The sequence below is a fragment of the Sarcophilus harrisii genome, chromosome 2 (assembly GCF_902635505.1).
Source record: "Sarcophilus harrisii chromosome 2, mSarHar1.11, whole genome shotgun sequence".
NCBI classification, from domain to species: domain Eukaryota; kingdom Metazoa; phylum Chordata; class Mammalia; order Dasyuromorphia; family Dasyuridae; genus Sarcophilus; species Sarcophilus harrisii.
Window position 1 is genome coordinate 195,789,658 of NC_045427.1, and position 144,179 is coordinate 195,933,836.

The 144,179-nt window shown below is 36.0% G+C and overlaps 1 protein-coding gene across 6 annotated transcripts; it reads left to right on the forward strand.

Moving 5' to 3' along the window:
* Positions 1–7,817: 7,817 nt before the first annotated feature.
* On the forward strand, positions 7,818–83,185 carry GRHL1 (grainyhead like transcription factor 1). 6 transcript variants are annotated; one of them, XM_031951219.1, is made up of 17 exons: positions 7,887–7,949; positions 9,582–9,692; positions 12,223–12,409; positions 17,685–17,755; positions 19,397–19,787; positions 20,812–20,888; positions 22,125–22,281; positions 22,475–22,586; positions 23,512–23,606; positions 55,081–55,239; positions 64,018–64,105; positions 66,692–66,831; positions 67,305–67,342; positions 71,217–71,308; positions 73,951–74,036; positions 80,106–80,170; positions 81,323–83,185. In XM_031951219.1, the coding sequence occupies exons 2-17, from the start codon at positions 9,643–9,645 to the stop codon at positions 81,435–81,437; spliced, it is 1,923 nt and encodes a 640-aa protein (XP_031807079.1). In that variant the 5' UTR covers positions 7,887–7,949; positions 9,582–9,642; the 3' UTR covers positions 81,438–83,185. The 6 variants fall into 6 exon arrangements, with proteins under 6 accessions (XP_031807082.1, XP_031807083.1, XP_031807079.1 ...); XM_031951220.1 differs by lacking the exon at positions 7,887–7,949 and adding an exon at positions 8,149–8,195; XM_031951222.1 differs by lacking the exon at positions 9,582–9,692 and having other exon boundaries at positions 7,818–7,949.
* Positions 83,186–144,179: the final 60,994 nt, after the last annotated feature.

Genomic DNA, 144,179 nt, shown 5'->3' on the forward strand with positions numbered 1-144,179 from the left:
TTTCAGACACCTAATAGTGTTCAAAGCATCATAATTTATCCTCATCTCTAAAATGGGGATAATTATAGCACCTACTTCCTAAGATTGTTGGGAGGATAAAATGGGATAATATTCATAAAACAATTCAGAAACTTTAAAGTGTAATACAAGTGCTACTGCTATTATTATTATGACACATATTGCAGCATTGTGATTATCTGCTTATGTCTTGGAAATAGAATATAGACTAAATCTGTTATTTGACAAGATCCATTTCAGAGAGTCATGCAGAAATATTGATAGCATTACTTATCAAATTTTATGTGTCCTCCCTCCTTGACCTCAAAGGACAGATCAGTTTCTTGTACTTAAGATATTCTAGCAGTAGCCCTATATCACTTATTAGAAATGATTTAAGGAAATTCCTGCTTCAGACAAGGATTTGGAATAAAAGAATTAAATCTAAAGTTCTATGATTCTCTTAAATCTACACTGAACATTGAGTATGTTCAATGCTGTGTTTATTTGTTAAAAAGAAATATGAAACATAGAATGTTATAACTAGAAAGGACTTTAGATCATATGGCAAAGGATCTTCATCTTTTTTTGTGCTATGGGCTCTTCCAACAGTCTGATGAAGCCTATGGTCCTCTCCTCAGAATCATGTTTTTAAGTACATAAAATAAAGTACATAGTTATATATATAGTTAGCAAAGTATTTTTAAAGCTTTTTATTTTCAAAACATATGCATAGATAGTTTTCTACATTCACCCTTGCAAAATCTTGTGTTCCAAATTTTTTTCTCCCTCCCTTCCTTCCACCCCCTCCCTAGACAGCAAGTAATCCAATATATGTTAAACAGGTGCAATTCTTTTATACATATTTCCACAATTATCATGCTGCACAAGAAAAATCAGATTAAAAAGGAAAAAATGAGAAAGAAAATAAAATGCAAGCAAACAACAATAAAAAAGTAAAAATGTTATGTTGTGATCCACCCTCAGTTCCCACAGCCCTCTCTCTGAGTATAGATGGTCCTCTTCATCACAAGATCATTGGAACTGGCCTGAATCAACTCATTGTTGATGACAGCCATATCCATCAGAGTTGATCATCATATAATATTGTTTTTGAAGTATATAATGATCTCCTGGTTCTGCTCATTTCACTTAGCATCAGTTCATGTAAGTCTCTCCAGGCCTCTTTGTATTCATCCTGCTAGTCATTTCTTACAGAACAATAATATTCCATAATACTCATATATTATAACTTATCCAGTCTTTCCCCAACTGATGGGCATCCATTCAGTTTCCAGTTCCTTTACACTACAAAAAGAGCTGCTACAAACATTTTGGGTCCTTTCCCCTCATTTTTATAATCTCTTTGGGATACAGGTTCAATAGAAACACTACTAGATCAAAGGGTATGCACAGTTTGATAGCTCTTTGGGCATAGTTCCATGAATGGCTGGATCAGTTCACAACTCCAACAGTGTATCAGTGTCCCAGTTTTCCCACATCCCCTCCAACATTCATCATTATCTTTTCCTGTCATCCTAGCCAATCTGAGAGGTATGAATAGTACGTCATAGTTGTCTTAATTTAGCAAAATATTTTTAAAAGTTCATGAATCCAAGTTAAGAATTCTTTTCATAGAAGCATAAAATGGAGTCACTGAATGGGGAGGGGGGAAGCCTTTTTGAGCACTTATGTTAGGCACTATACTTAGTACTAGGGGTACAAAAAAAAGGAAGAAAGGTAGCCCTTGCCTTTAAGGAGCTAACGTTTTAATAGGGAAAGGCAATATATAAAAAGAAGTGGTGATCTAGGAAGTCAGAGGCAATGGTGATCAGAGTCATAGGTTAATGGACTGATACTGACATGGACTTGAGTGTAGAATATAGAATATTAGGACTGGAAGGGACCTTGAAACTCACAGTCAGAGCTAGAAAAGACCTTTTTTTATTTATATCATTTAATTCAACTTTTCTTCTGGAAATAAAGAAACTACAACACAGAGTGAGGAAATACGCTTTTTGCCCTCAAGAAATTTACAGTCTAGTTGGGAAAATAAGAAAAAAGCAAACAAGACAATATAACCAAGAGCTACATTGTATGGTACAGATTATAAAGTAGGGGACAAAAAGATCAGTGACTAAAATGACCAAGGAAGACTTTAGAGAATAGTTGGGACTTGATCTGAATCTTCAAGTCTGGATAAATCTATTACCTAGCCAGGAAGCCAGCCAAAATCACCTATTTCTTTATTTCTCTTTCACCTATATCATTAGTGGTCTTTTTCATTTTGTTGTTGTTGTTCAGTCATTAGTCATGTCCAACTCTTTGTGATTCCATTTGGGGTCTCCTTGGCGAAGATATCGGAGTAGTTTGCCATTTCCATCTCCAGGACACTTTACAGAGGAGGAAATAGAGGCAAACAGGGTGAAGTGACTTGCCCAGGGTCACATAGCTAGTAAGTTTCTGAGGTTGGATTTGAACTCAGTTCTTCCCGACTCCAGACCCAGAACTCAATCCACTGGAAACTCTAAATGTGAATAGATTTGCAAATGTCACTCATTCTCCCATTTCTGTGTCAAAGTCTGGATTGTACTTTCTTCACTTCTAAAAAAAAAAGCTGGATTAAATGATCACTAGCAGAGTCAAAATTTGTCATTGCAGATGATTTGATTTTTATCACCTTTTAGTCTGGCTTTCACCTGCTATTATAGTCCATGCATATATTGTTCTCTTAGCGCTGCTTATTTTGTTCTGTATTGGTTCATAAAAGTCTTCCTATTTTTCTCTGATTCTTTCCATTAGTTATTTTTTATATCATGGTCATCTTCTGTTATATTCAAATATCACATTTTTTCTGCCATTTCAATCAATGGGTATATACTTTATTTCCACACTCTTGCTGTCCCCAAACTGCTGTTAGTATTTTGTATGTGGAAGAAATTCCTCTCTGTCTTTAACTTCCATGGGATATCTCTGTTATAGTAAGGTTCTAGATCAAAAGCTATGAACACCTTAATGACTTTTCCAAGCTGTTTTATAAAATGATTAAACAAATTTGCAGCTCTATCAATAGTGTATTAACTGCACTATTGTTAACAATTTCCATCTGGTTATAAGATAAAACCTCAGAGATGTTTTTATTTGTAGTTTTTTCACTATTAATTATTTGGAACATTTTTTTTTTGTTAAAAACATGTATTCCTCTTTCTGAAAACTGCTTATATCTAATTAGAAGCCTTACTTCTTGGAAAACTAATGCCCATAAATGCCCATAAAACCCAAAGTTTGACTTTTTGGAACATTCTATTCCAAATTACTATCTCAAATGAGTAAAAGAAAAGCTGCTCTCAAAAGAGAAAGATTTATCATCAATGTTATCCATTGAGTCTTTCGGTTTTATGCAACAGGGACAAAGAGTTATCACTTGTCTTCTCTGGACTTCAGTTTCCTCATCAGTAAGATCAGAAGTTTGATTGGCCTACACTATCTACAACAGTAGTGTCTATCTCAAATAGAAGGGGCCACTAAACTGTACATGAAGATTCCTGCAGGTTTCATATTAATTGAGAAAAACTACATTAACATAAACTAATTTCTATTGTATTTTTATCTTATTAAGTATTTGCTAATTATTTTAATCTGGTTCAGACTGGCACTCGGGAATGCTGTGAACACAAAGGGCTGCATGATTGATACCTCTATTTTACATTTATATATTATAGAAGATTTAGGAGAGATATGCTATCTTCCCAACTTAATTGAAGATCTCTTCTCTGGGAAAAGGCTAGGCTTTTTCTGTTTTGTCCCAAAGAGCAGAACTACATGTAAGAAAAATTTTCCCAAAGAGCAGAACTACATGTAAGAAAAATTTTCCCAAAGAGCAGAACTACATGTAAGAAAAATTTTCCCAAAGAGCAGAATTACATGTAAGAAAAACTTAAGTTTCCCAACTATTAGGAGTTTCCTCAAAGGAAAATAGGCAGCTATGGAATCTAACAGGTTTTTCCTCATTATAAGTCTTTAGAGAAAGCTTGATGTCCACTATTTGGAAATATTGTAGGCGGGATTTCTATACAAATATGGGCTTGACTAGGTAACCTCTGAGGACACTTCCCACTTCCAACCGTCATGCTCAGGGCAGGCCAGCCAACCTAGCCGAACCTTCAGGGCACCCTGGCAGAAAGCAGCCTGTGCTAGGCAAATCAAACAACTATCACCACTTTGGTCACCTTCTCCTCCCAGACTCAGATAGTACAGGCCAGGATTCCAATTCTAGGAGCCTTGGAGACAGTAATGCTTCTAGCCCAGTGTCTGAAGCCATTATCCTGGAAAGCATCCTCTGTGGGAGCATAGTCTGGCAAACTGCTGCAATGCCATGACCAGTTACTGAAGCCCTAGAAAAGAAAGTTCTTGCCACCAAAGTTCTTGGTATTGTCAAATGTCACCATCAGAAAATGATATTTTTTTTCCAATGGAAAGGACATGAAATACTATAGATAAATTACTATAGACTTTGCCACTGCACTCTAAGGTTCATGGGATTTTCCCCTCTGATTTGCAACTAAAACTGTCTATGTGTTGTTTCTCCCATTTAAAGGGGAGCTCCTTAAGAGCAAGCAATGTTATATTTTTCTATTCTTATGTACTTTGCACATAGTAAGCCCTTAATAAATGCTTCATTCATGCATGTATGGATTCATTCTTATAGCTTTGAGATCACACAGTGATCCTATCTATGATTCATCGAATTTAGAGCCAAAAAGGACCTTAAGGATTACTTAATTGAATTCTTAATGTTGGGTTCATGAACTTGTTTTTGAAAAACATTTTGATACCTATTTCTGTATATTTCATTTTCTTTGTAATCCTATACATTTTATTTTATATGTTTATAATCATTATTCTGAGAATAGACTTCCAAAAGGGTACATGACTCAAAAAAGATTAACATCCCCTTATTTGCTCTGACTCCCTCATTTTACAGATTGAGACATAAAGAGGTAAAGTAAGTGGCCAATTAGTCCTAGGACCAAGTTCACCTCTCCCCAACAGTTCCTTAGATTACACCTCCAGGATTCTTTGTACTACACCACTGCCGTGGTGTATTCTCTCTGTATCAATCCTAGATCTGGAAAGGATAAGGACTGAGAGACAAAGTCATCTTGAGGGAGGAGAATTGGAGAAATGGAAAGAATTGCAGTGTATATATACTTGGGCAGATGCTGCAAATGGACATTGAGTTGGGTCCAGGAATAAACAAAACTAGAGCAAACTAGATGGTACTGAAATGATATGAAATGAAACTTATAAATTTCTCCCTGAAACAAAGATCCTGCTTTTTAATGCCAATACCAATGTTGTTGCATGACTCTGTCATAGTTTCTGAAAAGTTAAAAAATGAGAATCATTCAGAGGACTATAAAGATGTAAATAGTTGGATATAAACAGACTGTAACACAAAACAAAAGCAACATAAGAATAACTGGGATTACGGATATCATCAAAGCAACATATGATTCAAAAAATGGACTGATCATGTAATAAGAGCAGAGTTAACTGATAAGCAATCCATGTGCTCCATTGGTATCCTTATATCAGGGGAAAGTGAGACAGACTCTTAGCATGTTGCATGAATCCTCTATGGCACATTTATAGGTAGACATAGATGAGTCACAAAGGCAGGTATGGATGGATGGTTTGTAATCTGCATTTTGAAGGGAATGTTCACTTAGATAAAATCATAGATCCATCTGTGATTTGAGAATAAACTACACTGAATGTAGGCTTGTTTGATGTCAGGTTTCTTTGGAGGTTTTGGAAGGAAGGGGCTGAAGGAAAATGCAGAGCCAGGAGAAACAAGGACTATCATTTAGAGAGGTAAGTAATTCTTAGTTTCTCAATCAATAAACATTTATTAAGCACTATTTATGTACCAGGAGTTATTCTAGGTGCTGGAGAGAGATACAAAAGCAAAAGTCCCTGTCTTCAAGAAACTTATAGTCTCTTGAGGGTGAAGATCATAAACATGCAATATATATGTATATCAAAATAAAAAATAATTTAAAATTTAATTTAGGGGAGGGGAGTAGCTAACAAGAGGGGGAGGGGGAAAGAAAGGATTCCTGGAGAAGGTTCCACTTGGGTTTTGAAAGAATGAAAAGATTCTGAGAGGTAGAGATGAGAAGTGACTGTATTCTAGACAACCATTACAAAGATAATGAAACCTGAGATGGGGTTTGGCTGGAATTTGAAGCACAGTAAGGGTAGTGAATATATAGCAAGATTGAAAAGGTAGGTTGGTGTCAAGATGTGAAGGTTTTTCAAAGCCAAATAAAAGAGTTTATGCTTGACCATAAAGGTAATGGGGAATCACTAGGGTTTATTGCAAGGGAGTAACTCGCTAAGACCTGGACTTGAGGAAAATCACTTTGTCAGCTATGTTTAGCAAGGATCAGAGTAGGGAGTGACTTGAGGCCAAAAGACCAATTAGGACGAAATTGTAATAACTAGGTGAGAGGCAAAGAGGACCTGAAGAGTGGTGATTTGTGTGTGAAGAAGAAGATGAAGAGTGCCAGAGATGTGATAAAGTGCATCGAGAGTCTGTGTGGGATGGCCGTGATAAAGTACAGGAATTAGAATCAGGAAAATCTGGGTTCAAGTCTGGTATCTGATACACTCTAGCTGTGATCGCGGACAAGGCACTTAACGTCTGCTGATTTATATTTCAAATGAGCACCAATAGGTGGGAAAAATTTCCACACGGGGATTTCCCAAGACAGCCTAAAATCACAGATTAAAAAACAACAACAACAACAAAGCAATACGATCATCAGACTGATACAAAATGTGGGGATGGTCTTTCCCCCTCTCCAGAGCTCTAAAATGAGGGGATAGAACGACACGACGTCGTTTTCAGCTCTAAAATTATACTCCCCAAATTTAATAATATAAGAAAATATATGTTTCTATAGTCTTTTTACTAGGAGTCAGAAGATCTGGATTTGTTCATCGTAGCCCTGCCAGTTAATTGCATGGTTTTTTTGGATTCGTCTCGATCCCCAGTCTTATCCTGTTTCCCTATCTACAAACTAAGAGTGTTGCACTAGTTCTCTGAGGCCCCTTCCAGCCCTGACATTCTGTCACATTTGCCTCAGGGAGTTTGGACAAAGGGTGCCTTCCTCCACGGTTTCCTCAGCTGCAGAAGCTATGGAGCCAGAGGCAGCAAGGGAGTGCCCGGGTAAAGGGAAGATCGGGGACTCTGGACGCCCACCACAGGTGAGGATCTCAGGGAGGATTCGGAGGGAGGTAGAAGAGGACCAGGGAACGTGGGCGTCCTACAGACGGATGGAATAGGGCAAGGACCGGTGCTTTGTCACTTGGCGACAAGCATCGGGGCTGAGGCAGGGAGCGCTCAGTGCGTGCGTGCCAAGCCCGGCTCTGGCCAGCCGCACGTACCCCGGGATTCCACACCGAATGTAGAGCACCCCGAGATTCCACACCCAAAGCCGCGTCCCTGCCTCTTTCCCCACCTTTACTCTTCTTTTCTCCCAGTAATGTGAGTGCTCGGAGTCCCAATCAAGCACCTTCGCAGGTTTCCCAACCCCCAGAGACCCCACCCACGCGGCGCCAGCCAATGAGAAGCCGGGCCGGTGCCCTGGGATCGGGGGGGCCCCCCCATGCGCTCCGCCGGCGCCCGGGCCAGCTCAGAGAGCCAGAAAAGCGAACCTAACCCGTCTGAGCCGCTGCTCCGGACCCAGCCAAACGCGGCCGCCGCGCGCCCGCCCGCCCGCCAGCAGCCAACCGCGCCGCCTCCTCTTCTGCCCCCCCACCCCCCGTCGGGTGCACTGTCCCAACCCGAAAGTCCAGTTCTGCGACCGGGCCGGCGGCGGCGGCGGCAGAAAGAGAGCGAGACCCGGAGAGCGGGAGAACGAGATGACCCAGGAGTACGACAAGTGAGTGAGGGCGAGGGGAGCACGCGCCGGGCCGGGGAGCCAGCCTGACGGCCAGACCCTGCCGGGAGGAGGGGGCACCCTCCTTCCAGCTGTGCTAAGGAAGATGTGCCCCGTGGGGGGCCTTCCGTCGTGTCCTCTGCGCTTAGTGTTGTGCCTGGACGTAGTGAGAGCTTAATAAATGTGCGTTGACCGACTGAGTGACCAACAGTCTCCTGTCGGGCGAGGGGGTGGCCCTGGTCTTGAGAGGTAGGTAGAGTGAAGCCACCCAGCCGGGGGAGCAGCCTCACCTCCTCCTCCTCCTGTTCTCTTTCTTTCTCTTCCTCCTCCTCCTCTTTTTCCTCCTGCTGTCAGCTTAACCCGGCTTGGCTCCCACTCGCGGCCCCGGGGCAGTGCAGGTGAATCGGCGGGATGCGGGGGTTGAGGCTCTGGCCAGCGGAGGGAGGAGGCTGCTCTCGCCGAACCTCCCTCTTCCTCCATCTGCCCTGGCAGCTTCCCCTCTGCCCCGCATCGGGGGGTGGGGGTGGAGGTGGAGGACAGCCCGTGGGTCCCCTATGGCACAGCGCCGACACTTGTCCTGGACCTGCCACCAGCCACCTGGGTCACCTTAGGCGTTCTCTCCCGGACCTCAATTTGTCTTAAGATGAAGAGGTTGGACCTGGATGGATGAGAGGGCTCTAAAGTCCCTTCCAGCCCCCAATCCCATGAGCCCTTCGATCTCGTTTCCCCCAGTCTGGGAAGAGCCTAGTCTAGACATCTGCCCCGAGGGCTCGGCACCCCCGACCTCCCTCTCCATCCTCCTCCCCCAATTCCCAGGCTCAGGTGCTCTCCTGGCCCTTTGATCCCGGGACGAATTGGGTTGGAGGTCGATTGCCCTGGACCAAGCGCAGGTTCGGTGGCTCTGTGGCTGAAGCCAGGTGTGTGTGTGTGTGTGTGTGTGTGTGTGTGTGTGTGTGTGTGCGTGTGTGTGTGCGTGCGTGTGTGTGTGTGTGTGTGTGTGTACGCGCGCACGCGCGCGTTAGGTAGGTGCTGGATGCCTTTTCACCTTTTTGACTTCTCTCTCTGTCTCTCTCCTCCCCCCCCCCCCCCCCCCCCCCCCTTCCTTATTCTTTGTTTAATTGAAACAACTCCGGAGGAGATTCTTGGCTTTGGGGAAACTCGACACCTGAAAGGCGTTGGTCCTCCTCCTCCGGCTTCTCCTTCCTTGTAGTCTAGTCCTCCTTCATCTCCCTTTAAATGCTGAGTGTGGAGAACAATCAGTCTGTGTGTCCGAAGGAGCCTCCGAGTCCCAAAGCTTCTCTTTCCACCTCCACCCCCACCCCATTAAAAAAAAATGAAAAGAAAAAAAAAAAAGCAGTCTGTGGGTGCAGGAGGACTGGCACTTGCCGTTTCTGGCTGTCCTAAAAAAAAGAATCCTGCATTGCTCTCTGGGGCCACATCGCCACCCCCTCAAAGCCCCCCACCTCCTTTTAAAATAAGAGTTCAGGTTAAAGCATAGGAAAAGAACTGGAAGACTGAAGGATCTTTACACGAGACACACCTATTTTATTTTATTCCATAATGGCTTGAGTGTTGTGTTATTTGAAAAAGAGATTCTATACTCAGGCCTTTAGTGATTTTTAAATCGATGCGCAGATAGGAACTCCGAAAATCCTTTCCCCTCGTGCTCCTTCCCTCTTGTGCTCCGTCGCTGCTAATGGATTTCTTTGAGACGCATCCCACAGCCGGAAAAGTGGATTTATCCAGGTAATCTGATGTGTTTAAAATATATAGTTGCAAATGAATGGCAATAGAGAACTTTTCTGGAGTACAGATATCAAGGGAAATAACCTTGTTTTTGTGCGTTTTGGTGGTCTCATCACCTGGTTTTGCGAGGAGGGCTGGAATTGCATTTGGCTTAAAAAATATTTTCAAACTGCTAAGGGGCTTATTTAGTTACTTGTTATCATTGGTGGTAATTGCAGATTACTCAGATCTACACTATCGAGAACATAAGATTTATAAATATGGATAATTAGCTAAAAAGTACCACATTTCCAGAGATCTCTTTAGATTTCCATTGGTAAAACAAACAACAAAACACATAAACATGAAAAACCAGTAAATTTCTCTAAAAAAAGCAAATAGTCTTTTGAAAAATTGCCTTTTAACACAGATTTGGCATGGATATTTTTGAAAACTTTTTTTCTAACTAGGAATCATAAGTTCAGTTTGTTATAATGGAGTTTGCAAAATTTATAAAAATACTGGTAACCAAACAAATATTTCAGTGTGTTGATGAAATCTTTGTTGAATAGATATAATAAATAATGACATGGAATAAAATCTTTACTATTATGCATTTATTTATTGATTTATAGTCTTAAATCATAATCACAAAGGTACCCATTGAGTCATTTAACACATTGTTAAATGTATTTTTGTGAAAAAATATGTGAAGCAAAAAAAAATGTGGTTTGTTTTCTGATTGAAAAATAATTGAGAACAGGGAGAGAAAGTAGAGAAGGTAGCAAAACTAGCATATCAGGAATGGAAGAATCCTATGCTGTCATAACATTTCTGAAAGTTATTTTGATTTTTAATAATACCCTAGTTATATAAGAATAATCACTGTAATATGTGGCTCATTAGCTGTAATCAGCTCCATTATTTTTCAAGGAAATGTCCACTCTCTACAATTTAAAAGTTGTTTTTTAAAAATTTTCAATGTGTTCAAATAAAGTTTATTTAGAAATAGACAATACACTGCACAAACTTCCTTCATAAGCCAGTTTCTGGTATTTTATGCCTGGACATAAGTAAAACAGTGATTTTGAGATTTATAATTCATCCCAATTCAGAAGGCAGCATTTGAACCCAGCTCTTCTCCATAGTCTGCCCTTTATTCATCCCACCATATTGCTTTCACACACACACACACACACACACACACACACACACACACACACACACATCCTATCCCCACCTCCCAACTCCAATCAAAGATGGTCTCATTTTCCCAAATGAATCTTTAGCTCTGTTTTTTTAAAGCGTTTGGGTGTCTGCCAAACCCTACACTTTGTTGATAGCTTTAAAAGATAATCTTTCTACACTCACTCAAAGTAGGTAGGTTACCTTTAGGCCATTCACACATTTCATTTGAGTGTTGCAATGAGAAATGAGTCTTATAAACACCTGTAATGCTTAAATTTGCTTGTTCTCAGATTAGCGATTATTCAGTACAGTTCTCAGCATTTTCACTTTTAAATTTGTTTTTCAATTTAAGAGTCTTTATACTTCTGTGAATTTAATTTTCTACTTCTTGGATTTGCAGTTTTTTTCCATTATTAAAATGCCAACTGTATAATAGTTGAGACTGTTTGCATTTCAGATTTTTTGGAATCAGTAGTGTTTGTTTTAATCTGATAAAATAAAATTTAATCTGCAATTCAATCAAAGCGCAGGCTAAGGAGAAGAGTTTAGTGCAGGTTATTTTACCACAGTATCAAAACTTTTACAAATGTTATCCAGAGTGATAAGTGAGGAAATACTTTAAAAAAAAAAAAAAAAGATATTTTTCTGATAAAATCACTCAATAGCTCTGAACATAGTTATAGATTATTGAATGTTTATCTTAAAGATAAATAGTTAAACTATCTTGCTAGAAAATTACACTGCTTTGCTAATTTACAGTCCCCTTTGGCCACATTCCATGTTGAATCTTCGGGGAATCAGCAGCATATTATAACTTTCTCACATACCCCCAAGGATTAAATGAGGTACCTTTTTTCCCTTCCACTCCTACCCCAATAACCTTTTGTCAGTAAAGGCTAGGAAATTGTTGAAGGCATGGAAACCAAGAGTAAAGAGCAAGGAAATAAACTGTAGCAGTGTGTTGATAGAATTACTCAGATTCTAAGAGAATATATTTGTGATTAGATGGTGCCCAAAGAAAATGAATGTTCTATTGTCATACCATGTCCTTATATCTGTTTATATAGAGTATTTGAATAGCAAGGCATTCTCTTACATGGTTTGGCAAACTATCCAGTGTTATGTTGGGTTCCAAGTATAAGTTAGCTGCAGGTTCCCATGATGTCTAAATACTCTGTATTCTACTGGGTGGCCTCTGGGGCTACAGTTAAGTGGGCTGTTCTGTTTGATGATATCTGGCCTTAAATTGACTCACCCGGATTTATGGGGCCAAAGAATTTCAAGATTTTCTTAGTGATTTTTAGTTGCTTTTTATGTCTTATAATGTCCATTGGTTTTATTTGTCTAATTTTTGTTTTTAAAGCAAAAGGCCAGTGTTGGTTCTTCAGAATGAAGCACTCTATCCACAGCGTCGCTCTTACACCAGTGAAGATGAAGCCTGGAAATCTTTCCTGGAAAACCCTCTTACTGCGGCCACCAAAGCGATGATGAGTATCAATGGAGATGAGGACAGTGCGGCTGCTCTTGGTCTGCTCTATGACTATTATAAGGTAGCCAGCCCTCTCTTTGTTAAAGGCTTAACAACAGCTCAAGATGCACTCGATTAAACTGCACATAAAACAGTAATTTGCTAGTAGAATGTAATGCAAGTTGCTCTGTAGTGACTATAAATAACCTAATGAGTACTTTGAGTTAATATGGTTCAAAGCTGAAAATCTGCAATCAGAGAATCAAAGGACTGTTTTTAAAACTTCTGAAGTAACCAGCTGCTCTAGGATCGGTCTTTATAAGTGAAAGATGAAGCTATTACAAAGATGATAGCGGATGGGTACTACTGATAGACATTCTGCAGAAAGGAGTCTTAGTTTTGGTAACAACTATCAACTAATGAACAAGCATTCATTAGGTACTATGTACTAGAAGGGACTTTGTGGTAAAGGGGATAGAGTGCTACTTTGGGTCAGGAGGACCTGAGTTCAAATCCAGTGACCAAGGTAAATCATTTAACTGTTTGCCTCAGTTTCCTCATCTGACAAGTGAACTGAAAAAGGAAATGGCAAACCACTTTAGTATTATTAAGTAAATCCCAAATGGGGTCATAAAGAGAAGAACAGTACTGAATAAACAATAAACCAGAGATTTGCTGACTATTGGGAATATAAAGATCAAATAAAATTTACACTGCAATAAGCATTATTGTACTGATTCCCTTTGGATTGGGCATGGCATGTGGACTCTAACTCTTGCATGTGGTATATTTATTCTAATCAAGGTGGTTTATTTTTGATGACATTTCAAAGTCCTTTGTTGTGGATAAAGGAGCTTTGGAATTCAAATGCTGTCTCTGATACAGGACACCTTTGTGACAATAGACAAGTTATTGAGTTCCCTCTCAGTCACCTAGATAACTCTCTACAATTATGGCTTAAAAGAAAAATTGCTGTTGGGTATTGAAAGAAGGAGTTTCTAATACAAATGAAATCATAAGTCCAGTCTAAAACTATCACAAATCAGTATTCTTCATTAAATATGAAAGTAGAATTAATCCATTTTGTGGATTCTTATTAAATTCTGTCTGCATTTAGAAACATAAATGATATGGAGTTAATCTTAATAGCACAATAATTCTATTCCTCTGTATTGATCTCCTTTGCTGTCATCTGAAGGTAATGCTATTATTCATTCATCAGAAAAATATATATTTTTAATAATTTTTCTTGTAGTGGTAATTTAACATTGTTATAGTAGTTCAATATTAAGCTTCAAGACTTTGACATGGATCATCTTCTCTCTCTCTACATGCTCTTACTTGATGACTTCATCATCTCACATGGATTTAATTATCATCTTTATGACTCACATAGCTATATGTCTAGCCCCATTTTCTCTTCTGAGTTCCAGGCCTGTGTCATCAATTACTTATTGGGCATTTCAAACATGTCCAAAATAATCTTTCTACCCTCCTTCTTCCCCAGTCAACATATCTTCTGAAGTTTCTTATTTCTGTCCTAGGTACCCTTTTCCTTCCAAATACTCCAGTTTGAAACTTATGTATAGTCTCTGACTCTTCTCTTTTCCTTACCCTACATATCCAGTTTACTGCTAAATGTTTTTATGTTCATAATTCTTGCTTCCTCTCCTCTCTACTCATACAGTCTACTGCTATCATCTTAGTTCAAGTCTTCATCATTTCTTGCCTGGACTATTGTAGTAGCCTCCTAGTTGAGTTCCTTAACTTGAATCTAAAGTTATTTTCTTAAAACACAGGTCTCAACCATATCAGTTTTTTTACTTAACTCCTGTGGTTTTCTTTTGCCTCCAATATTAAATAAATATAAATTCTTCTGGCATTTGAAGCCTTTTACAACCTGGCCCTAACTTACCTTTCTATTCTTGTTATATATTCCTTCTTTCCCTGTGCCAGTCCAAAATGGTTACATCTTCTCTCACTAGGCTTTAGCACACTGGCTGTCCCCCATGCTTGGACTGCACAATCCCTTTTAACCACAGCCTCACAGAACTTATTTTATCCAAGAAACAATTCAAGCACTTTGTCTATATCAAAAGTGTCAAAAACATGGTCTACAACCTTCCTAAGTATAATCAAAATCCAATAAGATAGAATTGGGAAATACTGAACAAAATAAATAAAAACACAATAAAACATAGATAATACTAATAAGTGGTTTTCTAAGTCAATATGTACCTGCAGGGATTCATAAGAATACAGTGCAGTGGCCCCTGTTTCTATTTGAGGTTGGCAACATTGTTGTACATGAAGCATTTCTTGATCTCTCACTCCTTATGTCTAATCACCTGGTCATTATTTTATACTTATTCCGTATATATTTATTCTCTATGTACTTATATTGTCCCCTCTAATTCTGTATATTCTTATATTATTTCCTCTAATAAAATATAAACTCTTTGAGAATAATGTTGTTCTTTGTATTCCCAGTGCTTAGCATAGAAGTAGGCACCTGGTGCGTGCTTTTTGATTGCCTGAAAAATCTCGAGGTGCCTTCTTGAGGGCAAGGACTTTTTCATTTCTGACCTCTCTCTGGATGCTTATTCCCTGTTTGACTTTGGGCAAGTCACATAACCTCCTCCGGCCTCAATTTATTCACCCTGAGAATGGGAGAGTAGGTTATATTCTTAACTTCTGAGGTGCCTTCTAGCCCTAGATTTATATCCCTTGAGCCACTTTTTGTCTCTGTATTCCAGTAGAGTGCCTGTCACAAAAATGAGTGTTTGCCAATTGTCTATTTTTTCATTTATAGAGGCAAAGCTATTACTAAAACCCTGATCCAATTTATCTCCTCTTCCCTATAATAGCTTTGCTTTATTGCTTCCTTGGGGTTTATTGTTCATTTCTGTTTGACTCTGACTTTTCTTGATGATAGCACTCCAGTGGTTTGCTAATTTCTTCTCTAGTGGACTAAGGCAGACAGATTAAATGATTTGCCTAGGATCACACAATTAGTGTGCTTAAATCTGAAACCAGATTTAAATTTAGGTCTTTTGAACCCTAGTCCAGCACTCTATCCACCATGGCAGAGTGGTGAGCCACTGTGGTGGATGTAGTGGCCCCACAGCCTTGGTGTAGTTTTATCATCTTGTGAATGAGTTGCTGGAAGCCATGGAACAAAATGTCTTAGTGTGAAAAATCTGCTTCTAGCACCTCATTCTTTTCAGTGATAAAGAAAGATTCTCTTCCTTAACTTTGACTCAGGAAAGGCGTTTGGAAAGACAAAATGAGAAAGTGAAGAGAAATAGATTCTTTGGTTGGAGACCTGAACATGTAGTTTAACAAAATTCATTCCTGGCATTCCTCTTGTTTTGTTTTCTGGTTGGAAGTTATAGTTTGGATTTTTTGTGAATCTAGAAGAAATCTTCTGAGGAATGGTTCTTAGAGAGTTTTTGCCTGGGGAAATTAGCCCAGAAGGATTCCTTTGACATGGAAGTTAAAGTTTATGTACCCTTTTGATGCCAAATTTATTAATTCAGTCTGTGAAAAAAACACAAGTTGTAAAGATGGCAGTTGTTGTGGCATATTTCTAATAAGCAAAATTTGTGATATGAAACCTATGAGTGTATGTGGTGGGTTTTGCGTGCATGTTTAAAAGTCCTGTAGATAATTTTGAAAATTTTGTGAGCCAAGGGAAGGGTCAAGTCTTTAGCACTGCTTGCTAGGCAAGCCTTTGAGGTAAGAAGTTCAAAACTAGATGCTTTTAATGACCTAACTTTATTTGTTCTCAGTTATCTAAATAAGCATCAATCATTATTATGTAATATCTTTCAGAGCTTTACTAAAGCTATTTGAAGAACCCACTTAAGAATTAGCACATAGTTTACAGTGAAAATCTTTTAAAACTATATAATGGGGAAAGAAAAAAAATAGAAATGCAGCTTTCCATATCTTGAGTTATTGTATGACTCTCAAGGATATTTAAAGAAATTAATCATTTAAAGGCCAGGATTTAAGTCTGAGAAGTAAATTGCTTACTTGACTGACAGGTTCTACTCCTGTGCCTGCCCTATATTTAACTTACTCTTAGAGGAATAGTACTAGAGAAAATTAACTGAAAAGTGAAAAGTTGACAGATCTTTGGTGTGTAGAAAAGTTTTCATTTCATAGATCTTTATTGTATTTTCTGTATTATGTCAATAAAAGTTTTTAAATACCTTCTGCCAGAAGGTATTTCTGGATAAAATATTTTTCTTTTAATGGAAAAAATAGAGTATTTGCTGTGTTCTAGTGAATTGAGCTTACTTGACAATCCAGAAAAAAAAATCTGCATCATTGACTGGACACCCCAGAATAAGTAGTGCTTATATTTTAGTACATTATTGGACACATGATCTTATGAATACAGGTGCTTGCATTGTACATTTTCTTTGTAAAAGGGGCCTCACATACTGGGGGTCCTCCTCTTGTTCTTTTTTGCATTCTGGTATGACTAAAACTATCCATCTGTTTCTTCCTTATTTTTCAACCAAGTATTATCTAATATAGTAAAAAAAATTAATAAGCTATATCCTAAACTAAGTGATTTTAAGCAGCTAGGGTGACTTGGTAGAGTGCTAGACTTGGAGTCAGGGAGACTAGTTCAGATTGAACTCCAGACTAGCTGTGTGACCCTGGACAAGTCACCTTGCCTCAGTTTCCTCATCTGTAAATTGGGGATAATAATACTACCTACCTGCCGGGACTGTTGTGAAGAGCAAATGAGAGAATATTTGTGAAATGCCTAGTATCTGGTAAGCATTGTATAAATGTTAGCTCTTTTTGTGGTAGTGATTGTGATTCATCTATCTTTGGGAGAAGTATAGTGGTTAAAAATCCACTCTTAAGACCAGAAAGATCCAGGTTCAGGTTCTGTCTCTGACACAAACAGGAGGTGTGATTCTGAGCAAGTTCTGGAACCTCTCATTGCCTCAGGAGACTTTCTAGGACTAGAAGTTCCTGAGAGGTTGCTACCTGCATGGATAGACTTTCCTCATTTAGGAGTTCTTCATGGAATGGAATCACAGGTTCTGCCCTATCCTTGTTTGGTCTTTGCATGAGGGAAACAACACGGCATTGTGGGTAGAGCCTTAGTCAGTGGTGGTCTTAGGGACAACCTGGTACAAACCCTGTCTCTGGCACATGCGGTTGTGTGGCCATGTGGAAGATGGCACCTCTGCAAGTCTCAAGACAGTAAAACACTGATGGTTTCTCTGGGTTCTTCATACCAGTGAAATCATAGATCTGGAGAAAAAGAAATCCTGGCTGAATGACCATTGATTGAAGACCTGAATTCTTTGTGTGTCTTAATTCATAAGGTTCCCAGAGAGAGAAGATTATCCACAGCAAAGCCAGATGTTGAACACCCTGAGCCAGATCACAACAAAAGGTACTTGTTTAAATTCACAACAATATATGATAGGGCAGTTGAAAGATGTCCTATTTCTGTGAGAATTCCAATTTGTTAAAGGTATCTGTTTTGGATTTGATACAGATAAAAGATGAGTACTGGGAAGAGCTGGATGGGTGAGAGAATTACTGCTTAATTTCTGTTATTGATCCTCACTAGAATGCTTATAGTTAGAGAAAGTTTCTGTTATATTTAAAATGAGATCTTATTCCTCTAGCAGAATTAACCTCACTAATTTAAAAAATATATATGTATATTTTTATCTTTAAGGAAAACTAACTAAATTAAAAAATAAAAACTTGAAATACCAGCAACTCTTGATTTATCAACACATGAGCAGCCAGATGGCACAGAGGAAAGAGCACTGGGCATAGAGTCAGAAAGACTCAACCATCTGAGTTCAAATACAGCCTCAGATACTAGCTGTGCGACTCTGGGAAAAGCACTTAACATTCTTTGTCTCATTTTCCTCATCTGTAAAATAAGCTGGATGTCAAACCATTCCAATATCTTTGTCCAAAAAAAAAAAAAAAAAAAAAAGACCAATCTCAAATGGAACATAAAGAGTCAGATATGACTGACCAACCCTTGGTTTATCAGCACATGGGTTTATCTATGGCACATATAATTTAAAGTTGACTTCAATGACATATTTTAAGTGTCTTTACCACAACCTTAGTTGATAAATGGAGAGGCAGCATAATATCAAAGGAACACTATGTTTAGTATCAAAGGGTCTGGTTCAAATCCAAGCCTTGAGGAACGTTGGGCAAATAATTTTTTAAACTTAATTTTTCTCATTTATGAAATGAGAAAGTTGAACTAGAATGGGACTAAAGTTCCAATGAAATGTAAATTCTATGAAATTAAAATTCATTTTGATAGCTTCCTAAGTATAGCACAAAAAGAAAATATACTATATATTACAAAGTTCCATAAAAATAATTTGGGGGTTTTCAGATATTTTAGTCTGTACAATAGAGATATATTGTTTCATTAACAAAGAAAATGTTGTGGAGACTCCACAGTGAACCCTTTTGAAAGTAGTTGTATTTGTTTTAATCTGTAGAATTTTGAAGTTTTTTGAAATCTACTATACATTAGTCTGCCTTTAAATTTTATCTACTGGAAACAAAAGAGAAGTGTATTCTTTTAAAATTGTCATCAAAACCAAAGTCTATTAGGTACTAGGAATCAAAGTGGAATTGGCTTTTTTTGTTTTCAGTGCCAGGCTGCTGATGAAAGTAATGGTTATTGGGATGTGTATCATCAACCCAGTTTAGCTGTGTTTGTATCTATGTCCCTCTAGAGATAGAATTGTTTTATCAAGATGATTCAAAATAAAAAGTTTGAGGGGATTGCTCAGCAGTACCCTACACTAACTTTAATTTAGTATTCTTGGGTTTAACTTGCAACTATTTTGAATGATTTTATCTCTCAGATTATAGGTTTTGAAAATTTTTTGGTTTATTTGGTCTTCTGCCAAGTAAATTGTACATGACCTAATGATATGTTTAAATACTTTTGGCCAAGAAAACTGTAAAAAAAAAAAAAAAAAAAAAAAGGAGGGGGGGCTATCAAAATTGAGTTTCAAACCAGTTTTCTTCTCTTCTCTTAAAGAAATAGCATTCCAAATGTGACTGAACAACCCCTCATTTCTGCTGGAGAAAACAGAGTACAAGTTCTGAAAAATGTGCCATTTAACATTGTCCTACCCCATGGCAATCAATTGGGCATCGATAAGAGAGGTCATCTAACTGCTCCTGACACCACGGTCACTGTGTCCATAGCGACAATGCCTACGCACTCCATCAAGACAGAATCTCAGCCACACAGCTTTGCTGTAGGAATTCCCCCAGCAGTTTATCATCCAGAGCCTGCTGAGCGTGTAGTGGTGTTTGACCGCAGCCTTAATCCTGACCAGTTCAACTCAGGTGCTCAGCCCCCAAATGCTCAGAGGCGGACTCCAGACTCTACCTTCTCAGAGACCTTCAAGGAAGGTGTACAAGAGGTACAGGAAACAATAAATCTTACTAATAGGGCTGTGCATATAAGTATCAGGTTCTACCTTTTTCCTTGTTATATAAGACTGAAATCTCAGTCTGAAATGGATTAGAAATAGAAGATTTTTTTTTAAGGGAAAAAGCCCATGGATATAATTGAGCAAACTAAGCCTATAAAACCAGAAATAATTATCAAAAGCATGGCTAATCTTACTAGCAGTTGGTTTTAAAGATCACGATTTCAGCTAAATAATTTGCTGAAGGATAGAGAAAAAAAAAACATTTGTAGTCTCATTGATAACAGGTATCTTCAAATAGTTTGTTTAATTTAAACTGTATCATTTATTAAAACTTACAAGCCTTTTAGAACTACTTACTCCTTTAACATATAACTATCTAATTGCTTCATATCATATTTATGCTTTGTGCTTCTTAGTTGTTACCATAATTTTAAACAAGTCATTTGCTAGAGGTTGCTTAGAGGTTACTCTATGAGATAATTGGATTCTGATGTCAACTTCGTGGTGTAAAGTTGGCAAATAACTCCATTGATTTCCAAGTATTTTCTCTTGATAAATGCTAAATTTCATATCAGGTAAGAAATGGAGAATGTAAAGATAAGAGCTTTGGGATTAGAAACTGAACAGGAACATTGCTTGAGAAATACTCCAAATTGCTTGATACTATATTTTGAACTTGGCACTCTGGGATACTTGACTATTAAACTTTAGGAAAAAGTAAATTGAATTTCTAATTGCAAAACTAACACTTAAATCAGAATTCCGAATGTATGGAGAAGATGGACAAAATAAATAATGAATCACAGATACTTTGTGCAAGTGCTCAGAATCAGTCTTAATTTATATTTTTATTTGTGAACATTAATATTGGAAGAGTATAAAGTTACTCTTAAAACATATCCTTTTGATACTGCACAGGATTTTGAGTTTTTGCAGGCCCAAACCTTAGCTTCTGTCTTTTGTAACCATCACCAGTTAAATAATTATTCCTTATTATATTTTTGTATTTCAGGTTTTCTTTCCTTCAGATCTCAGTCTGAGGATGCCTGGCATGAATTCAGAAGACTATGTGTTTGACAGTGTCTCAGGGTAATAAAATTGAAAATTTTTTTCTTTACAACTTGTGAGATTTTTCTACATGGCTTGATGAAGACTTTTTTCTCGTTTTTATTATGCCAGTAAGCTTGCTTAACAAAGATGGATTATTTATTAGCTAGGATTTCCATGATAACAACTGATTTTGGGGGTAGTTGTGATCTTTTCAGGAGAAATCTTTTGCTTTTCTAGGTGGAGTTCTTTAAATAATAGAGTTGAAACCCTCTCAGCTCTCTTCTTCCTATGATTTTTTAGGGGGCAGGCTAATGTAATATAATGTAATATACATAAAATACTTGACAACCATTAAATTGCTCCACAAATGTTAACTATTATGGAGTCTAGGAGAAGACATGGAAAGAGAATAGGTGGGTTATGGCTAGGATTCCTTCTAGCTATAAAATTCTTTGACACTTTCAGAATAAAGTAGATTGTTGCAAATAAGTACAAAAGAAAACCACTTTTAAAATGAATCTATATTCTTCTAGGGCATTTGCAAGGTTTAAAATGTAGACAATAGTCATAACTATTTACCTAACTGGAATTGTTACTTGCATTGAGAAACTGGCTGTTTGAAACATTGTAATGAATATTGAAGAGCAAACAAGTTTTTGGATGATAAAATTTCTCTGCCCCTTTGGTGAAATATTGGAATAAGAGGCATATCTGCCTTGTATGTTTCTCTTCCTTAATTAATATGTACTTGATTTTTGTCTTGAAGTGAAATTTTAGTAGACCATGCTATGTATAATGATAATAATGGTTGGCATTTAAATAGTAAAGTTTACAAATTCTTTACATACATTATCCCTTACAATAATGCTGTGAAGGAGATAACATCCCTGTTTAACAGATGAGAAAACTAAATTTTAGAGAGGCAGCTGATGTGGCCCAAGACTCACATAGATTGTAAATGGAAAAGTAGGTGACTTAAACTAAAGTCTTCTGATTCCAAATCCAGGAATCTTTCCCTTCAACATGTCACTTCTTAAGTAGACTGAGGGTTTTTGTTGTTGCTGCTGCTGTTGTTAAGTACTTCTGTGCAATAAATTATTTTCCTTATGGAAATAGTTAAAAAGGATTCTTTCTTAACATGGCAGAACCAATTGTGTTTTCCTTAGCAATTTAATATATCAATGGATTCACTGGACCTTCTCCAAATTAAACTAAATCACATTGATAGCCTTCCAGAAGAGTACCTTAGTCTTCAATGCCTTTTTTGTCACATAGGAACAACTTTGAATATACTCTAGAAGCCTCAAAATCCCTTCGACAGAAGCCAGGAGATAGCACCATGACGTATTTGAACAAGGGCCAGTTTTACCCTGTCACTTTGAAAGAAGTGAGCAGCAATGAAGGAATTCACCATCCCATCAGCAAAGTCCGGGTAAGTGTATGGTCAGTTTTTTTTCTCCAGGAAGTAAGAGACAAAGATTCTGTGTTCTCTTTCTAAAACAGAACTTGCTGCAGGTCTCAAAGTGTAGCCTTGGGCTTCAAATGCAAAGGCTAATGTCAAGTAACACTTCTCAAAAAGATTAACCCTGTTTTCTCAACTTCTTTAACCTTTTGTCTTCTCTCAGAGTGTGATCATGGTGGTGTTTGCCGAAGACAAAACTCGGGAAGATCAACTAAGGCACTGGAAATACTGGCACTCGAGGCAACACACAGCCAAACAAAGATGCATTGATATAGGTAAGCAGCTTCTAAGCCTGTTCTTACCCTTAGAATTGCAAGCACCCATTTTTTTCCTAAATCCAATTTTTTTTGGCAGTGATTAGCTTCCTGAAAAAAAATTTTTTATTTTTTCACCAGCCACTGGCTCTTTCCAAACATTGTCCTTGGTCTCTCAGAACTGTCATTGTCTCCACCTTCACTTCCTTCATAATGATTACTGTGTTCCATTTAAGGATGGGGATTCCAACTATGTAGTAAACACAAAGGTGTCTCTTCACACAATTTAAAGATTTTTAAAAAATTATTTATTCCAAATTTCTGTCATTTAGATAGGAAGGAGAAAAGGAGAAAATACTGTTGATTTACAGTTGCTGATAAGGAAAACGGGAGTATGGCTTAATTCTAGTCTTCCTTAATTACTTGCAAGCTGAGCTACCCTGCCAACCACTTGATGTTTGGGACTAGAGTTAGAAGTTAATCATCTGGTTCTTAATAGCAAATTTACATGCAAATCCATGTATTCTGAAGTAGCTTTATAAGGAGCTATATCTTTATATGATCTTTTGGGGTATAGCACAGATAGTGGTTGTTACTCTCAGCAATATTCCCCTCCCCCATTTCCCCCAGAGCCCTAGTTTAGGAGTGAGGAGGACATAGGATCAAAGTCTTGTAATTATACCAATATCTTCTTTTTTGGCAAATTGTTTTACCTCTCCAGGTATCACTGTTGTCCTCTATAATGAGAGAATGTTGGATTAAATGATTTCAATGGGTACTTCTTTTTTTCATTTTTAATGTATTCTCTTCAACCCAAGAACATATTAGATTCAAATTCCTTGGGGAGATGAAAAACTGAATCTTATCTTGACACAAGTTTCATATTACCTAACTTAAATGAGAATTCACAAGTTTCGTTTTCTCTTTTTCACTGTTTCTCTTATAGCTGACTATAAGGAAAGCTTCAATACCATCAGTAACATTGAAGAGATTGCCTATAATGCCATTTCTTTCACTTGGGATATTAATGATGAAGCAAAGGTATGTACCAAACCTCCAAAGGCTTCCTGCTCTTTCTGGTTTGTGAGGATAAAGGGGGGAGGAGGAGTGCAGTGCCCTGACAGGTGACGTTTTCTTTGCTGTTTCATTTTTGTACTGAGCAATAGATTGAATCATGTTTGATGAGAAGGTAGGTAGGCTGTTACTGTGAGTCATGAAAGTTGATGAAAATGAGATGGGATGGGGAAGGGAGGAAAATTAGTATTACACCATTGGGTTTTTCCTCCCTCTTTAAAGAACCAATATGATTCTCTTGTCTATTTAACTTTCCCAACATTTTAAGAAACAAAGCAAAGATATTTCTTCCCATTCTTCTGCAAAGATAATTTATCTTGACATACTTACACATGTGTAGTGCAGTAAAGAAAGCATTAGAATTGGAGTCAGAAGTTCATGAATTTTTATCCTTAACCACTAACTCGCCATTTCACTTTGATTGTGACTCAACTTCCCTCTGACTCCATTTTTCAGTCTATAAAGTAGTATTAGTAATACCTGCCTACTCCCTTACTAATAGGGATATTGTAAAGATTAATAAGATAATGTCTCTAAAGTTCATTAGGTTCTTAGAGAAAGGCTTTACATACAACAGGTCATTATTTCATTTCATTATATTTTCTCTACAAGTTCAACTTCATCCTTTTCTAAGTAATTCTTCTTTCTTTTTTTTTTTTAAAAAGGTATTTGAATAATTATCACTGATGTGGATGGTCATTTAGTTCTGGTGTCCTTTAAGAAACTGCAATTTTTACACAGGAGCCGAATGAACATAAACATAAAGCACTTTTATACAAATAAATTCAGATCTAAATAACTGAAGTAATATTTATTGTTCATGGGTAGGTAAAGCCAGTATAGTTTTTTAAATGACAGCTTTACCTAACTAATCTATTTATTCAATATCATACCAATTAAATTACTAATAATTATTTTTCTGAGTTAGAAAAATAACAATAAAGTTCATTTGGAAGAACAAAAGATCAGGAACTTCAAAGAAAATAGGGAAAAATTATGTAAAGAAAATAGATGTACAAAAGGGATAATTTCAATTATTTTATATTTAAAATTTCTTATGTAAATAAAAACCTCTGTAGCCAAGAACAAAAGGGATGCAGAAAATTGGGGGGAATGAAAGTTTTATAGACAATTTCTTAGATAGGATGTAATTGAGTTATAATATTGCTGTGGCAATATTTCAAGAAGCATCCATTTTTATTGAGAGAGACGCATGTCCAGTATATGTTGACTAATGACAAAATAAATAATGAGCAAGTTAAATAATGAGGAAGGAAAATAGGCCCTGTTAGTAACAGAGTGATCAAGGAGGGCTTCATGTAGAAGGTGGCACTTGAACTTAATGAAGATTAGGGATTCTAGGAGATAGAAGGAAGGAAAGGAAGGAATGCATTCCAGGAATGCAAGATGGCTAGTGCAGAGGGAGATGGGAGGTAGAATTTTCTGTGTAAGGAACAACAAGGAGGGCAGGTTTGGCTACATGATAGAGTATAGGAAGGAGAGTGACGCATAATAAGGATGAAAAGGATTGGCACCAGGTTGTAAAGATCTTTAAAAGCCAAAAAAGAAGTTCCTGTTTTATCCAAAAACCAACAGAGAAGCATTGGTGTTTATTGAAGGAGTGATTTGGTCAGACCTGCATTTTAGGAAAATCGTTTTGGCAGGTGGATTAGAGAGAGAAGTGATAGACTTGAGGCAGAGAGGTCATTGCATCAGACCAGGTGAAAAGTGATGAAAAGGGTGGTTTCTGTGTGAGTAGTAAGAAAGGGGATGCATCTAAAAGGTGTAGTGGATGTAAAAATGGCAGAATTTTGCAGCTGATCAGCTCTGTTGAGTGACAGTGAGGAATCAAAGATAAGCCTGAGGCTGAAATTTGGGAAACTATCAAGGGAAACTATCCTTTGATAGAAATAGGAAAATATAAAAAAGGTGTGGAGTTAGGAGGAAAGGTAAGGAGTTCTGTTTTGGACATATTGAATTTGAGTTGTCTTTGGGACTTCCTATTTGAAATGTCTAATTAGTAGTTTGTAATGTGGAACAAGGGCTCAGGAGAGATGTTGAGGTTTGATATATAGATTTGGGAGTCTTCTGCGTATAGATGATAATTAAACTCATGTGAACCAACAAGATCATCAAGTCAGAGATTATAGGGAGAGAAGATCCAAGACAGAGCTTTGAGGTAAACTCAAAATTAGGGGGCATTATATGGAGACCCAAAAGAGAGTAATGTCCTTAAAACATAGATGAGAGAAATTATCCCAGAGATGAAAGTGGTCAGTTGTGCCAAATGTTACAGACAGAGCAGGAAGAAAAAGGACTGAGAAAAGGCCATTAAGTTTGGCAGTTAAGAAATCTTATTACTTTGAAGAAGTGATATGATTAGAGAAAACTGAGGCAGGGAGTGAAGAAAGCTTTTTTTTTTTTTTTTTAGGATTTTACCTGAGAAAGGGAAGAAAGGGACATGATGATAGTTTGAAGGGATGGCAGGTTTTTGTTTTTTGTTTTTTTAGGACAGGGGAGACTTGGACATGTTGCTAGGCAGCATGGAAGGAAGCAGTAGGTGAAAGGGTGGGCTCTGGAAAGAGACTGAAGATTAAAAAGAGAAGTGACAATTGCCAAGCTATCTGTTGAAGAAGGCCAGAAGGACTCATGTAGAGCAATCAGTGATGGTGAAGGCGCTACACTACTGGAATTTGGAATACAAGAGAAGATAATGGGGAATGACAAGGAGTTTGGGGATGAAGAGGAAGTTCAAGTCATGGCAAGTGACCTCTTTTTTGCATTAAAGTTCCAAAGAGTGCCTCAGTTGGAGAGAGGGTGAGAGGAAGAAGAGACGGGGAAGGGTTTGGGAGAGAAGATAAGATCTGGCTCCTCCTCTGCGGGCAGTGGAATGGGGAGGAGTAAAAGGGTTGGCCTGCTGAGGGCAGACGTCCTTTCAGTGCAGGTCTGGAGCTCCTTCAGTGGCTCGGGCCCCAGTGCAGGGGCAGCGGAGGCTGGGTGCATGTAGGCTCGGAGCAGAAAAGGCCGCCCGCAAGGAAAAGAGCTTAAATACCAAAAGAGATTCAAAAGAAAAATGGCCTATATATACAAACAATAATCATAGCAACTCTTTTCTGGACAAAAAAGTTGAAAATTAAAGGAATTCCCATTGATTGGGGAATGACTCAATAAACTGTGGTACATGTTTATGATGAAATATTAAGAGCAAACAGCACCAGGACAAAATATTTACAGAATAAAGTGAAGGGAAAAAAATAATGTTAGTAACTGCTAATTAATCATCAAAGCTTTTTGTAGGAGGTGTCAGTTATTCCTTGTTTTGTGAGAAATGGGGGATTCTGTGGGTCAGAAGTGAGGAAGATGGCATGGAGTAGACAGCCTGTACAGAGGTGCAGAGAGAGTGTGATTTATGGGGCAAAGCAAGGAGGCCACTTGGACTGGAACATAGATGGTAAATGATGGGGCAAAGAGTTGACAAGGCATTGTCTGCCAAGATGGGGTGGAGCTGTAGGGGAGGTCTTTCTTTTACATGCCAAAAAAAAGGAGTTTGTATTTTACACAAAAGAAAATGGGAAGCCCCTAAATGTTCTATATTGTTTATATAAGAGTAGAAAGGGAAAGCAAGTAATGGTGGCTTTGTCCTTCCTTATTTGTCCTTGTTTAGTACTTTAAAATTTACTTTTAGCAGTTCATTCATGAGGAACAGTATTGTTTCCTATTACTTTATGGTCAATGGTAATTTAGCAAGGACCATGAGATAAGAATAGTGAGACTTTTAGGAAGAAAAGGAAAGTTTCACTTTGTATAATAATTTTTTTCTCTTATTTTAACCAATAATATTTAATGGCACTGAGTTTACTGGCCTCAACATTGCTGATGAAAAAAAAATTGACCCATGCCCTCAGGAAGCTCCTATTCCCAAAGTAAATGGTAGACATATTTTCTTTGCACCATTAGGGTTGATTAAGAAACTTTTAACAAAGATTCTGGGTAGGAGGATTCTTAGGCCTGACTTCAGTTGACTCATCTGCAACCTTGGATAGGTCCCTTGTCCACTGGTCCACTTCTTTCCCCCATATACCTCTAGAAAAAAGTGACAAACTCATCAACCAGCTACTCTCAATGAGCTGTCCTCAAGGCTGATAAGTATTTGTTGGAATGTTTTGATATTTTGTTTGAGGGTCACTCTCTATGTGTATTTTCAAACTCTGCGTGTTTACTGTATTACTCTTAAGGGTGAAAGTAATGAAAGCCAAGATGACAGAAAGGAATCATAATTATCAAAAGATTCACTTTGAAGGTCTATAACATATTAGTGTTGGAGAAGAACATGTGAGCAGGGGGTGGGGTGGGAAGCAGAGTGATCTACATGGCTCTGCAAGCATCAGTAAGTGTTGTGAGTAAACGAAGTTCATTTATCTTTCCAGACCCCCAAAGCTGATTTGGTTCTTAAGTCTTTTAGGAGAAAAACATTATGCCATCATCTAATTAGGCTGCCACCTTTTGAAACAGATCTCATATATCAGCCTTAAATGTGTTGAAATTAAACATCCAGACTTTTAGCTTTCTTCAGCCAAGTTGATTTCTCTTTTTACTATTGAAGTAATTAATGCCCCTGGGCATGTGGAGACCACAAATTCTACATGCATGATCCTGTAGTAATATTTTCCCCCAAATACCCTCTCCATGCACCAAATTACTTATCCTTCTTGTTCAGATTTCTTTCAACAACTTTATCATATTCATTTTGTGAAAACTAGGTGGTTCATAATTTCATTACTGTCAGGATAGGTAACAGGTAGTTCAGAGACTTCCAGTATATCACACCTTGGCTATGTTCATTGGCTCCATCCCAGCTCCTTTACCGTATGAGGATGTGAGAGACATATTCTGCTGCTGAAAGTAAGTAGACTAGCAATTTTCTCCCAAGATCTAAAGCTCTCATAGCTGTTGCTTTGTTGTTTTTGGGTTTTGAGCACTAATAGGATGAGTAAAATTAGGCTCTTGGCCAAATGACAGCTCATTAAGCCACATTTTACTTTCTGCCTCCCACTCTGGACATGGTTGTATTTCAGGGTCAGATGAGATAAAATCCCATTCCCCCTACCACCACCACCCCCGCCCCCAGCTAATGTGAATCTTCAGGTGGAAGGATGGGGAGGGATTCATCAACAAATAACCGTCTCTGATTTAAAGCCACTCATATATAACCCCTCTTCCCTCACTTTCAACTATCTTTTCTATGAAAAACAATGTGAAAAAAACAACTCGAAGTTTTTAGAGCATTTGTAGGCTTCCAAAGTTAAGGAACCTGGAAGCAGCAGAAAGATCTTTGATGAATTGAACGCCTTAGAGGTAAACCCCTTGGCAATACAAATGTATTTCCCTGGTGTCATCCTCCTTCTCAGTCATCTCCTTCACCTTAGATTGAATCTTTTTATCTAACTTTCTTGTATTGTCTCAAATCATATTGACTTAATATTTGAGTTTGTAAATATCCTCTTTTTAAAAGTTTAAATGTCTCTAGGATTTGCATTAATTCAGTCATTATTTTTAGTAAGATTAGTAAAAATAAAATTTTAAAAGCTTTTATGGTTTATAAATGGCTTTCTTTACAACAAAAGCAGGTAGTTCAAAATAGGGATGGTGATACCTGTAAGACTGCTCTCCTATAGGTGTGAAAGTTATATGGTTACATGTGTAAAGTTGCCATGTAAACCATATCAACTATTATTATTGTTGAATAGCATCAGTGTTTGGTCTACGGATAAGGAAACTGAGTCTTAAAGCTTTTAAATGACTTATCCATTGTCACTTAAGATACTAACTATTGGAATTAGCTCTTGAACCCAGGTCTTTTATGATAATTCTACTGCTCTTTTAGTTATATCACAGTGTCTCTTCTAGGTTATACTTCCACTTCCATAAGACAAAAAACATCTTGGAAAAGTAGTCATTTGTGTCTTTTATCAATCTTTAATAAAGCAAACCCTTTTAGTAATAAGCCTAGAGGTAGCAAAAGCCTCTTGGGTCTTTTTTTCTTTTTTTCAATAAAGTTAAATCATTAGATTTGTCATTGGATTTGGGTCTCTAATGTTGACAATGAAAAGCTGAGCATTTGAAGTGCATTTAATAGCTACCTGAGCATGTCCCCAAAAAGGATGAGAGAAAGGCTGGACATCTTAGCCTAAGATCTAATTTCTTTTCCTCTACTGGGAATTCTAAGACTTTAAAACAACACTGAGATTTGGTTTGTTCTACTTCACTTTTCTGCTGAGAACCTGGTTACTTGTTCCCAGGTATCCATCAAAACTTCAGGAGAAAACATTCAATGATCATATTACTCACAGACAGATGGAACTGCATCTCTTTCTAGATGGTATGATCTTATCTCTCAGGTAACATAGCCAATTTCAACAAACTTTTTTCTTTTTCCCATGGTTCAATTCCTTTTTAATTTTTTTTTTCCTTCTGCAAATATCTGACTAGAATAGTCTTTGGAGACAGGAAAAGTGGGAGTCAAGAGATGAGATCCTAGCATCCTGTTCCCCAGGGAAAAAACTATCAAAGAAAAATACCTTGTGTTTTTGCTCTTAATCGTAATCTACCAACTATAAGAAGGAACTCCCAGGTACTCTAAAAAGCTGTCCTTCAGAGCCAAATGTTTTGTGTGTCACGGAAAAGCTCACATTACAAAAGAGAGAGGATTAAAGTAGAGTTTTGGAGCCAGACTAGAGTACCAGGGAGCTTTAACGGGAGGGATCCTGGTGTTTGGATGGAGTATTGGTATCTTTTCCCCTTTGTCTCCTTGTCTCAGCAAAAGTATATGGAGTTCCCAGTGAGGGATTATTGTGGCTTGCAAAGTTCATTTTCAAAAGAGGGGAGGGACCATTCTGGTAATTTGAACTTAAGACTTGTGTATGTACTTGTGTGATGCAGGTTTATAATTCTAATAAGTTTGTTGTGTCTAAGCACAATATTTGGAATTCACTGTGAGAGTAATTTTTAATTTATTTGGCTTGAGCCTATTGCTTGAATTTACAGGAATTCCATTCTAGTGAAACATCAATCAAGTGTTCCATTAAAATAAGGTGTTGCCATGTTTGGTTGCATTAAGCAGGGGCAGGTTTGGTTTGTTTCACAACTTTAAATTTCCCAGTGTGAATGAGAGGGAGGGAAGAGGGGTGAGTCAAACATCTACTTGTATTTGCAATAAAATGAAGGCAGGAGGTTAAGTTGCAGAACTACAGATAATGTATATGCTCTCTGGCCTAAATACAGTTTGTGGCTTAGGAAGTGTACCAGAAAGAAGCAACCTTTAAAACTTGAATGTTTGACAGGTGATCAAGAGAAAATCGATAGGTGGGAGACTTTTAGATTGTAGAGAAGAGATTTGACTAGATTTGAGGGAATTATAACTAGATTGAAACTTTTCTATCAAAGTAACCTTCAAGCTCAAGCTTGAAGTATGAAAACTCAGTGGAGATGAATGTTTTTTTAATGCCATTTAAAGAAAAACAGTAGAGTGGGAAAACTTTAGGAATTAGAGAAAAAATGATGATTGAGACTAAGCATCACAATGATAAGAACTCTCCTGTGGAAACGGAATAGTTTTTGGAACTAGAGGATCAGATTTGGAAGCAGCAGTGACTTTTCTTAATAAAAAGTTTGTGGAAAATGTCATGTTTATTCTTTCATTGATATGTTATAAACTACTTCACAGTTGGAGTTTTTTTAAACCAAGTATTCTGGATATGTTTGTGTAGAGTTTTCTCTTACAAAAACTATTTTCAATTTTCATTTTGAAGAGTGAGTTCTATGGGGTTCTAATCAGCAAGATCTTTCCTGGTATAGAGAATTCTGAGTCCATATATCATTGCTAGCTGAGCAGATGGTGCTTTATATTTCCAACTTATAATAGCTTGCCTTAAAGCAAATACCTTAGGGCAGGGCTTCTTAAACTTTTTCTACTCATGACTCTTTTTTGCCCAAGAAATTTTTAGAGGACCTCAAGTACATAAATTTATAAAATAGGCATACAAATCAAACATTTACTGAGAACAAATCATAATTTTGTAACTTTAATTATGAGATTCCATGTGAGACTCTTAAACACAGTTTAAGAAGCTGGGTTCCGGGTAAAGGCCAAATGTTTTAAGGTCTTTGGCTAGGCAGGATATTTGGCAGATGAAAAACAAAAACAAAAAACAAAAAGCTTCTGTTGGTAGTGAAACTTGTATCTCATGAAACAAATTAGCAATATCCATTTTGGTTTGAGTATGACTTGTTGACCCATTCTTGAGCTAGTTTATCTTCTTTTCATTACTTCTACCTCTTTACTCTCAAACAACACTCAGTCCTCTATGGAGCATTTTTCTTTGAAAGTTTATTATCTTTCTTTCCCCAAGTCATTCCAGGAAATTCTGCCCAATGTGATTTTCTTAATTTATCATTTCAACAAGTTTTGTCAGTAAAAACTGAATCATGGAGAGTTGAATGTGTCATGGAACCATTAATAATTCAAATGGATGATTTTTCCCAGATTAAGAAGGGAATAGCAGCAAGAAAGACAGTTTCTCTGCAGCCAAAATATGTAAGTCTCTCAGAACAAAGTATTAAATTCTCAACCTTATTAAATTTATATAAGTAATTCATCCTCAGCATTTTTTAGTTTTGATTTTCTTAATTGAAGGAGAAAGCCCTATATCAATACATCTTTCTTAGTTGGGTGTTGACATGTCTCTTAATTTCTTGCCCCTATTAGCCTACAAATTTACCTTTCCTTATTCCATATTTGGTGGTGGGGATGGAATGCCGTTTATGTTTGCCTTGGGTCACACCTGCATCTGGTTCTGCAAATTTCAGAGCAAACATATTCTATTTATTTGGGACACATAGATGCCAGGACTCTATTCCCAAGTGATTACAGTTCACCAGGTTACTTCCAATTTGTAGAATCTGACAGAATGACAGGATGAAGGTACTCCTTTGTATGGTTTCTTTTTTCTATTTCAGCCTGTGACTTTTCCCCTGGCTCTCTTCAATCTATATAGAAACTGAAGATGAAGAGTGGGAGGTGTGGGAAGAGAGTACTATGGCACCATCAAGGGTGATGACTAGATACTTGTTATTCCTTCAGGGAAACGCCCCACTTAAGAGGTAGTCAGTCTAACTTCTTTCCCTTCTTCTATCTATCATCTTTCACCCTCAGTTCTGTATGATCATTTGAAGAGCAAATTTCCATGATCACAACACTTTGTAATTTATATTCATGTTATTCAGTAGTGGTATCAGTGGTAGTGCAATAATTTAACTTTAATAAAACTGAGGTAAAGCATTTATCTAGGACCACTTAATGAAACAGAGATACAGCCAGATATCACCTTTGAATTCTCAATTCAGATGTCAGAGAATTTTCTTGTTCTTGATCAGTGATTATTAATCTATTAATATCTACTCACTAATCAAATATGCACATATTTATAACTAGGTAATCGACTAATTAGATTGCATATATTAATTAAATGTGCATATATTTGGACAGGTCAATATTAATAATTGATGGTCTTTTTTTTAACTGATGATCTTATAACCCCAGAATCAGTACCATAAATTTTGCATTGTTATAGCCCAAAAACATTTGTAACATATAGAACTGATTATACTGAAGAAAAGTTCTGAACTAAAATGAAAAGTAGATTGTTAGTCTCTTAGTATATTGGCTCCTATGGAATGAGGTTTTCAAAATCTTGAGTATATTTCCTTTAAGTAATTTTATGTAACACACTGGAAAAAATTTAAATGAAGATAATCTGTAACTAGGGCCTTCCTTCTAGGATTATAAAAGTTGGGAATGAACCACTTATAGAGTTTGTAGTCAAGAAATACCTATCTGGGAATAGCTGGTTAAGAATTTTTTAGTGAAAAAAAAAAAAAAAAAGAATTTTTTAGTGAAATAAGGAAATAAATAAAAACATATATATATAAAATGCTTTCTCTGTGTTAGCATTGGGGATACACAAGCAAAAGAAACAGTCCTTTTCCTCAAGGAGCTCGCAATTTAAAAGGGGAAACCAAGCAATGCATGGGAGGATCCTTTAGTTATTCTGATCACCATATGACAATCAATTGACATTCCCTTTCCAGAAGCAATGGTATTTGTTTACTGTTCTTGTAGCAAGAGGTAGAAAAAGAGTAGGGTAGGAGCCTAGCAGCATGATAATTGTTGTTTGTTCTTCTTTCTCTAAGAGGACCAGTGACTAAAAGAGGATAATGACTTGTGTATGAATTGGATTTAAGTGAGGGAGAGCTCTACCCAGTTGTCAAGCTCACTCTCTTCTCCAGTCAGTGAAGTCTAGCTCTCCTTAGACCATGCTGCATGGGAAGGACTCTAAAAAAAGTAGTAGGATGGTAGTGAAACAAGATTGGGTGACTGGAGCATTCGTGGTAGGATAGTTTGGCAGGAAGACTGAAGAAAAAGAAGGTTGCCCACTGAAAGCAAAATTGCTCCTCATCCTTCTGAGACCTGCATTTTAGCTTATTAATCTGTCACATTGTGATACATATATATTTGGCTAAGCTGAATTTCACTACAGAGAGTTAAAATAAGGACTCTTAGAAGTTGCTAAGACTGTGTACAAGATGGCTATAAAAAAAAAAAGCACCTGTTTGGTTGGATGAATATCACGTGTCTGGATGAACTAAAGTATAATCTTGGTATAAAGTAACTGAAGAAGCAAGTTGACATTGGTCCAGAAATGAGCAGCTACCTTATTTTCACTTTGCAGGTTTTTAGTTTATTAGAAGATTGCTCAATGATGGGAAAAATTCTTTTGGCTCACAACTAAATGAGGTCACTTTTAAAATAACTTTTCCTACTCTCTTGAGCAATGATTTTCCATTAAGAACTTGCTCTTCTTTATGTTCTTTATGATAGTAGCATGATTTATTGGCAAGAGCAATGGATTAGGATTCAGATGACCCAAGTTTTAATTCTTACTTCGCTTCCAGCTACCTGTTTGTTTTTTATCTGTTTTGTCTGTTTCATCTGTGCTCCTTCTCACAACATTGTTGTATCCACATAAAAGAATTTTGTGAACTGAGAAATGAGCTAAGCACTTTCCTATAAGTTATTATTGACTCCATTTTCCTAATGTCAAAGATCAGGCATTTAACTTTTAGAACTCTGCAATAGCCTTAGTTTTCAGTGGGCTTTATAATAATAGTCATCATTATTTTCAAAAGTATAAAGTTTGATGATTTTTATATGGTGCTACACAAACTGTTTAAATATATAGGCTTCCGTTTCTAGTAACTTACCAGATAACAAGATAAATAGTACTGATATAGTAGAAGATATAACAAGAAAGGATATAAAACAGATATGTAAACAGCAAAAACATTTACATAATATACATTCCAAAGATAGAACACTTTTTAGGGTAATTAGAGTAAGTTTATTTTAAAATTTCTTCTTGGCATCTCTTTGTGAGAATGTCAATAGCTACCACTTTCCCAAAGCATCTTTCTTAATCACTTAAAGCTAATTTGTTTTATTCCTTCTCTCAAAATGTTTTGTGTCCTTGTTATTATTGCATTTACCAGGAATCTGGTGAATCTGGTGTTTACTTGAAATTGGTATTGTGAGGAAAGCACTTGTAAAACCTTAAAGCACTATATGTAAGTATAGTAGTGGTAACTTTATGGTATTTTCAGTGAAAGAGGCAAATGTAGTATAGTAGACAGGTGGCACAGTGGATAGAATCAGACACTAACTGTGTGACCTGGGCAAGTCATTTAATCAGACTTGTCTCAATTTCCTCATCTGTAAAATGAGCTGGAGAAGGAAATGGCAAACCACTCTAGTATCTCTGCCAAGAAAATCCAAAATAGGGTCACACAGAGTCAAATATAATTGAAATAACTGAACAACAACAACAAACTGGACAGAGAGTTGAACTTGAAGTCAGGAAAGGCTGGATTGAAATCTTGCCTCTGATGCTTATTAATTATACAAACATTGAACAAGTCACTTAATCTTTCTTAGCTTTAGTCAACTTTAAGAGTCTCAAAATTAAAGATGGGTTGTGATTTGCATTCAGAGGAAGTAAAATCACAGCAATGAAATCACAAGGATTTTTTGATAGGTGGTTGTTCTGAGATTTCCTTTAAAACTGTATCCAAAGTATGTCTTGCACATTCTGCACAGTATGTCTCAGAGGTAAGCATGTATGCTACTCAGCTCAGTAGACTACAGTTTGTAAGATGATGGAGTATATGCAATCTGGGGAGTTAGAAACAAAGCATCCTCCTCTCCTTTGAGATTTTCTTGAAAATGTTGTCTACTTTAACTTATTTCTAGCATCCTTCCAGGAAAATTTATGCAAGCTGATTATCTTAATCAACTTCTTCTTAGTAACTAAGCTGGTTAAGCTATATTAAAGAATTGACTTTCCTGATAATAATATGGTGCAAACAGCTTTATTCTGTGAAGTTAAATGATTTGAAATGTTGATCAGAAAGGAAGTCATAATATGTGGTTATTCTGATAGTTCTAATCATTGCTGAAATGCTTTTGTTTAGATATTTCTTTCTTGTAATTTTTTTTCATTTTAAAAGTGAGATAAAATGAGACAGTTATATAAGGAGGCTGGTCAGCAGAAACACTTTGATATACTGAAACTCAGGAATTGTGAACAGCAGAGAAAAAAAGAGTGGCACATAGACCAACAAAATTGGAGTTTTCAGAAATAAGGTGATTTGTCTTCAGCAAGAAGAGGAAACTATGACTCTTAAGAGGCAATCATAGGTAGTAATGTGTTTGTAAAACTCAGCTGAAGCTACAAGCAAGGGATTATCTTTCCAAATTTATAGTGTGGTAGAGATCATTGATCATACACCTATCTTTTCAAGTAAATGAAGAATAGTTAACTTTCTGGTGCATCTTGGAAAGTAATTGGGATAGTAATGATGACAAAAGAAGAAAGGACAAAATTTCAAGGGGTGGTGGGCAAACAAATACACTAATACATAGTAGGTAGAATTGTAAATTGTTCCAGACACTCTGGAAAAGAATATGAACTATGCTCAGGAACTCTGCCTAAACTTTGACCCAACTATACTACTACTAGGCATATGCCACAAAGAAAAAGAAAACAATTGTATTTCCAAAATATCTACAGCAGTTTTGTTTTATTTTGGACAAAAATTAGAAAGCAAAGAGGTATTTATTGGAGAAATGAATGAAGAAATTGTGTTATGTAAATGTGATGGAATATTATTGTGCCATGAGAAGTGATGAAATGAATAGTTTTAGAGGAAGTTTAGTAAAACCTCTATGAAATGATGGAGAACAAAGAGAATATCAAACATTCTTAAGGGGAAGTGATGTCCTTCTGCTTGAAACTCTTCTAGTTCAATGACAATATCCTTCTTAAGATAGCATATTCTGCCTTGTTAACTCTAGGTATATACATGATTTTCTCATTTATCACACCATAAGGTCTTTGAGAGAATGGTCCTTGAGATTGTGTAAGCTTGAGACTCTCCAAATAGAGAGACAATAGCAGCTAACACCTTTTATATTGAAAATGCTGTAATAAATTGCAGCTATTCCTATCACAAAAATCTTGTAACTACCATGGAAATTACAGGTCAAGTCATGTTTCATGAAATGTGTTTTTTTTAAATCTACATTAATACTTTTGCTATAACATGGCAAGTTTAAGAGGCCAGCATTAACCGTGACCCCCCTACCACAATTGTCTCAGAAGTTACACTGAAGTTTTTCAAAAGGTTTCAGTTTGCTGTTTGAGTATAAACAAATCATTCATTTAATACTATTTTGTGTCTACTTAATGTGGCTACTATAATGGCAATACAGGATTATAGGAATGAATTGTGGACTAGGATTAAGGAGATTACTATTTTACTATCTGCATAACCATGGGCAAATCACTTAACTGAACCTTGGATTATCAGTCTGTAAAATCAGGATAATAATGTCTGTAGTCTCTACCTCATGAATTTTTCTAAGGATCAAGCAGGATAACACAAAGTTATATCTAAAAACAATTTTAACATTCTTTTTTCTTTCAAATTTTAAGTTTCAAACTTTCTCCTTCCTTTCTTCCCCTCCTCATTGAGAAGGCAAGCAATTTGACATAGGTTATACATGTGCAGTCATGTAAATTTCCATGTAAATCATTCTGTGAAAGAAAATACAGAGAAATGCCTCCCCCCCCCAAAAAAAAAAAAAGTAAAGAAGAAGTATCTTTGATCTATATTCAAAGTCTACCAATTCTTTCCCTGGAGTTGAATGGCACCTTTCGTCATATGTCCTACAGCATTATCTTGAATCTTTCTATTGCTGAGAATAGCTAAATTATTCATAGTAGATCATCATACAATATTACTGTTATTGTTACAATGTTTTCCTGGTTGTGCTCACTTCGCTTTGCATCATATCTGAGAGAATCCTTCTCATCATTTCTCAAAGCACAGTAGTAATTCATCATAATCATATACCATAACTTGTTTAGCCATTCCCCAATTAATGGACATCCCCTCAACTTCTACTTCTTTGCCACCAAAAAAGCAGCTATAAATATTTTTGTACATATAGATCTTTTTTTTTTTTAAATCTCTTTGGCATTTTGACCTAGTAGTAGTATTTCTTGGTCAAAGAGTATACATGGTTTTATAGTTTTTTGGGTGTAGTTTCAAATTGTTCTTCAAAATGGTTCAATAAGTATACAATTTCATCAGTGATATATTAATGTTTTAATTTTCCTACATCCCCTCCAACATTTGTCATTTTTCTTTTTGGTCATATTAGCCAATCTGAAAGGTGTGAGGTAATAGCTCAGAGTTGTCACATTTCTCTTATTAATAGTGATGTAGAACATTTTTTTATATGATTGTAGATAGCTTTGATTACCTTGTCTGAAAAGTGATCATATCCTGTTTATATCCTTTAATTACTTATCAATTGAGGAATGGTTCTTATTTCAATAAATTTGATTCAGTTTTTTATATATTTGAGAAATGAAGTTTTATCTCTCCTCATTTTATAGATGAAAAAACTGCATCCCAAAAGGGTAAATTACTTACCCAGAGTCACCCAGATAGCAACTAGCAGGCTTATAATTCAGGGGTAGTTTCCCATCCTCAGCTCTTTCCTTAGCTTTGTTTATGTCCTTATTAAATCAGATCTTATGCTTTCTCACTTGTTCTCATGTGTAGAATATTTATTTTGTTAATTTTTCTTTGTGTGAATTTAGCTTTTAAATTTCTTATCCAAACAATCATGTGAATACATTTACTCAGCTGTACAATACAATCCCCAGTCCCCAATACAAGCTGACCTATATTTTTTCTATCAAAAGACATATCAAGAAGCTCTTGAAATAGGGATGTGTTAAGATTGAGTTTTACACAGAATGTGAGTGAATTAAAAAATAATGGTCATTTTAAAGTTGTGTTTAATCTGAAAGGCATGGGATATCAAAACGCTGATTATAGTGTGTTCATCAGGAAGCTTAATAATTTAGGCTTCTGACTCAACTACTAATAATGCTACGTGATGTTTACATAGTACCTTTCTTCTGAAGAGCTCAAAGTGTTGCATGCTTTCTCTCTGTGAATTAGGTGGGTGGAAAGTATTTCTGTAATTTTCCCTATGGGTAAATTGAGACACAGAAAATAACTGATATGTTTAAATTCACAAATTTGACCAAACTTAGACCAGGCTGAAAAAGGCTCTTATGCTATCATTTATGGAATTAAAGATAATTATTAAAAAGACTGAATTGAGTACATAAGACATACTTAGAAATTTTTACTTTATTTTCAGGGAAATAAGATTGTAGCTCTGATTTTTGTTTTAGATATAATTCTTCCTTCTCCCTTTCCCCTATTTCTCCTTTCCTTTTTGAGAAATAACATTGAGAATACAACCAATTGTTAGAGCTATTGTGTGGCTTTTGTAATGCTTCCTGGAACAATCATTATAAATTAGTTCAAGATCTTATTTCTTGTTGGTTTTAGGGTTAGCAAGCACTTGGTATCATAAATTTTATAAAAGTTAATCCTATGAAAAAAGTAAAACACATTGATATACCTTTTAAATTTTCTTCTCTTTTTCAAACTGAGATTCGAGAAATAAAATTGAATCTTTTGAAAAATAATGAGCACATTAATTCATGTTCAAGAATGAGGAACTAGACTTAGAAAAATGGGTTGGACTTTTGAAGAGGAATCCAGCAGAGCATCTTTGTCCTGTTTAGCAGCTATTTTTTGTGGTTAGTTTTTTTTTTTTTTTTCTTCTAGTAATTTTAGGGGTGGGGATTAAATAGATTGCTTGCTCACCTTATGTTATTTTAAATCTGGGTACATTAATGACTTGATTCAGGGTTGCTGTCAAATGTCAAGAAATCTTAAAACACTTAAAAAAGAAACATTGAGCATTCTTAAATAGTTATTTTTCATTTTTATAGTATATAGGGGAAGGAGGGGTTAAAAAAACCCACCCCATTTGGCTAGGGGCACAGCACTTGTAGTTAAGCCTTAGACCCCTTTCCTGTAGAGTTTCTTTACTCTAATAATGGCCTAATAGGCCAAACCACAAATCTGGTAGGCTGCCAACACTACTTTTAGCTGTCATCTGTTCTTCCTTGGTCATCTGTAGTGTTACTTACAAGTGATTAACAATGGTGGAATTAAGGGAAGAAAGGATTTATTTTTGTTTTCTATTTTTGTCTGGACCAGGAAAACTGGGTAAATCTAGATAGCTCAGCAGGTCAGGAAAAGACTAGTACCCTTAAGTTAAAAAATACTTCAAGTTAAAATGGAGACTAGAAACCAAAGGATATAAGACTCAAACCTAGATAAAACTCAAACCTCTACAGAGAAGAGTAAGAATCAGCTCATTGTACTGTTCTTATGTATGTTTGAAACATTTTTTTTACATTGGCCAATTATCACTGAGTTAGTTCTCAGATTAAAAAAAATAAGAAATTTTTCTTGCAGGAGAGGGGAGAAATGAATAAAGAGGCAAACATATTCATCTTCCTTTTAAAATTCTATTATTCCTCCATTCTAATATTTTGTAAAAAAAAAAAAAAAAAAAAAAAAGAAAAGAAAGAAAAGAAAAAAAAAGATTGGTGGTATTTTTGTTTGTTTTTACTTAAATCTACAGAAACTATTTTTCTAAAATATGAGAAATGGGTTGAATGTCTCCATTTTATAGCTTGGGGACACTGGATGACTTTGCCTAAGATTTTATCCTCTTGGGGATGTGGCATACTATTTCAAAGTATATTAAGTAACTACCTACTGAGGGAAGCTAAAAGAAAACTAATTCCTATAGCTTCTCAAATGAATCTAAGCTTACATTTATGATCCCTTTTATGCTTTTGTTGCACGTGATGCTTTTACTAGAAGAATGCCATCTTCCTAAATACAAAACCCTGGCTACCAGATGGATTCATCTTCAGTGCTGATCCCAGTGGTTTCTACAACTAATAGATTTAATAGAGTATGTTGTGTAGAGCTGGATCATCCCACCTTGGAAGAACAGAGGGCTTGCAGATCCCCAGAACTAGCAAAGAAAAAATCAAACAACTAAGAGGATTAGGAAAGTTTCTCGAAGGGGATGGTCCATGAGCTGAGCCTTGAAGCTCATTCATTATAAGATGCAAAGATGGGGAGTTCAGAAGACAGGGAGGCAGGAGGTGAAGTGCTGAGTTCAGAGAACAAAGAACAGGTATTTCAGTATGAAGAGGAGAGATTGGAACTTATGTTAATCATATCTAATCATGTAATGTTTGTCATTATTAATGGTAATTCTTTTTGAAATATTAGGATTTAGGGGGCAGCTAGGTGGCGCAGTGGATAGAGCACCAATCTGGTCTCAGACACTTAACTCTTCCTATCTGTGTGACCCTGGGCAAGTCACTTAACCCCAATTGCCTCAGATATATATAATTACTATATACATATATATGCATATAGTCATTTTTTGCTGTTGTTAACTCTATTATGACAAGGTTATTTATTTTTCCAACAGACCAACCTTTCTCTAAAGTAACCCTTCTTTGCTGATTATCTTTGAATTTAATTTGTCTCCTAACATATTGTACAATAGCCAAATTTAAAAAAAGAATACTTGAGCATTTTGCAAAAAAAAAAAAAAAAAGGCACTATATTTATGGATACCAGTTTTAAAAACAAGTATAGAAGAATTTGAGAATTTGAGAGTTAAAAGAGATTTTAATTCTTTTCAATTAACAGGCACTTATTTCTCTCCATTCTACCTCTCTTCCCTAATGCAAAAAACCCTAGTTTTTATAAATTTTTAACAAAATTCATAAAATTTTATTTTAAAGTGCCACATAAAGGAAAACATTCCCACCGTTTCCATCCCCAAATGCATTTCATTTTGAATATTTAGTCTATCACCTTTCTCTCAAGAGATGGGTAGTGGTGTAGCTGGATCAAAGACTTTAAGAGTATAAATGGAAGGGTGATTAACTGGTTGGTTGGTTATTGTCCTTATTTGAAGAGGACCAAAATGACATCACCATATTAGAGTGTGACCGACTGTGGCTGATCAGACCAATATGAGCTCGTAGTGCTCTGGCACAAGTGGGAAACAAATAGTCCCTATGAATATTTGGGGCGGCTTCTCTTATTTTGTGCATCTTGTGTTCCTTTTGGGCTAATTCAATTCTGCTTTGTTCATAGAGCACTGCCCCTTCTCTGATTGATGAAGCCACCCCATGCTGGGTGGTCCTATGTCAGTGTTTCCCATGTCATACAATCTATTCTAAAGTTCTTAAGCGAGACCTTGAGTGTGTACTTGTATTGCTTTTTCTGACCACCTTGTGAGCACTTGCCCTGTGTGAGTTCTTCATAGTTCAGTGGTAGAATTCTTGCCTGCCATGCAGGAGGAGGACAAGGTTCGATTCCTGGCCAAAGCAACAAAAAATATACTTTGATTAGTAAATTAGGGTAGGGAGTGGGAGGCATATTTTCTGATTGCTTTACAGAATAGGTGGACTCATTCACAGCTTCACTAACAGTGTATTAATGAACCTATTTTTCTATAGCCTCTGAGTTTGAAGAGATTTTAAAGAACTTGAGTACTTAAATAGCTCTATGTCTTCCTGTGCTACATTACCTGCTTGCATCTTTTTCTGATCATATAGCTGAATGTCTTGTGTCATCCTCCATGCTCTTCTTCGCTTCATTTCTTCACAGTAACAAGTTGCAGTTCCTTTATTACATGCATCTTATGCCTTTTTATTGTTCTTTTAGTTACACGTAACTTTGTTTGGGAGATTTGGGTTCACAGCTATACAGAATCCCCAGAAGAATACTGATAGTCAAAAGATGAGCCTTTATTTTAGGGAGAAATATGTTTTGAAAACATGGCATGATTTTCCAAAGGCAATCCATTCTGGTTAGATTCTTTGGCTCCTATTCTAGGCCCATATTTGTATTCTGTTCAAGATTTGTATGCTGATTTACCAACTCTCTAAGACATTCATTTAACTCTTATGTTATCATCTGCATTATAGGTATTTTTCATTATAGGTATTTAAACAAAACTCTCCTGAATGATTATGGAAATTGTGTAGACAGATTTGAAGTGTTTGGGGAATTGGTGAAATTAACAAAGTATCATCCCAATAGTAATAGCTGAAGATCCTCATTATCTAGAGTTAATCCCTCTTCATTGGTAATCTGCAAGAGGCATCCTCAGTGCCAGTTTTGCACTATGAGCTCAGTGCTCAGTGATAAGCATACATCTTCCCCGTTTTGTATGATTAAATAAGCCACAGAAATTTAAACAGAGGATTACCAGACTTCTGTCTTTTATGTCTATTATTCAAGCAAATAATGTGGGAGGCCCCATGTTGGAGAGCCGTTAAAATGACATTTGGTTTATTTGAGTATATTCTTCTTCAGTCAACAATTAGCACAATGGGATTCTATATTTTCTGTATATTTTGAAGTAATAGTTTTTTTTATTTTCAAAATATATGCAGAGAGTTTTCAACATTTAAACTTGCAAAATCTTATGTTCCAAAATTTTCTCCCTCTTTTCCCCCAACCCCCTCCCCTATACAGCAAATAATTCAATATATGTTAAACATATGCAGGAGCAGCTAGGTGATGCAGTGGATAGAATAGGAGCCCTGAAATCAGGAGAACCCAAGTTCAAATCTGGCCTCAGACACTTAACACTTTGGCTGTGTGACCTTGGGCAAGTCACTTAACCTCAATTGCATCTGCAAAAAAAAAAAAACATATGCAATTCTTGTATACATATTTCCACATTTACTGTATTGTACAAAAAAAATCAAATCAAAAAGGAAAAAAATGAGAAAGAAAAAAAAAGCAATGAAAAAACAAGAAAAAAGGTAAAAATACATTGTTTGATCCAGTCCCCACAGTCCTCTCTCTGGGTGCAGATGGCTCTCTTCATCACAAGTATATTGGAACTGGCCTGAATCACCTCATTGCTGAAAAAAGCCACATCCATCAAAACTGATCCTTATATAATCTTGCTGTTGCTGTGTACAATGTTCTCTTGGTTCTTCTCACTTCACTTAGCATCAGTTCATGTAAGTCTCTCCAGGCCTCCTTAAAATCATCCTCCTGATCGTTTCTTATAGACCAATAATATTCCATAACATTCATATACCATAATTTATTCAGTCATTCCCCAACTGATAAACATCTACTCTATTTTCTGTATGTTTATGGCACTTGTGGGATTTAGTTTTACAAAAGGATTTGCCAAAATTTTCCTTAAATTATAAACTCTCATGCTACAATCAAAATAATTATTTTTACAGAATCATTTTATACATTCATTGCATAGAGTGAAATTTATGCCATTAAATACCACAGAGTAGTTCAGTAGGGACTGTTTGGTTTTTAGCAGTTTTGATAAGAGTGTGACATGTCAAATCACCTCATTTACAGTGCCAGCCTTCAAAAAAGCCTCAAGCAAATTACCTTCACATCTTTTCTATTGCTAGTATTTCCATGGTTTATCCACATGCCTTTAAGGCCTTCCATAAGGAAGTAGCTAGGCACTTGTGAGGAAGTTCAAGGAGTGCATTAATACTTCTGGCCCATGCCCAGAAAATTCTTTCTTTCTCCATTTTCCTCATTTAATGCCTTCTCCCTACCTGTCCCTGTACTAGGCTATTATATCTATATTTCCACATTATTATTATTTGTGGTAATCAAAAGTCTGCTAATAATAAAATGACATATTTAGTGCTAAGGAATTGGGGTTATTACCATAATCTTCATATGAAATGATTAAAAATGTACCAACTTGGAAATAAATTTATGTAAGTTATAAGAGCAAAAAGGTTATATCTAGATGGATAACAAATAATTACGAATAATGGTGAGAATAAGGGTTTTCTGAAGTATCTCTTTATTCTTTTCTTAAAATTTGACCAAAATTTGTTTCTTTTTTTTAGGGGGGGACAGAAGTTCTAAAATGGGAGGGAGGGCAGGACTGTACTTTGTGTTGGATTGCCCCAAAATTCTCATAGGAATAACACTGAGGATCAGAAGCTTTCTGTAAATGATGACACTAAGATTACCAAGCAAAATCCCTTCTGTTTGGGAAGGGAACTACACAATCTGAATTGACAGAAGGTAGTTCAGTTGTTTCTTACTACAGAACTCTGTCTTGAATATTCTTTTAATGAGTACCTGTTATATAATGCCAAGGAATGGTCTGCACAAATCAAGTCTCTCTTCCCTACCTTGTCCCCACCCTGGTTTTTCCCTAACTCTGATCTTCAGTTATAACCTGACATGTTAACTCTGGCTTGCAGATGTGGGCCTGCTGATTACAAAAGATAATTGGTGAGAAGGAATGCCTCAGGACAGATATTATAAATATGGACAAAACAATTCAAATTTTGTATTTTATTGATAATAGTTTGTATGGGACGGATTGGGTGCAAGACCCCCTTCCCAATCCAATTAACTAATCAAGAGACATCATCAGGTACAAGGAGAGGCCCAGACACACACCTGGGAGCTATCCCATGCTCCGACCATGTGCTCCTGGAACCTGACCTGCTTCCAGCTTGTCCGGGGTTCAAAAGCAAAAGACTCGACCTTCTCATTGGGTAGACTAAGAGGATGTAACCATCCTTGAGCAGTGGTCACAATGCTGGCTGCCGCCCACAGGTCACGTCACTTCCTGTAAATTCCTGCATCTCAGGTTCAAAGTCCATTCCTCCAGAGAACAAATGCCCTCTCAAGGGCCAAAGTTCTGGGAACAGGGATCGTATGACAATACTGAGAAATACTTCATCCAATCAGTCCCATTCAGGTTTAACATTGTAGGCAGTATATTTTTATATAGAATAAGAAGCAAATGCACTCAATATAAACTGCCACTGTAATTTTAGATTATATACCACTATTTATTCCTATAGCCTGTTATTTGAAATTGCTTAACCATCACCTAGAAACCAAGAAATAATGTGGTGATGGTAGGAGAGTCACAATAAGCATCAATCAACAAGTGGCAAAATTTTAGATATAGAAAGTGTTAGAGATGATTTAGTCCAATACTGTTGATGAGCATTTGCTATTTTCAAGGGATCTTGCTAGTAATACTGCAAGGGATTTTAGAAAACTTACTGTACAATGTAAGATAAGACCTACTAGGCCTCTTAGCAGTGCATGCTACAAAGCATTGTATTCAGAGTAAGAAGAACTGAGTTTTTTAATCCTGGCTCTCTCATTTCCATGGTTTTTGAATACTGTCATTTCTTTGATTCTTGGTTTTCTTACCTATAAAGTGAATGATTTAGACTAGATGATCTCCATATCCTATATCATGTTGTATGTGTGTGTGTGTGTGTGTGTGTCAACACACATGGTTTATATCCTGTATATGTGATCTATATGGGACATATTTGTAGGCTATATCCCAGAGTTGATATGTAGGATCTATATATATGATCTGTAAGATATAGGTGATGTACATGTGATCTCCATATCCTATATCACACATACAGACACACATATATAGTGTAACCCCTTTATTTTATAGGTGACAAGTCTAAATCCTATAAATATGTCTATATCTATATCTATATATATATATATATATATATCCATTTTAGTCTAAGTTGGGATACAAGACATATTCACATACAAGAATAAAGAACAGTACCAAGTAGTTAATGTGAAGTATTAAATGAATGAGACAGAGAAACAGTGCTATAGGAGTTAAGATTACTATTTTTGGGGTGATCAGGATTAAGAAAATGAGTACTATATCAGGGTATTGAAGATTGGGGGAAAAGGAAAGCACTGTAGATAAGGGGAATATTATGAGCAAAGGCTGCATGAAGCATAGATGAGGAATTTTTAAACTGGTCTAGTTGGCACAGAAGGGTTGGAGAATGGTGCAAGAAAGTAAATAATATTTATTCTAAGTTAGGATTTAAACACTATAAACACTGAGAAACACACCTCTTTCCCCAAAATGCTTTTGGTAGTTGTAGTTTTCTAATCTGTAAAATGAAGAAATTAAATCACATTATCTCTAAAGTCCCTTCCAGTTCTGTAATTTGTGAATCTCAAAGTGCAGATGTGGTTGAAAAGCCTATTCTTTTGAGGCACTTTAAGCAATATTGGTCAAGTGAACCATTCTTCTTCCTCCCCACTTTCTTCATGGCATCTTAGGGCCACAAATGTAGAAATTACAGGTAGAAAATCACAGTAACCTTAAGGCTTCCTGAACCTGAAACATAAAACTTCATGGCAATTAGAAAGCATTAATGCCAGTAATGTCCACTAGGTGGTGGTAAACTAAAGCTAATTAGATGAAATTGGCAGTTTGATAGGCTCCGAAGCAATGCATTTAAATTCAGAGAGGTGAAAAAAGAAAAATCACCAAAAAAATAAAAAATAAAATTAGGCAATGATTTTCTTTCTAAAATATTTGCCCCAGGGTTTCTTTAAAGATTAAGCTCTTTCAGGGCATTTAAAATATGGTTCAACATACAATGACAATTGTTTAGGAAGAATCTAAACAAAATTAATACAATTGTGCTATATTCCTTTTAGACTTCTGTGTGTGCATGTGGACACATGTAACACACATGTAACACATGTATGTGTACATGGTAAAGATGTAGCATGGTGATAGGACATCTTATATTAGTTTTAATGAAACAGAAGGAATTCCCCTTGGGAAGGAGAATCCTAATAACTTGGTGTGACTTTTTAGATCATTTGTCACTAAAATTTAGTTGCTACTACTATTACAGAATTACTGTACTATTAGTACAGAAGTAATATTTAAGAGTTATTTAATACATTTTTGGAGGGATTCCTAAAAAATATCAAGCTTTTAGGACATTTTTGAAGTAACTTCCAACTTAGTAGTTTGCAATTTTATGTGACAATATTCCCAAACCGTCTTTAAAAATACAAAACTCATGCCTATGTCTCCATTTTTGAAAAATAAAATAATCTATAGAAATAATTTTCTTAGCTCAGATTCTATTCAAATAAAGTTAATAATTTATTACACTTTTTATGATACACAAAACATAAACAAAATATAATAAAAATAAATTGTATTTACAATACAATAAAACAATATAACATATTTATGGATTCTTTAACCATATTAATATTTATACCTTTAAACATTGCCTTTATAAAATAATTTGATAGATGGTCTCTTTTTTGGAACAAAGTTTCTCAAAATAGAGAGAACATCATTGTAATTTCAACTCATAATGATCTTTATTAATCAAAAATAAGTTCTTTATCTTTTCAGCAACCATAAGCATTAAATTCACATAAAGCTGTCACTAAAAGTAAAAAACAAATTATTTTAACAGACAAAATATAATTATTTTTCCACATACAAATGCTTGTTTCATTGTATCGTGTCTATTCAGATAGATTGTTCTTATCCATGACAAGTAGATTTCTTGTTTATTAATATTTAGAATATCAGAATCTTTAAGGTAAAATGAAATTGTTTCTATGCACTACTCACAGAATAGCAGAATCTGAGAGATGAAAGAAACCTCAGGAACTATAAAATCCAGCTAAGTCCATGAAAGGAATACCTTCTGACAAGCAGTTATTCAGTCTTTAAGCAGACTTCTACAGAGGAAGAAGCATTCCATTATCTCTTAAGGCAGCTTATCTAAAACATTCCATTTTTTGAATGGCTTGAATTCTTAGAATTTTTTTTCTTACTATTAAGCCTAAATTTGCCTTTGCAACTTCTGAAACTTTGCAACTTTACATTTATCCTTATTAACTTCATCTTATTAAATTCAGCCCAATTCTCTATCCTTTCAATATTCTTTTGAATCCCAACTGTTTTCTAGCATGTTGGCCATAAACTTTGAGTCTAACCATTGTTTTTGGTTCTTTCCTTTGGAGCGAAACAGAACAAGTCCAATCCCTTTTTCTTAGGCAGGGGAACAAAACCAAACCTTTACATACATGAACAGTTTCCCATGATTATTTTTTTCCTCGGATTAGACCATGTCCAGTTCTTCAAGCAGTCCTCAAAGTTCATAGACTCAAAGCCTATCAGTGCTTTTTGGCTGCTCTCCTTTGGACACACTCACTCTAACTTGTCTTTGCACAAGACTTAACCCAGTATTCTCAACAAAGTCTGATGAGGGCAGACTTTTTTTCTTTGTCTCTTCCCTGTTCCTGGAAACTGTGCCTCACTGTATCCCAAGATTGCATTAGCCTTTTTGGGTTGCCACATCACTCTGCTGGTTCATCTTGCACTCACAGTTCATTAAAATCCCCAGATCCTTTTCAAAACAACTATTGCATATAATTGTGCCTTTTCTATCTTATACTTATAAAGCTGAATTTTTCCTATCTAAGAGCAACACTACATTTCTCCTTTTTAAATTTTTGAATTACCTTTTCGGAATTCTTTTGGATTCCAACTCTTTCTTCTGTTGTCTTAGCTATCCCTCCCAGTTTTGTGTCATCTGCAAATTGGATAAACATGCTCCTCATGCTTTTATTCAAGCCTTTACAGCACAGAACTAGGCCAAGATGCCAGGGATATTCCACGAGAGACATCTTGCCACTTTGACATTGAACCACAAACTTGGAATCTGGCCATCTACATTCTGCACTTTGTATTCTCTGATCATATTGTGTATAAACTATATTTCTCCATCTTTTAAAAAATGGTATGAGATAATTTATGAAAAACTTTGTTAAAATCTACATAAACTATATCCATAGTATTCTCCCCATTACTAGTTTAGAAATCTTATAGAATAAGGAAATAAGATTAATTTTTCCTGATAAAGCTTTATTATTTTAATTATTGTTTCTCTTTGTAGATGTTCAACAACTAATAAACTTTTCTAGAATTTATCTTAGGAATACAAAGTCATTTGTAGACTTTCTACTCTTTTAAAAGAAAAATTGGGATATTTGATCTTCTCCAGTCTATTACCTCTTCCATTTTCCATGATCTTTTGAGGATAATTGACAGTAGCTCAATAGTCATGTCTGACAGCTCTTTAAGGGAGTATGTTGTTCATATGAGTCAGGTAATTTGAATACATCAAGAACAGTTAGATGCTCTCTTTTTATTTTCTTACATTAGATATTAATACTTAAGTGATTAATAAACAGGTCTTTACTTTTGATTTTAAGGTGGTCATTTTTTAAAGTTGGTAAATATAAATATTACTTTGTAAATGTATTAATCATAACTTTAAAATTTTCACAAATTCAGTTACTTTATCTGATAAGAGTATGACTGATTTATTTAGGTTTATTTTATTTATATATTTAACTTATATTAATTTATTTAGAGGAGTTGGTTTACTCCCCCCAAAAAAATATATAATATACAACTTTTGGAAGAGGAAACTTTTATTACAAAATGAATTTGCTTCATTGTTATTATCACTTAAGAAATTTAGCCATTTCTTCTTTTAGCTCACATAGTCTTCAGAGTACTTTAGCAGAAAAAAGGCAATATGTTTTGAAATAATAGGTTCCTATTCTCTATTATTGTATCATTACTTCTTGAGTTCAAATCTAGCCTCAGACACTTATCTAGCTGTGTGACTCTGAGCAAGTCCTTTAACTCTGTTTGCTTCAGTTCCTCATCTGTAAAATGAATTGGAGAAGGAAATGGTGATTCTTTGCCAAGAAAAACCCAAATGGATTCAGAGTTGGACAAGACTGAAAATGACTGAACAACAATTCCTATACACAATTTTGCATAGGTCATACTTTTAATGGAATGCCTTTTATAAAGTTGATTACTCTTGCAACAAGTTGAAAATTTTATAACACCTTATTCATATTCTAAATGCAAGTGATTGTGAAATATGCAATTTATCCATATTTTGTGAGAAACCATAGTTTAACTAGTACTTGTAGGCTTCTGATTTGCCCTGAGATGAAATAAGTTCTATCTATGTCATTCCAGTATATTATTCATTAAGAAACCCATTGGTCATTTTGAAAATTTCTCCTCATGTGACGTAATAAGCAATAGGCTCGCAAATAACTCCTTCCCTAATAGTCTCAACATGTTGTACATATATAATCAAATGAGCATTTCTAACCACAGCTGTTGCTGCAATCATTTTTTCATTGTGAAATGAAAAGATTTCAATTTCTCAGTTAACTGGTACTTCAGGCACATAGACCATTCTTCTCACTGTGTTCACTGTCACTGCCCATTTAAAACTGCTTTACCCATGTTTCAGTGAGTATCATTTTGCTCCTGTCAGTTGCTGCAGATAGCACTAATATTTCTCCTATTGAATGAAGCCTTCTATAATTCTATAGGCAACTTTATGTGATATAAGTAATGCTTTTGGTATCACAGATGTGTTTTTTTGTGAGAAAAACTTGTTTTTACTTACTAAAAATATTTCTGAAAAATTTTTCTTTTGCCAACATATTCCACACAGATATTTATCTTACCCCGAAGAAGGTAATTTCTATAACCATTCTAGCATGATTTTCATTTTTTAAAATGTTAGTTTAAAAAAACATAGCTTATTGTTCTTATCAGAATATATGGCATACACTATATAATGTGGTAAAATATAACAATGTTTTGTTTTTTTCATTTCTTCACAAAGATTCTTTGTATTTGTTTATACATTTAATATGAAAATGTATAAAACATCACGATGACACAGCCCATATGTCACGAACCTAAGTCAGCTGACAGTGGCAGATTGTATTCATGAAAAGTATTAGGGCCACCCATTTTAGCAGTTTGAATGAGAACTTTATATATGAAGTTGAGAAATTTTCAAAGTAGGATTTTTGATATTTCCTATATATTTTAATTCCTACATTTAGTAGTAAGTGCCTTTCAGATTGAGGGATCATGTAGTAACTCAGTTTCTCTACTTCCAAAGGGAAAAGAAGAACACTAATAGAAAAGACTTAAATGTGAAAATGAACTTTAATGTTATCTGGAGACTGCAGTGGAAAAGGCTATGGCCCTTCCAATCTGCAACCAGAGTGGGGCAGGACATGATGTGGCAGCTCTCTTGGATGACTTCTCAGCTTTCCCCATTTGTATAGGAAAAGTTTTAGGAATGTTTTAGGGATATTCTCCTATTTTGGGGGGTGCTAAGATGATAATTAGCATGGAGCAAGGTTTTATCTGTTACCTCCCCTTTCAGAATTACTTTTGGGAGATGAGGATGTAAAAACGGAATATTTTCCAATCTAGCAATCATCCATCTCCTTTGTAATCTCAGGTACTACAAAAATATTTGGGCCCTGAGGACTCTTGTCAATGAAGTGATAATGAAAGAAATTGGAGTGAAATCTTTTTGATTGGACTAAAAACAAAAAAGAATGAGAAGCAAATACAACTACATAGGAATATAGCATATTAGTCAAAATGGACAAGGATCTTCCCCCAAAAGATTTTCTTTTAAATTTTCTGGTCATTGGCCAGCAGTGTGGTTTTGGAACATCCTTTCAAATGAGGATCTAAGGCCCTCTGACAGGATAATTAATAACTTTTTTCCTTTGGCATTCTATGCTAACTTGGCACATGAATGGTAATTCCTATTCTATAAGGAAGGAAAGATATTAACAAAAGGGAAAAAGGCCTTAGTTATTAATAAAGCCATGTATTAATGTGTATGGATAGAACTTATAGTTACAGAATCTTAAGAATCAAATATATCCTTACACACCTCATAAATTCATATAAACAACAAAATAAAAACTATAAAGTGGATCATGATAGTATATATAATACCATGAATTTATGCATATCATATTAAATGATCTGTGTAATATTCAATCATTTATACAGTAGATTTGATTTAACACGGTAATTCCTTTGGTTTGTGTCTCCTAAAGTGAAAGCAAAAGAAATTGTAAGTACACTGGTTTGTTAATAGTGATGGTAACTAGCTCCCACTAAGATTTAAGGTTCGATTCATCATGTTAGTCTTGCTTTTGTTGCCTTTGATTTTAATTTCTTCATTGAAAAAAGGGTGATCTATTTATATGGGAATTGTTATTGTAATACTTTTGGCTATTCTACTTTGCATGCCCCCATCAGAGTTTAAAACATCATAGATTGGAAAACTCTCCCACAACTCCTTAAAGTTTAGTTATAGATAGTAAATATCAATGTTCTTTCAACATATCAGGTGTTTTGAATTTTTTTTCTTTTTTCATGAAACAAATCAGTACAAGACTCATTGCCATTCACCAGTCTAGAAGATTTCATATCCATGTTGGTAGAATTACCATGCTAGAGAAGTATTTGGTTTAATCTATGAGGTGCCATTAATTTCATGGCCTCATGGTATTAACAGACTATTGTTATTCTTCATCTGAGTTTCCATACCAGCAAATGCAAAGTGATAGGAATTCAAATTATTTTCTTTATTTTTTTCCCAAAAATCCTCCATGGAATTTGCATAGGGTCTTCTTGTTGTTTTGGTGTCTTTAGAGTGTCATTATGAAAATCAAGAGGTACATATGTTGTCTTTTCAGGTTCACCACCTGAGATAGTTGGTGAACTATCTCAATAACCTCTTCCATGTCAGTTCTTGTGAATAAGTTGTCACTGGAAATATCCTACAGTTTCCTTACATCTAGCCATGTATGTTTTCTGTTGCATTTTGGTCTACTGTGTTTTCAATTCTTTTGAGATTGTTGTTGTTTATTATTCCCAGCCCCATAGCATCAACAGGAGATGGAATTTTGTATTTTTTGTCAAGTACCAGATTTTAAATGTATATCTATATGTTACATATTATATACATAAAAGCTTTGAGTTATAGCCCAAGGAAAGGACCTGAAAATCATAATAGATTATTCCTTAAGGACTTGGTTGTATAACCTAACTTCTGTAGGGTATTTGCTATCATCAAAGGAGTATTGCTAACAAAACTGAAAAGCCTTATCCTACTTTTAAAAATTATTTGTTATACCTCAAGAATATCTTAGAATTAGAAAAGATCTAGAAAGGGATTTTTTTCCAGGGGAAGGGAAGAAGGAGGGAAGTTTTTTCAGTCTGGTCTGGAAAAGCAAAAGCAAAGTGGGACATGATAAAAACCCTCAAATAACATAGGTAAGGTAAATATAGATATTATTCACAAATTCCAAAGTACTGTGACAAGGAAGTATCCTTTAAGAAAAATCAAATGGCATAAATTTAGAACAAATGAAAGAAAGTGATACATGATACTACAAAGTATACTTTACAGAATTCATTATCCTGCTTCTCTCCAATCCCTCACCCCTAAACTGATAAGTGAATAAAATATAAATGAATTTTTATAAAAAGTTGGATACATCTTTATGATCAACCTACAAATATCAAATATGTCTTCATAAACATATTTTAGTAATGAGACTATGGATTTTACTTCTTTAAGAATTCTTTGGAACTTATTTCTGCTAAAGTGAAAATTCAGAGAGGAAATTAGACATAGAAAAATAGTGATGGATGCCCAAAAGACAGCTATTTAAATTGCTATTAGAATTCACATGTATCTTCATTGGGGACATTTTTAAAGACTATCCTGTTGAAGACTCACCTGGTAATGAAAGAAGTTTAATCCAACTGACCTAATCAACATTAATATATGGCAGGAAGAATAAAAGTAGTGATGAATTTTTCCTTTTCTATTCTATCATTCCTTTGACCAATGAATATATAATTTTAAATTTTCCTCTCTTATTTTTTAAAGATGCTTTGTAGAAAGTTAATGAGGAACAGTCCTTTAATTTAAAATTAACTTTCTTAGGTCAGTGAAATGAGTTCTAAGGAGACTTAAACTATGATACTTCAGTAAATTGTTCTAATTGTGATTATGTGACTTTGTATATGACTTTTTATGGAACTTTTCTTTCTTTTTTGTAGGTTTTTATTTCTGTGAACTGCTTAAGCACAGATTTCTCCTCTCAGAAGGGTGTGAAGGGATTGCCCCTTAATATTCAAATTGACACGTACAGCTATAATAACCGAAGCAACAAACCTGTTCACAGAGCCTATTGCCAGATTAAAGTCTTCTGTGATAAGGTAAGATCAGATGTAGGAGTACTTAACAATACCTCTTGAGCTTCCTTTTGAAACCAAGATGCCAAAAGTCCTTTTTATTTGTATACTTTTTTTTGAAATCTTAAAAAGAGATCTGAGGATTGAGTTAATGATATTTAAGTGAATGCTTTGAGGACTCTTAGACAGACTACTATTGTTTACTTCAATAAATCAATATTTTTTTCTACTCTAAAAACTTTCCCTTCCCCAGATACTTTTTACCACTATAACAAAGAGGTGAAATGACAGTAATTTAAAAATATGTACATGTCTACTATATGCAAATGATTATACTGGGTGCTATAAGGATATATAAAGAAGTATAACATTTTATGGAGCAAGAGATTTTAGCTGAGTTTTGAAGCATAGATAGTATGTGTGCAATGTCATAATGAAAGTAGTGTTTTACCCTACCTATTGGTATACAGAGGAGCACAATTTCTCGTCTACAAAGTTGGAAAATACACAGTGCCTAGCAAAGAGCATGTTGTAGTTCTCAACAAGTATTTGCCATTTGGTTTTATAATTGCCTCAGCTTGCTTCAAAGACTACAAGTTATTAATCAAGGATAGTTCAAGAGGTACAATTAGATAGCTAAGTACTCTCAAATACCAGGTTTTAAATTGTAAGGCATTTTGGCAGTTCTCTTTTGATAAAATCTCCTCATATAAGATTTTCAGAGGTAAAAGACTGATTCATCGATTAACAAGCATTTATTAAGAGCTTTCTAAATACTAGGCTTTGTGCTAAGCACTGGGAACATACAAAGTGTGTGATAAAGTCCCAGCCCATAAAGAGCTTACATTCTAGTGGACACCTAAAAGCTTGCATTTTGGTCAGAAATCCAAGCTGTTAAGAATCATATAAAAAGATGTGCAAATGTTAAGAGTCATATAAAAAGATGTGCAAAATCCTTATTAGGGGAATACTTCTATTACCTTCTCATTCCTTAGAGAGTATTTTGTTTTGTAACTCATCTAATACAACTATATAATTTTATTTTGCAACAACCTATAAACTTATAAGGATAGGGAACTCTGAGTGATGAAATTCCCTCTGCTAATGTAGATCAGTATGGGCTTTGCAGCTTACAGTCTTAAAGACTCACCTGAGGGGCAGTTAGATGGTGTAGTGGTTAGGGCATCGGCCTCAAATCCAGCCTCAGACACTTAACACTTCCTGGCTGTGTGACCCAAATGTCTCACCAAAAGAAAATCAAAAGAGTTACTTGGAATGCCAAGAAGCCAAGGGCTATGCCCAGGACCCACTGCCTTAATTGACCTCAGTTCTACCTGACCTTGGGGGCAGCTTTCTCCCCCCAGTGCCATGCTGTTTCTCATGATTGTGTGATCAATCGTGATTACAGGAGTACATTCTCTAATTGTATGTATTATCAGGATGCATTTGATTCTATTTATTTCTGTGTGTTTGGTTATCCAATCACAGCCAGACTGCACGACCCTGTGGACCCCAAGGCCCATGGGTTTTCTTGGCAGAGATACTGGACTGGTCTGCCATTTCCTTCTCCAGTGGCAGACAGAAGGTAAATGACTTGTCCAGGCTCACACAGCAGTGTCTGAGGCTGGATTGTACGCAGAGCTTCCTGACTCCAACCACTGAACTGCCCCACTTATTTATTTAGTAGTGAAGGATAATCTTGGAAGGCAGGAACTATTTCGTTCTCTCCCCAGGCCAGTCTCTTTTCCTCATTTTTCCAAAGCCCATTTCCTAAAGAACATCTGTCTCTGTGAACTCCAGGTGCCTCATTTACAGCTCCCTGAGCTCCGTCCTTGCCCAGCTGTCCACTCCCCTCACATACTGCTCTCATTCCCACACACTCCTTGGTGCAGTCGCTCTGGCCACTTCCTCTCTCCTGGTCTTTGCATGGGATGACCTCTGTTTCTCTTGGGCTCCCCTACCTCCCCCAGCTCCTGGAATGTTTCCCTCCTCTCCTCCCTTCTGAGATCTCCCATCTGCTCGTGCCCCACCCCCCAAAAGTCCCTTTGATTCATTTTGTCCTTCCCTGTAAAATCCTAAACATGTACAGTAAAGGGAACATACTGTCTTCTTTGTTTGACCAAAAGATTCTTGACAGAAAGAATTGTTCCCCTTTTGTCTTTATGGCTCCAGCACCTACCAGAGTGTTCTATACTTGGTAGGTGCTAAATACTGCGCGAGTGAGAGATTGAAATGAACAGAAGAAGAAAATTTAATTTTTTATTTAATTTAATTTTCTAAATGAATGTTAGTCACAAGATTTAGAAAGCATTTTTCTTCATTGTGTATGTTATTCTGGAAACATGAGGGTAATGATTCTGGAATGTGAACAAAGATATCCTTACCATCCATGGTAGGATGGCTTTGGGAACACTGACGTGGTTTTATTGCAGCCTTACTGCTTTCCAATCCATTTGTTTATTTTAATCATATGTAATAAGAACTTGATAATATCCCAAATCATAAAAGCATCACCGATGTTTAAGATTAGATTATTATAGTTATTGAAGAAAACTGCAGATAATTTTATATATAAGAAAATGTGTGGCTTGCTTCTAGTGATGCCTCATGGTCAATGCTCCTGGGGTTTCTTGTTACCAATATCAGTTTATTTATTTATTTTTTAAAACTCTTGTTTCACTTTCTGAGAGAGAGAGAAAGAGAGAGAGAGAGACCAAGAAAGAGGGAAGGAAAAAGAGAGAGAGCTGTTCCTATAAGAAAGAATTTAAAAAGAGGGGGGGGAAAGCAAATCAACATAACTGGACAACATATCAACCAAATCTACAATATATGTATACGGTGTTGCACATAGTCCTTTATCTCTGCAAAGAATAATATTTAATAATATTTATATAACACTTGCTATGTTTCAGGCACTGAGCTGAGGGCTTTACAAATATGTTTTATTTGTGAGGAACAAATAAGCCCTTTGAGATACATGCTGTTATTATTTCCACTAATGGAGGCTAAGCAATTTGCCCAGGGTCATACAGCAAGTGAGTATCTGAGGTCACATCTGAACTCAGGTCTTGCTAACTCCAGGCTTGGCCCTGTGTGCACTGTGGCATTACCCAGCTGCCTATAAGAAGACAGGGAGATGTGTTTCCTCTTTCTTTTTGAGCTGATCTTGACCATTATATTATATTATATTATATTATGATGGCATTCAGGGTGATTCTTCCTGAATTGGAATATGGCCTTTGTGTCAGGAGAATTCTACTGGATAGGTGGGGGGATGGGAAGGAAGGAAAGGATGAATCTTTTGATCTCCTAATGCCCTATTTTATGTTATACAAGGAGAGTAATATTGTCTCTGAAATTACAAGCCACTCAGGGAACATAAAAAAGAAATCATATTCTCAGAAGTTTCATGCCCAATTTTTTAATCTTAGGTGAAATCCTTAATGAAAATGAAAATATTATTCCCAGTGTTAACAAATACAGAATTTGAAAATATTCTCTATGGTCTTAAAGATGCCTTTCTGATTTCTTTGGGCTCTGGTTTTAGTTCTTATGTAACTCATATCCTATAGAAACTGAACAAATATTCATTACATTTTTTGGATACTCAGTAAACATTAATTGATAATTAAAGTTGTTTTTTACTTTAGGTTAATTCTATTATACCTCTTTTCTTCTATGAAACACTCTAAATGCCTCCTTATTCTTCTCTTCAAAATAAATGCATCTCATGTTGCATGCTTATTATCCCACTTCTCCATGTTCCCATGTTCATACTGATTCAATACACATTTTGGGTCTTCTGCCTCTGTATCCAATAACAAAGAAGACATGGAGTCTCTGTCATCCTCTAGAATTATTTTGTTTTTCTTGTAGTATGAAAATATCTATATACTTTTTAATGTAGACTACTTCATTGATGATTAGCAAGTCAAAAAAGAGAAACTATGTCTTTGAAAATATTCCTTTTAGCTATGTAGTACTTTGATTGGATGGAACATCATTATTATAAATCTGTTCTTGCATGAGAAGAATTGAATATTTCAGAGAAAACTAAAGAAAAATTGGACCCTCAACAAGTAGAGATTTGGCAGGAGCAATCCCTGATTATATGTTTCTCTGGCCCTCTGTAAGGGAGAAAATGTTTAATGAAGTCCATTTACCACAGGGAACTTTCCCTGGAGTCAAAATTGAATTGAATTCATGTAAAATTCAGTTGTAACCATACAAAAAGACCCTTACATTGATTACTTGAGCCATGCCATTTTAGATAACTGAAGTAATTACCTAAAATATATTTGGTTTTCTTAACTTTAAATGTCAGAGTAGGTTGGATTTTTGAAGTTTTTTTTTACCCATTACTTGGCCATTCATGAATTTGATTTCTGCCAATATACATACATACACATGCACACACATATTCCTTTTGCTTTAGAAGTCCTTTTAGCACTCCTGTCTCCATTCCAATTAGGTAACATGGTCTAATTAGTTAAAACTGATTTCAGACATTGACTGTCTCTCTAGACAGTATGATAATTAAAAGTGGGTATGAAAATGTCCTAAGGTGAACTGCCTTTTTTAGAGGGTATAATTAATCAAGTCCTGGCTTAATCTCCTTTCACTACTTGTATGACCTTGGGCAAAATGGTTTGAAAGAGAGAATATTTATGGATCTTTAAGTCTGGGGTCTCCTATCATAAAATCTCTACACCAGAAGCTATGCAAAGGTCATCTAGGACAATTTATTTATATCTAATCAAGAATCCTGTCTCAAAGCATCCCTGATAAGAGCTCCCATAGTAGGAACTCAAGACCTCATAACTTTATGTCACAAGGGGAGGAAGACTTTGGTTTAACATGACCAATCTGAGGTTAAAAAAATTGCTCTTCAGTTCAGTGATAGCACATTATAGTCATAGCCTAGAAGATCTTTTATTTTGAAAAACCTTCATAGTAGTTTCTTTCTATTTTATCACACTTATTAAAGCCCTTAACCTTTTTTTTTCAATTTCACTAGATGTTTGTCCTAGAATTTCAAATATCAAATACAGATTTATCTACATTTGAATTTTCACCGTCTTTAATCTGCTCTTCAAAACACTTGACACATTTGCTAATGTGGAATCTAGTGGCCAAGTGGGAAAACACAAGCAATTTTTAGTTGTTGAGAGCAATTGTAAGGTCAGTTTGACAGTTTCTAATGAAGCTGATTACTTCAGGGAAATTTATCCAGACAAAAGGAAGAAATTAATTTAAAATTCACAAAATGTTTTTTGAAAAAGAAAATTTGAGTCTTTTAAAATTGCTTATGTTTGAAGTGAACAAGAGAACATTGTACATGGCAATGATAGAGATTACATGATGATCAACTTTGATAGATGTAGCTCTTTTCAACAATTAGTGATTCAGGCCAATTCCAATAGATTTGTGATAGAGAGAACTGTCTGCATCCAGAGAGCAGGTTATGGAGACTAACTGTATCACAACATAGTATTTCCACATTTTTTGTTGTTGTTGTGTTTGTTAGCTTGGTTTTTTCCCTCCGTTTTCTCCCTTTTGAACAGATTTGTGTGTGTGTGCAGCATAAATTGCTGTTTTCAGACCTTTTCAAATTGTTTCTTTTTTTTTTCATTTATAAATAGTGTTTATAGGGCAGCTAGATAGTACAATAGATGCATAACCAGCTCTAGAATCAGGAGGACCTGAGTTCAAATCCTACGTAAGACACTTAATATTTATTGATTGTATCACCCTGAGCAAATTATTTAACCCCAATTGCTTTGCCAAAAAATGTATTTGTTATATAGGATTTACTGTGGTGTAAAAAAAAAAAAACTAAAATAGAAGTTAAAAATAATGTTATTTTAAAATAAATTCCAAAAGGGTAAGCATTATTTTAAGTATCTTGAAGAATATATTAATTATAGATCAGATTTATCATTAAAGAAAAAAATTTGGAAGGAGAAGATTGTGAATGTGTGTATCCATACACACACATAAACATATGCATATTATATATACATACATATTTATTTATAAAATATATGTGTATGTATACTATAGTTGCCCACTAAGTGAGTAGCTATGATACTAACTTCCTATATTATCTTGGACAAGTTGTTCTCTATACTACTTCCTTTTCTGATTCTACAAAATGAAAATGTTGGATGAGATAGTTTTCTAAGTTTCCTTTCTATCTTTGATAATCATATTCATTACATTTATAACCATCCTGTAGAACTTAGTCTATAGTTTTACTATTCTAAATAATTACAGGGGTTTATCTGTTTTCCAGACACATTATTTCTGTGGTTTATTTGATGCCATATTTTTGGTTAGGAATACAATCTCCAATTATAAATTTAACTTCTATAGGAAAATAATAACAACAAACTTACAATATGGATATAGGAACACATTATGATGAAAGTGTGAACTTGTGTATATCTCTCCTTTATTTCTCTAAAGAGAAGGTTAGAGGAGGAGAAAAAGATGTTATTCAATTGAAAGGGGCAGTATTGAATAAAGAATTTTAATCATACCAGAATCACAGCATTGTAAGACACTAGGAATTATTTAATCCTACTCTTTGACCTTTTCTTTCTTTGTTACGTGTTTCTATTTCCGGGGAATATTCTATTTCTTCTTGAGCAGACTTTTATTTTATTTTTTTAGGCAATCAGGAATAAATGACTTGTCCAGAGTCACACAGCTAGTAAGTATCTGAGGCCAGATTTGAACTCAGGTTCTACTGATTCCAGGGCTGGTGTTCTATCCACTGTATCACCTAACTGCCCCACAAGCAGACTTTTATAGCATCTTCGAAAATATGATTCTATTTGTCTTTTTTAACCTCCTTGAAATCCTTTCTCTCCAAAATCTAGCATTTAAGATAATTTCTGGGTTAAGACATAATGACCATTTTTCCCTTCAGATACCAATTGTGTTTTTAGGTTCTTGGTCAGAAACTTATCCTCATTGTTTTCTCTACATTTCTTCTGTTTTTTTGTTTTTTGTTTTTTTTTGTTGTTGTTGTTGAAAAAAAGGGCTCAAAAAGTTTTGCATTTCTATCATATACTTTTGCCTGCCTTATGATCTTCTTCAGGAATTCATTTCCTCATTAAGTGCTCTTAAATATACTCCTAATAAGACAGTATACACCTATCACAATGTCACTTCTGTTTTCTCTGTCCTTGCTATACAAATGTTTTCTCACTGTACTTTCCTCTTTTGTTTGTGGATATTCTCAGGGTAGTATAAGTTCTTTTTTAAAATATTAAATAATTAATTAGAAATAATACTAAACATCAATTTAAAAACTACATTTACATTTAAATTAATTTCAACATATAACATATTGTATTACTTTTTAGTTTTCCTTCTAAGACTTTATCAGCATTCTTTGTTCATTCATTTCATTCACTTTTCCTCAGTGAAAATAGTGTATGTTCCATTCTTCTGATGTAACTTTTTTCCCCCACTTTGCATTATTTAATCTTTTCATTTTATTCACTTTTCCTCAGGTGATTATAATGTATGCTCTACTGGTTCTACTTCGTTTTTCACTTTGCATTATTTTATTTTTTCAGATTTCTTTTGAATTTGTCATATTTGTCAATTTTAATTTCTTTATAGTATTGATTACACAAATGTACCACAGTTTACTTAACCAATCACTTATTGATGAACATATTTGGTGTGCTTCTAGCTTTTTGAAAGTAAATATGATTTTGACTGAAAAACTTTGAAGAGATAGTTCTTTTTTGTTTGTTTTTAGCTATATTATTTTAATAATATTATCAGGTACATTAACAATCATGAAATTATTTTGTCAAGGGCATAACTATTAATTGTAACTCTTACTGAAAATTGTCAGATCACTACTATTTCTTCTTGATGATATTCCACTACCCTTTTTTATATAATCTGTTCCTTTTGAAAATATACTTTTACTCTGCCATACTGTAGTCATGAATTATATCACACCAAGCCTTAGTGATACTTGCAAAGTCACTGTATAACAATCTCTTGGGTAACAGTCACTTTAAATGTTTAGAAAGTGAACAAGTAGGCAGAGATGAAAAGATATACATAGTGAAGGACAAGGAGGGTAATAGTCTCACTGTTCTTTTCAAAAATCAAATTATATCTAGAGAATCATATCCAGTTTTAAGTATCCTTTAAGTAGTTATCCTAAAAAACTAAACAGGATTAAAGAAAATGACCAGGATAATGAGGGATCTATGAATGTCATACAGTTGAAGAAATTGGGAAAAAATTGAGAAAGACATTAAGATTAGAAGTGAGGAGGCATCAAAAGAATAAAGAAAGCTATAACTGTCTTCAAAACTTGATGGATTCTCATGTGGAAAGGGTTATATTTATTCTGGGTTTAGGATCATAGAATTTAGAAGCAGAAAAGATTTTGTAGATTATATGTTCTGCTTCCTTCATTTTATAGATCAAGAAACCAAGTCATGCTCAGAGGGCTGAATCAAAATTAATAGATTACTAGATGGCAGATTTCAGATGAATATAAATGGTTTTGAAATCTCCAATTTTAGCTGAATGTAATAACATTGGAAGATCTACTGTTGATCAGAAGTATTGTTTTCTTTATAAACAAATTTGAAAGCTTTAGTGGACTATTTTAAAATAAAATAAATTTTTAGGTTCCAAGAATAGGTCACATGGTGACACTTCTCTTCAAAAAGGAAATTGCATTTTCCTTTGTTAAAAATAAAGTGAGACCTTTTTTTGAGAAGACTAGACAGACAATAACATCTTTTATCTTCTTGATAGGGAGCTGAACGGAAGATCAGGGATGAAGAGCGAAAACAAAGCAAAAGAAAAGGCAAGTGTACTGACCCCAGCTCCCAGTTGAATGCCTGTAAGTAGAAACGTTTCCACTAAAAGTTTAAGACTTCATTTCCCAGGCAGAACCGTGGCTACAGTTATTGGCCCCTCAAATACAAATGACAACACAATTGGGGGTGATTTTCCTGGTCAAGACAAGTAATGATGTAAATGGCTTCCTTTTCCAGATTAGGAAACTGAGGCATCAGCAACTTGACTGGGAACCACAGAAAAGATACATACATACAGATGTGTGTATAGTTTTTTTCCAGCATATGCACATATCTTTATTACTTTTCAAACTAACAACTTTAAAAAGTTTCTTAACTCTTGATGGAAATTTTTATGTGCTGACACCTGTAGGTTCCACAGTTGTTCTGCTTGGGCATTTCATGGATAATAATAATGATAACAACATTATTAGCTCATTTTATGTGGTATTTTAATGTTTCACAAAACACTTTTCTTACAACAGTACTTTTAGTAAATATAACTCACGTGCTGTTATCCCATTTCCAAAATTAAATAACTGAAACCCAAAGTGCTTAGTGAATTGCTGGAGTCACAAAGGTAGTATCAAGGCTAAATTTAGGGTAGGTATTCTAAATCACATCAGTCACTAAATGAACATTTATTAAGTGTCTACTATGTACTGGGCACTATTTTAAGGTAAGTATTGGAGATACAGACTTAAAGGCAAAAGACAGCTCTGCTCTCGAAGAGCTCACAATCTGGTGGGGAAGACAATATGTGGGCAGGTGTGTATGAACAAGTTTTATAGAGGACACATAGAAAATAATCAATACCAGGAAGTCACTGGAAGTAAGAAGGATGGGGAAAGGCTTCCTGTATAAAGGTGGGATTTAACTGGTATTTGAAGGAGGCCATTAGACAGAGATGAAGAGGGAGAGCATTCTAGGATGGGGGATAATGTCTGGAGCTGAGAGATGAAGCATCTTGTTTGGAGAACATCAGGGAAGTCACTTACAATGGATCAAATAGTACATGGTAGGGAGTGGATGGTATTAAGTATAAAACTAGAAAGGTAGGGGAGCTAGATTATAAAGGATTTTATATTTTATCTTGGAGGTGATAGAAAATCATTGGAGGAGTCAGTATGTGTGTGTGTGCTGTTGGACTTATGTTTTACAAAAATCTCTTTGATATCTGAATGAAGGATGGACTTAAGTGGGGAGAGACTTACAGCAAGCAGAGCAAATAGTAAGTTATAGTCCAAGAATGAGAAGATGAGACTTTATAGTAGGATAGTGGCAATATTACAAGAGAGAAAGGAACATATTTAAGAGATGTTTCAACAGTGAAATCAACAGACCTTGGCAACATATGGGATATAGGGGTTGAGAAAGAAGGAGGAATTGAGGATGACTTCTAGGTTATGAGCCTGAGGTACTGGGAGAAAGGAAGTGCCTTCAGTAGTAACAGGGAAGTTTGGAAGAGAAGTTTTACGGAAAGAATGAGTTCATTTTTGGACATGCTGAGCTTAAGATGTCTAGAGAACATCCAAATTAAGATGTCCAATAAGCAATTGGAGATGTGAAACTAGAGGTTTGCCAGAGAAAATGTAGGGGGTGAGGAAGAGAGGATACACAGATTGATTATATAGAGATGATTATTTAATTCATTGAAGTAACATAGCAGGAGAAGAGAAGAGGCCCCAGGACAGAGCTTTGTGGGACAGCTTTTGTGGTTTACCAGGTGTGAACTGACTGAAGATTCAACAAAGACATGATGGAGGATAGGGAGGAGAACCAGAGGAGAGGAGTGTTTGGAAAACTTAGAGATAGGAAAATATCAAGGACTAGAGTGTGATCCATAGTATCAGGACCTCAGAGCTGTCGAGTTCTTAACTGAGAAGTTGGGAGGTGGGAAGCCATGAGAGCTTTGAAAAAGAATGCAAAAGTTTGGAAGAGCCTCTGGAGAATGGGATAGAACATCATGCTTTCTCTTCTATTTGTTTTATACAACTAGTTTTTAGTTTCACACACCTTTTAGCTACCTATGTGAAGGGGAGAGAAATACTGCTGCTTTCTCATTGTTGTTTTCCATGCCAGCATGTGTGTTTTTAAGCATTTAAGTATTTTTATTTTGAGCAGACATTACTTGAAGATTTTCTAATTACCATTCCTCATTGAAGGTTCCTAATAGAACTTTAGAGGACGCCTTTGTGTGTGGCTAGGATTGTAGCAATGGTTAGTATATTTTTTAACATTTTTGAAGCAGAAAGAAAAACTTGTTGTATTTGGTTTATTTTTAATGTGAAGAGCCATAGGAGGCCAGCTGAGGTTAAAGGTTTTTTCTGTCTCATTTTCAGAAATTTTTAACAATTTTTTAATTGTTCAGAAATAAGGAAGGATGCATGAATTTCTCTTAACTTTGATAAAAGTTACACTTTTGGTTTAGATTTTGGATATGGCACATTCACTTATTTATAAACCAGTTTATCTTAGTCCTCAAAACTGAAACTTATGCCACAAGTTAAATATGAAAAGTGTGATAACATACCTCTTTTTTCTTATAAGTGATACAGAATATTGTGTAGTGTACATCCTGGTACTACATTTTCTATTAAAATTTGTTTCTTCCACCTATTCTATTTCAGGTCTTGATGTTAAAGTGCCTCTGCTTCCATCCCACAAAAGAATGGATATCACAATCTTCAAGCCTTTTATTGATCTTGACACTCAGCCTGTTCTCTTTATCCCTGATGTGCACTTTGCCAACCTTCAACGTGGGGCTCACGTAAGTGACAAATCTTCTAAGGTCTTGGGATGTTCATTTGATTCTGTTATTTATGCTTTCAATATTGTTATAAGTAGGTACTTTTCTAGTCCAGTATATTCCTATTTAAGTAGAAACTGAAACTAAAAGGAATTTGACTCCCTTTTAAGAGTTAGCCCTTCAAAAATATTAAATAGAACTAACATGACATCTCAAAAATACCAAGAAATCCAGGGTACATTTCATTTGATTTGTGTCTAGCTTATTTTAAATGATCATATATCATCACATTTGGTTTCTAATTAAATGTTTGGAAAAGACTGCAAATGGAGATGAGGCCCATAAGCATTTGGTTTGAAGAGAGCAGATTAAATGAAATTTGATTCCATTTGGTCAGAAATCCAAAACTATTTACATTTTGGTTTAATAAAACTCTTATTTAAAATGCATATTTTGAGAGTATTTTAAAACAATCTATTTTATTTTTTCTAAAGGTACTTCCTATTGCCTCAGAGGAGCTGGAAGGTGAAGGGTAAGCTTTGTTTTTCAGTATTATTAAGATTATATACTTTAGAATTAGAAAGTATCATTGAGATTATTTAGTTCAGTCTCTTCATTTTATAGATGAGGAAATCGAGTCCTATAAAGGCTAAGTGATTCACTCAAATCTTTTGATTCCAAATTCAATGCTCTTTCTACTCTCCATGACAGCTTTATCCTGCCATTTTAAATTCAAACCATCTTGAGAATGCAGAACATACAGGTATCCAAGATGATAGTCTTTCTCTTTTAGTAGGGCAGAATTTTCTTATTGCTAATTATCTAATCATAGGCATATAAACTTCAAGTCTCAGGCTGCATTTGATTTTCCCCTGATATGATAGAAAAGTTATTTTTAACCAGAATTTTATAGTTACCTCAAGTACTCTTCATTCTTGAAATGGCTAATCTATAAAAAAAACTGAAGAAGCAGAAACTTTTATTTTGCTGGACCATTTATTGCTGGACAATCAATACTTTCTGGTTCTGTGGAGCCAAGTCTAGAACATTTGGGAATTGTTCCCTTTCTCCTAGTTTTTCCCTTGCTTTTCCCAAACAAACTTCTGTCTTTGGACGTGAGCTTAACTTTTTCCAGTGCATTTGCTCCTTGCCACCCTATTCAATGAGCCCAGTTATAATGAATGCCCTTTTGACCAGCCCTGTTTACCAAAAAAAAAAAAACATGATACACACAATTGCAACATTTAAATGTTCTGATTCTAGGAAGAAATGAAAGCATATAGCATAGATTATTATACAAATGCAAAAAAGTTTTTAGTGATTTTAAAAATTATTATTGTAAAGAATATGAAGTCTTTATTACTGGAATAATAACTACACAGGTGGATTAGAACATTAGACTTTCTCTGAACTTTTAAAAATCTATTATTCTTTGGCAGAGAAAATGTGCAATTGGGGGTGGGGTACAGCAGAATATTCATTCCATGTTTCTCTCTCTATTGTGTTTTTTCCTCTTTACTTTCATTGCCAAACTTTTCCCCAATGAGTTTATTATCCAAGACTTGATTCTTCACTGCCCCTCTCATGAATACTCTTCAATTGCTCTTCTGATTTACTCTACAGAAACCAAAATAAACCAATTTTATTTGTAAAATAAAAATTTTAAGAATTAGTAGGGCTCTTTCTTAATCATGATTCTCCTTAACATCTTTGCAACATTCCATATTGTTGACTATCCTTTTGTTCAAATCCTTTTCTTGGCTTCCACGATGCACATTATTCAGGTTTTCCTTTTTCTCTCAAATCTTGTTTCCTTTACTGGTACTTCTTCCTTCTCATACTCTTATCAACATGAATTTTTCCTAATCATCAATTTTTGGCTCCCCACTTTTCTTTCTTCATTTAGATAGCATGGACACTTAAGTTAGAAGTCAAAGATGTGGGTTTGATTTTCAAGTATGATGCTAATTAGCTGTGTGACTTCAAAAAAGTCACTTCATCCCTCTGAGTCTGTTAGCTTATATACAGCAAAAAAGGAATTGGACTAGATGGCTTCTAAGGTTATTTTGAGCTCTAGCTCATCTCCTGTGACTTCAACCATCACCTCAATCTCTTTATTTCTCCCTGGGTGCCTGCAAGCATATATAATTCTCCCCAGTCCTTAAACACTTCATTATTATTCTACCATGCTGTCATCCAAAGTTGTTCCTCCGTTTCTTGGAAAAACTCTTTAAAATAATTATTTTACACCCATTGCCTTTACTTTCTCTCAGTTGTTTCTAAACACACTACATTCAGCTTCCAACATTATCACCCCATGGAAACAGCCTTTTCTAAAATCATCGATGATCTATTAATTGCCAAACCTTAGAGCATTTTCTCCATCTTCATCTTTTTTCACCTATTTCACCTATTATCACCAGTTGGACATACTAGATCATGATGTCTAACTCAAAGAGAAGTAGGATCCACTAATGTATACATAATTTTCTCTGCAGATGTATGTAGACTGCACAGTGACTTACTTTTTAAATGTCACATTAAAAATATTTTATTGTATTTTTATTAATTTTGTTAAATATTTCCAAATGACATTTTAGTTTGGTTCAGGCCTCACCCAGAAATGTTGTAGGCCTCCATACAGCTGTACTTTGGACCACTTTCTTCCACATACTTTCTTCCCTCTAGGTTTTAAGGCATTGCTTTTTCTTGGCTCTTCTCCTGTCTTTTTATTGCTGCTTCTTGGTCTTTTTTTATGGATTATCATCCATACCAAATTGTGGGTATATGAGTCCTATTTCTCTTCTATTTGTTCTACATTGTCTTACTTGATGACCTTATCAACCTGTATGGATTTAATTATCCCCTTTGCTGATGACTCTCAGATTGATATTTCCAGCCATTTCTCTTGAGCTCCAATCTCTCATTACAACTGTCTATGGGACATTCCAAAGTAAATATTTCAAGCTCTAAATATCTAAAACCTCTCTCTTTGGGTGTGTTTCTGTTTCTCTCTCCCTTCAGATCTACCCTGCTTCTGAATTTCTCTACCTCTGCCAGGGCTCAGCCATTCTTTTAGTTACTTATTTTGCAACTTTTAAATCTATCCCTTTCTCTCTATTCACATAGCCACTACTCTGGTTCAAGTTGGCATTACCTCTCTTTTGAAATTTCAATGTTCTCATAATTGATCTCCCCACTTCGAGTTTCTCCTGTCTCCAATTCTTTGGATGAGAGAGTTTGAGTCTAGATGAATCGTACTTCCCTTCTAGCCCCAAATAACTATGAAGGGGCAGTCTTTGTCTGTTTCCCAAATTCAGAACTTGAGTCTTCTTAGTCTCTTTCCTTCTCACTACCTGATCATCTATTATATTTTTCTTGTGTCCCTCCCCAACCTTCCTTTCCCCTTTGCTGCCATCTTAGTGTAAGACTTAGCACCTCAGAGCATCCATTCTGTCCCCTGGCCTTGGATACTCTGATGACTACTCTTTTTTTGAAAATCTTCAAAGGTTTTCTCTCCATTAAAAGATAAAGGCCAGATTTTCTAATTTGTCACTCTAGGCTCCTTATGGTCTGTCCTCCACCTACATTTCTAGCCTTAAACTCATAGAATCATAGATTTAGAGATGGAAGATACCTTAGCGATTTTCTGGTCCAACCCTGACATTTTATAGTTGAAGAATTGAGCCCTGAGAAATTGAGTGACCCTGAAGTCACGCAGGAGGTAGTATGTGATTGATGTGATCTCAGGTCCTCTGACTCCAAACCCCCTGTTCTCTATTCCAGTAGTGTTGTGTCACTCACTCCTGCCCAAGCACCTGGCACCTTAGCCTTTCTTTCTTTGTGCCCTTTCTCTTGCCTGCAATGGCTTTTCCTCCTAGGTAAATGTCCATCTTTCAAGATCCAACTGAAATTCTGCCTTCTCTAAGAAATCTCCACTGACCATTCCACACAGATATTATCTGTCCCTTTTAGGGAAGTCCGAGTTTTGTGATAATAAAAGGCATTGGAGCCATTGTCTGGGTATATGGGATCTAGTCCCAGCATTGTCACTAAATAACTGAATGAATTTGGGTGCTCTGCCTCAGTTTCCTCATTTATAAAATGGAAGAAAAGACTAGATTCATCTGAGCTAAAACTGCAAGAGACTTTATAATATCTTCCAGATCGAAATTTTTATTATTGTGTTAATATTTTTCTATACAACTCATTTGGCACTCATCATTTATTATCTGATATTGGTTATCTTTCTACATATGTAAATCTTGTTTTCCTAAGATCATTGAATTCAGGAACCAAATTTCTTGCTACAATGCCTTGCACATGCTAAGCATTCAGTAAATTATTGTTATTGATAATTGTTTTATTGATAAGACCACTAACAATATAGTTTGGGTTAATTTCAGATCTAACATGAAAAGGGGACCATATGGAACTGAAGATGACTTTACTAGTACACCTCCTGCTAAACTGACCAGGATAGAGGAACCAAAGAGAGGTTTGTTTGCTGTACTTGTGTGGTAGATATTTTATTTCAGAAGAGAGATTTAGCCAATTAATTTATATGTTAATGTTACAAATCACCTTTGTCATTCTCTGATGAAAATGATAGCTTGAATTTATATGGTACCTTAAGTCCTAGCATGTGACTTGAAGATCCCATTGATGTTTTAATTATAATAATAAGAAAGAATGCCACAGACACAACAGGAACATTTACCACACTTTCAATCTCCTTGAACCTGGAGCTGTCCTTTATAGATTCTTCTGAGCATATCAAACTGAAATTTGGCTTGCTAGTATCTTGTAGTTCAGCAGTGGATTTATTACTGAGAAGAAAAGAGGTCTCCCTGAAGGCAGACATTGTCATAACCTTGTTTTTTCTACAAGTTCCATTGGTATTTAAGAATGAACATTTTATAGTAAAGCATAAGCTTAACAAGCCAGATGCCTGCACAAAACAGGATTGAGCACTGTGAGGGCTCCAAAGATACTAAATCATTGACTATGCTGACACAATCATGGGAAGTGGCATTATTATTGAATATTAGATAAGTTAAAGCCCTTCAGAGAAGAATGTTATTCTTCATTCAGGTGAAATGTTGATAGTGAGATTAACCAACAGTAATTAAAGCTATTCCACAGCTGTAATCCCAGTAGGGGATAATCACAGGGACTGGGACACTTACTTCAGTGCTTTATCATTTTAGGTTAATTAAGAGAAAAGGGAATGTGAAAATTAGAAGTTTCCCTACATTTATTAGCACTTTCTTTTCCCCTCTCTCCCCATCTTTCAGAAGTTTTATGTATGATTACAGGAGAGGGCATCCATGAATGAATGCACACTTTATATTTTTAATCCTTAAATAATGATACTTTTCCCTTTTTAAAATAATTTCTGTGGCAAAAAATATAAAAAACTTACTATACACTTCTAATGCAAAACATTGAATAAGAAGAGAGAGAAGAATAATTTATGGGCTAAAATTAAAACAGATCATATTCACTACCACAGCCAACATACATTAAAGAAGAAAAAACTGAAAGGTTTAGGAATGTTATATATATGAAAATGGAGAGTTATAGAAACTCAGAGCTAAAAGGCACTTTAAGAGAATCAACTAGCCCAGTAGCCTCAAATTCAAACTACATGTTTGAGTTATTCATTCAACAAAATTAATTAGTCTCTTTCTTTATGTAAGACACTAGGTACACACTAGAGGTAAAAACCAAAACAAAAAGAAAAAAAAAAAAAACGAAGCCCTACTCTCAAGGGGTGTATGGTCTGTTAGAGGGAATGAGACATATATAATAGTATAATAGAAGGTGGAGTTTGCTAAGTGGTACAGAGGATAGAGCACTGAACCTGGCCAGACCAACTCATTGGCCTGAGTTCAACACTGGCCTCACTTACTGTGTGACCCTGGGCAAGTCTCTTACTCTTGTCTGCCTCAGTTCCTAATCTGTAAAATGAGCTACAGAAGGAAAGGCAAACCACTCCATTATCTTTGGAAAGAAAACCCCAGGTGAGATCATGAAGAATCAGAAATGATCAAAAATAATAAATAAATAAGTAAACAAATTAATTAATTAATTAAAAATAAAATAAAAATAATAAAGAGATAGGATGGGAGCAAGTGAGAAATCAAGACAAAGTGATCTAGGAATATTTAAGGAAAGGGGATAACATTTGAAGAGGATGAGGGAAGGCTTACATAGCACTTGAGTCTTGAGGGAAAAGAAGAATTTCAAATTTATATCATTAATCAATTTGTATTTCCTTTTAAATATTTGTTCCTCTCATCTCTATAACAAATGATAAAAGATTTATTAATCTAAATTAATATTCAGTCAGGTACCCAGAGAAAGGGCCTTATTATAAGCATTCTTTATAATCTTGTAATTTAGAGGCTATAAACAGCCACTTATGGATTTGAGGTTTTTTTATCTAGTTTATTGCCAGGCTTTTACTTCTACCTTTTCCAGAAAGATTCATACTGATAAGTTCCCAGTGAGATTTAAATTTACTAAATCTCATCCCCGTGCCTTAGTAAAGCTATCCCATATACCTAGAGTTTGTTCTTCCCTGACTTCTGCATTTTAGAATCCTTCTTTTCTTCAAAAATAAAGTACCTCCTTCAATATGGAATCCTGGATCTTCCCCTCTCTGCAGATGTTAGTGTCTGTCTCCCAAAATTACCTTTTATTTCTTTTGCATATACTTATGTATACATATTTTTTCTCCCATAAAATATGTTTCTTAAAGACAAGGACCAATTCATTTTTTGTTTTTGTAACTCAGTGCCTAGCACAGCACCTGGTATGTGTTATAGATGTTTGTTGAATGAGTGATTGATTTGCCATAATGAAAACCTAGGAACAAAAGTTTTCCATATTTGTTCCATGGTTGGAAATTTTTTTCTTCAACTGTTAAGAAAGCTGAAATAACAAGAAGTTGAAAATTGAATAAATTAAGGTGTATTTTGGGTTGGCTAATGAACATTGACTATAGTAGTGAATATTTTTTTTATTTCAATTTTAGCTCATAAACATTTGTTACTTTCATCTGTATTTATGGAGGGTGGGAACCGTCAATGAAATTCACTTTTCTCTCCATGCCTTCTTCATGTTGACTTTTAGTACTGCTCTATGTTCGAAAGGAGTCAGAGGAGGTTTTTGATGCACTGATGCTCAAGACACCAACTTTGAAGGGTCTAATGGAAGCTGTAAGTAATACTGTATATAATATATATTTTTTAATTTTCTTTTTTAAATTGTGGGCTGTTATAATCAAGGAACACAAACATTTCAATATAGAAAGAACAAGAAAGAGGATTATATAAAACATTTTGAACTTTTGTTACATATAATGTGGGTGTGTGGGTGTGTGGGTGTGTGGACACACACAGGTGGCTTTGGGCTTACAGTTCCTAAGTTATAGTTTTCATAAATGTATAAACATTTTCAGAAGACATTTAGAAGACAGTAACAAAATTGCTTTTTGCTTGTGTCCTTTTGTACATTTTTAAATATTGTTCTTTGCATTAAAAAAAAGTTTTAGTGATTTATTCTTCTTGCCTATCACTTCCCACTAAGTTATCATCCACTTCCAAATAGAAGCACTCCTTTGTAACAGATATGTATATAGATTATCAGACTTTCCAAAAACAAACCATCTTTTACATTTTTTCACTTAGTAGTACCCATTTAACTTACAAGATTTTAAGAAATATTTGAATTTCTAATTATATAAGAATTTATGTTTTATTGTAATAATTCTTAAGTAGCCATGTATATAAGTAGGCTTTTTTTAGTTCATATTCAAAAGATTTTTTTAAAAAAACACACCAGGATTGAACTTGGTGTTTTTTATTTGGATCATTAGTCCTATGTTGTATTGACATGTGCTATATGATGTACTATAAAATTCCTTGAATTTGTGTATTTGATTGAATTAAAAATACAATAGAAAACCAACAAGTTATTTCAACCAAGAATTTGAATACATAAAAATTTCTAATTAGGGAATTGCTGAATTTGATTAATTATTGTTGTTTGTCCCTGAAGAGGACCAAAATGACAACACTCTTATTAGTCAAGTTAGTGTGTCTGACTGTGCCTGATCAGACCAATAAGAGTTTAGAATGCACTGACACAGATCATGCCCAAATAGTCCATATGAACATTTGGGGTGGATTTTCTAATTTTCTTTGAATTTATGCCAAGATGATACATACTTATGTTTGAAAAAAAAAAGTTTAGAGATGTTAAACTAATCCCTAAATCTGGCTTCAGACAGTTACAAGCTGTGTGACTGTGGGCAAATCACTTAATCTTGTTGGCCTCAATTTCCTCATCTGTAAAGTGAGCTGGAGAAGGAAAAGGCAAACCACTGTAGTGTCTTTGCCAAGAAAACCCAAATGGGGTCATGAAGAATCAAATATGACTGAAATAAACCAACAACTAAAAGCTAGTCCCATAAGACAATAGCAATGGCTCATAAAATTTTCTGTTGCTATTAGAGTTTTTTTAATATGACTTCAGTAAAGAAAGCCAAAGACTCAACTGATCATACTTTATCTTCGTAGGATAGTATTCTATTTGTCATATTTATAGCACAAGGAAAACTACCCTGATAATTGCCCACCTTGTTCTTATACTGTGTTGAGCTTCAGACATTCAGCATTTGTCACTAATCTTTTATCAAGTCCAGCTTAAATCAGTTAATGGAAAATAGTCGAGTACACACACACACACACATACACACACACGCACATGCACATGCATGCACTCATGCACACAAACCACCATTACCACCATACTGAATTGTTAATAATGAGGCTCATCAATCCCCTGCAGGTTAGAGATGGGTCCTTTATGGTCCCTCTTAGTTCTAGATCAAGAACCCTACTCTCCTTAAAAAGTAGAGAGACTTACTATAGGACAGAGTCCAGAAAGCCTTGTTATCAGCAGGAAGAGGAGCTGGGATAAAAACAATTGAGATTCACTTTCTTTGAAACCTCATTCTCTCCCATTCATAATAAAGTCATTAAAGTTTCTTAAAACAATCCAGAGTAGGCATTTTACAAATGTAGTATTATTCATTATTAAATAAGAGGAAAAAATTAGCATCATAAATCTAGAATTGGAAGGGGTTTTAAGAGTTCTAACTCTCTCATTTTATGGATGAGGCCCAAGGGTGTAAGTGTGAAAGGGGATAGTACAAGAGATTTGAATCTAGGACTTCTGGCTCCAGAACCAGAACTCTTTTCCCAGTACCATTTCAGCATTAAGGTTATACTTGGTTTTTAGAAATTTTTATATTTTTTTATATTAAAAGAACAAATAAGGAATTGTGTAAGTTTGGTTGTATATCCATCCATATGTTCATGCCATATTTTTCACCAGTGCTGTGGGGATAGACACCTTGGAACTTGTTTGAGGAATAATCACATATAAAATATTTGAACCAAGATATCCAACTCTAAAAGAATTGTTTTTGACTTTGGAGAATTCTTATTATTAATTTTCCTTTACAAAGTGAGCCGTGGCCCTAAAAGGAAAATTAATAATTTGTCCTGTTGTGATCTTACTACATCTACTCAGTGGCTTATAGAAATAGAGGGAGTGACCTTTTACTGACAAACATCTTGTCAGATGGGAGATGCCCTTTGTCACAAGACCATAATAACCCTCTTTTTGATTTTTCTTTAAAAAAAAGGAAAAGAAAAGAAATAGAGGGAGTGAACACAGACCAAATTCTAAGTATTTTCAGTTATAGCTTAGTCTAGCTATAAACTTTCAAACCATCAAAACATTACAGAAACTATGGAAAAGATGTTTCTGTGAGTCTGATTTCTTGAGTTTACATTGGAACAACACAGCTTCTGAACCTTGGGGAAAGAATGTAGAAAACAGTTCTAGTTGATAGCAAGCAATATCCTTTTTGGCTCTATTTCATTGCTCATTATCAGTTGCCCAGGTTTGTTAATAGTTACCTCGTGACCTTGTGTGTATCTGTCATCCTTGTCTTTATACTCACATAGCCATCACTCTAGTGCAGTCCTTTATCACTTTTGTCTAAGTGAATATAATAGCTTCTTAATTTAGGTGGCGAGGTGACACAGAACCTATGGTCAGAAGCTATTGTTTAGTTGTTTTTCAGCTGTATCTGATTCTAAATGACCCCCATTTGGGGTTTTCTTGGCAAAGTCACTGGCCCGATTTACCATTTCCTTCTCCAGATCATTTTCCTGATGAGGAAACTAAGGCAAATAAAGTTAAATGACTTGTTGAGGGTTGCACAACCAGGAAGTGTCTGAGGCCAGACTGGAATTCGTGAAGATGATTCTTCCTGACTCTAGGTTCAGTGGGCCAGCTAGCTGCCCAGAGTCAGAAGACCTGAGTTCAAATCTGGCCATGGATACTTCCTAGTTGGGTACCACTAGAAAGGTCACTGAACCTCTATTTGCCTCAGTTTCCTCAATTAAAATTGAGGATAATAATATCTCCCAGGGTTATTGTCAGAATCAAGTTAGATAATATTTGTAATGTGCTTAGCACAATGCCTGGCACAACATAAGTACTAGCTACTAATTGGTTTCCTTGCTTCCCATTTATCTCCTCTCCAGTCCATCTTCCCCATAGCTGTCAAGTGATATTCCTAAAGCATAGGTGTGATATGACATTTCCTTGCTCAAAAAGCTTCAGGACTTGTAGGATCAACTAAACATCCCCTTTGCCTTTGTCATTTAAAGCCCTTGCAATCTTGCCCCAACCTAACTTTGTAGCTTTATTGAATATCACTCTAATCCAGCCAAATTGGTCCCTCTAAATGGGATTCCATCTCCATTCTCTATACCTTTTTCATAAACTATTACTCATCCCTTTTTCTACTTTTGCCTCAGAGTGCTTAGCTTTCTTGAAATCTCAGACCAATTGACAAATGCTCTAAGAGGTCTTTCTTGGTAATCCACAGTCAATCAATAGTTAATAAATATTATGTACCTGGCACACAAAAAAATAGGTACCTGATACAAAAAGAGACCAAAGATAAGCTTTTATGTACTAGGCAGTTCTAGCTTTTGCAGAAACAAAAGACAAAAATGAAATATCCTTGTTCTTGAGTATAGTTTACCTTCTGTGGGCTATGAAGGGGGGAAAGAAGGCACGTACTCAGTGCAAAATATATACAAAGTAGGGGCTGATAAAAGAATCATGTTACTCCTCTCCAATAAATTCCAGTGGCTCAAGGAAGTTACAATACTATTGGGACAAAAGGCAAACAAATATGTGCAAACAGCTATGTATGAGATAGGTAGGAAATAATTAAGAGAAGAATTTAAGAGAGAATGGGAAAGCTTTCCTATAAAAGATAGTATTGTAGTTAGAATTTGAAGAAAGCTAGGGAAGACAGAGACAAAGGGGAAGTCTCCCAGGCATGGGGGACAGCAAAGAAAATGTATGGAGCTGACAGATGTAAGTGTCTTGTTTGAAGAACAGCAAGAAAGCCAGGCCAATGGATCAAAGAGTATGTGATAGGGAGGAAGGTGTAAGAAGTGGAAAAATAGAAGGGGGCTAGCTTTTGGAAGGCTTTGATTGCCAAACAGAAGGTTTTTGTATTGGATCTGGGAGGTGCTCTAGAGCCACTGGAATTTACTGGAGAGGAGTGACATGATTCTTTTATCAGCCCTATTCCCAACTTCCTCAACCTGAAAATAACTTGTATCTACTTTGTATATATTTTGCACTGAATACATGCCTTCTTTCCTCACTCCATAACCACAGAAGGTAAACTACTCATTTTTGTCTTTTGTTCTCCAAAAGCTAGAACGATACCTAGTACATAAAAGCTTATTAAATAAAATGTTTGTTGACTGATTTTCCTTAAACACATAGGAAAGTTATTTAGTAAAGATAATATTATCTATCCAATACTTTTTTAGACAAAGGATATTTTCTTAATTCCAACTTTAAAAATAATCAACATGACTTTCTGATCTATATAACTTAGGAATAATTTCATGGCTCTACCTTCTTTCTCCAGTTAGATTATATTCAACATGGTCTGGCCCCATGTCATATTATCCATGCCATCCATCACAGGACCTCGTTAGACACTCAGTATTTTTTCTTTATAATCAGAAGGGTATTTGTAAATGCCATTCTCTTCCCTTATATGATCAAAACATTGTCACTGCCCCCCTTTCCCTTTCCCTTTCCACCGCAAACCCTATTCTTTGTCCTCATCCTGACCTCCAACCCTCGACTTCTCCTTGCCTTCAGTTCTCTCTCCAGCCATCTCCTGGCACAGGCCACACTCCCCCCTTCTCAGCCTGACCCACTGGTGAACAAGTTCAGCTCCACATTCCCTCCCCTTGAGCCTCTTGCCCCCGTCCATCTCTCTCTCCCTATCTCTAATTTATCTCTGATCTGTTTTCTTTGTGTCTCTTCCATTACACTGTGAGACTATTCAGAGTAGGGGCTGATTTTTTGCCCTTCTTTGTATCCCCAGCACTTAGTGTAGTGGCTGGCCAATCACTTAATCATGCTAGATAACTGACTGACTTTGATTTAATTCCCTCATTTAATTGCATCCTTCTGTTCATTTTTAACCTGTTTGATTCTTATTAATATATTTTAATTTTTATAAAAGATCTTCTCAATATGCTGAAGGGATTCCTTTCCTCCTTCTAATGTCTCAACGTTGTGGGTCTCAGGATGTTCAACTGTTGTCTTTAATTTTTGGTATATGGCCAGCCCTCCCCTTTTCTAAATATATATTTCCTTGATTTTTTTTTTCTTTTGTCATATAGAAATTATTTCTGGTAATATGCTTTGGCACTTTGGCATATTATTATTATATTATGTAATTATATTTAATATGCATATAATAATATACATTGATATAATTAATAATATATGTATGTTTGACTATAAGTATATTTGCATATATGTGTATATATATATGTGTGTGTTTCTCATATGTATAAGTAGTATATATGCATTTAGATGTGCCATACATATTAATCATCTGGAATAGTATAATGCATAAAATGCTGGACTTGGAATTCAAATTCTGTCCCCCAGATATTTACTGGCAATTTACCTGTGGACAAGTCAGTTAACTCCTCTGATTTTCTATTTTGTCATCTTTCTAATGAAGAAAATTGTTTTCATAGCATAGGCTTGTTTAGGAAGATCAAGATAGATAGTATATATAAACTATTTTACAAACTAATGACATAAAACTACAATAGTGCTTTGTAATTGATAGTATTTTTGTTCTGTCTTAGATATCAGATAAATATGATGTTCCTTATGATAAAATTGGAAAAATCTTCAAGAAATGTAAAAAAGGGTAAGTATTTACTGGCCTCTTTCATAATATTAATATTGTAAACATTTGTGTCAGACACACATACTCTTGGATATATTTTTATAAGGAATTTATAACATTTCTATGTGGTTATTACTAGGGCAACTTTGCTAAAGAGTTTTTTAAAAATATTAATTACATCATGACATACAGGAAAAAATTAATACTACATTTATTTTTATTCAAGTAAAACAATTCATGTCAAACTATTGCCAAACTTCATATAAGCCTGTTAAATAAATGTCAGATATAATGATAACTAATGAGTATTAAAAATCATTATAATTTCATATCATTCAGTTTCATTTGTTTTATTCTTATTCTTTTTTTTATATTGTAATCATTATGTATATTGTTTTCCTGATTCTGTCTACTTCACTTTATAGTAGTTTGTATGTCTTCCCATGCTTCTCTATATCCATCATTTTTTATAGCACAATAAACATATATGTAGTATAATTTGTAAAATCCTTTCACAGTCAATGGATATCTATTTGCTTCTTGTTCTTTGCTACTACTAAAAACGCTGCTACAAATATTTTGGTGTATGTGGGGTCTTTCTTTTATCCTCTGAGAATATGTCTAGCTATATAATATATAGTATCTGAAAATCAAAGGGTGTAGATTAGTCATTTTCTTCACATGATTCCAAATTACTTTCTAGAACAATTGGACTAATTCACTACTAAAACCAAGCATGCATATTGCTGTGTTTCCACAACTCTTCCAACATTGACTATTCTTATCTTTTTTTCTAACTTTGTCAATTTGCTTGGTTGTGAGGTGAAACCTTAAAAATTTTAGAATTTGCCTATTAGTATTAATGATTCAGAGAATCCTTTCATATGGTGGTTAGTAATTTGCAATTATTTTGAAATTTTTTTAAGTCATTTGAAATATATATATTTCTGTTAGTTGTCATATATTTTTAAAATCAGGATCTTGTTAGAGATTTTTAATACAAAGATTTTTTTTCTCCAGGTAATTACCTTTATATCCTGCTTTGTATTCATTTTGTTCATGCAAAAGTTCATGTAATTTCATGTAATCTAAATTATGGCACCTTATTCTGTTGGTTCTTAAAATTGTGTCTTATGCAGCAGTAAATAACCTTGACTTTTCTTCCACACTTAGAATCCTGGTGAACATGGATGATAATATAGTGAAGCACTATTCTAATGAAGATACCTTCCAGTTGCAGATTGAAGAAGCAGGGGGATCATATAAACTTACGCTTACTGAAATCTAAAGGCAAGCAAACCCAGAACTCAAAATGGGTTAAATGAAAGTGTTAAATGGACTTTTTTGTCGAACTGCAGGGTACAACAATGAATCACTTCCCAAAGAGGGAAACTAGTGGAAGTGATTCAGTTGATTTCTTGAAGGGACAGAAGAACATTTGGATTGAAAATGATAACATTGATATATTTTGCATTGGTCGTCTGCAGATGACAGAATCAGTATGTGAAATGTATAATAGTTTACATTTATAGAGCATGTTATAACTACAAAGTACTTTATACACATTGTTTCATCTGAGCCTCCTGATAACTCTGAGGCAAATAACAGCAAGTGCTATTATCCCAGTTTTACATATGAGAAATTAAAATTCAGAGACAGTAAGTCATTTACCCCAAAATCACACAGTATATAGTAAAACCAACATTTAAACCTTTAAGTCTACTGCCCTTCTCATTTTGCCACATCACAGCTAAATTTAGAACTAAAAGAATATTTATCCCATGGCTTACTGAATCAATAGACTGCCATTTACTAGTTTCTTATCTGTTCTGCCTACTTACTTATGGAAATTTAAACAAACAGCAATAGATTTGAGTTTAAGCTTTTCTTACCTTCAGCTGTCTCGAGTGTCCTGTGAGATTGATTGTCTCATGCTTGTAAGAGTTAGACTGGAAAACCATTATTCTGTAATCTCTTATCCTCAGTAAGTGTTTACTAAATAGGTATGATATTGAAATCCTTCTTTGTAACTTTCTTGGACATTTAGTAATGGCCTTATGAAGAACTGAAATGGGTTATAGTATAAAATCATTTTAGATAAAGCTATATTGTATATAAGTGCAATATATTTTTGAAGGTTCTGTAAATGTGTATATATATGTCACATAAATATATAATATATAAATATGGTATCCATGTACATATAATGATAAAATGTAATGAAAGCTATCTCAAAGAAATTCCATAAACCAAGATAAAATTATTTTTCTGGCATACACCAAGATGATCAAAAATAGTGTGGAAATGTTTCTTTGATAATGTTTTCCCAAACACATGTATTTATTCCATAACATAGTAATACCTTCTAGTATTCTGGATGAAGTGTCTATGTCTGGGTTTCTGCACTACATTAATAGATGAAATTTAAAAACTAAATACTCTTATAATTAAATACATTCTATACATACCAGACAAATCTGTCTCTATTAAGGGAACAAAAATGAATGAATAGGCTATGGTTAATATGCACTAAGTGATAAAATTCAACTCAAACGAGTTCCTCTTAATCTACTGCATTGAAGATGAGAGAGGTTTTATTTTAAATTGTTAGAAGCCTCAGGCTTTGGTTTTCCTTTATTACAATTTTGGGAAACATTCACAAATTTATGACTTAAGTTACTGTAGCAGGGGAAATTTTGTATACATATAAATATATCCCAACTACTGAAAAGTGTAAATTTATAACACAAATACAATCACGGGTATTTCTTAGGTTCAGGGATATAGCATAGACCCTTTGTACAAGTAGAATTGATAGCAATATGTTTATGTTTCAAATATTTTAATGAAGTATGTGAACTAAATTGATGATTTGTTTTCTAATATAAGGTACCATGGGACATGGGTCATATAACAATGTTTTATATTTTGTTTTATGAAACTGATTTTTGCCTTGTGTGTTGTTTTTAATTGTATCATTGAAGATGTATTTTAAGCCAAAGGGATTAAATTTTATATGTCTATTTCTTAATATGACTTTCTCTGATATGGTCTCTCAATTTGACTTTGTCTTGGCATGAGCCAGAAAAGGATGTTGTCTTCCTAAAAATTCGTTGCTACAGCCAGGTGGGTACAGTAGATAGAGTCCTGAGCAAGTTCACATCTAACTTAGATACTTCTAAACTAAAATATTGAAGTTCTGTCTGCCTCAGTTTCCTCATCTGTATAATGGATATCTTAATTACAGTGACTTAATAGGAATATTGTGAGGATCAAATGAAATTATCTGTAAAGCACTTAGCATGATGATTGGCATATAAGTGGACACTTAATAAGTATTTGCTTCCCTTCCTCTCCCCAAAACATATACATAGATATCTAAATGCCATGAAAATGGGACAGAAGTAAATTATACTTTTGAGTGAAATTTTAACAAAATATGGTCATTAAATGCCCTTTAGATATAAATTTCTAATCTCCTTCCCTTTCTTTTTATACCTTAGTTGAATTGTGCTTAAACTTATAGTTTTGTTAAAACCAAATATTCTCTGAGAATATGCAAGTAAATTGCATATTTGTCACATACGAGGTATTCAACAAATATTTGTTCATTTGAGTAAACTGTTGTCCATATGGCCTCTAGTATATATAGATTCCTAGTATACTCATCTCATTTTTTATATCTTTTACTTAAAAGCCAAGAACCTTTACCTATAAAACATAGTTTATATGATGATAAGATCTTGAGCTGTAAAGAACCTTAAAAATTATCTAATTTAACTCCTTCAATTTACAGAGGAAATGCAAGAAAAAGAACTGAAACTCCTGGATAAGGTCATGTAGGATGTTGTCTTCTAGTTTGGCTCCAACTCTTCAGTTATTCAGGACTAAAAATATGCCTACTGCCTTATGGCTTCACACAGCCAGAATGCTGCTGGGTATGGATCTTGGCCAGATCAAATATTGTTGATGTGCAAGATTCACCTCTTAGGCTCCAAGGCTTTCAGTGGCTTGGCAACTGTCTCAACATGTGGCCAGTGAAGAAAGATACCTATCCCCTATCAAGGACATATTTTTTGTTGTAGAGTGAAATGAGAATCTCTTACAGATGGAAGGACTAAATAACAAGAAGTTATGAAGAGAGATGATGGGAATGGGACCATAAAAAGGGGAACCTGGAAAATAGGAATTAGTAGAAATTCAAGGTGTCACTGTAAGTTGGCCAGTTTTGTTTTTTCAGATGTTAAAAAAAAAACTTTACTCATTGTGGCATTTGGGGTCACAATTCTTTATATACTCTTTTTCCAGTCTGATGTAAGAAATAAAGGAACTCTCCAAAGAGCCTAATATTTTACTGAAATAAAATTATACATCAGGTTTCCATATAAAAGAAACTCCCAAAATGAAAATTAGAAAGAATCTTAGTCAAAATTCAAAGTTTTCAGGTCAAAGATAAAATAAGAATAAGGACTATACAAGATTTGGCAATTGTCACTATTAAAAAAGGGGGGAATTTAAAATATATTCAAAAAAACAAAAGATAAAGGCTTACAACCAAGAATAACTGATCTGACAAAATTGAATATAATTCTACATGAGAAAAAAGTGAATTTTTAATGAAATGCATGATTCTTTTTGCTTTTGAAAAAAATTTTAATCTTTGACATACATTTCTATTTATTATTCAACATTCTTTTTTCTTTCATTATTTAATATTTTATTTTCCCTCAATTACATTTAAAACAATTTTTAACATTTGTTTTAAAAACTCTGAGTTCCCGATTCCCTACTTCCTCTCCTTCCACAGGCATCTTTCCACTAAGAATATATATGTGAAGTCATACAAAAACATTTTCATCAAAGGAAACACAGACTCCCCCCTTCCAAAAAAAACCTAAAGAAAAAAAATATTCTTCAATATGATTCAGACACAGTCAGTTCTTTTCTGGATATGTTTAACATTTTTCATCCTTAAGTCCTTCAAAATTGTCTTGCATAATTGTATTGCTGAGAATAGCCAAGTCATTCACAACTAAACATTTTACAGTTTTGCTGTTACTTTGTACACAGTACATTTCACTTTGCATGAGTTTATGGAAGTCTTTCCAGGTTTTCTGATAACATCTGGCTTGTCATTTCTTTTTTTTTTTTTTTTTAATTAAAGCTTTTTATTTACAAAGCATATGAATGGGCAATTTTTCCAACATTAACCCTTGCAAAACCTTTTGTTCCAATTTTTCCCCTTCTCCTCAACCCCTCTTCTAACTGGCAAGTAGCCCAATACATGTTTTTTTTTCATTATAGCTTTTTATTTACAAGATATATGCATGGGTAATTTTTCAGCATTGACAATTGCAAAACCTTTTGTTCCAATTTTTCCCCTCCTTCTCCTCACCCTCTCCCCCAGATGGCAGGTTGACCAATACATGTTAAATGTTAAAGTATATGTTAAATACAATATATGTATACATATCCATACAGTTAGTTTGCTGCACAACAAGAATCAGACTTTGAAATAATGTACAATTAACCTGTGAAGGGAATCAAAAACTTTTCATCATTTCTTGCAGCATAATAGTATTCCATCACAATCATATACCATGTTTGTTAAGCCATTTCCCAATCAATGGGCATTCCCTCAATTTCCAATTCTTTGCCCTGAGAAAAGTGCTGCTATAAATATTTTATATCTATATGTCCTTTTCCTTTTTTTAAATCACTTTTGGGATTCATGCCTAGTTGTGGTATTGTTAGGTTAAATTACTTCACTGGAAAACTGTTCATATCTTTTGATCATTTATCAGTTGGGGAATGGCTCTTATTTTTTATAAATTTAACTTAGTTCCCTATGTGTTTGAGAAACGAGGCTTCTTTCAGAGAAACTTAAGTCAAAGTATGTATATGTATATATATATATATATATATATATATATATATATATTCCCTCTAAGTGCCCTAAAAATAAGGTTTTCTGGAGTTTCAAGTATCATTTTCCCATGTAGGAATGTAAACAGATTAACCTTATTAAGTGCCTTATGATTTTCCTTTCCTGATAACCTTTTTATGCTTCTCATGAGTCTTGTATTTGAAAATCAAATTTTTTCACCACAAATGTTTGAAAGTCCTTTATTCATTAAACAACCTTTCCCCTGGAAAGAATTATATTCAATTTTGCTAGATAGATGATTTTTGGTTGTAATTTTAGTTCCTTTGCTCTCTGGAATATTATATTCCAAGCCCTCTGATCTTTTAATGCAGAAGATGATAAATCTTGTGTTATCCTGACTATGGCTTCACCATACTTGAATTGTCTCCTTCTGGATGTTTGAAATATTTTCTCCTTGACCTGGGAATTCTGGAGTTTGGTTATAATATTCCACAGAGTTTTCATCTTAGGATCTCTTTCAGGAGTTGATCGATCAGTAAGTTCTTTAAATTTCTATTTTACCCTCTGGTTCTAGAATATCAGAACAGTTTTCTTTGATAATTTCTTTAAACATGTTTAAGCTCTTTTTTTTATCATGACTTTCAGGTAATCCAATAATTTTAAAATTATCTCTTCTGGATCTATTTTCCAAATCACTTGTTTTTCCAAAAGACAACATTGTTTTCTATATTTTCATTCTTTTGGTTTTGTTTTACTATTCCTTGATTTCTTATAAAGTCATTATCTTCTATTTACTAAATTCTGATTTTTAAGAAATTATTTTCTGAAGTGAGTGTTTGATACTTTTTCCATTTAGCCAATTTTGCTTCGTAATGCATTCTCCTTATTAGCTTTTTGTATTTTCTTTTGCACTTCTCTCATTTCTCTTCCCATTTTTTCTTCTACCTCTCTTCTTTGATTTTCAAAATCCCTGTTGAGTTCCCATGGCCTGAGACCAGTTCATATTTTTCTTGGAGGCTTTGGATGTAGGTGCTTTGGCTTTGTTTTCTTCCAAGTGTCAGTTTTGAACTTCCTTGTCACCATAGTAACTTTCTACAGTCAGAATCTTTTTTTGTTATTTGCTCATTTCCCCAGCCTATTATTTGACTTTTAATCCTATGTTAAGGGCTCTGTTTCCAGTGCTAGCTATGAGAGCCCTGCAATCTCCTTCTGACCAGATGTTCAAGACCCTACAGTCTATGGGCTGAGACCTCTGAAAGTAGTGCTGCTGATCAGAGGCTCCCAAGGACTGCGCTGGCCTGGCCTGCCCTCGACTGCATCCACTCTCATCCTAGTGATTAAAACCTTTTCTGATGACCTCAGTTATCTTTGGTGTCTATGGATTGAGAGGTCTGGAAACAGTCACTGCTGTCACTGATTCAGAGTCTCCAATGACTTCTCCTAGTTTGCTGGAACTGCACTGATGCAGCTTGCACTCTGGATTGGCAGACCTTTCTTGCCTACCTTTAAGTTGTCTTTAGCTAAAAGATTGCTTTATGCCATCTTTTTGTGGGTTCTAATGCTCTAGAATCATTATTTTAAAGTATTTGGAAAGTTTGGAGAAGAACCTGGTAGACTCCTTGCTTTTAATCTACCATCTTGGCTCCTTAAATTTCAAGCATATCTGTTGATAAGTCCAGAGCTGAATATAACCTCAAAATGGAAATAAAAGGAAATAAGGGAAAGGAATTAAATAAAACTAGTAGAAGTGAAGCACTGTCTTCTTTGGAATAGGTTTTATTTTGTTTTGGTGATATTAAGAGAAGAAAATCTAATATCTGAGGAGGAAATTCAATATCTCATATAATTGAAGTGCATCAGATGGGTATATAAATGTGGAAAAAGGAATGGGAAGGAACAAACACCTTTTGAACCTCATTTATCTAAACTAGAGAAAGGAATGTTGAACATATACAAAGTGACATGTAGAATACATTAAACAATAGAGAAGTAGAAAGCAAAGACAAAAGAGAGAGGTAATTGATGGACAGAGTTGGAGAAAGGGTAATAAGCAAAACAGACTTTGAAGGTCAAGGGGGGAACATAAAGGAGAGGCTAAAAGGAAAGGAAGAAAATAAAAATCTGTAATCAAAGATGTGGTGAGAAGAAAATAATGGTGCAGAAAGAGATTGTGTCAATTAGAGATCATAAGTGTTAAGTAAATTCTTATTTCACCACCTTTACAATGAGTAAAGCAGTACCAAAAAAAGGGAAAAATAGAGACAGAGAAATACACAATTAGTCACAGCTAGGAACATGAATGAGATGAACTGATTTATAAAAACATGATAGGAGATTGTTAAAAAAAATAATAAAATAATATATTGTTTAATAGATACAACAGATACAAAGTTTCACATAATGTAAGTAGAGCTCTGGAGCAGAATATTATGCTTCAGATGAATAAAAAGCACACATAGCAACTATTATTTCACATAAAGCTAAAGTAAAATAGACATGACAAAAAAGAACTAGTCAGGGAAATGGAATAAGCTTAAAGTTATCATAAATAATGAATCAATATCACCTATCTATCTGGATATCTATATCTATACAGATATATACACAACCTCACTAATCTATATCTTCATAAATATATGTACCAAATACTAGAGCATATTAAATAGTTAAAGGAAAAGTTAATAGATTTGTAGAACTAAATAGTAAAAGTCTAATAGCTGAAGATTTCAATGTACTTTTCTCAGATCTAGATAAATAACCAAAAAAAAAATTAGTAGTTAAGGAGCTTAATAGAACTTTAGAAAAAATAGAGCAAATAAATGTCTGGTGTTTATTAAGTAGGAACATAGGGTACCTTATATATTTGTCAACTATGCATGACATTTACAAAAACTGACATGTATTAAGGAAATAAAAACTTTATAAACAAATGTTGCAAAGCAGAAATACCACAACCACTGGCAATAATATAATAAAGATTATATTCAACAGTTGGCCTTTATATAGATAATTAAATTTAGAGATTATATAAATTAATCCTAAAGAATTTATAGGTCAAAAAATTATAGAAAAAAATAGAAAATTTCACCAAAGAATATGAATATAATGACATAACATACCAAAACTTGTCAGATAAAGGTAAATAGTCTTTGGGGGAAGTTTTATAGCACTTACATGATTTCATCAGCAAAAGAGAAAAAATGAACTGAACACGCAGAAACTACAACAGCAACAATTATTTTAATTCAAAAATAGTGCTGAAAGTCAAAGAAAACTAACAAAAGTGAAGGCATATTGAATTGACAAGGAACACTATAGAAGTATTTTTTAAAATTAATAAAACTGCTAATCTTATAAAAACAAAAAACAAACTGCTGGCATCAAAAATTAAAACATTTCACAACAATAAAAAAAAATAAAGGCAACTATTTGATTTAATTTTGCTGAATTATATATCAACAAAAACCCCAGTAAGATATGAAATAGATACTTAAAAAATATAAAACAACTAGATTAACAGAATGGATTATTTAAATAACCCAGTATCAGGACAAGATATTGAACAAGCCATAAATGAATTCTCAAAGGGAAAACACTTTAGGAACAGAGATATTTATAAGTAAATTCTTTCAACATTTAAATAACAAGTGTAATATTATATGAACTGCTTGTAGAAATAGTAAAAAAAGGAATCTTTTTAAACTGCATGACACAAATATGGTCTTGATACCTAAATAAGAGAGGAAAAATGAAAACAAATCTGCAGACCAGTAACAATGTTTATAAAATATTAAATAAAATATTCACAGATAGACTACAATTAGTTATTAAAAAGAATATATGTGATGACCAGGTTGGATTTATGCTATGAATACAGGATTGGTTCAATATAAGGAAAACTAAAAACATGATAGGCCATATTAATAACAAAAATGATAAAAAGTATCTGATTATATTAATATATGCTTAAAAGTGCTTTTGAAAAAAATCAAGTTTCTGTTTAAAACACTAGAAATAAATGGCTTTTCCTTAGAGTAAATAAAACATTCAAAGTCAAGAATAAACAGTATATATTTAATAAAGAAAGTTTTGAGGTCTTCCCAGAACCAACTGAACATAGCAATGTTAAATAAATCTAAAGATTCCAACTACTGGGCTAAGTACTTACTATTTGACAAAAACTACTAGGAAAAAAAATTAAAAGCATTATGGCAGAAATTAGATTTAGAGAAGCAAGTCATATCACCTGCCAAGATAAGCTCTGAATGAATACATTACTTGGACTTACAAAGGTTAAATAATAAATTATAGAAATTTGAAAAATTATCTTTCATATCCATCAATTGGGGAAGAATCCATGACCATAAAGAAAGGTAGAGGATCACAGATTATGATTATGTAAAAAAAATTTTTTAAAAAGGAAAATTTTGGTTATAGTAAATATATGTTTTGCATATATATACATATGCAAAACATATATTACTATAACCAAAATTTTTAAATAATGCAGTTTAAAATTAGAAATGGAATAATTAACTAGGATAGCGCAAAACTTTACAATAAAAGTCTCATTTAAAATAGCTATATAAGGAACTATTTTAAATTTGTAAGATTTAAAAAACAAACCCTACTAGATAAATGGTGAAGAATAAGAAGTTTTCAAAGGAAAAAAATAAGTTATAAAAATAAATGAAAAAATATCCCAAATCTTTAATGGAGAAATGCAAATTAAAGCAATTCTGAGGTTCTACCTCATACCTATCAATTTGGCCAAGCTTGGGTCATTTTTTTTTTAATTTATTTTTTTAAATAGACTTTTATTTACAGGATATATGCATGGGTAACTTTACAGCATTAACAATTGCCAAACCTCTTGTTCCAATTTTTCACCTCTTACCCCCCCACCCCCTCCCCTAGATGGCAGGATGACCAGTAGATGTTAAATATATTAAAATATAAATTAGATACACAATAAGTATACATGACCAAAACGTTATTTTGCTGTACAAAAAAGAATCAGACTCTGAAATATTGTACAATTAGCTTGTGAAGGAAATCAAAAATGCAGGTGTGCATAAATATAGGGATTGGGAATTCAATGTAATGGTTTTTAGTCATCTCCCAGAGTTCTTTTTCTGGGTATAGCTAGTTCAGTTCATTACTGCTCCATTAGAAATGATTTGGTTGATCTCGTTGCTGAGGATGGCCTGGTCCATCAGAACTGGTCATCATATAGTATTGTTGTTGAAGTATATAATGATCTCCTGGTCCTGCTCATTTCACTCAGCATCAGTTCGTGTAAGTCTCTCCAGGCCTTTCTGAAATTATCCTGTTGGTCATTTCTTACAGAAGAGTAATATTCCATAATATTCATATACCATAATTTATTCAGCCATTCTCCAACTGATGGACATCCATTCAGTTTCCAGTTTCTAGCCACTACAAAAAGGGCTTCCACAAACATTCGTGCACATACAGGTCCCTTTCCCTTCTTTATAATCTCTTTGGGATATAATCCCAGTAGTAACACTGCTGGATCAAAGGGTATGCACAGTTTGATAACTTTTTGAGCATAGTTCCAAACTACTCTCCAAAATGGTTGGATTCGTTCACAACTCCACCAACAATGCATCATTGTCGCTTGGGTCCTTATGAATTGAAATTTTAAACTAGTATCTGTTTTTTAAAACCACAAAATAATCCATTACCTAACTTGATGGATAAAAAGGAGAAAGACAAGATCACCAAAAAAGTGAATTCACCATAAATGAAAAAGAAATAAAATTATTTAAAAATTTTGTTCAATTACTTGCCAGTAAAACTGAATCTAAATGAAATGAACATTTACAAAAAAATATAAAATGCTCAGATCAATAGAACAAGATATAGAGAGCTTAATCTAATCTCATAAAAAATAAACTAAACAAGCCATAAATGAACTCTTACCAAAACAAAAAAACCTGGGACCAGATGAATTTAAAAGTGAATTCTATCAAATACTCAATGATTAATTCCAATGTTTGTAGAAGCTGTTTTTTGGGGGGGGGAAGGAGGGGAAGGGAGATAGTAGGAAATGAAGGGCCCTGCCAAATTCCTTCTACAACACAAATATACCTAAATAATAGAGAGTCAAAATGGAGAAAGAAAACAATAGACTGGCATCCATAAAGAATGTAGCTGAAACACTTTAAATAAATTATTAGTAAGGAGATTACAGTAACATAGTACAAAAATATATATTATGAAGGGGATAGATTTATATTTGGAATAGTAGTATTAGTTCAATATTAAGAAAAGTATAAACAAACCTGACCGTATTTATAAAGAGAAAAACAAAAAAAAATTATTCTTCCATAGATGTACACACAAAAAAACCTTTTTGACAAGATATGACACCCATTTCTGTGAAAAAAACAAAAACAACATATACAGTAGAAAGCATAGTAACAAATGATTCCTTCTTTACTAAGTACTATTTTATCTAAAAATAAAGAGGCAAAATTATATGTAATTGAAATAAACTAGTTTTTTCTAATAAGATCAGGAGTAAAACATAGCCATTATCATCACTATTATTTGATAAAATGTTAGAAATGTTTAGCTATAACAATAAGACAAGGAAGAAATTGTAAAAATAAGCAAAGGCAAAGAAAAAATTAAATCATTGCCTTTTTATAGATGATATGATAATTTACTTAGAGAATTAACTAAAATTTAATTGAAACAACTTCAGCAAATTTGTAGCATATAAAATACACATAAATTATCATTTTTATATATACCAACAAAACCCACCAAGAAGAGAGAAAAATTCAATTTGAAATAACTATAGCATGTATTTTTAAAATGGCAGTCAGCCTGCCACCACACTCTCTGTATGAATACAATCACAAAACTCTATATGAATAAAGACAAACCCAAATACTTGAATTTCTGCTTTGAAATTCAATTTGTGAAAATTTGCAATTTTACTAGGCAAAAATTATTTTCTTTGAAATTCTTAATCTTTTATCCCTCCAAATGAATTTATTTTTTCTAGTTCTATAAAGTAGTTTGTGAATGACACTAAATAGTTAACTTTATGTGGCAGTCATTTTTATTAAATTGGCTCAACCTCATGTGTAATTTTGAGTAACAAAGTTGACCCCCCTCCCAAAGGAAAATGAGAGTTATTGGAAGGCCTTTGGAAAAACAAGCAAATTAATGAATTGTTGGTGAATTGGTCCAATCATTCTAGAAAGCAATTTAGAACTATACCCTAAAAGTTTCTAAACCTCTGCAAAGCCTTTGACCCAGCTATACCACCTATACCCAAAGAGATCAAAGAGGAATCAGGTATGTCATAAGAAATGATGGAAATGGTTTTGTATGAACTGATGCATACAGTAGAAACAGTGAACACAATTAGGGGAGCAATATATATCATTAAAAAAAAAACAATGTTGAAAGACTTGGGAATTCTAATCAAATTAATGATTATCAGTAATATCAGAGGACTGATGATGAACGCTACTGAAAGACTGAAACTCAGAGTTTGTTTTTTGCTTGACTGAGTATTTGTCACAAGGGTTTTGCTTTCTTTCTACTCAATAATTGAGAACAACCAGGAAGATCTGACAAGAGATGGGTAGTACTGTTCAATATCAGTCCTCTGAAATCAGGGTTAGTTTTCATTGATCAGAATTCTTAAGTCTTCAGAGTTGTTTCTTTTTATAATGTGGCTCTTATAAAATAAGTTGTTCCAGTTCTGTTGACTTCACCAGACCTAACACAGCAACATCCTTGTGGATTAAGGGTGGAGGATATAATCTCTAACGTACTCACTCAGCAGCACTGCATGTACCCTGCCCCAATCCCTGCCCCAACCTGCCAATAGGCTCTGGCAGAGCCCAGGACCTGACTGACTCATCAGGTTGGGCTCATGGACGCACTCAGCAGATTTCTCTGCAGCTGCTGCAGTTTCTGCCAGCACACTTTGTCCTCTCAGTGGACCTCAAGTCTGCCCAGCTACTGCTGAGAAGGAACTGGCACAGGAGGGCAAGATCACACTTGGCCTGGGGTGGTCACTCTAAGCCAAATGACTAAATAACTGAAAGATCTGGGAAGAAGATACCAGCGAGCAGAACTGCCCAGGTCCAGAAGTGCCAGCTAAAGCCACTCCTCTTTTCCTCCTCTGAGAGCACTTAGAGCAGAGACTGAGACTAGTAAAAACTGAACTCCTTAATATAAGAAAAGGCTAACATAATGTTGAGGTCCAGGATCATGGATAATAGCACCATAATTGGGCAAAACATTTAAAAGTGAGTGATAAGAGAGTGGAACCAAAATGGTAGAGCAAAGAGATGGACTTGCCTGAGTTCTCCCCAAATTCCCCTCCAAAGAGCTTTAAGTAATTCTGGAGCAGTAGAACCCACAAAAGGATGGGGTGAAACAATTTTCAATCCCAAGATAATTTAAAAAGTTGGCAGGAAAGCTCTGTCACTCAGGGGTGAAAGTGGAGCACAGAATAGTTCAGGCTATGCCGATGCTAGCTGAGCCCCAGCAAACTATGAGCAGGACATGGCAGCAGCAAAAGCAGCTTCTGGAGCTCTTAGCCCACAGGGAGGAAGGGGGTCAGACAACTAGTGAGACACTGGGAGCAGGACTCCTTTGCATTGCCATAGATAGATCTGGGTCACAATCTGGTGTTGCTCTCCTGGGTTGCAGTCCCAGGACAAGATGGAGCACTGGCACATGGGAACCTGTGACAGCGGGAGAACAAGGAACTTGGTCACAGTGCCAGGGTGGAAAAGAATGCTTGTGGACACTTATAAACCAAAACATAAGCCAGGAGAGCAGTAATCACACCTCTTATATCATACCACCTTGGAAGAACTTACAGACCTTCAGAACCAGCTCTTGAGAGCAGCAGCAAGAAAGGCCTGAAAGCCGCTGTCTTCTCCACCGTGAGCAGAGTCCCACTTTTATATAGACTTAAAAGGTAAGAAATAGGCTGGGAAATGGACAAACAAATAAACAAAAAGAACCAGATAATAAAAGTTACTCTGGTAAGAGAGAATATCAAAACACATTCAGAAGAAGACAGTCAAAATTGCTATGTTGAAAGACTCAAAGAAAAATATAAATTGGTCTCAGGCCCAAAAAGAATTCCTGCAACAGTTCAAAAAAGCAATCAAAAAAAGCAAAAATTTAAAAAATCAAATAAGAGAAGTAGAGGAAAATTTGAAAAAAAGAAATGATAGTGATACAAGAAAATTATGAAAAAAGGACAGCTTAGCGAAGGAGACACACACACAAAGAAAAGAACTCTATAAAAAGCAGAAGTGACCAAAGAAAAAATAAAAAGTTACTGAAGAGAACTCCCTAAAAAAAAAAAAACTAGAATTGACCAAATGGGAAGATATATAAAAATGCATTGAAGAAAAGATGATCTTAAAAAGTAGAGTTGACCAATCAGCAGGATTTTAGAGAGGCCTGGGGAAACTTTCATGAGCTGACGCTAAATGAAATGAGCACAACCAGGAGATCATTGTACATGGTAACAAGAAGATTATACGATGATCAATTCTGATGGACAGGACTCTTTCCAATAATGAAAAGATTCAGATCACTTCTGACAATCTTGTGAAGAGAGCCATCTACACCCAGAGAGTGGACTGTGGGATCTAAGTTTGGACCACAACATAGCATTTTCACTTTTTCTGTTGTTATTTGCTTGCATTTTGTTTTCTTTCTGTTTTTTATTTATTTAACATTAATATTTAACATGTATTGGATTAGCTGTCCTCTAAGAGAGGGGATTGGGGGAAGGAGGGGAAAATTTGTAACACAAGGTTTGGCAAGGGTCAATGTCGAAAAATTACCCATGAATTTAACCAGTGAAAAGAAGCAAAGAATTCTCATTTGGAGGTCTTGGCCACTGATTTACCATAACTGGAATGTCCCTGAGAATATAATATACCTAAGTGGAGATGATCATCTCATGGGAAGCTTTTGTAAGAGAACTTTGCAAGAGAAAGAAGAACATGGCAGGCTGATATCTGATGGCATATATGGTGGTATCCTGTGTTTCCCTCCAACTGTTTCAACTCAAGTCTAATGCTTTATCTACTCTATCACCTAGTAGTAAAATTCCAGTTCTGCTGGAATTTTACTTTGGTCTTTTGATGTCCAAATGGTCTGACCAGTAAACCTAAGCTGCCTCTGCAGTGTGAATTCAACTCATCAGATACCTACTATGTGCAAGGCACTATGCTATACATAAGCAATTTCTACTCCTAAAGAGTTTACATTCTCCTAGAAAAGAGGTTTTCAACTTGAAAACCATGAAATTGTTTATATAAGTGTTTTGATGAATTGTGTTTCCTTTGTATTCCTATGTATTTTATGTTATATATTTTTACTTATTTATTTTGCTGAGACAATTGGAGTTAAGTGACTTGCTCAGGGTCACATAGCTGGGAGGTGTTAAGTATTTGAGACCAGATTTGAACTCGGGAAGACCTGACTTCAGGGCTGGTGCTCTATCCACTGCACCACTTAGCTGCCCCTGTGTTATTTATTTTTTTTAAATTATTCCAAGAAGGGTTTCATAGTTTTTGCCAGGCTGACAAGGAGGTCAAAACAAAAAAGGGATAAGAATCCTGAATTTAGGAGAATATAACAGATAGATAAGAATAATACAATACTTTGATCAGGAAAAGAACATTACTAGCTATGTATGTGTTGGGTTTGGGAACAGTAGGATAAGGGCAAGTTTCTTGCAGAAATTGGAACTTGATCTAAGCCTTAAGTATTCTGGGAATTAGAAAGGGAGAAGAGAAGTCTACACAGGAAGGATGATTTGTGGGAATGTAATTTGATGAAAGATGATGCAATCAAATCAGGGAACATTTGGCAGTTCAGTGTGGCCAAAGCAAAGGATGTGAAATAAGCCTGGAAAGAGAGGCTATAACTCACTTGTGGGAGTCTTTGAATGCTTAGTTTGAAGTATCTAAATGCCACTAAAGACTATCAATCAAACATACTCAGACCCATCCCTTGCGAAGATGATTTAAGCATCTGTGTGGAGGATGACCTAGAGAGGTCAGGAGACCAATCAGGAATCCATTATAGTAATCTCAGCAAAAAAACTGATGAGGGCCTGAACTACAGGAAGTAGCAGAGATAATGGCAGGAAGAAGACATATAAAAGCTGTTGTAGAGGAAGATTTGACAAGATTTAATGACTGAATATAGAGGGTGAAGCAAAGAAAAAAAGTTTGAATCTGGGTAATTAAGACTTTCCTCCAGCCCCACATACTTTTTTCTTCAAAAGGCAGCTAAGTCACAGATAGTAAATAGAGCCGTGGACCCCAAATCAATAAGACCTGAGTTCAGAAACACTCACATGAATGCAAAGTGAAATGAGAAGCACCAGAACAACATTGTGTGATAATCAGTTATGAATGATTTAGCTCAGCAATACAATGACCCAAACAATTCCAAAGGACTCATGAGGGAAAATGCTATCCACATTCAAGGAAAAAACTAATGGAATCTGAATGCAGATTCAAAACATAGTTTTCACTTTTTTGTGTTTTTTTCCTTTTGGACTGTTTCTTCTCTTACAACATGACTAATGTGGAAATGTTTTATACGTGATTACTTGGTTGCTGCTTGTTCTTCACTACTGAAGAGAAGCAAAATACATCACCATGCTGGAGTCAAGGTACAGTTTGTCTGACTGTGGCTAATCAGACCAACATGAGCTCAGGAGGCCCTACCACAGGCACAAATAGTCAATATGAATATTTGTAGCAGAAATGTCTCTAAATTTGCTCATCTCAAATTTCTTTTGACAACTGAAGTTCTGCTTTGCACCTTCTTTGATGTGAGCATATCATGCTGGGTGGTCCTTTGCCAATGTCTATTATGCCTCACAATCCATTCCAAAGTTTGTCAAAGAAATTTTGAGAGTGTCCTTGTATCACTTTTTCTGACCCCCTGCTTTGTGTGAGGGCTCTATAAAACAGCCTTTTAGGCAAACGTAGATTTGGCCTTCAAACAACATGGACAGCCCATTGGAGTTGTGCTCTCTGCTCTCTGTAGCAGAGTTTGAATGCTTGACAATTTAGCTTGACAAAGGACCTCAGTGTCTAGATCTTATCCTACAGGTGATTTTCAAACTTTCTAAGATAATTCAAATGGAAGCGATTCAATTCCTGGTACTGACTGACACTAGTAGACTGTCCAGGTTTCACAGGAATATAACAATAAGGTTAGCACAATGACTCTCTAGACTATCAGTCTGGTAGTCAAATACTTTTTCTCTCTCAGAGCCTCCTTTGGAGCCTCCCAAACAATGAGTTAGCTCTGGCAATGTGTGTTAACCTCATCATTGATGTCTGCATCCTTAGAAAGTATACTGCCAAGCTAAGTGAACTTATCCACAATATTCAAAATTTCTCCATTTGCTGTACCCAATATTAAATTGCTTCCCTTTTTAGGGAGGGAAGAGGGGAAAAAGCGAGGGAAAAAATTTGGAACTCCAAAAAAAAATGTTTTAATGTTAAAAATTATCTTTACATGTAATTGAAAAAAATAAAATATTACTAAATAAAAGCACAAAAATACATAGAAATTAGTCTTTTATTAAGAAAATCACCTGAGTTCAAATACTAGCTATGTGAGTTGGCAAGTTACTAAATTTGTCTCCCTCAGTTTCCTCATATATTGAACAGTACTTTGCTGACCACAACACATTATATAAATGCTAGCAGTTATTATCATTGTGGGACACAATGTCATAGCTCTTGATAGATTTTTACCCTATTCCAAATTATGATGGAATGAGCTGGAAAATGAATGCATATGTGACTGGAAAAAAAAAAAGATCTTTAGCAAAGCACCTGTTCTGTGTCAAGCTGGCTTTCCCTGGTTGCGTGGAAACAGAGAGCAAAGTAGCCTCCTCACCAACTTCTTGAGTCCATATGGGAAAGGCAAGGTTCTGGTAGGGCAGGGAACTAATAGCCTTACTTGGTTCCCAAGCACCATCATTATTTGCCCTGGCATTTAAAAGACAGTGGGAAAGGTGGAAAAATCCTCTGTTCTAGGCTACTACACTGTAATTTCTATAATGGCAGATCATGTGTTACATAAACTAAGCATCTCTCTCTAGTTCTTATCATGGTGCTATGGATACGTATATACCAATTCTCCAAGAATTTGTGATTCATCTGCGTGCATACTTCATTGATGTTCATTAAAGCCCCTCTATAACTTAGGCCTTGGATTTAAGAATCCCTCAAAGAACCAAGCTGCTCTGCAATTTTTGTTTACTAGAGATAGTAATAAGAACATTTTTATTTTGAATGAACATTATAATATTTGTTTATAATCATTTTGGTAAAGAAAATTTGCATGGGAAAAAATAAATATTTTAAAAATTATGAATGTTTTTACAATTATTGACATGCATGGTGTACAATTTCATGAGTTGTGGTTGATTGGGAAAAAAAATTTACTCTTCCCTTCTTCATCCTTTCTCCCTCCCCCACCTTCCTGTTCCAGCCCAAAAAAGTAGATAACCCACTGGTTATAAACCTTTCTAAAGCTAGCTTCACAGGTTTTCATTAAGAGAAAACAATAAGAGAAACATCTATCCTTTGGTAGATACTCAGAGGCTTTCCAGGTTGATATAGGAATTACCAGATTTTGTGCTATCCTGGCAATGCTTTGAGAAATAAGAACCACTTCCACACTAAGACTTCAGTGGAGGTACTGAATGAACATAGGTGCCCACTGGATTGAATTCAGTGGAATACAGTTTGGAAGCTGCAATCCAGTCACCCTCCCTCCTCTTTACAATGGATATAATCAAACTGTCCTGGCTGATGCTCAGGATGGAATGAAAAGGTACTTCTCCCAATTCCTTGAAATACCCTGTATAGGGCCTGAAACTTCCAGGAGAGCAATAAGATGGAAGAGATAATTTCCCAGGTGGAAGGGAGACATCTCCCTCCTTTTCCAGGATGGTAACTCTGGCTCAGCTCCCATCTCCCTTCCCGGGTGGGCACCTCAGGATGCCATGCTAATTGGCTACAGCCCTTCAGTGGCACCTCACACACACAAACACACATGTGAAATGAAAAACCTGTATTCAGATCTAGTCTTAGAAAGGGGGAAAAATCAAAAGAAGGCTTCAACAATTTGTGTCTCCCCAGGCAGCTCAGCATCTCAGATAGCAAAGCATCCATACCTAGAGATCTCCCACTGATTTCTCTGGGTCAGAAAGTGTGACCCCACATTCAAAGGAACAGAGAGATTGTCTCCACAAGCTGGTGCCTCCCTGGGCTCTCAGAACATGGGGTTCTCCCAATGAGGGATGGAGGGCAGGGGTCCCACTCCAGCCTTCTAGGAGACAAGCCACATTTCTCTGATCCTGTTCAACCCTGCTGCATTTGCTGTCCCATTGACCTTTTCCCCGTTTCCAACTCCAGGCCCAGACTGATTTACCACCACCAAAGTGTACAAGAATTGTGTCTCCGGTGGGACTTGGATCCTTTTCTTTGTGATTTCCACCCTTAGTATTCCATATTTCTCAGGTCAACATTTCTAGTTAACTCCGAGGGAGGCAGACGGCATAGCTGCAAGCTGAGTTCTTGGCCTTCAGAGCCCAAATCTTTGGACCAGGGGCTGATGTGACTGGTACCAAATGAAGTGGGCTTGTGCCTGGGACTTGAGGGGGTTTTAAAACCAACCATCTCCCCCCTTTCCCCACCTCCAATATTTTCCCCTGTCATAGCACCTGAATTTCCCACCATTAAGACACCTATGAGGTAAAAAGCAGGCCCAGACAGATCCTGAGCACCATTTTGCCAAAGACTCCTACATATTCCATCACTGTTTTTGGTATAATAATACTAGAAAATATACTTCATTCTTCTTGCTCCTGTGACCTCTTGTCCTAGATCAACTCAACAATTCCATCTTTTTTGTTGCCCCAATTCCCCACCCACCTCCGCTAAAGGAAACTGCCTTTAGATCTCCCCTACCACTACTATACACTTTTTTTAATATGCTTATGATTATATTATATATCATAGTTGTCTACATTTTTGTTATTTTGGATCTATGACTTCATTGGTATAGACTTTAAAGCTGCATAAACTGTGGGTCACAATCCCATATGAGGGTATATAACTGAATGTGGGAGTTGCAAAATTATCAGTAAATGTTTGATCGTAAATATTTCTTAAGCAAAAACTCATCACAAGTCGAAAAAGTTTAAGAAGCCCTATTGTGGAGAATCTGTTCTGCAATTTGTAGTCACGTGGAGACAAGTTATTTGCCCTAGGTGAGGTTACAATGTGTCAGAGTATGTGTCAAAGGTGGGCTCATATTTTTGTCTTAAGCCCCCCACTCACTATAAACTCTATGAGAGCAGAGAGTGTCTTATATAAAACATATAAAAAGGACAGAGAAAAGTGGAAGGAGGTGAGGCTCTCGAAGAAGTCCAAAAAGTGAATAACAGACTTGGGAGTAATGCAAGTGTAGCCTGAACACCTATGAAATGGTAGTCCAGGCCAAGGACTCACTAATCAGAACAAGCTAAATGGCAGAGGTATCTCCATTAAGAAAGTTTTTAGTAAGGAAATGGAAAAGTCTGAAAATTCTGGACTGGAGCTTCGAGTGCAATTCACCAGATCCCCATGATGGTTGTCAAATTCTCTCCAAGAAGATTATTCCTTAAGCAGGTCAATAAGCCAGACAAGGCTCCAGCTATATCATGGGACTTGGATTTGTTTCTGGATTTTGCCACTCACTCTTTGCACTATTTTTCTTCCCTCATCTATAAAATGAAGTTGAACAAAATGACCTTTAATATCCCTTCCAATTCTGATTCTCTGCGTTATCTTTTCTAAGGTCATTTGCAGTTCTAATATTCTATGTTTAATATTCTGAAGTCTCTTCCATTAGATGTATCCCTCTTAAAATGTAGTTCAAAGCCAATTCTGATTCTAAAACTTAATGATATTGCAATATTGCTCATCATTCTTCAAGGTATTTCTCAGATAGCTGACTGAAGAATTTGCAACTTAGTCAATTTCCCCTAAAGTCTTGGGCTTCTCGATCTCCTATGAAAATGGAGCAAATAAGGTTATGCTTATGAGTTCCCTGAAACAAGGGCATCTATGAAGTTTTCAATCCATCCCTCACCTGTAAAAAGAGATATTATAGCTTCCTTTCCAGAGTCATTTAAGGAAAAATTGTTATTCAGGGAATTGAATACAAAATATACCCTTTCTAGGCTATTGACTATAATTTTCTATTTTTATTAAATGTTTGCCTGTCTTTCCTCAGTCTGATTTCTTTTAGGTTAGTTCTAATTCCTTTCTAGCTGGACAAGTGGATTCAATTTAATTTGCACAGCACCCTTTGATCCAGCAGTATTAACTATTAGGTTTATATCACAAAAGGGGAAAGGATGCACATGTGAAAAATATTTGTCATAGCTCTTTTTACAGTGGCAAGGAACTGGTATGGATGCCCATAAGTTGAGGATGGCTGAATAACTTATGGTATATGAAGGTACTGAAATATTCTTGTTTTAGAAGAAATTATGAGCAGACTGATTTCAGAAAAACCTGGAAAGACTAACATGAATTGATGCTGAATGACATGAGCAGAAACAAAGAGAATATTATATCAAGTAACAGCAAGATTATGTGATGATCAACTGTGATGGACTTGGCTCTTCTTAACAATGTGGTGATTCAAGACAATTCCAATAGATTTGGGATGGAAAATGTCATCTGCATTCAGAGAAAGAACTATGTGGACCAAATATGGATTAAAACATAGTATTTTCACTTATTTTATTTGTTTGCTTCCCTTTTTTCTCTCATGGTTTTTTCCCCCTGTTGGTCTGACTTTTCTTGAACAACATGACAAATATGAAAATATGTTTAAAAGGATTGTACATGTTTAACCCATATCAAATTGCTTGCTGCCTTGGGGATGGGGGAGATAAGGAAGGGAGAGGAAAAAATCTGGAATAAAAAGTTGTACAAAAATAAATGTTGAAAACTATCTTTACATATATTTGAAAAAATAAAATACTATTGAGAAAAGAAATCAAAATTAAGTTTACCAAGCCAAAAAGCAATTTAATTTGCACAGCTGCTATACAAATATACATAATCAAAAGGATCTTTCAAACCTTGAAGTGCTATGCCTATGTGACTTATTATCTTACTGGTCCTCAATTATTTGATAAATGACTATCTCTATTGTAGGTATCTTTTTTCATGGTTATTAAAGAGCACATTAGCTTAAATATAAGGATATCCCTCGTAACCTTGTTAGATAGATTTAGGAAGATACTACAGGTATGTGACTTGTTATTTTTTTGGTCCTAATTTCTTTATCAAATGATTATCAGCATTGTAGATATTGTTTTCCATAATTAATGAAGGGAAGAATAGTTTAAATTTAAGTACACTCTCCATAGCATTGTTAGAGAGTTCTAGGAAAATACCACAATAAGGGAAATAACATTACATGGGATAGACAATACATGGAAATAATATGATTAATGGGTGATCAACCAAGTTAGAACTTTGTGGCCTTAAAGTGGAGTTTAGTTATACCATATTGTTACATCATTCATGAAACAACAGGGAAACATTTATTTGGAGTATGGGTTTGTTCACTTTGTTAAAGCTGTGTATTTGTGAAGGCATACTTATCCATTTAGGTTATGAAATTTGTAAAAGACAATATAAATATATGTTTAGTAAAGAATACATTGAATTTATACTGTAGATGATGTCCAGAACTAATCCTGAATCTGGCATCTTTCAGCTGCCAAAGTTTACTATCTCCCAGTGCCTCTGGCTGCTTGCACATGAAAGATATGTTGACTTTTTCATTCTAAGAGTTTTACAAAAGGATCCAAGGGTGGGAAAGCAGCCTAATGTAAAGCAAGTTCCCAACCTTTTTTCATCCCATGGATCTATTAGCTTTCAGTAAACCTTCCCATATCCTTGTTAATTAGGAAATAAAATAAATTTGGGAAATCACTATTCATATGCAGAGGAGAGAGGTGTACAGTGAATAGTGTGCCAAGCCTAGAATCAGGAAGACCTGACAAATTTGGCTTCAGACATATACTGGCTGTGACCTAGGCAAGTCACTTAGAGCCAACTCTGTTTGCCTCAATTACCTCATTTGGAGAAGGAAATGGCAAATTAGTATCTTTACTAAGAAAATCTCAAACAGGGTCACAAAGAGTCACACATGATTGAATGACAAAAAATTCTATGCACAAAAGAAATAAAATAGGGACTAATTTTGATAAAGAAAACTTAATTTGACCTACAACACTTTGAGTACCATAAAGTTTGTTAAGTGTTCATTAGAACACAAACAAATACATTAGTGAGTCTCTGGATTCTATTTATTTCTTTTCAACTATCAGTTTTATCTTCAGCATAGTTTTTGGGAGAGATGCCCCCATGTCATGCTCAGCTTAATTAAGAAGAGAACTGGGAATCCTAATTCACAGAAATAAATTGTTAAAACAAAAAAAAAATTAAATTAAATTAAATTAAAGTCATCTGAACACATTTAGAAAGAATGATAGACTTCTTCAAAGGTATGGCAATGTTTTATAATTTCATTGATCAGAAATCAGTTTAGAATTTCTGGTTTTGGGAAAGACCCATGAGTTTTATCTTTCACTGGGTCACTGTTTCTGATATCATTTTTAGTTGAATATGAAAAGAGTTTCGTATTCCAATGCCATTGATTTGGTTTTGTTCATTCGGAATTATTCTTTCAACTGTCTTTTTCAAATTATTCAAATATACTATAAAACTTCCTCTTTTTTCCATTTCATCTACCTCATTGTTCTCTATAGCTAATACATCATTTTTGCTCTACTAATGCTATTACTTTGCATATATTTCAATATAACACCCTGAGCATACAAGTATTCCAGGGTGAAAATCCTGGTAGAGGAAAAAACAGATCAGTATTCTAATTCCAGCTCCTCCACTTCCTAGCAGCATGACATTGGATGTCACTCAGTTTTCTCAGTTATAAGACTATTGTGAGATACAACAAAGCAAAATGCCAGTAGAAATGCATGAAAAATTACTGTTTTGTGATTGTTCAGCCATGTTCAACTCTTCATGATCCCATTTGGAGTTTTCTTGGCAAAGATACTAGAATGGTTAGCCATTTCCTTCTCTATCTCATTTTGCAGATGAGGAACGGAGGTAAACAGGGTTAACTGACTTGTCCAGGGTCACAAAGCTAGAAAGTGTCTGAAGCTGGATTTGAACTCAAGTTTTCCAGACTCCAAGCCCAGCATTCTATTCACTGTTCCATTTTATATGTATTGTTAGTGTTACTATTACTGTAGTAACAGAGTAAAGCTGCCTGAGCTTCAGTTTTCAGGATCTCTGAAGAAAAATAGCCATTATTTTTCTTTTAGCTCAAGTAGCCACTGAACTGGAGGCAAGAGCAGGATTTCATCTACATTAACATTATCTTCAGCAGATTTTTGTGCATCATAAATCCTTTGACTTTCGAATGCTGAAATACCTTGGATTGAGATTGAACTTTTCTACTGGGGAGAACATGTGTTTTTTTCCTACGTGGATTTAATTTCAGGAAGGAAGGGAAAAACATTTATTCATCTATGCTGTGCACTGTACTAAATGCTTTACTAATATCTCATCTGGAGACTGGAAGCCAAGATGGTAGATTAGAGGTAGGAACCCAGATAATCTCAACTTTCTCCTTCCAACACCTAAAAAATAATGCTTCAACTAGTTCCAATGATTTTGTGATGAAGAGAGCCATCTGCACCCAGAGAGAGGACTGCGGGAACTGAGTGTGCGTCACAACATAGCATTTTCACTTTTTGTTGTTTGCTTGCATTTTGTTTTCTTTCTCATTTTTTTTTCTTTTTGATCTGATTTTTTTTAATGCAGCAAGATAATTGTATAAATATATATACATATATTGGGTTTAACATGTTTAACATATATTGGATTATTTGCCATCTAGGGGAAGGGGTGGGGGAAAAGGGGGAGAAATTTGGAACACAAGGTTTTGTAAGGGTCAGTGTTGAAAAATTATCCATGCTTACATTTTGAAAATAAAAAGCTTTAATTAAAAAAATAATGCCTTGAATTGAATTTTAAAGCAGCAGGGCCAACAAAAGGTCAGAAAAATATTTTTTCCAGGCTGACAATTTAGGAGGTCAATAGGAGAGATAAGTGACACATGGTGGAGGCTGGCCTGGAGCACATGTGGCATCAGCACCAGCAATGGGTTCCAACAGCGGCAGCAATAGCAGTTTTGGGAGTTCTCAGCCCAGAGAGAGGTAGGGGACTGGAGAACTGGTCAGAAAGAGATTCCTTTGTTAGCACTGGGTTCAACTAGCACTGATGAGCAAGTCTATTGACCGTACACACTTCTGTGTCATAGTTCTGAGGCAGAGAGGGGCGTTAGTGCTTGAGGGTATAGAGGAGCAAAGGAACGGAGTTAGTATTGGCTCTTGTTTGACTTAGAAGGCCCAGTAGTGTCCAACCCGAGCTCTCATTCTGCCCAATACCCAAAGAATGGATAGAAACATTGAATGTAGATGAAACTATGAGATTCTCATAGGAAAAAACAGAAGCTCTTTGAGGGAAAGGGGGGAAAAAACAACAGAAAAAGAAAAGCTGCTTTTTCCTTATTGGATTTAGATAGATTGTGGTGTTTAAGCATATGTCTCTGAAAGAGCTATACAAAACCCCTCCGTTTTTGACTTAAAAGGCACAGTAGTGTCCACAGTTCTTATGAGGAAGAGGTAGTTCTATAACCAAAGAACTTAACTGAAGCTGAAACTAAACAAAGATCATGTTCCATAGTCATGTGCCCAGTGAAGAATATCCAGCAAAGCCTGAGGCAGCTAGGAGATTCAGTAAATAATCTTGAACTTGAAATAAGGAAGACATGAATAAAATCTGGCTTCAGACACTTATTAGCTGTGTGATCCCTGGCATGTCAATTAACTTCTTTCTGCCTCAGTTTCCTCATCTGTGAAATGAAGATAATAACAGCACCTACCTGCCAGAGGAATTATGAAGATCAAATGAGATATCTGTAAAACTGTCTTCAAACCTTGAAGCACTTGATAAGTGCTCATTATTATTAAGACTGTTTCAAGACGGGTCTGCAGAGATAGCACATTCACTGGAGCAGTATTTAGCAAATGCCAATTGGCCAGCAGAGAATTGTTTAGTAGTAACCAGGTACATAGCAGAATGAAAAATAAGCAGAATGAAATATAAGTGGCCCTACAGCACTGGACACTTGAATTGGCTTTCTGTGCCTATATTCTGTTTGTGCTCTGGCCACAGTTATTTTGTACATGCCATCCTTCTCACCATTGCTGTGTATATTAGTAGAAAAGCTTATCTCACATATTTCATATCTCACATATATATCACATATTTAATTGATATTTTATTATGCTATTTTATTAAGTATATTCTCTGGTTATTAAAGATAAATATATTAAAGGGGGGCTTATGACAGATGGTTTTGAGTATATGTGGATCCACAGGGTACCCAAAATCTGAGGCAGCCTTGTTTGGAAGACCCACTCTAGGAGTTGAAGGATATTCCAAGGTGTTAAAAAAGGGAGAGGGGGAATAACAATACTTGGATCATTATATAGAATTGTGGTGAGGAAATAATTTGTAAATTTTCGAGTACAATAGAACTGGGAACTATTATTATTATTATCATGGTGTAGGAGAAGAAAATCAGAAAACATGAGAGACTAAGAGCTATTTTGTAGGTAATAATAATAGTATTGTAATTAACTGGAAAGCTTTTTCTTCTTTTTTTTCTTTTTAATTTCTATGCTTTCCTTGGCTAGGGTTGAAATGACACATGTGACTGTAGGGCAAGCAAATGTAGCTTTCTCCTCTCATTCTCAAGCCCTGGTGCTTAAGTTCAATGCTTTTTGCAAATTTAATAGGCTCAGTTTTCAAGCCAAGTCCTGATTTGACGGAAGGGCCCTTGGCAAAACAGTGCCTTAGTAAGCTGCCATCCCTTCTGGCGCCTCAATACCCTCCCCATTCCAACACCAGATTTTTTCTGATGAGGAAGAATGAGGCCTCCTAACCCCTGTGCTAACTTGATGGGGCTAGCTCCAAAGTCATCAGGGTGGTTGTTTTTTGCCCCTTGCTTCCTGCTGCCGTGTGGTCTATACCACTCTGGGTAGTGTCTAGAAGACTGATGGTTATAGAGGGCTTTTTTTCCCCTTCAAACCTTCAAAATGCTATAGAAATGAATGTTATTACTGTTGTTGCTGTTGCTGGGGTGGTGGTTCTGGTTGGTGCTGATGTTCCTTGGCTGGCATTCATTCCATTCAGGGTGAAGAGTGTGAGAATAGGTACTTCACATTAATGTGCTAGAACCACTCACAAGGCCTAGGAGCTCTATGGCTCTATTGGGATCACTTGTCCAAACAACACCAGAATAAGGCTATTCCAGTATTTACTTCACTAGTGTTTACCATATTCATGTTAAGGTTTCAGTGGGAACCCTCAGCTATTCATTGACCAATATTCTGAAAAAGCAGAAGATAGAGATTTGTGCACCCATAACCAACAGGTCATCTGATAGAGAGATGGTCTAAGAGACATTTATGATCAAAATGGCCTATTTGCTGTTCCTAGCACACGACATTCCACATTTCCTCTTAACCCCCATCTCTGCACCTTTGTGTGCATTCTCCCTCATGCCCAGAATGTACTCCCTCCTTACCACTGGTCCTTAGAAGATCTTCCCATTCTACTATTCCCTCCCTCTTATTACCTTACCTTATAGATATTTTGCATATACTTTTGTGCACATGTTGTTTAGGACAGCTAGATGGTCAGCAGAGAGAGTGACAAGTTTGGAATCGTCTTCCCGTGTTAAAAATCTGGCCTCAGACACTTACTAGCTGTGTGACCCTGGGCAAATCACTTAACCCTGTTTACCTCAGTTTCCTCATCTATCCTGATCTATACTGATCTTTACTCTATCTTGAACCAGGAAAGGAAATGGCAAACTATTCCAATATCTTTGCCCAGAAAATCCAAAATGGGGTTATGAAGAATCTGAAACTGAACAACAAAATCCTTATCCATAAATGACTAATGTTCAAGGTCCTTTTCTATGCTAATTCTATAATACGATTCAGTATAAAGAATCAGAGGAGGGAGTCTATATCTCTTCAGGGTTACTTAAGAGGTAGTTCATATTCAGAAGGAAGATAACAGAGCTAAAAAAAACAACCCACAACTTTCCTTCTTCAATGAGGAACAAATAAATGGCCCCAAGCACAAAAAGAGTTCTTGGAAGAACTTAAAGAATTGTAAAAATCAAATAAGGGAAATCAAGGGAAAAAAATTAGAAAAAATAAAAGGAAAACAAGAAAGTCAAGAAAATTATGAAAAGAATATCAACTAACTTGAAATAAGAATAAAAAACTTAAGGAAGAAAACAATCCTGTGAATACTAGAATTGGGCAAAGGGAAGTAATGACATTCTAATTGAATGAAACCAAGTGAAGATTTCTCAAAAAGTCTGAGATGGAATACGTCAGATCGTAGATCTAAATTGCAGAAAGTCACATGATCCTTATTCTCAGGGGTCTATAGGGCAGAAAGGTTAGACCCTAAGCCTAAATTTCAGGAAGTCAAGCCTCCTACAGGAAGGAGACAGCATTGCTGACCATTGGTCCTTTTCAGTCCATCCAATTAACAAAAGTCTTTTGCTATTTAACTAAATTCACTATTGCTGGTTCACTAGGCCAGGCACCATGCTGGGAGATAAGAATTGAAGATCTCTAGGTCTGCTCAGATGTGCTTGGGCTTCTCCTTGCAAGGACTGAATAAATGTTTCCTCTTTGTGTCTGAAGATGCCTCTGAGTAATCAATTTGGGTAAGGGGGTCTGGTCCCAAGATACCAAGAAATAATAAAGCAAATTCAAATAATGAAAAAATAGAAGAGAATGTGAATCATCTTAGAAAAAGAAACAATCTGAAGAACAGATTAAAGAGAAATAATATAAAAATACTCTAGCTGAAAATTCACATTAAAAAAATTTTTTTGATACATATTATAAGAAAATAACAAGGAAAATTGCCCTGAAGTTCTATTACAAGAAGGCAAAGCAGAAATAGGAAATAGGAAATAAGAAAAAAAATCCATTAATCCTGAAAGAGATCACAGGAAAAAAAAAATTAAGGGAACATCATAGTTAAGTTTCAAGCTTCTGGGTTAAGGAGAAAATATTGAAAGCAACAAGAAAAATTTTAAATATCATGGAGATACAATAAGGATTACACATACATCCTAGCAACTGCTATATTACTGACATAATGGTTGCTAGGTCATGTGTGTAATCTTTATTAGAGCTTCATTAAATGTCCTTTTTTTTCCCATCCAGGATTATACTTAACTTTTCTGGGTAAGTTACCCTTGCTTGTAACCTCAACTGTTTTGCTCTATAACATATGGTACACTAAGACCTATGATCTTTCAGCATAGTAAAAGTAAAGTAGAAGAGTGAAAAGGAATAGGAAAAGGATAGTGAGGAAAAATAGGAAGGAGGAAGATAAACATGTAATTATAGCTTAGAATGTGGAAGAGATGAGTTTACTCAAAACCAGAAATGGATAGCAGATTTAAAAATTGAATTCAACAATATGGTGCTTTCAGGAAACACTAAAAGATGAGTTACACACAAAAGATAAAGGTGAGGAGCTTGAATGTATTAAAAGCAAGGGTAGTAATCATGATCTCAAAGTTAAAGCTAAAAGAAATCTAATCAAAAGGGAAAAGTAGAAAAAGAGAAAATTGAAACTTTACTATGAGTTAACAATATTATTCAATATTGTCTTTGACCATCTAAAATAACCAGACAATATTTGAGAGTTTACCTGCCAAAACAGACACAGGAAGTATATGAACATAAACATAAAACACTTTTTATACAAATGAAGTCAGATCTGCATAATGGAATATTTTTATTCTTCATGAGTAGGTTAAATTCAATATAATCAAAAAGTGACAATTTTATCCAACTAATATATTAATTTAATTCCATCAATTACATTACTAAAAATTATCTTACTGAGTTAGGAAAAAATAATGACAAAGTTCATTTGGAAGAACAAAGTATCAGGAACTTCAAAGAAAAGAAGGGGAAAAAAAGATGTGAAGGGAGCTGATTCAGTATCAGACTTTAAACTATATTATAGGGTGAAAGCATTGTTGAAGTATAAAATGGATAATTTTAATTATTTTAAGTGAAAATTGTCTTGTATAAATAAAATCTATGTAGCCAAGAATAGAAGGAATGCAGAAAAGTGGGAGGAAACTTTCATAAACAATTTCCATAGATAGGAAGTGATTGGGTTGGAATATTGCTGTGGTGTGGGAAATGATGAGTTGGTTGATTTTTTAAAAATAAGCAAAAACTTAGACTTATGAAGGTGCTATCCACCTTCAAAGAAATAGATAGCAAGTGGAAATAAGCATAGGTTTACATATAAGAACATGAATGTATGCATAGATACATTTGTGTATATGTTTATAGATATCTATGTATACATGTATAGATGCATGTATGTATCTACACTTAATTTTAACTTGCTTTAAGGGCAAAGGTGGAAAAGAAGTGGAAAAAAAAACAAAGTAAAAAATATACAGCAGAGAACAAAAGAAAACCTACAAGGAAGCAAAGAAATGCTGGACATCTTTGAAAACAATGGATTTACTATATAGGTTTTTAAATGGAAATTTATTGTTTTTTATAGAATACTCTCATGTTCTGCTGTGTGTACAGGAATTTTTTTCTTTGCTCATTTTATACTTAAGTCTAAAAAATTTTTTAAAATAATGATGTTGGTAGAAAGAAGAGAGATTTTAGTGTCCTACTTGTTCAGTTTTGTTTAATGAATATACATAATGAATTCTGGTGTCCTATAATTAGAACACTGCTATATATGATCAGGAGATGAAAGCATTCATTCAGTCATTCACTCTTCAGTGAATATTTCAAAAGATTTATGGTTTTATTGGTATAGCTCTACGTTCCATCAATCCAAATAGCAACTCTTCACCTCTATGTAGGTGAAGTTGCTCTGGACAGAAAAATATATCACCCAATGGACAACTTTCCTGTCATAAACCATTCTCTCATTAGCAAGGTTGATCTATAAAAGAGATCACTACTAACCTAGTACTTAAAACTTTGGTAGGACCTTTCAGATCTTATATTCCAGAACTTCTTAAATTTTTTCCACTTGCAATTCCTTATCTCCCAAGAAATTTTTATGGAACCCCAGGTATATAGGTTAAAAAAAAAAAAAGCTATACAAATCAAACATTTATTGATAATAAATCATAATTTGTATTGTCCATGTTCAGTTACACCACCCCATATAAGGTTTAAGTTTAAGGAACTTTGTTGTATTCCACTGGACTAGTCATTGAGAACCCATTGTTCTCATATGATAAGGATTTGGAAGAAGATATTGGTGATCCCTGCTTAATTCTTTCCTCTTCCTAACTTCTATTTCATTGTTTAAGGGTACCACTAATCTCCCATTCAACCAGGACTGAAACCTGCCTGTCACCATTGATTCCTCCCTCTCTCTCACCCCTCCACATCCCATCTGTTTGCCAAAGCCTGTTGACTTTTCTGTCTTTCACATATGCCTCCTTTTCTCCTGACACTATTGCTGCCCTGGTACTGGCCCTTATCATCTCATACCTGGATTATTGCTAAAGCCTGCTGTCTAGTCTGCCTGTTACAAATCTATGGTACTCCATTCTATCCTTTACCCAGCTGTCAAAGGGATCTTCCTAAAGGGCAGGTCTGACTACATTAGTCCACTACTCAATAAAGTCTGATGGCTCCCTATCCCCCTTTTGTTGTCCTTGTTCAGCTGTTTTAGTCAAGTTCAAATTGTTAGTTTGACTCCTTTGCTGGCATGGCAGAATCTATTAAGCGACAATGTGATAAGAAGAAGGCCTTGATTCTTCTCCCTCTGACTCTGAATCCATGAATATGGGCTTCAATTCTTTGTCTGTCTTAGTGTTTATTCTTTGATGTTTAGGTGAAAGATGCTAAGGGCTACAAACTTTGGGGTTTCAAAAGGTCAGGAATATTAGACATCAGAACTCATGAGTCTGGGAGTTCATGACCCAAGTCCATGTTAAGCTGGAGCCATCTCAGCACTGATGCCCTAAAAGCATTCTGGACTCAGTCAAGTGATAGCTAAAACAGATTTAATTTCAGGGATTCTGCATTTTAATATGAACTTGGTAGAACCAATGCTATGTGGAAATCATGTTAAGTCTGAATATTCGCCCCAGGGACCAAGAGGAATTAGAGAAAAGTGCGCTCCTGTGGCATTGGGGGGTAAATGCTTATATTCCTATTTTTACTATATCTTCAAAGTAAATATCTCTTTGTTAAAAGTAAATGATAATAAATAGCTAATTAGAACTAAGGTGCTAGCATCCTGGCTCTAAGGTAGGCTAATGACAACAATCACAGCTACCACTACCATAATGACAATAAATATTTATATAGCACTTTATAATTTGTAAAAGGCTTTATATCCATTATCTCATTTAGACCTCATAACACCCTTGGCAAGAAGCAAAGGCTTCCAAATTGAGGAAAATCTCCTGGAGGCTCTTGGAGGAAAGAAGATTTAGTGAAGAGAGACAAATACTCCTGAGAGATCAGTTGGAGAGAAAAGAATTCTCAAAAGAGAGAACCAAAAGGATCAGACTTGAGACCCTGTCCCAGCTCTCACACTCCAGAGTGTTAACACACTGGTGTGAGGGACCTCTGAGATTCCTTCCAGCTCTGACACTCTGAGCCTAGGGTGGGTTCTTGCTCACTTCACCATCTTACTTTTTCCATTTGAGTCATTTCCATGACTGGGGAGATCAATGGTGTTTTCCTCTCAGGATTTGCATGTTGGTCCAAATGGGAGACAAGAGGAAAGTAGTGGGGGGGAGGGGGAGTAGGGATTGAGAGGGTGCCATGGCAATGAAGAATTGTGATGATAAGAGCTCCCATGGAATAAGGGCCCTGGGATTCAGAGCAATAGAGTTTCCATCCTCGTTCTGCCTTAGTACCATTGTAACCCAAAACAAGCTACTTTGTGCCTCAGTTTCTCTTCTGATAATGGAAAGGGTTGGTCTAGATGATCTCTAAGGGACACTATCGTTCAAAAATCATGATCTGACCCCATAGCACTTCAGGATATATAATTTATAATGCCCATATCATGTGACTCCCTTAAATGATCCTCCAAGATGTCCTCAGACATGGACCAAGTGATGGATCTAAGAAGATCAGCAGTAGCAGTCTAGACCCTCTTCCAATCTGTACTTTTTTTTTTTTTTTTTTTTTGCTAAGGCAGTTAGGGTTAAGTAACTAGCCCAGGGTCACATAGTCAGGAAGTATTAAGTGTTTAAGATCACATTTTAACTCAGGTCTTCTTGACTTCAGGGATGGTGCTAAATCCACTGCACCACCTCGCTGCCCCTGTACTTATTTTTTAATGAATACTTTATTGTTTTTTATATTAAGATCATTTCCAACTGGTTCAACAAAACTAAGATGAAATAATCTCACAAGAATGTGATGTTCTTAATAAAAATGTAAGGTTCTTATATTCTATTAAAAGAGACAATATGTACATAATTAAATATATGCAAAATAAGTACAAGGTAATTTTAACTAGCATCTAAGAAGATCAGGAAATACTTAAAAGGCCAAGTAAATTATTAAGCACTTACTATGTGTCAGGCATTGTGTTAAACTCTAGGGATACAAATATAAGCAAAGGAACAATCCCTGACCCTCAAGGAACTTACATTCTAATGGAAAAAGACAGCACATAATAGGGAGCTTTTAAAGAGGGAGAACTGGGATGAAGGCATCTCACATAGGGACATGATAGAGACACAAACCTGGAGAGGAATGGTTTTATTATATGAGAAGTCACCCAGTTATTTGTAAAAGACGAGGGGTAGAAGGTATTTCCACTGTGGAAGTTCAGTTTCCGCTTCTGTGATGGAGGGGCTTTTGGGCATTATAGAGAAAATTCGTAGTACAATCTGTGGAAACCTATGAAATACTACTTGGGGAGAGCTCTGAGTAAAATGTGTAATTTTAAGTAGAAGTATTGAGGGAATGCCTTCCCCCAGGATGGGGGACATTTAGCAAAGGCACAGAGATGGTAAATAAATTATCACTTCTCAGAGAAAGCTAACAGGTTGCTGAGTGGTCCATAATAAAAGGCTATATTGTTGAGAGCCTAGTGTGATAGTGAAACTTTGACTACAGCACTTTCAAATCACAGGGACAGGAGAACTACAGCACCCTCACCTGTGATTCACTGCGAGCTGGGATGGTGTAACCAGACTTGATTTTTGCAAGCATTGTGCTTTGTTTCATCTTCTTTTCCCTCATGTTTTTAATTCCATTGTCACTTTGGTTACCTGTCTCTAGGCTAACTTTTCTTTGGTGAAGAAAGAATCAGGGAATAGGGAGAAATAGTATTTATCTCTAGTAAGGGACCATATGAATCTTACTGTAAGGGAGACATTCTGTTTAGCCAACTGGTTTTATGCCATTCTTGGCAGCTTGGCAACTTTCCCCCAAGTCCTCAGGATGCAGCTCCCTAACAGCCTCTGTCTCAGTTTTATAACTAGTCATTCTACAACCTTAAAATCACAAAATATTACAATCATGGAATCGTAGCATTAGAACTAAGGAATCTCAGAAGGAGAAGGGACATTAGATGTTATTAATCTAATGCTTTCATTTTATAGATAATTCTAACATAGCCTACTAAAGGCACAGAAGGATTGTGACTGAAATCAGTGGAGAAAGCCTCACACTGATGACTAGTAGATCCTGGAAATAATAAGATCATAGTCTTCATTTTATGATATCCAGGATGCATTCCCCCAGGATGAGGTACTGTCTGTGCAAAGGCACAGAAATGGGAATAAATTATCACTTTTCAGAGAGAGCTAACAGGTTATTGATGTGATCCATAGTAAAAGGGTAGATGGTTGAGAACCTCAAAAGGAGCTGAGGCAGGAAAGTCATACAGACAAGAATTAGCAGATTCCATTTGAACTTAGATTTGATTCCAAACTTGATGATCTTCTTCTTGGTGGAATAAGTTCCTAAAAATCATCCTTCAAGATAAATCATTTAAGTATTATTATATTTATTTTACATAGATGAAAAATAAGGTTCAATCAGTTAGCTGCCTTAGCCAGGGTCTTGAGTAATTTAGCTCAGAATCACTCAGGACTGGAAGGAGTTGAAGCCGTACTTGAAGATGCTTTATGAAAATTAGTTAAAGAAACTAAGAAAAATTGAATTTAGGAAAGATTAATAACTGTCTTCAATTTTTCAAAGGAAATGGGAATTGGAGAAGTTTTGCTTGGCCCCAGAGAGCAGAATAGCCCAGGACCTCAGACAGACAAATGCCAGAGACCTTCTATGGGAGATCTCTTTTGAAATTGCATTAATGATTACTCTTGGATCTGGCCAATCCACCATTTGCAAATCTACTAATTCTTAAAGTACCTAGCACCCTAGGAAAGAGTTCATTTGGAATGGGGGACTTGAAATCACCAAGGGCAACTAAGCCTGGTCTTGTTACCTTCTGTCTAAAGTGCTAAGGATCTGTCTCCAAGACTTTCCCCACCTCCCCTCCCCTTTCCTTAGTATCTTCATCCAGTTAGGGCAGTGAGGTGACAAAGTGAATAGAATGCTGGGCCTGGAGTCAAGAAGACTTATTTTCCTGAGTTCAAATCGGCCTCAGATATTTACTAGCTGTGTGACCCTGGGCAAGCTGGAGAAGGAAATGGCAAACCATTCCAGTATCTTTGCCAAGAAAACCTCGGATGGCATCATGAAGGACACAACTGAAACAAGTGAACAAAAATGACTCCATCCAGTCACTGTAAGATGAAAGAGGAAAGCAAAAGGGACTTATCACCTTCTGTATTATATATTCCTCGTGTTAATGTGAAATGCTAGTTGGGGGTCACTTTACATGGAAGCAAGTCAGCATGGTGCAAGCAGATTTACAGTTAGAGATTGCAGTTTCTAATACCTGCATAGTAAATGTCTTACCTCAATTTAGCATCAATGGAACTCTCAAGTGAGGGGGTTGGACATGTTTAACTCTGTGTTCCCTTCCAGATCTCAATCTATGATACTGTGATAATCCTCACTGAGTTCCTTCTAGCATCAAGCAACAAACTATGTTGGAAGGGAATAAAGTCTACCCAGCAGGCCATTCTTGTGTCACATCATCTTTAGCCTATTGTTCTCCTTCTCCAGGTTTTATTTAATCCCTTTCCTGGAGGCTTCATATAAACCGGTGAAATCTCATTGTTTATTTTAGGCCCACAGGGGCATTTCTAAAGATGTCTTTCCAGTTTGGCAGAACATTAGTTTACCTGTTCACTATAGCTTTTCATCAAAAAGGAGCTGATTTTTCTGATATGAAACATCACATCAGAAATTTGCAAAACTGATTTGATTGAAATAAATGTTCTGTGATAAATGTTCATCTGACATGACAGCATTATTTTTAGTATCTCAATTTTTAAATGTCCTCTCTGTTTGCAAAATCATGGGATTTATAGCTGGAAGAGAACTTAGAAACCATTTAATACAAACCTCTGTTGATATTTTTAGCACTTAGCACAGAGTCTGGCATATCATAGGGGAAAGGAAAAAGTATCAAGCACCTACAATATGCTAGCCACTGAATCAAGTGCTTGAAAAAAAAACAACACATTTCATTTGATTCTCATAAACTTTGATTATCTCCATTTTCCATTGAGGAAACTGAGACCAACAGAGGTTAAAGGATTTACCCAAAGTCACACAACTGGTAAGTATCTGAGGACAATTATGAACTCAGGGCTTCCTGACTCCAGGTCCAGAGCTCTATCTGCTGTACCATCTTAGCTATCTGATAGAAGCTTAATAAAAATTTATTAACTTATTGATTTTACAGATGAGGAAAATGAGGTCTAGAGAGCTTATCCAGGAAATAAACAGCAGAGATACCATTCAAATTCATGTTTTCTGACTCTATAGTCTATCCACTACACCTGCAAAAATCCAATTAAGAAAAAATCCCACCCCACCCCCCCTCCTTTTTTGCTAGAATTTGTTTACTAATCTTTACTTTGATCATCCTCTAATAATTCCAGGGCTATTTCCAGTGATACAATTGGTATTAATATAGTTTCAGTTCTGACATTTTGGTTTCAGTTTATTTTAATCCACAATGTTTATTCATAATGTAGAAACTCTTACTTTGTTTGCTCGTTTATTTAATTGTTAGTCTTCTGAAAACATAATTATACTTCCACAGTTTCTCAGTCCTCTTTTAACTTCTCTTTGTGCTTCTACTGTTTTACAGAGAAATATGGAACAAATAGGCTTTCTTACAACCTCAGAATTAAGAGTTCTTACTGTTTTTGGAATTATGGACTACTTTGATGGTCTTGTGAAACCTATCAACTCTCAGAGGAATATTTTAAATTTATAAGATAAAATACAGAGATGTGCACGAATGTTTGTGGCAGCCCTTTTTGTAGTGGCCAGAAACTGGAAAATGAATGGATGCCCATCAGTTGGAGAATGGCTGAATAAATTGTGGTATATGAATATTATGGAATATTATTGTTCTGTAAGAAATGACCAACAGGATGATTTCAGAAAGGCCTGGAAAGACTTACACGAACTGCTGCTGAGTGAAATGAGCAGGACCAGGAGATCATTATATACTTCAACAACAATACTATATGATGACCAGTTCTGATGGACCTGGCCATCCTCAGCAATGAGATCAACCAAATCATTTCCAATGGAGCAGTAATGAACTGAACCAGCTATGCCCAGAGAAAGAACTCTGGGAGATGACTAAAAACCATTACATTGAATTCCCAATCCCTATATTTACGCCCACCTGCATTTTTGATTTCCTTCACAAGCTAATTGTACAATATTTCAGAGTCCGATTCTTTTTGTACAGCAAAATAACAAAAAAACAACATTGATTGACATGTATACTTATTGTGTATCTAATTTATATTTTAATACACTTAACATCTACTGGTCATCCTGCCATCTGGGGGAGGGGGTGGGAGGTAAGAGGTGAAAAATTGGAACAAGAGGTTTGGCAATTGTTAATGCTGTAAAGTTACCCATACATATAACTTGTAAATAAAAGGCTATTAAATTAAAAAAAAAAAAAAGATAAAATACAGAGGGTCACAAAGGAAATAAATTGTTTAATAATATAGTTATCTATACCTATATCTATTTTAAAAAATACAAGTTCACAGACCCTATGTTAAGAACTCTGCTCTAAATAGGGTGTTTGTTCTAGAAGCACTTTATATTTTTTATTTAACAAATGAGGAAGCTAAATCCAGAAAAATCAAATGACTGGCCCAAAGTATGAAGGTAACAAGTAGCCAAACTATGATTTAAACCCAGGCCCTTTGACTAGAGTCTTCTTTCCCGTCTTTCTTCCACTAAAAACTAGAAATTGTTGTCATGTCATTCATTGTTAAGATCCTGGGCTGTAGTGTCTAACACTCAGAAATATTTTTCCTTTATGTTCCTGGTAGATTGTATTTGGTAGATTGGTACAGCAGTGGCCCTGGAGACCAAAAGGAACACCGAAGCTCTCTCTTTGCTCAGTGGTCAGCATCGTCCCGTCATGAGAAGGCCTCAAAATGGGGAACAGCAGAAATCCTGACATAGTCTCCGTATTTCCTTATCTGTGGGAAACTCATTAAGGAGATTATCTGTGCTCTCTGCCAACCGCATATTGAACATTTTGTCCCTGGGTGTTTATAAACACAGCCAGAACTCACATTCTTTAAGTAACACATTTGCCGGTGTGTTGACTCTTCTTTTGCCAACTTTGCACCCTAAAATTTATTGTATCGGAGGGAATGGAAGAGATGACAGAAGGAAAATGTTGATAGTGATTAAAGGGGAAGAGAGAGTCAGCGGCAACCTGAGAGCCAAAGAGAGCTTAATTGTTACCTCAGAGCACCCTCTTGTGTTCCATGGCAGGCATGGCAGGGAAGGAAAGGGGATTGATTGACAATACCTGCTCGCTGCTGTTGAACTGGGTCTGGCAGAGGTAGAACAGTCCTTAAATGCAAACTTATTCAAATGTTCCATGTGACTCCCCCAGTGTGGGGAGTTCCTCAGGTAGTGACATCTTCGAGGCCTTCGCTGACATCTTTGTGCATTTATCTCGGGCGCCCAGCCTGAATGCTGAGTCTTTCCTTATGTAAGTCGGAATCACAGGTCTTCTCTGGATTTTGACTGACACGTGGGTGATTCATCCTGACCGGTCCTGCCAGAGCTCGGGCTCTGCCGGTGTAACTCAAGGCCACCTCCACGCTACTAAGAGGCAAAAAGGGACGGCTGGAGCGGCAGTGGAGCTTCACAGTTCATCCTGTTCATTCATTCATTCACATCCCCTGCTATTAAATGTTCTTTAGACTCAGGTCTAAAGCACTTCACATACTCAGGAGTGATTCTCACTTTGGTCATTGGAAGTAGGCAATAAAGATGTCATTATCCTTTCTTCTAACAGATGAAGAAGCAGAAGCTCAAAGAGGGGGAGGGAAGTTTTTCTAAAGTCTTACCATCAAGAAATACGAGAAGAAGACTCCCATTCAGGAAATTTGAGTTGGAATCCCAGCTTTCCCATTTACTGTCTGTGTGACTGGAAAAGTCCCTCACATGACCCTTAGCTGCTAAATAAAGCAGGTTGCCCTACACAATTTCTAAGGTTGTTCCCAACTCTAACTTTCTAAAAAATCAATGGTTAGTAGCAATGTCTGAAAAATGTTTTGTTGAAATATTTCTGAGAGGGAGGGAACTCCTACCATTAAGGACCTACAGCTTCTGCACTAGACAATTACTTCAATTCCCATCCTTATTGTTGTAGCCACTAGGTTATCCCCTTTCACATGTGGGCCTCCAGGTCTGAGGCACCCTGTAGGTCAATAACCAGCCTCAAGATTCACTAATATAGGGGCTGCTAGGTGGTGCAGTGGCTAGAGCATCAGCCCTGAAGTCAGGAGGACCTGAGTTCAAATCTGCCCTCAGACACTTAACACTTCCTGGCTGTGTGACCCTGGGCAAGTCATTTAACCCCAATTGCCTTAAAGGGGGGAAAAAGATTCACTAGTATATAATTAGCATGTTTGCTTTTATGAGATGGAGGATTATTAATGCAAAAGAAAATAAATTTAATGAGGCAACACAAGAAGAAAAGAGCTTCCTCCTGCCCTCACTTGGGGTATCCCTTTCCAGAAATACATCCAGAGATTACCCTTGAGATGATTTGTATATACCATCAATGGAGTAAAGTATAAAAACACAAACGGTCCAAAACACTCAGAAGAAAGATATTACATGAGCCTCTGTGTCAGGGATACTGTGTGGTCAGTCAAAGAGCAGAACCAGGGTGCAGACAAGGGCAGCTTATTCTTGTAATACTATATAGATGTAGACTAGTTTAGATCCAGTTTGGAAATTTTTGTTTTTTCTTTATCTGTAAAATGAAATAAATCTGTAAAATCTGGAGAATAATTAGCTAACTGCATCATGGAGTCATCATAAGGAAAGTGCTTTGTAAATGTGGGAGTGCCATAAAAATGGGAAGTATTTTTAGCATCATGACCTTTCCCTTCCCTCTTAGGGTCAGCCATATCCCACCCTCCTTAACCTTTTAGAACTAAGATAAGTCTTTAATTTCAAGAAGCAACATTGCCTAAAGATTATTCACACTTTGAACTGGGGATTCTAGAGAGAGAGTTTCAACAGTAGCAACATTGCAGATGAAATTGTATATGATCAAAAATACTGACTCTACATTCAGTGATTTTCCTAAGATAGACATTGGCTTAAAAAAATTTTTTTTCTTAAAGATTTCTCTCACTTCCTCCTTTATCCTGGATACTTTCCATTACATCAAACTCCCAAATCAGGAATTATAGAATTTCAGAATCTCTCTGACCTTGTCAGATCTTAACTGGAGTTTGGGCATCACAGTTAAAGAAGGCCATTGAACAATTCCAATAGACTTGAGATGGGAAATACCAATCCATCCAGAGAGAGAACTGTAGACATTGAATGTGGATCAAATTATTGTATTGTCCTTTTTGTTTGTGTTTTTTTCCCTTTGGGTCCATTTTTCTTTGCACAACCTGACAAATACATATTGTACATATTTAACCTATATCAGATTGCTTACTATCTTAGGGAGTGGGGAGATAAAGAGGGACAGAAAAAATTTGGAACACAAAGTCTCATAAAAATGAATGCTGAAAACTATCTTTACTTGTATTTGGAAAATAATACTACTGAGGGGGGGAAAAAGCCATTGAAAAGGTGAAGCATGTCTAGAGGAAGTTATAAAGGACAAAGGAAGCAGTTATTTCTCCTTTCTTAGTTTCAGACATGAGCCCATTCAAAGAACTGAAAAAAGTGAGTCTTGTTATGTTCAGTCATTTCACACTTTTACTTCCACAATTGCTGACTCAGGTCTCACCACCGTACCCATTTTCTTCAAAATTTTCTTAATAATAATAATCTACAAACATAATTTATAATGTAAATAATAATAACGAAATAACTTCCAAATATTTGGATTAATATTTACAATGCACTTTGAAAACCTTAAAGCATACTTTATAAATGCTAGTTGTTGTTACTGCTATTGTTATTATTATTAGTGTTAAGAGCTGTTAAGGGGTCCCCAGAACTTATCTTTTTAATTTGCATGATTATTTAAGGTTCCCAAAATCTATTTCAGAAAAGTGAAATAATTGGATGGTGGTCACAAAAGTTAAATCAACAATCAATTAGCAAGTATTTATTTAATAGCTAGTGTCAAACATTTTGTAATGCTGCCCTCAAAGAATTTATACCTGGATAATAGATTTAGAACTCCAAGGGCCTTAGAGATCATTCAGTCTAACATATTCACTTTTCAAAAAGGAGAAAAATGAGTCCCAAGGAAATTAAAGTGACTTGCCTTCTTCTCTGCACTAAATAAATGTTTGTTAAATTAAATTATTAACACAAAATATATGACAAAAGAAGTGGAAAAATAAATAGCAGATCAAATAGAAAAGGAACATATCCATGTTACAAAAGAATTATGAACTATAAGCTATCAAACTGTGCATACCCTTTGACCCAGCAGTGTTACTACCAGGCTTATATCCCAAAGAGATTTTAAAGAAGGGAAAAGGACCTGTATGTGCACGAATGTTTGTGGCAGGTCTCTTTGTAGTGGCTAGAAACTGGAAACTGAGTGGATGCCCATCAATTGGGGAATGGCTGAATAAATTGTGTCCTATGAATATTATGGAATATTATTGTTCTTTAAGAAACGACCAGCAGGATGATTTCAGAAAGGCCTGGAGAGACTTACACGAATTGATGCTGAGTGAAATGAGCAGGACCAGAATATCATTATTTACTTCAACAACAATACTATATGATCATCAATTCTGATGGACACGGCCATCTTCAACAATGAGATGAACCAAATCAGTTCCAATAGAGCAGTAATGAACTGAACCAGCTACGCCCAGCGAAAGAACTCTGGGAGATGACTATGAACCATTCCATAGAATTCCCAATCCCTCTATTTTTGCCCACCTGCATTTTTGATTTCCATCACAGGCTAATTGTACAATATTTCAAAGTCCGTCTCTTTTTATACAGTAAAATAACTGGACATGTATACATATATTTTATTTAACTTATACTTTAACATATTTAATATGTATTGGTCATCCTACCATCTAGGGGAGAGGGTGGGGGGAAGGAGAGGAAAAATTGGAACAAAAGGTTTGGCAATTATCAATGCTATAAAATTACCCATGCATATAACTTCTAAATAAAAAGCTATATAAAAAAAAATTATGAACTATCAACAACCTTTTCAAAGACTGCTCCAAATCACTAATAATAAAGGAAATCCAGATTAAAATGAGTCTCGTAATGTTTACCTTATACTTAGCTCTTTGGAAAGACAAAAAAGAAAAAAAAAAGTCAGTGTTTGAAAGATTACAGAAAAAGAGGTACATGCTAATATAGCACGGATTGAAGGTCAGGTAAATCAATCCAACCATTCTGAAAAACAATTTGGAACTGTATGAGAAAAGTCACTAAAGTGATCATATCTTTTGACCCAGATGTCTCTGTGGGCAAGGAAGTAAAAGACAATCAATTCACAAATGCTTATTAAGTACTCATTAGTTTCTTAGGGTGGAGGTACTATGTAATGCATAGGGGAAATAGTACTTAACCTGAAGGAACTTACTTACAATCCAACTGGGGGAGACAGAATATAAGATGGAAAGAAACTGACATTTATTAAGCACCTACCATGTGCCCAGCATGGGGCTAAGCACAAGTATCTCATTTGCTCCGTACAACAACCCTGGGAGTAGGTAGTAGCTACCTAATATTGAATAACCACCCATAGCTAATAAATAAATGGATGTAAGGTTATCTGTTGAGAGACAGGTCAATTCTCTGAGAGCCTCCACAGCTGTGGATCATAACATCAGAAGGAGCTGCAGGGCAGCCTTTGTTGACACAGGTGTTGCAGCTGGGAATGAGATAAATTGGAGGCAGAGGGAAGAGGAGAGAGGTCAGACAATGCAACTGCCTCTCAGTCTCAGTCTCAGTCTCACATGAGGAGATCCATTCTGCAGGTCTGGGTTCTCCAGCAGCCACTATCAGGTGGCTCCCATGTATTCCAACGGTTATCCAGGTGTCACAGTGAATAGAATGCTAGGCCTTAAGTCAGGAAGACCTGAATTCAAATTCTGTCTCAGACACCTACTAGATGTGTGATGGTAAGCAAATTATTACACCTATGTCTGCCTCAGTTTCCTTGTTTATACAATTGACTAACTAGCAGTTATTTCCCAAGGTTGTTGTGAGGATCAAATGAAATACTGATTGTAAAACATTTAGCACAGTGCTTGGTACATAAATATTATAATAACCTAAGGGAAAAGGCTAATAGTCTAGGAAATGGGAAAGGTTTCATTAAAAAGTGCTACTTGAGCTTAGTATTGAAAGAAATTGGGGATTCTAAGAGGTAGAGGTGAGGAAAGAGGTGGGGACAGCCAGTGTAAAGACACACAGATGGAAGATAGAGTGAAATACGAAGCATTAGGAAGGCCAATTTAACTGGATCCCGGTGTCCATGAAGGGGAGTGACAGATAATAAGACTGGAAAGGTAGGCTGAGTCAGGTTACTTGATCCTAGAGGCAGCTAGGTGGCAGAGTGAATAGAGCACCTGGAGTCAGGAAGATTCATCATCCTGCATGCAAATCTAACCTCAGATATTAGCTGTGTGATCCTGAGCAAGTCACTTAATCCTGTGAAATGAGTTGGAGGAGAAAATGGCAAACCACTCTGGTATCTTTGCCAAGAAAACCCCAACTGGAGTCATGAAGAGCTGAGACACCACTGAACAACAAGAGATAATGGAGTAAATTGGATAGTAGAGTGACATGGCGAGACTCACATTTAAGAAAATCATTTTTACAGCTGTGTGAAGAATGGACTGGAGTAGAGAGGGGCTTGAGGTAAATAGAACAGTTAAGAAACCATTGCAACAGTGGAGGCAAGAACTAATGGCATCCTCAATCTGGGTGGTTAGTTGTGAAAATAGAAAGAGGGTGACAGTATAGTTAAAAGTAACAAGTTTTGGCAACTGACTGGATATACATGGCATGTGAGAACAGTGAAAAATGAAAAGAGACACACTTGGAAACAGAGAGAGCAGCCTGATGGACCAAGCTGGTGAAGGTCAGGCCAGAGGTACGAGATCAGCCCTCGATGGCAGAAAGCTTCTCTTACAAGTGCTGCAGCTTCTCCCGAGGCTTGCCCAGGAATAAGAAGACCCCAGTAAAGCTGACTTTATTGTCAAGAATGAAGCTGTAGGATCACAGGCCATAGGCTTCAGGCTCATTGCAAGTGACAGTTTATTCAAAGACCAGGTACTTCTGGCTGACAAGACCCTGAACCCATGTCTACCTATTATATTTTCCAATTAATGTGGTTGCATGTGGTAACATGCAATAGTGGCAAAGAACATTGCCCTTGGAGTAGTGGCAGGGTGGATAGAGTACCTCGTTTGAATTCAGGAAGCTGAATCTTTCTAAGTTCAAATCTGGCCTCAGATACTTATAAATTGTGTGATCCTGGGCAAGTCACTTAATTCTGCCTCAGTTTCCTCATCTATAAAATGAGCTGGAAAAGGAAATAGCAAACTGCTCTAGTATCTTTTTCAATAAGACAACTGGGAGTTTTGGAGAGTTGAAATATGACTGCAATGATTGAACAACAAGCAGGAAACTGGCCTTAGTTAAGTCCTTGCTGTGATCCACTCATATGTCCCTGTAATATCATCTAATTGATTAGGAAATTTCTTAACCAAGCTCCTACAATCCTAAATTCCTACATCAAGAAGTTGGTTGACAGTAATACCCACAGAGAATAGCAGACATGTTCTTACCAATCAATCCACTTGCCTTACCAATCAATCCAACTTTGCCTTGCTTTTTATGAGGCTGTGCATCTGGGATAGCTTTTGGACCACAGTTCTAGGTCCTGGGAAAGCAGGGAGTTTGGGGAAAAAGGTAGTGAACACTCATAATGTAGTATCAGATTACTTAGTCTTTTTGATTTGAGTCCTAGTGGCCAAACACAAACATCCAACTATCCGGTGGCCAGTTTTTGATGCACCTGTTATATTTAATCAGGGTAGTTCTTGGCCAGCAGACATACAGCTAGTCACTGGAGATGCACTTACATGCATTTTGCCTTGAGAGGATCTCCCAGAACTTGTACTCCCCTGAGATCCCTTTTGAAGGTCTTCCTATCAAGATGAATGGTATAAACCTCTCTAATAACAATAAAAATGATTTATATAAGGAAATTCTAAAGAAAAAGCAGAATAAAGGCTGTCATCAAAAAAAAAAGTATGAACATTGAAAATGGGTTGATTGACTGGCAAAATCTAAAGGTAGATAGCCTGTGTAGTCCATTAGTATCTTTGTAACATAACGTATGAATGAACAAAAAAGCATTTATTAATTAGATGCCATATTCTGAGGATAAAAATACAAAATCCAATTAATCCTTGCCTTAAAGAAGATTACATTGTAGAGAGAAACGATCCTTATGTGGGGATGATGACTCAGGAAGAGAATGTCTGGGGAATCACAAGGAAGGAAAATTGATCCACAGGGCAGTCAATTGGCAAAGGGAGGAATACTGGCAGTTCGGATTTGATTGATAATACTGAACAAGAAATGGAAGGGGGGGGGGGGCGAATGGAGAAATAAGGCCCCATAACTTTGGATGGATCTTTGATGGAAATCTTACAGTAGGATATACAGGATGAACAGGCATCTCTGCATTACAGTCTCCATAACTGGAGGTAGTGTTAGCTGCATAGGTGAAATCACAGATTCATTGGAGTATTTAACTCTCATAATGCTGAATGAGATGAGATCTTTCAAGACACTTGTGAAAATCAAGTAAGGCTTCGTCTACTTCAGAGTTTGAGTAGGCCTGAAGCTTTGAGATGAATCAAGGGCATACTTTTAAGTCCCCTTCCTGTTATCCTCCCATGACATCATTTTCTCCCTATTTCAGTCAAATACGCACAACTATGTCCTTATTGGTCAAGTTCAATTTCTTGGGTAGTTTCCGAGTTTAGAATGTGAGACCCTCAACCAATGAAGATGGGGGTCAGTGGTGGGAGGGGGTATTTGCCTTAGGAATTAAAGTGTTAACCCTGCCCCCAGGAGGTGCTTCTTTCCCTTCAATTGTCTACTTCACAGGTGGGACACCCTTCTCCCCAGAATGTATAATAAACTTTGCTTTGCTTCTAGAGATCTCTCCAGCTTTTTTATTAAATGGTGACCCCTCACCATTTCTGAGCCACACAATGCATTCAGGCATTTTCAAGTGCATTAACTCAGAAGATCTCTATAATGTAAATATTACAATTATCCCCATTTTGAAGATGAGAAAACTGAAACCTAGGGAGTTTAAGTGGCGAAGGTACAGAATTCCTCCTAAGGGTCAATGTCAGGAGGAGCTTTAGAGTCAGAGGACCTTGACAGTTACCAGCTGAGTGGCCTCCGGAGAATTATTCAACACCTGCGGTCCTCAGCTTCCCCCTCTGTAACATGAGGGAAAGGACTGGATGGCCTCTGAAATTGCCGTTAAGATCTAGCAGGCTTTCTTCAGTCAAGCCATGACATGCCCACAGGGAAGATCGGAGAGAGGAGATTTTCAGCCCCAGAAAACATACCTAGGAGAACCATTGGGGACAAGAGACAATGGGCTCTTTGAAGGCTAGGGGCCCACATCTTGCAATCTGGGTGGTGCTGCCTAGCTACAGATACAATTCCCGGCACTTTGTAAGTGAGGGGGTGGGAACCAGTGAAGCTTAGGAATTTGAAAGGCTTCCAACTGCAGCTCCAACACAATGAAACTCCAGGTAGGGGACTGTCACTGTGAAGGAGGCATCCTTTCCAAAAAGTTTATTAAATTAAGCTTTCTCATATCTCAGGTTTAATTTTTATGAGGCATTTCTGACCGTTCTGCATGGGTCTAGTCTCAAGAAAATGACTGCCTTTTCTTGGTTTAAAAAGGGTTTCTTTGTTTCCAGTTATTTTTTCAGGTTTGATATTTGAAGTTTGTCTTATGATCTCCCTGACTGTCCAAGTCTCAGGGTAATTTATGCATGAAAAAAAGATGTAAGAACATCAGTAAAACCCAGGACTCATAGCTCTAATGTACCTTAAAGATCATTTAGTCCAATCCATTTTATTGATGAGAAAACTCAAGTCCGGATTAAGTGATTTCTTCCCCGCCACACAGGCAGTACATAGGAGCCAAGAGTCAAACCATGTTGAGTTGTGGCCACTAAATAAATCCAAGAATCTTTCTGTTACATTTCATTGCTGTTACACTGGACAGAAAAAGTCAATTAAATCAGTCTAAATATTAAGGAACTACATTGAGCACCAGGAATACAAAGAAAATTGAAAGTCCCTATTCACAAGGAGCTTGAAGTCTGATGGAGAAAGCAGCATGCAAACAACTGCATACAAACTGTGTACAGGATAAACTAGAAATAATCAACAGAGGAAAATTAGCAGGTATTGGAAAAGAGTTCTTTTAGAAGGTGGGATTTGAGCTACCACTTGAAGGAGCCGGAGAAGGCAAGAAGAGATAAGGAGAGAATGGTAGGGAGGAGTCTCAGTCAGGGAAAATGCCCAAAGTGCTTCTTACAATGCTTTGTTTGAGGAAGAACAAGTAGGTTAGTTCCTTGGTATCAGAGAAGTCTCGGTGGGGGTGGGGAGCCTAAGGTGAAGATTGCAAAAGCGGAGGTAGAGTGTGTTATGGGTTTTCAATACTCTATTTTCCATTTGATCTTGGAGGTAACAGAGAACCACTGGAGTTTGTTGCATATAAAAGTGACACAGATTTGTGCTTTAGGAAGGTCTTTTTGCCAGCCGAATGAGGGATGGCCTGGAGTGGAGACTTATAGCATGCAGATCAATAAGTAGGCTATTGTGATAGTCCAGGTGGAATGAGAAGAGTCCTGCACCCAGATAGCGATGTGTAAGACAGCTGTTCACAATTGATAAAACATGGCAACAGACTGATGGGGGTGTGTGGGGATAGAGGAATATGAGACAGTGAGGGGACAAAGACATCATGGTGATGAACCTGGGTAACTATCTTTGGCAGTAAAAGAGAAGTTTGGCAGCGGGGGAGGGTCTAGAAGAAAATAGAGAGAATTGAGTTTTAGACATCTTGAATTTAAGACATGCACAGGATTATCCAGTTATACACGTCTAATAGACAATGGATGTAAGAGTTTGGAGAGCAACAGAGATGTTAGGATGTCTGAGAATTATAAAGATAATTGAATCTATGAGATTCACCAAGTGAAATAATATAGAATGAGAAAAGAAGGCCCAGAAAAAGCTGTGGGACCTAGATAGGAGGGGAACCAAGAGAGGGTAAAACAATGAAAACCTAGAGAGAAGAGGGTACCAGAAGAGGGTGATCACCAAGTCATGAAGCATGAGAACTGACAAAAGATCGCTCGCCATAGTGGGTTACTAAGAGATCATTAATATTTTGGAGAGGGCAATTTCAGTTAAATGATATTAGAAGGCAGGCAGTAGAAAGTTAAGAAGATAATGAGAAGTGGAGGTGCTTATTGTACATAGCTTTCTCCACATAAGATGAGAGACCTCTGGGACGGTGTCTATCAGAGACACATGGATGCAGTGAGAGTTTTTTGAGAACGGGGAAAGAAGCCCTTCTGAAGGAGAGCGGCCAGTAGACACGCGAGATTAAAGGTAAATACAAGGAGGCAGTCTGCTGCAAAAGAAGAGATGGAATAGGATCCTTGTTTGGCAAGACAGAGTTACCTCTTCATGAGACCCAGGGATGAAGGAGGAGACAGTAGTGGAAGGACATCTGGGTGATGTTAGATGAGGTCAGTAAATTAACTCCATTTTTTCTTATAAAATAAGAGGTAAACTTTTCAACTGAGAGGGATGAAAGAATCTGGAAGAGCTGCTGTGATGAGTGGGATAGTGAATTAATTAGGGAAGTATAAAAGGATTGCTTTGCAACAGTAAAGATGCATTTGTGGCTATATGGCTGTCTGTCTCCAATAGTACTTTGGAGCAGTAGTGTGGTTCAGTGGATGGAATACTGGGTCTATCTGTCTTCCTAAGTTCAAAAATGGCCTCAGACACTAATTGTGTGACCCTAGACAAGTCACTTTAACACTGTTTGCCTCAGTTTCCTCATTTGTAAAATAAAATGGAAAAGGAAAAGGCAAACTACTCCGATATCTTTACCAAGAAAAACCCAAATGTGGTAGGGCACAACTGGAGAAAAAAAACCCCACAAAACTACAGAACAATAATATTACATTTTAAGGCTCATAAAATGTTATTATCCTCACAATAACCCAGAAAAGTAGATACTGTTATCATCCTAATTTTTACAGATGAGGAAACTGAGGCAGAGGTGAACTTAGTTGGAGGTTAACCTCTAACAGAGGTTAAAAAAAATTTTACATACAACCTCCTAAGTACAAGAGACTAGATTTATACTCAGGTCTCCCAGACCTCAGGCTGAGCAACACAAATTTAAATTTTAAATATCTTCCTGGTTCCTTCCGACCCCCACCCTCAAATGAGTCCTGAATTTTTTTACAAGACAGCCCACATTCACCTAAGGGCTTTAAGGTTTACAATGCATTTTGAATACTCCTCTGGGAGTACTGGTGTAATAAGTATTAGACTTAACCTGTGTGTTACCTCAAAAGCAGTCTAAAAGAACTCCAGATACCTCCTCTTAATGCAGAAACCTCCTCTATAGCAATCCCAACATCTAGTCAGTCTCTGCTTTCATAATTCCAGTAAGAGAGAGCTTGCTACGTCACAAGTAGCCAGTTCCATTTTCAGGCAAGTTTAATTAAGATCAGAAAGTTTCTGCCACCCCATTTCCGCTCCAAGGCTACTAACTAAAGCTGCCCTTGTCCTCTTTCCCAGATCCATGAATTGCCTGAAGCAGACAAGACATCATCACTCCCAGCCAATTTTGTGAAACCCCTAAACTCTCCCCTCCAGAATTCCCTAGCTTTCCCTTTCTATTTTCAGCAGTTATGCAAAACAAAAACTTAGTAAAACCCTAGAATGTTCCAACTCCCTGGCACCTGCAACTCCTTTTCCTCTGCCCAAATATTTTAAAAGAACCCCATGGCCAACTCCCATTTTGGGCTTCCTAACACTTGCTGCTTCATGGAACCCCTATTGCAATTTCTTGTCCACATAAAAGATCATGATTTTTGCTATATTGGCTGTCCTCTCATTAATTCAGGTGGACACCTCCATCCAGTGGGACTAGCTCTGTCCATTAGAGCTACAAAAAACTGCTTTAGACTATCCACCTTTGGTGTCCACCTGATTCACCCAAAACTCACCTGTGGCTCCAGGAAGCTGTAGCATATACAAGTCACACCCCCATAAACCACTTCAACAGATGAGCTAAGGCAGGGGGAGCACAGAAGACAGGACTCAAATCCATCAGGAGCTAGGAAGTGACTACTCGGAACAAGTGAAGACTTCCCCTGGTAGAATGGATGGATGAGAACAATTTGTTCCAATGGCTGTGAAGGCGCTATGGAGCCTTGGAACTTGGCCAGGCTTCTAAGACACTAAAGTTATCCACTGGGTCATTAATCATCACCAGCCATCTTGCCTTTTGTCTTGCCACTGAACTTCAAAGACTCTGAAAGAAAGAGTGAGGCTGAAGACTATGCAATTCTCCCCTCACTTAAATCCCATTCCTGCTCAAGATCCTCTTGGAAAACAGAGGACAAGTCACAACAATTTCTATGATTGGGTGTGATCCCTGCCATTCCCACTTTCTTTCTAACAAGAAATACCAAGAGAGCATAAACGGTTTTTTAAGCTTCCAGGATAATTCTACCCCTTCTAAAAGATGTTTTTGTGTAAAATCATTCCAAGGAATCCAACTAGAAGTAGCTAGATGGAGCCAGATATAGAGTGCTATATCTGGAATTAGGAAGATCTGAATTCATATCTGTTTGAGACACTTGCTAGTTTCGAGGGCCTGGAAAAGTCACTTAATCAATTCTTTCAGCCTCAATTTTCTCATCTGTAAAAAAATAAATAAATAAATAAATAACCTCAACTATCACATAGGATTATAATGAGAATCAAATGAGATATTTATAAGACCCTACTATGCTTGGCACATAATAAACACTTAACAAATGCTTATTCCTTCCCCCTTTCTAACTGTTCTATAAATGGCAATTTTCCCAATTGTGTGGTTCAGAAATGGTGAGGGGTCACCATTTAATAAAAAAAAAAAAAAAAAAGCTGGAGAGCTCTAGAAGCAAAGCAAAGTTTATTATACATTCTCGGGAGAAGGGTGTCCCATCCATCCAGCAGACAATTGAAGGGAGGAAGCACCATCAGGGGCAGGGTCAACACTTTTAATCCCTAATGCAAATACCCCCTCCCACCACTATCCCTCATCCTTATTGGCTGAGGGTCTCACATTCTAAACTCAAAAACTACCCAAGAAATTGAACTTGACCCATTAAGTACATAGTTGCCCATATTTGACCGAAACAGGGAAAAAATGATGTCTTGGGAGGTTAGCAGGAAGGGAACTTAAGTATGCTCTTGACTCAGTCTTCAAAGTCCTTTATGCCTACTCAAACTCTGAAGTAGATGAAGCCTTACTCGATTTTCACAACTGTTTTAAAAGATCTCACCTCATCTTGTTCACAATCAAAACATTTTGCAATTTATCTTTTTTTTTTTTAAACAAATCAAGATGATTGTCCTGTCTTCCCAACCTGCTCCTATCTCCCCTTATTATATGCTCTGTATAAATGGTTTTTGTCCATTCTTTTAAAAACTCTGCTCTTGTACTCCTTGCTTTGTATATATATTAGCAGAATGCTCAAAGGTGAGAGTAGTACTCATCCAGAATCCAGAGGGCATTTGAAAATTCATTTATTTACATGTGTGGGATCCAAATGTGATTATTCACAACTCTTCTCAAATCTGAACCTGGATCTCCTTTCCCACGTCCAGTATCCTGGTTTCAGTATTTATATTCTGGGAGATTAGATTATTTCCTTGACCAAAAACCTTCAATAGTTCCCCGTTGCTTACAGAAAAAAGTCCAAATTTTTAGACATTTTTGAAGGCTTTCCATAATCTGCCCACACATACCTTTTCAGACTTCAGGCTCCTTATTCCCCTATTTATATCCTTTCGTCCAATTAAACTGGTTCACTCATTCCACACAACACTCTTAGAATATTCTCACTTCCAGGTCTTTGTCTCCACCATTTCCTTTACAGGAGCTCACTATCTATACAGAAATTGAGGTGCTTCTTACATGAAGCCTTTCCTCTATTATAGAATTTTAAATCTGCAAAAAAATCTATTCCTTTTGTGAATTTCTATAGCTTCTGTTTATTCTCTTCTACTCATGTGGGATTTATGATAGACTGCCTTGTTTTTAAAATTAATTTGTGAATTTGATTTCCTCAACTTGACCCTAAAGACAAGAAATGTGCCTCATACTCTGTCTCTTTGGTACTGTGTTCTGCGCAGAAAAGTATTTAATAAATTATTTCTGTGAAAGGAAGGGAGGAAGGAAGAAGGAAAGGGACACCAAAGAAATGGAAGAAAGAAAAGGAAAAGAAAGGGAAGAGAGCAAAATTAGGAATATCTAGTTTCTGGGTTCCGTAGATTTAGGAAAAATTGAAGTACATGAAGGCAGAAATGAGGGCAGAAAAATGCCAGGTAGAGTCTAGCAATGTTCTGGTTTTAAAAAATAACAACAAACAAAACCAGATTGGTACTTGGGAACTTAGAAATCAAACCAGGTCCAAAAATAAGTCAACAAGTCTATCGCTGAGAGGTCCTGAGATTTGGAGATCTATTCTCTTCTTTCTTGGAAAAATGGGAAAGTTTTTATTGGTGACCTCTGGCCTCAGGGGCCAATGCCAGTTACCCCAGTGGTTACATTCTTCTTTTTTCCAATGGGTTAAAAGTTCTTCTCATATTGCAAAGTAACACAACTCTGATGTAGCATCACACACCTCAGTTTGGCTAACATGACAGGAAAAAATAATAATAAATGTTGGAGGAGATGTGGGAAAATTGGAATAGTAATACAATGTTGATGGAGTTGTGAACTGATCCAACAATTATGAAGAGCAATTTGGAATTATGCCCAAAGGGATATCAGACTGTGCATATACCCTTTGATCCAGCAGTGTTACTACTGGGCTTATATCCCAAAAAGATCAAAAAGGAGGGAAAGGGACCCACATGTACAAAAATGTTGTGGCAGCCCTCTTAGTGGCCAGAAACTGGAAACTGAGTGGATGCCCATCAGTGGGAGAATGGCTGAATAAGTTATGGTATATGAATGTTATGGAATATTATTGTTCTGTAAGAAATGATCAGCAGGATGAATACAGAGAGTCTTGGAGAGACTTACATGCACTGATGCCGAGTGAAATGAGCAGGACCAGGAGATAGATGATTGTTAACTTGGAAATTGATAACTTGGAAATCATTAAGGAAAGACTACTAGCCAAGAATCAGTATGCAGGCCCCTTGCTCTCTAACACCACATTTTATCTTTTTGCCTACACAGTCCATCATTTTCTGACTACTTTTCTAGGAACGCAGTAAAAAGTTCTTAGGTTTGTCATTAAGAAGGGACAGAGCTTTTGTAGCTGGGAGTTCTGTAACAAGGAAGCTATGTCTATGATTCCCTTTAGTGCAAGACCAAAGTAACAATATCTCTGCACTTCCTGCTCTCGGTATCTTTGCTTTGAGATTAACTCTTGAGCATCCTGGCAAGGATGGGTTTCCCACCCTATATTACACTGATTTTTGTTGTTTTAATCTGATGAAACAATGCCTATTATTTTGATGCTACTTACAAATCTAGCTTCCTTCCTTTCTTCTTTACTTTTTTCTTTCCCTCCTTTTCTTCCTCTTTCCTTTGTTCCCTTTCTCCCTCTTTCTTTCCCTCCCTTCTTCCTTCCTTCCTTCCTACCTTTCCCCTCATCTTTTCTTTTTCTCTCTTCCTTCCTCCTTTCTTTCTCTGTATCTCCCTTATTTTCTTCAATTCTTCCTTTCTTACTTTTTCCTTCCCTTCCTTCGTTCCTTCCTTTCCTTCTTCTTTAACTTTTTGTTTTAAGTCATATTCTGAATATTCCCCTACTCAGATTGAAACTTTCAATAACAAAGAAATACAGCTAAATAAACAACCCAGTGACTAATTTTGATAACATGTGTGCCATTTTGCTCCTATAGTTCCCTACCAAGGGAAGTATGTTTAATTATCTCTAGGATCATTACTAGCTTTTCAGTTATTCAGCATTTGGCTTCTTTTAGTAATCGTTTAATTACTGTAATCTTACATATCACTGTGGTGACAGTTCTGGTGTACTTTGCCCTGGACAGACCATGTCTGTTGTACTGGGTTTAGGTCTGAGTAATATGTTTTAGGAAGGACACTCATAAATTGAGAGTCCAGAAATGGCAACCTGAATGTTGAAAGGCCCTGAGATTATTAAATATGGAAATCATTTGAGGAAACTGAGGATGTTTGGACCAGATAAAAGAAGATTTAGGATGGATATAAAGATTATCCTCAAGAATTTGAAAGTTTTTCATTAAAACAGATCAAACATATCCTCCTTAGCTCCCAGATAGAAGTAGGAGTAATGAATATAAATTATAAAGAGGCAGATCTAATCTCTTTATGCAAAGATTCTAAAAATTAGAGCTATCAAAAAGTGAAATAGGCTTTTGGGGGAGGTAGGGACTTCCCCTTTTCAAGAACTCTTGAAAGTCAAGTTCTTGAACTCTTGATTCTTCTTCCACAGGACAGCTCTTCAGATATGTGAAGACAGTCATTATGTGAAGAGCACTTCAGTTCCTATTATGGAAAAACTACATGGGCACAGGAAAGAATTTACAAAATATTCAGGGGAGGAGGGTGCTCCAAACTGGAGAGATGAAGAAATTCCTTTTGAAGGAAATGGCTTAGCGCTGAGCCTTGGGAATTCAAAGAAGTAAATGTAAGGAGAGAAAGAACTCCAGGTATGGAGTACAATGCCTACAAAGGTAGAGAAGCAAGAGGGGAAATGCTGTATAATGGAAACAGCTAGCAGGGCAGTTTGGTTAAAATGTAAATTGAGTGCCAGGAAGTAATATGCAATAAGCCTGGAAAGATAGATTGGAACCAGATATTCAGGGTTTTAAATATCAAATAGAGGAGTTTTAATTTTTTCCTAGAAGCAAGAGGGTGCACTGATACTTTTTTTTTTATTTATTTTTTTTAATAGCCTTTTATTTACAGGATATATGCATGGGTAACTTTACATCATTAACAATTGCCAAACCTCTTGTTCCAATTTTTCACCTCTTACCCCCCCACCCCCTCCCCTAGATGGCAGGATGACCAGTAGATGTTAAATATATTAAAATATAAATTAGATACACAATAAGTATACATGACCAAAACGTTATTTTGCTGTACAAAAAGAATCAGATTCTGAAATATTGTACAATTAGCTTGTGAAGGAAATCAAAAATGCAGGTTGCACTGATACTTCTTAAGCAGAGAAGTGACATGTTCATATGTATAATTTTAACATCAGTTTGGAAACTCTATGAATGATAGATTAGAGAAAGGATATGGATGTCAATTAGGAGATCATACATTACTTATTCCATGTCAAAGGTGAACTAAAGGTAATGGCCCTAAAAATGAAGAGTAGGGGACAGAATTTGTAGGGCTAGATTTAACTAGAAGGGGTAGCCATTTGGATAAAGGGATGAAAGTTAACAACTGAAGAAGATTCTGAAGTTGCAAATGTGAGTATCCAGAAAGATGATGATGATGATGATAAGGAAGTGATGATGGGGACAGATGTTGAACCCAAAAAAATATACTGGGGTTTGAGGCTGGTGTCCTGAGGTGTATCAAAATAATTTGTAGATTTGGACCATCTCCAAATCAAGAGACAAAGATTTTATCACACTGTTGGCAGTGGACTAAATTCCAAAACTGAGTTTATTGTTTAACAGGGTTAAAGATTTGGGCTAAGTGGGATTATATCCCAAAGAGATTATAAAGAAGGGAAAGGGACCTGTATGTGCACGAATGTTTGTGGCAGCCCTTTTTGTAGTGGCTAGAAACTGGAAACTGAATGGATGTCCATCAGTTGGAGAATGGCTGAATAAATTGTGGTATATGAAAATTATGGAATATTACTGTTCTGTAAGAAATGACCAACAGGATGATTTCAGAAAGGCCTGGAGAGACTTACACGAACTGATGCTGAGTGAAATGAGCAGGACCAGGAGATCATTATATACTTCAACAACAATACTAGATGATGACCAGTTCTGATGGATCAGGCCATCCTCAGCAACGAGATCAACCAAATCATTTCTAATGGAGCAGTAATGAACTGAACTAGCTATACCCAGAAAAAGAACTCTGGGAGATGACTAAAAACCATTACATTGAATTCCCAATCCCTATATTTATGCACACCTGCATTTTTGACTTCCTTCACAAGCTAATTGTACAATAATTCAGAGTCTGATTCTTTTTGTACAGCAAAATAATGTTTTGGTCATGTATACTTATTGTGTATCTAAGTTATATTTTAATATATTTAACATCTACTGGTCATCCTGCCATTTAGGGGAGGGGGTGGGGGGAGTAAGAGGTGAAAAATTGGAACAAGAGGTTTGGCAATTGTTAATGCTGTAAAGTTACCCATGTATATATCCTGTAAATAAAAGGCTATTAAATAAAAAAAAAAAAAAAAAAAAAAAAGATTTGGGCTAAGTTCCTACAGGAGCTCTAAATTAACAAGGGGGAAAATGCTATAAGGCAGACTAATTTCCTAATGATCTAGCAATTAAGAAGGGGGAGGATAAGGCCTTATATAGTAGAGAAATAACCTTGGGTATTGACATCTGTAGCTTGGTCTTCTGATTGGATACAGTAACTAGGAGGGGAGGGGTGTCAAGATAATCCTGTCAATGCCCCTCTCTCTGGTCCATGTAGCTAGCAAGGAGCTGGTCTTTTACTGGGGTCTTATTCACCCTATCAGTGATGATGATGAGATAGTACTCTAAGGTTTCCCAAGTGCTTTATACAAATGTATAAACATTTACATATGTTTGTATGTGTATATATATGTATACACACAAATGTATATTCATATATGTGTGTCATCTATATAAAACAGAGACAAGTCAAAATTGCTTAATTCTCTCGTTTTTGCTTTTTTCCTGACCTAGAGAATGACCTTTGCACTGGAAATGAGAGCAGAAAAAAAAAAGCCCATCAGGAAGTTGATACCCAAAATAAATAAGGAGATCTTGAGAAAATACTCAACTGTCCTTGATGAAATCAAGTCACTAGGTCCCAGATCAACTCCATTGTACAATCCTGTAGTTGTCCTTTGTTCTAGAAGAAAACTATAGTATCAGGGAGGTGGTGCCCTGATCCAAAAGTGAATTGGATTGAAGTGAGGGATGCTGTGCAAGGTCACCTGCCTCCCTTTCCCCTCCAGAGCCACCTGGGTCCAGTGGCCAGATACAGATCAAGAAGACTGGAGATGGCCCTGGATGCAGTAGGAGACATTGGCCTTTCTAAACTAAGATCTTTAACAGGTCTCAGTCTGAGTGAGGCTGCACCCATTCAGTGATTAAAGCTAAGTAGCAATTGTTGAAAACTACAAGAATAGGCAGATATAACTATAGAGCTGTTGAGTGATCTTTGGAAGATCATGGAAAACATAAGAGGGGCTACAAGATTGGAGAAGGGCAAACATCACCTCAGTTTAAAAAAAAAAAAAAAAAAAGGAAAGAGAAAAGAGTCTGCAAACTATTGGTGAATGAACTTGACATCAATTCCTGGGTAAATTCTAGAATGGCTCCTCAAAGAGATGCTTAGTAAACATCTAGACTGAGAAGCAATAATACCAGAGAACCAGCAGGCTTTCATCCAGAAAGGGTCAGTCTAGGCTAATGTCATTTCCTTTTTTGAAGAATTCCTGAAGTAAGAGATGAGAATGCTACAGATAGCATTTACTTAGATTTGATAAAAATTTCTCAAATTATTCTTGTGGAAAATATGGGGAGTTGTGGATTAAAAAATTATAAAATTAGATGGATTCAGAATCAGTTCAATATCTAGATTCAAAGAGAAGGAGTTAATGTCCTAGTAAAGCTAAAAATCTTTAGTGTTGTTGTGTCCCTTTTATTGTCCTGGCTCAGTTTCCCTAAATTGTTCTGCCTCAGTTCCTAAATGTTCTGGTCAATCCTGCAACATCACCCCTTCCTCCTAATTATCCGGATAAGGAGTAAGACCTTCTCTCTTAGGCATCACCAGAATGGGGGTGCCCCTCCCCATTCTGTAATCCCAATTTATCAGATGTCCCCCCATACTTCCCCCCATCCTGTCAGAACTAGATTGATAGTCCCTTCCTGCTCTCATTGCTCTGACTCTGCCCCTGCCTCAGTCTACTCCCTGGTAGCTTGGAGACACGTGTGTGTGTATGTCATTGAGAATTCTCACTGGCTGCTGGATTCTTGGAGACGATAGTCTCATTCAGCCCTGGGACCAAACCACGGGTCCATTTGGTCCCATTGAATAAATTATTAAATACTCTCTAACCTCTATCTTGCCTCAGTTTCTCCAGCATTACAGTATCCTAAGAATTTCTTCTCTGACCTATGATGTTTAATATTTTTTTATCAATGAATCAGATAAAGGTGTAAGTGGTACGTCCCCTAACTTCTCAGAAACCACAAAGCTGAGAAAGATAGCAAACATGCTAGATGACAAAAGTCAGGACCCAAAAGAATGCTGAAAAGGTAGATTATTGGTCTGAATCTAATACAGTGATACTAATAGATAGCATTTACATAGGGCTTTCAGTCCCTGCCTCAGGGACCCCCAAGTCCTACACTCAATTCACTGTATCACCCAGTTGCCTACTATTATGGTGCAACTCAGTAGGAATAAATGTAAATTCTAGTACTTGGATCAGCTTGGATCAGCTTACCAAATACAAGATGGCAGAGGCATGGTAGTTTGCAGCTGTCCTGGAAAATGACAGAGATTTTAATCCAATACAAGTCAACAATGTGGAGACATAGTTCCAAATCATGTTAACTTTGTTTAGCTACTATGTTAGAAGTACAGCTTCTAAGAATTGTTGTTTAGTTTTTTGAGGGATCATGTCTGACTCTTCATGACCCTTTTTGGGAGTTGTCTTGCAAAGACACTGGAGTGATTTGTCATTTCTTTCTATGGTTCATTTTACAGATGAGAAAAACTGAGGCAAACTGAGTTATGATTTGCCCAGTGTTATATCACTAGTAGGCATCTGAGGCCCCAAATTCTGTCCACTGTGTCACCTCAATGATCTTTCTAGGGACTGGAAGGTAATGTACTCAGTCCTTTTCATGGGCATGTGTTCAGTTTGGGGGTTAAGAAAGACATGGATAACCTGGAAAGTGTCCAGAGTAGGGCAACCAGGATGATGATGATAATATAAGGAATGACTAAAAGGACTGAGCATATTGAACTCCAAAAGAATTCTCAAAAAAAGTGGTCCAAACTTTTAAAGGCTATAACAGAGCAGCAGGATTAGATCTGTTTTGGCCAATTCTAGAGACAGAATCAGGGTAGAAAGTACAAAGAAGCAGATAGAGTCTTGACGTCAGGAAACTTTTCTAACAATTAGTGCTGCCCCAAACAAAACCCCGGGTACACCCCTACATAGCCATTAGAGTCAGAAAAGTTGACTTAGATGGAATGGTCAGATGGATAGGAGGAAAATCAAAAGAGAATTATGTTGCAGAAAGCCACCAAGGAGAGATATTTCACAAGAATGTGCTGGTCTCACACACCTAACACCATACACCAAGATAAGGTTGAAATGAGTTCATGATCTAGACATGAAGAATGATATTATAAATAAATTTGAAGAACACAGGATAGTTTGCTTCTCAGACCCATGGAGGAGGAAAGAATTTGTGACCAAATTAAAACTAGAGATCATTATTGATCATAAAAAAGATAATTTTGATTATATTAATTTAAGTTTTTGTACAAACAAAACTAATGCAGACAAGAGTAGAAGGGAAGCAATTAGGAAAACATTTTTACATTCAAAAATTTTGATAAAGGCCTCATTTCCAAAATATGTAGAGAATTGACATAAATTTATAAGAATTCAAGCCATTCTCCAGTTGATAAATGGTTAAAGGATATGAACAGACAATTTTCAGATGAAGAAATGGAAACTATTTCTAGCCATATGAAAAGGAGTTTAAAATCACTATTGATCAGAGAAATTCAAATTAAGACAACTCTGAGATACCACTACACACCTCTCAGATTGGCTAAGATGACAGGAAAAGATAATGACAAATATTGGAGGGGTTGTGGGAAAAGTGGGACACTGATGCATTGTTGGTGGAGTTGTGAACAGATCCAATCATTCTGGAGAGCAATTTGGAGCTATGTTCAAAAAGTTATCAAACTGTGCATACCCTTTGATCCAGCAGTGTTTCTACTGGGCTTAATTCCCAAAGAGATCTTAAAGAAGAGAAAGGGACCTGTATGAGCAAAAATGGGGCAGCCCATTTTGAAGTGGTAAGAAACTGGAAACTAAATAGATGCCCATCAATTGGAGAATAGCTGAATAAATTGTGGTATATGAATGTTATGGAATATTATTGTTCTGTAAGAAATAACCAGCAGGATGAATACAGAGAGGCATGGAGATACTTACATGAACTGATGCTGAGTGAAATGAGCAGAACCAGGAGATCATTATACACAGTAACAACAAGACTATATGAAGGTTGATTCTGATGGACGTGGTTCTCTTCAACAATGAGATGATTCAAACCAGTTCCAATTGTTCAGTAATGAAGAGAATCATCTACACCCAGAGAGAGGACTGTGGGAAGTGAGTGTGGTTCACAACATAGCATTTTCACTCTTCTTGTTTCCTTGCATTTTATTTTGCTTCTCTTTCTTTCTTGTGTGGCACAATAATTGTATAAATATGTATACAAATATTGTATTTAACATATATTTCTACCATGTTTAACATATATTGGACCACTTGGTATCTAGGGGAGGGCGTGGCGGAAGAGAGGGAAATTGGAACAGAGGGTTTTGCAAGGGCTAATTTGGAGAATTGTCTATGCATATCTTTTGAAAAATAAAAAGCTTTAATTAAAAAAACCCTAAATCACTAAACAAACAAACAAAATAACAACAAAGGAATGTGCTGGTCAGCAGTGTTAAATACCTTAAAGAGATCAATGATAAGGACTGTGAAAATGCTGTGGGATTTAGCAAAACTATTCACAGGGAGATATCTGTGCCAGACTGAGCCTCCAAAAAGAATTTCCTTCTAAGTGTAGTTGCATGGTGGATGATAGATAATGTCTTGACTTGCTGTGAATTAGTTTTAATAGAGGCATTTAAGATGTTCAAGTCATCAGTCTCACTCTTTTTCCCAGTCATGAAGTCCAGTAGCAAGACAAAAGTCAGGATGATTGGGGCTGTTCCAGGATACAGTGGGTGACTTTGGCATCTTAGATTTCTGATCAAGCTCTAAACACTCATGAGACCTGCTTCAGGTACCTCTGTGGCCAATGGAACAAATCGCTCTCATCCTTCTAGTCCAGCAGGGGAAGTTTTCACGTGCTTGGTGAATGTTTTACATTCATTTATATTTACATTCATTTACAGGGGTGTGGCTGCTGCAGTTTCTTGCAACCACAGTTGTGCAGCCACAGGTGAGAGTTGTATAAATCAAGTGAACACCTCAAGAGGATGAGCAACCCTTGGCAAGTCCAGAGATATTAATCCTCCCTGAAAACTCCACACACCTCAGTATAGTAGTAGCACAGAGGAACTGTGAGATGAGCAAATCCAGGGACATCTACATCCCAAATATTCAAATGTATAATTTGTGCCTGACCTGTGATAAAGCTTTCTGAGCTTGTAATGGGCCGATAAACTGCAGTTGAACACACTGTACCTTGACCCCAACATCGTGATGATATTGGTCCTCTGAGTACAAAGGACAAACAGCATGGTAAATTAAAGTTAATTGCTCAGGTATGCTGAAAAAGAAAAGGGGGTGTTCATCGCTGGTAGATGCTCATTGTTTGGGGAATGGCTAAACATGTGAATGTGATGAGATGTTACTATGTTATAGGAGATGATGAACATGATAAATACAGGTAAAAAAGCAGTCCCTGCTCTCAACTAA

What these genes read in the sequence shown, in the direction of transcription:
- GRHL1 (XM_031951218.1), top strand. Translation starts at nt 8,128, where the DNA reads ATGTGCGTTGACCGACTGAGTGACCAACAGTCTCCTGTCGGGCGAGGG. An exon ending in ACAAAGATGCATTGATATAG is followed by an intron (nt 22,587 to 23,511) that starts GTAAGCAGCTTC and finishes TTTCTCTTATAG; the next exon opens with CTGACTATAAGGAAAGCTTC. An exon ending in CAGCTCCCAGTTGAATGCCT is followed by an intron (nt 64,106 to 66,691) that starts GTAAGTAGAAAC and finishes ATTCTATTTCAG; the next exon opens with GTCTTGATGTTAAAGTGCCT.